The sequence below is a fragment of the Drosophila bipectinata genome, chromosome 2R (assembly GCF_030179905.1).
Source record: "Drosophila bipectinata strain 14024-0381.07 chromosome 2R, DbipHiC1v2, whole genome shotgun sequence".
Taxonomy (NCBI): domain Eukaryota; kingdom Metazoa; phylum Arthropoda; class Insecta; order Diptera; family Drosophilidae; genus Drosophila; species Drosophila bipectinata.
The window spans coordinates 6,028,871-6,150,766 of record NC_091737.1 but is presented as its reverse complement, the minus strand read 5'-3'; the positions used below and the strand labels follow the sequence as shown (position 1 = coordinate 6,150,766).

Below are 121,896 nucleotides of genomic sequence, written 5' to 3'. Positions count from 1 at the left end.
AAAAATCAATATTATATGGCTATAGTCTTATAATAATATATAGAGCTATAGGCTATTGTCCCCCTTCTTTATTGACTTTATGATATAGATCTCTTCTTTTCTTTTCTTTTTAACAACACTTTTACAACACTTTTAAATATATTCATAGGCTAATATTTGTTTTCTAATTATAATTTTAACTTTAATATAGATGGCATTAAAAATTGTTGAGAATCGTTTCTGAAAAGGTGCATGTGTTTTAATCCTCTTTCTATTTATTACCCTCATCAGATAGAGAACTTATTCGTCACAAATATTAATTCGCATTACGGGAACTTCGTGAAAAGATTAGTGCCAAGAAGACGGTGGTGATGTGACTCCAGATAGGAGATGCTTGTGCGTGAGCATTTTGCCCACTAATTGTTAGTTATTACCGTACTGTCGATGCCATAAAGGATGTGCTCATTTGACCCTGTCAATAAATCACTTAGTAGCACTTTTGGGCCATTTCTTAACGGTTCCCTACTCGATAATCCCGGTGCAAAGGCCTCGCATTCCTCGATGATTCCAGTTTTTTGCATTTTGCGAGCAGACCTTTTTCCTCCCAAAAATTCTTTTAGGCTTCCTTTAACCAACTTTCTCCTGAACTGGTGGGTTTTCTCCCATTACAGAATCAAAGCCTAAAGGGTTGCCGAAAGGAAAAATTGGGACGGAAAAGGTACTTTGGAAATGAGAACTAAATGAAATTTCATAGATACTACTTATGTTAAGGTTAATTTTCATGCAAAGCTTTATGGTAGCTCTTCCCACGTATTCATGTTAACTTGAATGTTAATTACCTCTACGTTTGTGTAACTACAATTGCAAACTTTCAAACATCCGGATGACCGTTGGGTCGGCCAAGCTTTAAGCGCCCAACGAAGTTCTGACCCCAATTAGGAAATTGTGGGGGACATCAGTGGCTGAATCAAAACCCATTAGCCCCGAATCAGCTTCATTTGCGGTGAAAGCCATACCTACCTTTGGACGAGGGCAAATAAGTTACACGTCATACGTCGGATGCCCTTTGGCTCCTGATGAGGTTTTGGCCAAATTCGATGCGTTTGCCCCGTCGGTCCCAAAATTTTTCTTTGTCCGGACTCGCAATTATCTACTTGGATGCGATTTGGTGATTTAGAGGGTCGATAGGTCGACAGTCCTGCCAGTTCCGCGAAGGGACAGCTCCAATTGCTATCCCAGGCCCCAGCCCGGGGTCAGATGGGATCGCTTTGCGTTTGAGGCCCCCATTTATTGGATGCCAATAACTATTGACTCTTGGGACAGTTGTGGGGCTTATTGTGAGCTGTGGGGTACAGGGTGGGAGTTTGCTCAGATAATGCGTGCAGTGTTTGGCCAATTTGCATACACCAACTCCTGTGGCTATGTGGCCTGTGGCCTCCTGATTGGCATGCCATAATGAAAATTTGCGAGTGTTTGGGGCCAGATTGTATTTATTGTCTTTCTGGCCTCATCCTGTCGATTTCCTTTGTCTGCATAACAAAATTACTTGGGCCGTGTGAAAGTGGGATTCGGTGTTGTGGGAGTTGCCTTTGTTATATTTTCCGACCCAAACTTCAAAGCCATTTTACGATTTGGCCAAGATAAGGAAGGTCCGCCTCATGTTGCCAAATAAATTGGTGATATCGGCCAACTTTGTTGGACGCTATTTATACGAGTTTTACGGACATGTCCCTAATGTGGAAATTGTTTTAAAAATTTCAAATTCAAACCTTTTATTTACCTTGCCTTTCGGAAGAATTTGATATTGAGCACGCCTGGCATTCGAGCATCCTGCCAATGCATAGATTTTATCTCTGCAGTATTAATTTATTCACCGAAAATATTATAAATTGTGTGTTGCAACCAAAAACTAGAGTGGTATGCAACCGTTCCATACTTTTCGGGCTGCTTAGTTTAACAGGATAAAGGTCTGGAAGGACAAAGTTGAACCTTTCCAAATATATAAACACAAAACCAGTTTACGCAAATTTTGCAGCTTTATTTTGCAACACAATGGTCTCCCAATTTAGTAGGGTTAACTTTTTAATTTACAATTTTGATAGCAATCTTATACAAAATTAAGGACGATGAGTAGATGATTATGTGCTTGGAGGCCTCCTTGAAGCTCACATTGGGCTTGCCCTTAGTAGCGCAAGCGGTTGCTTTCGAAGCGATTGATGCTGAAATCGGGGAACAGACAATGTTACTTGTATTTCTTAATATCGGATATCCACACGGATACTTTAAATGTTAGTTTCCAGCCTGTGAAAGCACGCTTACCAGACGCAACTCTGAAAGTGCACTGCATTGATTACAACATCCAGACCATTTACACTTATGGAATCCATTTATTTACAGAATTGTATGCTACAAGTTAATCCTATTGATATTTACGGAGAGTGTATACTCAATAATTAGCAGGGACTGGGTCTGTGTATGTGTAGTGCGGGCCTGGCTCGTTAAATACAATTTTATTGATAGGCCAGGTAGTTGCGAGTTACATTTAATGTGCTGGGTGACTTACCTAATTAACACATCACATATAGTACGACTAAAGTAGGGAATATAGTAGGATAACGATAACACTGCATAAAATATATACTAGTACGCAATAGGTTCTGTTTCAAACTTTATACAAATTTATAGGCTTAGAGTTAGTAAAATGCTATTGATACGGCTAGTCCCTCCGGCGGCTGCCGCACTTGGGATGCACCCATCCGCTTTATCCAGGGAATGGGTGGGGATAGAGGTGGCTGGGGACGGAAAGGGTGAGGTAAGGGAAGCGATTTTAAATTAGCCGGCAATTGCCGAGCGCTGTGCTATGGGTGCTCAGGGAACGGGGTTGCGTGCCAACACAAAGTGAGATCAATGGCCTATTGTTTTCGCTCAGAGCTGCTCATCTGCCTGAAGGGACACCTCTACGTCCTCCTCCTCCAACAGCTCCACAATCAGCGTGCCTCACCTCTTCTCGCCCACGGCCGCCGCACGTCCCGAGGAAGGACCTCCAGTGGCACCCACTCCTGCTCCTCCCAGAGTGCCTCCTGCCGCCCCGTGGCCGTTGCTGTGCTGCATTGGCATAGAGTCCCCGCCGTGGAAGCTGGCCCCCCGCCCAGCCGAAAGCCCCGAGCCCCCTCCACCTCCGTGATTGCTGTTCCGATGCATCGAGGCCCGCAGATTGCCGCCTGCCCCGCCCACATAGGTGGAGCGGCGCATGGACATTACGCTAGTGTTGTCCATAATTCCGGTAGCCGTAGAGTGCTGCCGCAGGTGAGGCTGGCGCTTGACGCAGAAGCAGCAGAGGTAGCGGTTGAAGTGTTGCCGGAACACTCCAGATACGCAGTAAAGAGCCACGGGGTTGACGCAAGAATTGAGGAAGCTGCAAATTGAAAACACAGGACCAAAGATGGGTTAGTACCAATCAAGGACGGGAAGTTGAATTGTAAACGGGGCATGAAAAGAGCCCCTAAAGCCGCACGGCATCCCGCCTCCAAGAGAATGCCATGAATAAGTTTCTAGCTTTTTATACCCTTGCAGAGGGTATTATAATTTTGTCCAAAAGTGTGCAACGCAGTGAAGGAGACATCTACGACCCTATAAAGTATATATATTCTTGATCAGGATCACCTCCTGAGTTGATATGAGCATGTCCGTCTGTCCGTCTGTCCGTCTGTCCGTCTGTCTGTCTGTCTGTTTCTACGCAAACTAGTCTCTCAGTTTTAAAGCTATCGTCTTGAAACTTTGCACACACCCTTCTTTCCTTTGCACGCAGTATATAAGTCGGAACGGCCCGGATCGGCCGACTATATCCTATAGCTGCCATATAACTGATTGATCGGAAATGGTATAACTTTGGTATTTTTAGAGTTAGAGAGTTCAAATTTTAGGTGAGATTTTTGGCAAAATAATACGACATGCCAAATTTCATAAGGATCGGCCGACTATATCCTATAGCTGTCATATAACTGAACGATCGGAAATGACCCAACTTTCGTGTTTTTGAAGATAGAAAGCTGGAATTTAGTACAGACTCTATTTTTGGTCAGTTGATCCAACCTACCAAATTTCATTAGGATCGGCCGACTATATCCTATAGCTGCCATATAACTGAACGATCGGAAATGGTATTTGGTAGAAATATCAACTTTCGTATTTTTGAAGATAGAAGCTTGGGACTTTTTTTAGATTTTGTATTGTAATAAATTGGAGTATATATTCCTATTCCCATAAGGATCGGCCAACTATATCCGATGTTTGCGATACATATCCGGTTTTAACTGCAAGGGTATATAAACTTCGGCTCCGCCCGAAGTTAGCTTTCCTTTCTTGTTTTAAACTACATTTACACACTATTTAATGTAGAGTATTTTAAATAATTCTTTGTAATTTTTTTCCTGATCTTGGCTTTAAAAAATAAAACACTAGGGTTGGAAATCGAGAGTTAAAGAACTGACTCTAGTTCCGCCAACTCGGGGGAATATGCAAATAGCTTTTGCCCCTGATGCTGGGCAGAAAATTATGTCACCAAATTGCTGACACATTATTTTCAGAGTTTTACTTCGCTAAGTGCCGCACAAAATGGATGGGGGATGGGGCTGAAAGTTGGGGGCTGTCAACAAAAATAAATGTACTATTAAAGTGGGGTGGACATAATTTGTTTCAATTAAAAATTATGCTAAAGGCAGTGCCCGCTGCGCTGTAGTAAAATAGTTTTCTGGAAAACTTTAAAGACAGTCCTCGAGACCTTCATCTGCATTTTGCATTCTGCACCCTGACGTCCGGGACTCTTACCCCATTTTTCTTGCATTCCCCCGGCATGTGTGTGACTGAAGGCGAGTCTAGCCATAAATTGTGACCCCCTCGAGGAATGCTTGGATTGCCACTGTGTGGAGGGGATCAGCCAAGACAAATGTCTCTCGAAGAAGTGAGTCGCCAAAAGTGCTGACTTTTCCGGCAACTGGAAAACTGGGTTACTGTTCGGGGAGACTCACCTCGTACAGAATCCCACGATGCGCAGCACGTTCCAAAACTCATCGAAGTCCTCCTCGGCTGTGGGATAGAAGTGGTACCACAGCTCGAACACGTGGTACGGGAAGAAGCAAATGAAGAATACTGCAAGTCGTTACCAGGGTAATTAGAGAGGGAGAAGAATATCCGGGAACCAAAGCTTACCCACAACAAAGGCTACCACCATGCGTGCCACGTGGCGGCGAGCCCGGGCCTGGGAGCGACTCTGCATGCTCTGCTGCTCCCCTGGCATGTCCCGGGCGCTGATGTGGAGCCGCTTGGCCATCATTATGTAGAGTGCACCGATGATAGACAGCGGTAGTAGGTAATAGATCGAGGCCTTGGCCGCCACCATGTATCTGGAAGAGAGCAGGGAGTCTCAAATAGGGATTGGAACAAAGGAGGCACTTTCTCGAACTTTCTTTGAAATTCCATTTTTATGCGGTCATCTGAGTGAAGGACATTAAGTTATGGGAATGAAGAAGCAAAAGCTTTTGGCTTACAAACATTTTATCCCAAAATTGAGGCTCTTAATGGGACCGAAACACATGCCACCAAATGGCATAAATATAAAGCATGTTGGCATGCTATAAATGAAAAATTTGCAACCAGTTGAGTGGCGCCTGCCGCAGCCAGGATACGTCCACCCCCTTTCATTACAGACAGATTATGTGGCAACAGCTGACGCCAGCCGCACGAAAGGATTAATTTACAACTTGCGTCTCAGCCCAGGCTTGGCAAACCCAATGAGGAAGGAATTAAGTCCGACTGGCCGGTACTGGGGCAGCACGGCAGCAGGTGAAAATGGCTGCATCATGTGGCACAAGATAAAATATGGAAGACACAAGATACAAGTGCTTTAATGATTAATGTCATCTTATGAGATGCGAAAAACCTTTAAAAGGCGACATCTTGCTGAAATGAGTTGCGGCTTTGTTCGCCAGACCTTAAAAGGAGGATAAACTTACTTCGCGTACTCCGGGTCGCGAAAGGGATCGCACACTTCGATGCTCATATTTCCGTTGGGCGTGAGCACGGTGTAAGACTTGATGTTGGAGACCAGGAACGACGGCATACCCAGAAGGATGGCCAGGACCCAAATCATCGCGGCGGTGAAGACTGTAAGCGGCTTTGTCTGTGGGATGGGATTTGTAAGAAGTGACCACGCGAAATCTCGGCGCACCTGCCACTCACCTGGAGCTTGCGCAGCGGATTCACGATGGCGCAGTACCTTTCGCCGGACAGGGCAGTGAGGGTAAAGACCGACACTCCGATGGAGATATCCTTGAAGAACTCGCTGATGCGGCACATGTTCCTTTCAAAGGGCCAGCTCTCCTGCGTGTACACAATAGTTGCTACGGGCACGCAAACCAAAATCACCAGCAGATCAGCCAGAGCCAGGGACAGTATGTAGCTGCAACCAGAACACAGTCAGGCTTAGTTTCCAACACATATTTCTCCGGCAAGGGTCTCCCGTCTCTGATTTTCTGGCAGCTCGTCCGAAAACAGAATGCCTTTGTGCTTGTCCGGTTGACCCTTTGACAGGGGTCCCAGACTCTCAGCACCCCCACACGACGCTTCAACGCCTGCAGAGTTTTCGGAAAAAATGCTTCACAAGTCAAATGAATAATGGTTCGATTGGAGAGCTTGTACACAGAAATCCAGGAGTGCCGGGCAGACTCATATATACTCATCATATACTCTTGCAGATCAAAGACATTAGATGCCCTCACGCCACATAGGCAGTCGCCCTGTTCCCCATTTACTAACAATATTTTGGAAATAAACATAAGTGTTTGGAAAACATGGATGGCCTCTGAACAGTGTAAAAACATGTTCAAGAGTGAAAAAATGAAGAGCATTTCATTCGTTATCCGACATTTCCAAGCTATTATTTGTGTTCAATGTCCTCGATGTTCAACGTTCAAATAAAGTGTATAAGAATGGTAGCTCTTTGGGTCACTTGCACAAGTTGCGTGGGTGGTTTGGGTAAAGGGCATTCCCATGAATTCGCGACAAATCGGCTTGACATTGACATTAAAGGCCTCATGTGAATCAGTGGGCAAGGAGCGACCCCGAAGCATTAGCTTGGTGATTCGTTCCCGAATCCTGACACCTTCCGCTCCTCCTTGTCTAGACCCGTTGGCGACAAAGGCGACTCAAACGAACTGCAAACTTTGTCCCGACAACAGCACAATTACGAATGTAATCACAATTACTACAAAAATTACTGCCCATTGATTGCAGTTTGTCAAGTCGAGTGTGCAGAGAGCGGCAATTTGGGCAATCAGCAGCAAATTATGACCACCTGCAGTTCTCTGCCTTCACAAATTGCAGAGCCCCCCAGGATCCGACAGTTGCAACGTTTTCGGGAACTGTACAGAAAGGGCGCTCATCCTGCTCCCCTGCCGTCAAAGCCGTCCTGAAACTTTTGATTGAATCATATTTGAATTTATTCGAATTTCGCTTGTGTTTCTGTTTCTGTACAAGTTTCCCCAAGTTTGAAACTTCATAAACATTTGCATGCCGGCGGCCCTTGCCGACAGCTGCTGACTGCTCCCAGTTGTGGCTTTGAAAAAGGGCTGAAACCTAAAGAGGCTCAGGGCTCTGAGGGCTGGGTGCAAAATCGAATTTACCTTGTCCGACGGCGACTTGTCAGGAACATGCTACCAAGTTTATACAAAACACAAGAAGCCAAAATCTGGTAACTTGGCCAACACGGAACAAGTGAGTTGTAGCCTGGCAGCTGTGGGTCAAGCAGCGATCATGTCGCCCTCTCCGATTAAAGTTGGCTAACTATTTAAATAACTGAATTGGTATTCCGAAATGGCAGGCGACAGATTGTTCGACACACTTTTGGGAGGTTTCTAAGATGCTCGAGGTATCCATCCCTAGAAGTTCTCATTTACTTTCGGAGCGATGGGAGATGCGTGTTGTCGGGGCAATAATAAAATAAAATGCAGCTCATAAGTCGGCTCATGAATTTTGAGTGGCAGTTTAAGCCGTCTGTGGCTGTAATGCTGGGCCATATAAAGCCATTATTATTTATGGGACGAGGCCAGCCTAAGGCTGTCAAGGACTTTGGTTTGGCCCCCTCCGACTTCGGATGTATCCCGAAGCCGCGACATATCCACTTACGTGTTGGGGATGTTGCGCATCGACCGGTGGCGGAAGAAGATAATGACCAGCGTTCCGTTGCCCAGCACGCCCACGATGAAGATGAGCGTGTACAGAACGGTGACGATGTATGTCTCCGGGCGCTCCAGAACTGGCACATATGGGCCACCTCCGCCGTCGGCGCTGGCGTTGTGCTGCCCCAGACCCAGGACCCCTCCCACTGCCGTGGCGGCCCCCTGTTGTCCTGTTGCTAGGCCAAGACTGCTGTCATTGCCGCCGCCATCACTGCCGTTCCCGCTCCCGATGCTGATGATGTTGGGGGATACTCCGCCAGTGGCGTCAGGGGGGGCATACAGCAGGCTGAGAGCCAGCGTCTGGCTCATGTCCATGAGGGCGCTCATGTTTCGTTTGAATGTCTCTGATCGAGCGGTGCTTAGCTTTTTACGGCCTCGCTGTGGCCACTTCCGGTTGTGGGGTTGGCTGGTTTGTGCTTTTGCTCGCCTACTTGCAGGTCCGGCAAGGGGGGGCCGAAGAGGTTGCCACAGCGTGGTGTTTTATTCTGCACATTGTGTTGGGTCCAAACCACAGAGCTTGCTTCGGTGGTTGCCGTTTGACTTTCGCCAGCTGTCGCCGGAGGCTGTGGGGAGAGACAGACACAAGAGAGGGGTTAGACAGCGGTTTAAACTACTTTAATAGGATGCGAAATGTTAGTCAGATACGACGGCTTATCTGGGCTGGCAGACAAGCGAATGTACTACCTATGAATGTCGTAAATATTACGCATACTCTGCGTGTGCATCGGGCGCGGGAGTGCGAATAGAATTTATGATTCAGCAGCTGAGGCCGACTGCCGTTCGAGTGCGTCTGTCGGTGGATACATGTATCTGCATAATAAAGAATATCCTTTACATGCAATCGTTGACCGTGCTGGCATTACACAACAATTTACAGCGCCCATAAACATAAATTGCGAGAGATTTCGAACAGCCCTCCATCCAGCGTCCAATTATTCCTTCCCGCCCTATTACCCCCAATGGCTTCGATTATCTTTCACGCTCACTCAGACCGCACTTTCAATCTTGGTCCCTTCAAACACCTCCTGCCCGCCACCCTGCCTTGCCCAGGCATTCCCTGCCAGGGAACTAATACAAAATCATTCGTGCAGAAGCAAATATTTTCAAATCGCAATCAAACGCATTTATCCCCAAACCGGAGTAGAGGCTTAGCCGGAAGATGACACGCAGAATGGCTTTGTGATCCGGGATCCAAGCTCTTGGCTCCTGGCTGCTGACTCCCGGCTCCGGGTTTCCCGGCGAGTTTATCTCGGCTCCCTACTTGAATGGCTGAGTTTTACTTTCTTACTCGCTGACGCTCCCCAGTCAGCTTCAATTTCAATTTGATAGTAGATTGCCCCTGGCATCGTCTCCATTTGGCTGGTTCCCATTGATTTTGCTTTTCTTATTTATTTATTTTTATTGTGGGCAATGCGACTGATGCGAGCTTTCTTGCGCCGATTGAAATGCCATTGAGTTCCGTATCGGAAGACTATTTCTGGGAAATCTAATCAACTAGTTTGGCTCACACTGCCTCCCGCCGATGCCAATGCACTGCTGACATAAAATTAAATATTTATCGGAGAACATCTTGAAAATGTTTGCTCCCAGAACCGGTGAAGCAGCGTCTCAAATCGTTGAATGCCTCTCCTGCAAATCCAATGAGCCATTAGGTCGAAATTCCAAAAACAATTCGGTAAATCGGCAACCTCTCGCTCATGCTAGGGGGACTAGGGGCTAGCGCGTCGTACTTACAGATATCAAAACTTTTGACTAATTATCGCAAAGTTCAGGCATCCTTGCAAAATAATTTTGCAAAAACAAATTCTTACTAAAATAGCGCAAAAATGAGTAATTTTGTTGCCGATGCACAGGTATTACAATGATCAACATCTCGTGTTTTCCACCTAAGGGGGTTGACGCCGGTCATTAAAGTCATCACAAAAAGTGTTTAATCCAAACTTGACTCACTTGACCCCCAGACAGGTGACCTTTTACGTCAATGGTTTGACAATTTCTTTAATAACCTGTAAAATTGTACAATTGGCTCAGTCAGGTATTATTTTATTTGGAAATTCAAGAAGCTAATACTTTTTTGCGAGGATAATGGTAATGAGATAATGAGTTTTGCTTCTCTCGTGTTTTTAGATCTTCTTTCCGAGCGTATACTGTACTTTGCAGCTTCTTTTCATCTCTTGGAGTCAATTATTTATTTCGGTAAAAAAGCTGTCAGCGAACTCCAACGAACACTTCAAAAAGTAAACTTATTTCGCCGTTTTTATGACTAGCCGGAAAACTTTTTGATTTTTTCGTTAGAGGGGAATGTGATAAGGTGGTCGCCCACTATAACAAACTACGGGAATAGGAAAGGCAGGACATTGCCACAGTATTCCCAGGGGCGCAGTGGAAGTCAATAGGCTATCGTCGAGGGAATCGGCCCAAAGAAAATGGTTAAACATCAACGCCTAGGGGCTGGAGAGAGGGCACAATACTGCTCCTTGACCCCAATCAATTGAATGGAATTTTATTTGTATGCTGGTAGCCATTAATTTCAGTCGGTTTTCTTAAAGTGTCGCCTTGTGCGAATGCTCTGGGGATGACTGTAAAACGCAGCCGTGGCGGCCATAAAAGGTGTTCTAATCGCTTGTCTGCGGAAAACATTTATTTATGATTTAGTCCTGTTATACGAGTTGACTCCAGAGGTCTTCCTTGTACGAAGAAAGTGGCGAAGTGCCGGCACCCCGTTGCCGTCCTTTGATCCCCCGCTGCGACTTACCGAGGAGTCAGATGAGGTCCTACGTGGCAGATAAATCATGCAACCAAATATAATTTAATACACTTGCGTGCCCTGGGTAGCTGCGGCAACGTGGCGTATGTGTAATGCGTTATGCGGAATGCGTAACGCGGCATGCTGGTTTATCATCCACCGTTTTTTCTGCGCAGTCAAGCCGAATAATAAACCTAGCTGAGGTGTTGACTTAAAGTCCTGCCAGGCAACTCTTTAAGGTTCAGGAATCAGGGTACACAAAAAAATGTACCTCTGGCGACGGGCGGTCCGCTCGCCTAAGGACAACTCATTATGCTTCACGCCGCTCTAATTAGACTCAAAAATATCTGATGAGCCCCAAGAAGGGACGCATCCCTTCGACGCCGACCCTGCCCATATTTAATGTGCGCTGAAAGACCCGCGAGCTATGCAAATATCCCTTTCCCCTTGAGCATGACAAAATTATGCGCCATCGCCCCCAACTGCTGCACTGTCAGCAACGATGGCGTAGGCGGGACGTGAGGGAGTCTCCTGGTCGCCTGGCCTGGGGCTTTGGCCATTAGTCATCACTGAAGATGATTGAACACAGCACCCTTTGGACCTGGGGAAAATTTCCAATCCGGCCTTCAGTAGGCCTGGAAAAAAGTGCTATATGGGCGAAGCGAGTCTAGGAATTGTTTACATACACTTTAAACTTCCTTTGATTTACTTGCATTTAATCCCCAGGAGAATTGATAAATCATCTACCAGAGTCCCATTATAAATTTTCAGTATGTCGAAGAGGGTGAGCATCGTCCTGCCGGACGAAATGCCGTCGAGGTCTGCAAGTAAAAAGGACCAGTCGAGGCAAGCCAGAAATTCCATGAAGAGCAATAGCCACGAAGAGCCCATAGTTTTTCTGGCGGTTAGCCAGGAGAGCAGCCCTTCTTCTTTACTTTCCAGCCAGAAGACCTCCAGCAACTTGAGTTTGCATGAGACGTCGGCGCATTTGCTTTCTTTGGAGAGTTTCGTATCTCCAGACCCTTCACCAAAAAGTACTAATTTGGCTAGCCCCAGGCCCTTGTCCACGGATCAAGCGCATAGTATGGATTCCTCCGTAAGCTCCATTAAGCAGTTTCTAAGGAACACTGTTGCCTTGGTCAGGGCGGGAGAGTCCTTCACCTCAGTAAAGCGTCTATTCTACAACTTTGTGAAAAGGAATGAAGACTCTACCTCCAATACAGTATCAAAGGAGTCTCCCACCGATGAAGGTAGGATGGTAGGATCCCAAGTCGCCAGGATGCCAATTCCCAACCACAAACATTCAACGAACACCTTTTTTTCCGACGTACCAACTGGTTTTACAGTGCCCAGTACTTCGCAGATGACCTCCAGCCCGCCGCATTCCGTCTTTTCCTTCAATCACACAAAATACGACTTTGCCAGCCTTATCTCCGATGTTACCCCCCTGACAGGGTACACACCAAATACAGCGCAGGCTTGGAGCACCGAAGATGCCGACTATCGAAGCGAAACCTCTCTGAAGACCAGTACTGCCCCGCGGGTCGGATTGTCTTCGTCCGTTGCACTCAGTTTGGGAACACATCGTTCCCTCAGTTCTTCAAATGCAGATGGGCTCTTCAGAGCTACGAGTGGAGGTCATTCAAGGCCCTCCCTGGCGGTAAATTCCACAGAGAGACCTAAGAGCTCTGTTTCAAAGCAGCGAGGTAGCAGAAATATAAAGAAACTCTTGAGTAAGTCGCCAAAGAGCTCCCCTCAGGCTGCGCCGCGAACAAGAATTCAATCGATAACGTCAACTGTCAATCCGGCCGCACCATCATTCACAATAGTTAGCGCCTCCAGACAATTAGAGGAACGCGAGGCCCAGAAGTTCATAAGCGGCAGCATCTTGAGCTCCGAAAGGCAGAATCTGAAAGTAGCCCCAAATGTAACTCCCAGAATGTCGGTCAGTCAGGTAATAAAGGAGTCGCAATCCAGCTCATCCCGCCTAGAAGGGACTAGGCGTTCTTCTCTGATCAATAACCATTCGTCGAGATCCGACTCCAATTCAAATAACGGCCAAAGGCAAAAAAAGTCAGTGAGGATAAGCGAGGACCCTGTCCGAGCGGCTGAGTTTGCCTTCACCTTAGTTAGTCCAGAGGAGGCGGAGCCTAGTCAGCCAACAGAAGGAAGTAGCAATCCAAAAAGTATAGAAGATGGCTCCAGTTGCGAGACATACAAGGAGGGTTGCAACTGCCATCACTGCCAGGACATGCGGCGGGCCGTGAAACGCGCCGAGTACTTCAACTCACCCCAGGGCCAAAAACAACTGGAGGCCAAGCTCCTGGCCAAAAACTTCTTCATGGACATCTGCGCGATGTCGATTGTGCGCGCGCAAATCCAGGACGACCTGTACGGTACCAGGAAATGTCCGCCTGCCCGGGTCAGCTATCCCGTGTGCATCTGCGGGGCCAACCGGCTGGACGCAGGCTCGCTGAGTCTGAACTGGTTCACCCACGACCTGAATAGTGTGGACCATTTTGACTTTTACGTAGACGACGTTCCGAGCCGGAGCGTCTACAACCTGCAGGCCAAGTGCACCGTCCTTGTAGACGTGGACGCCAAGAAGATACACAAACTGCGCATGCGCGCCGTTCCAGTTCGGGGCAGTGGCGCCCAAGCCACGCCGGTAGACAAGCTCATGTCGGAGGTGATCGCGGGACACATGCGGAACGTGACACAGGGCAAGCTTTTCGCCCGCTGCCTGAAGCACCTGGACACCCAGGTGCCGCAGCCTTCGCTGGTGGACTTCTGGACTGACAGCGAGTTCCTTTACATGCCCGCCTAGCTAGACAGGAGTAAATTTAAAGTCCGATTTATGCCTCATTGTTTGTATGTATTAAAGGAGGGATGCCTCGTGGCAACAGCTGCGTGGGTATTAATTGATAACATCTCGTTTGGAGTGGTGCTGACTAATCGTCGAACAAGAAAGTGGAACCACACCCGGCTCTCAGGCCGTGGAAGGCACCTGGCTCTGCCTCCTATTCCAGGGACTCCTGGGATGTCCAGGAAGCCGGCCATCAGTCAACCGGGGATGTAGACGGCTTCAGCTGTCGTCTTTATTTAAAAACTTATCGTAATCTGTGCAGGCGCCAGTTTCCAGTTCGCTTCCAAGCGGTTCGCGATGATGGAGCTTTCTGTTTTTATCGGGCGTCCACAGCCACCATTTGTTAGGAAAAAGAGAAATAAAGATGACTGGGGCTGAGTGGCCTGACGGGGCTGACGTAGGCGACTCACTCAGATGTCAGAGGTTTCGGCCACGATGTAGCATGATTAATTACTTGGCAAATATTTGAAATTCCTCATGCTCCCGCTCCCGCTCCCTGCGGCTGCTATGGAAATAATCTGACATGAATCGGAAAAAGAGAGGTGCACTCGCACATTTACGAGCACAGAGTGTTTTAATTAATTTTCACTTTTGTTCGACTGGCGGACATTCCGCCGGCCGTCTGACAGACAGCTGGGCCAAGCACTCCCCGGATACTCGGACCAGTGTTGGGTCCCCGGGGGAATGGGGCATTGCTTTTTTTCGCTCTTTGCGGCGCGTGATTGGCCTCCAAACAAATAGAACTGTGCTCTGCTAAGTTCCATGTTTCCATTATTTGAATAATTTTCAATTATCGCAAATATTTCCCACAGTCAGTAGTTCATTTGGCCAGACCCCGGGGCCCGGCCACTTCCTGCATGCTGCCAGGCTCGGGCGACGACTAACATTTTTTATAGTCGCATCTCGCAGTGTACTTTCAATTACTTTTTATGGTTATTATCGTGCCCACACTTCCCTCTCGGCGCGTTTTATGTGCTGCAAGCAGTTGGCCAAATATTTTAATTGATTTCATGTGGTCGATGCTAGCAATTTGGCTGCTGCTCCGGCTCATCTAAGCGTTGTGTAAATATTTGGATTTCCGGCAGACAATCTAGCTGAATTGTTTACGCCGAGCTGTTTATGGCAGAGCTCTTTGTAATCTTAATCTTACGAACCAGCCCTAAAATTGTTTGACACCTCACCACAACGTATGTACATCTTTTAAACCCCAATTAACTCACCCTTCAAACCTCAAAGGATCGCTGGTTGGGGTACTCAAAAATTCATTACAACTTGGCCCACTGTGACAACTTCGCCCCATGGGAGTCATGTGTTTCCAAATGGATTCGCCGCGGAGGATGAATCGAACACCATATCGGGATATTCCTTTCCAGCGCCTTCCTCACACATGGTTGGGCCGGTGGCATTGAAATGAATTTTCGCGATACTGTCTCATTCGCCACAATAGAAAGTAAAAATACACAAAAGAAGCCAAAGGCGTGGCAGGAGGAGGAATTCCAGGGAAATTATTGAAAAGGAGACTTGTTCGAGTGACAGAGACATGAGAGTAAACAAGAAAGGCAATAAGAAGGAGCAAGAAAATTCTGTCAAACCCATTCTTTTGGTACTTGGGGCTTTAGGACGTCTAAAGGACAATTTTGAGGAGTGCAGAGGCCCTTAATGTGATACGGTTCCATACTAGTTTAAGAAAGGACTCAAGCACCGGAACAACTTGTTGTCTAATTGTCTATAAATAGGTTTTGGCTTACACTCACGCGCTCGGAGGACCCGAATGAATCCAATTTGGTTAACCCAAATCAAATTAGGCTGCCGAAAAAAACGAACTTATGGAGATATAAAACCAATTTTCAAAACACTCCCTCCTGAAATTGAATGTGTCTTTTTATACAAGTTAATCATTTTCCGTTTTATTTGACTTTTTATTTTCATTTTCTGTTCCCTGGCTTTTGTCCTGTCAAGGAGAGTTCGCCCACAATATAAAAAACACAATATACCAATGCCTTTCTTTCACAGTTCCTTGAAATTATTTATGGCCCTTTGTGGTCCGTGTCCAGTCAACCTCAGCAGGCAGGTCACCCAGAGAACGATTTCATGATAAATGACTCCTGTTCATCTTCGAGTATGAAAGATGGGGTAACTTGTTTGCAAATCCCCTTCGGTCACTAAAGCGATAAAGGAATTTGGCCATACTTCTGGTTTAAGTCTCTAGAAACATGTAGTAATTTTAAATCTACACATATTTATCTGAATTACTTTCTGTCGATAATGATTGTTTACAATTGTCTTTTCGTTTACACTTTTATTCCGAGCCTTCATAGCTTAAAAGCAAGGTCTGAAAGAGTGTTTTCCAGTCCCCTAAGTCATCCTCAGGCTGGCCATCGAATTAGCATCACCATCTATCTTTAACTAGTTAATGCCGATGACACAAAGAACTTACAACACTGAAGACCTCCGGAATAAATCTCTTTTTTCCATAAATCATTCCTGCACTGTGTCCCTGAGATTTGTGAAGTTAAAAGCATTAGCGATGATCTCAGAGAATCCAGCTTGCACCGTGGGGTATTGGCTCTCATTTCCGTAGTAAGTAGATTCCCTTTGTTGCCCGTTTAAAAATTGTTAAAAGAAATATTAAATTTTTCCTTTATTTTTTATAAAATATAGTCACTTTTTTAAAGAAATATTTTCCTTTTTCTGTCTAATTTCTAGCTAATATTGTAAATGGTATAGCCAATGTATAGCCCATAAATATAATCATTTTAGCACACCTGCGATATCAAGAGTCTTTTTCAAGGTTTTTAACCTGGTTTGGTAATGGCGTCCCACGGTGAATTTATGATTGTTGAACACATTAAACGCCATATTGAAGTCGAAGCGAAGGGGAAATGCGTAATAACCTGTTCCCAGACAGGTGAGTCCTGTCGCAGGACAATAGAAAAGTGGCATCCTGTCACAAGTCGAATCAGGCACCACCACGACGTTGACAGGGTGAAGGACACGAAGGCCGCCGCAACTGGTATCCCTGCCATGCGTAGTGCCAGAAATTGATAGCTCGTCAGAAGGGATTTGGCCATGAGTAAGTTGGCCCCAGCGCCAGCTTTTCCTCCGACTGCTTATCATCCGTTGCCTTATTTAATTTCCTATTTATGTCACGCATTGCTCACCATCCGCACGGCTGACTGGAGTCGTAATCGAATTTCATTTCCCTGCAACACGCTGCAGCAAAGCGAACCCAGCGATTGACGCATCTGCCTTCGAGTCAAAAGACTTCGAAGGCGCTCCTAATGGTGTGATTCGACAGCTGGCGTAGAGGACTCGAGGCAGGAATGATGAAAACCCGCCATTGCGAAATGGATGAGCCAGGTGCCGGGCCGTTGCATATTCATGTGGTAAAAGGCCTCTCAACACCTCGCTATAATTATTCCCGACTCGGAATCTGAGCAGTAGAGCCCGGACGTGGCCACGATCCTTCAGTGCCATAAATATCCAGCTACGACATAAATCAGTTTAATATGGCAAATTAATTCCCCCGCACCTTCGGGGAGTCTGGGAAACTGGGAGAACGGAAAAGCTGAGGCCAGCAAGGGCTTTAAAGCTGTTCATAATTGGAGACTGTAATTGGAACTAGGGACAACAATCCGGGGGCTACTTAAATTTCAACTTGTCATTCAGTTTTATCGTCTTAAGTCCCGGATACGCGGATACTGTTGGCCGGCGGGTCCGGGAAAAACCCAATAAGAAGATTGGAATGCTGCCAACATTTAATGTTCCCATCAATAAATCAGTCGTCGAACGAATATTGGCTGGGCCGCATCTTTAGGCCAACAGGCAATAGAGGAGCGAATAAATGGATATTACACACATAAATATCAATTCGAGCACGGGCTGGCACATGCTCGGAAATGAAACATTATTTATTATTGCTCTCCTGATGAAAGATTGAAAATTGTCAAAAGTCAAACACACACCTGGCGAACTGGTGTTTTCATTTGCAGGCAATTAAACGGAAAAATAAATTTCGAATGTTAAATAAAGGAGCTACAGGCCCGTCGTCATGGTTGCCATGGCTTGCGCAAAAGCCAATGGAATTCGTTTAAACTAGTCTCGGGAATGAGAGCAACCTCGACCGCAGAGATGTCGGATTATGACGTGACATGAATCTGTTTACAGCTCCTGACATGACACAACAAACACCTACGTTAAGCTGCCTTTAAATTTTTTCGATTGAGTTTTTTGCTGCATCTCGTAATCCATCACAGCCACCAGAGTCCTGATCGGTTTATAGTTAACCACTTCATCGTCAAAGGACGTGCGTTATGTGCCGTCTGTCATCGGAGCGAATGCAAATAATCTGCAGCCACTGCGGCCGATGGCCTGCAACTGACAGTTGCCAGTGGCAGCTTTTAAAGTTTCCACCCACCATAGTGTTTTGTCAAACATGAGCAAGTTTTTCCAGTTCTCCCAGCTGCCCGGGCTATGGAATCCTATGAAAGTCAAGTGCAGGAGGATAGCAAATAGGGCCCTGCGGACACATTGCGTATACGCAGTGTGTGCGTCTGGCGCGCGTTTCAATTTTATTAACCGCAAAACTTTTTTGGCTCCCGAAAGGGATGGGTTGGGGGGTCCGCAAAAGGGTTGTAATAACCGGTTTGAGGGCGGTTACCTTACCACTTCGCTTGTAATACGTGGCTTTTGGAGGAGTCTTCTCATGACTGATGCAAGAGGGTACCAGCCAGTCGATTCTCTCCGCGTTCCTGCATATGCGCCCATGGATAGCAACTTTTTTGCGTTAAATAAGAGCCACTCTGTAGCTATAAAAAAAACAATTGAAGAGACAAAAGGAGCCATCGCAGGAAAACTGGCGAGTATAAGCACTAATGAGGTAAATTTGTTATTGCAGCTTCGGTCTTAAATATTTACGGCTGATTGTGAAGCTAATTAGCCATTCATCCTTTCAGTCATGGGATAACCCTGCCGCACCTTATGGGCCATCTCGAGAGTGACAAATTTGATCTGATCTGCGCTGATGGAGCCGCTACGTGCTGGGTGGCGGATGGGACTGATTTGATTGACTTATGCTAATTTTTGGGCCACCATCACCATCCGATCATTTGGAAAATCACTGCGCTGATGTGACACTGACAGGATGCGAATAGAGTCGGGCTGGGAAGGCGGGTCTAAGCCTACGAGGCGCCCTCTCGTTGGGTGTTTTCTCGCTTTTGAAGCTGCGTGCCAGCCACAAAGTTATGGAAACTTCCCGAGGATTAGCTTTAATGTTTCTCTGTCTCCATGTCAGGGGCCCAGACCACACGACGTTAATTAGATTCGAAGCCCCGCTGGCCTAATATCGGAAATTCTAGCGCACGGACGAACGCCTGAAGAGAGGTTTCAATATTTCCATGATGACCGTGTTCACTGACCGCGTCTGAGTTCTTCTTGCCCCATGAACCTCCTAAAGTAAATTATGCTATAATTATCTGGCCAGAACTGAGCTTGGAAACAAGAAAGTATAGTACAAAGGACAAATATAAAGTCCATGTCTGGTATCTTAACAAAAAGAATATTTATGCAGAATTAAATGAGAAAAAAACGCTTGCTTGGACTAATCACAAATGTACAACAATACCATAAAATAATTATACTAATCTGACCTTCCTTAAAAGTTTTCAAGTTAATTTTGTCAAACTTTCTGTACATTAAAATAAACTCTGTTGCTTTTCCCTCGACATAATTAAAAATTGCGTTTACATGTAGGTCTGAAGGGACTGAACTTTTACCCTTTTGTTATTTCTTATAAACAAAGTGAAAGGGGAACGATAAGGAGGAAAGTACAATGCGCTTACAGCAAAATTTAATTTAATAACTTCCCTTGTAATTAGACGATTGTAATTGAAAGATTTTTCTTTGGAGAAGACTTTCACTTTTTCACATTCTTTTCACACGTTTCCATATAAACAGCGCAAGAGAATAAGAAAAGTTGACTGAGCCAAAGCCAATAAATCCTTTTAAATATATTTAATCCTTATTGCATCACTCTAGAAGTTTTAGGCTTCTAATCTTAATACCTAATAACATACCAAAGTTATAGTATTTTCTTTGGAAAGCTATATTTCAAGGCGAGCCGCAAAACTTAAAGTTTAATAACTTAAAAAAAAAATGTTTTTCGATTGTAAATAAAACAAATTTTTAAAAATGGAAATCCAATTTTTTTAATTTTACTTATTTTGCTTACCATTTTTTGTCCCATTTTGGAAAAAAAATGTGAGCTTAAAATAATTGTGAAGTATTTTAAAACTAACAATTGACTGCACATACACCCAACTTTTCGCAATCCAATTACTCACCAGTCAGAGGGCTGAAAATAATGTAGCGACCCGGAGAACAGAGGGCTCTATATGCCAGACAATAGCAATTGTTCTCAAATTGTTATTTTTTTATAAATCAAAAGGCGAGCGCTGAGTGCCCCGTACAGACGTCTTCAAAAACACTTGCAGCAGCGGAAGCTGTTGATATGACTAATGTTAATTTGAATTATGCAAGTTTTCTTTGCGAATTTGGAATCCTAGCAATTCTGGTATTTTTGAATTTCCGTTTCAGAACTACCGACCGGCGGACAACGGAGACTGTGAGCGAGCGACCACGACCGGTTCTGGGGAATCCGTGCAAAGGACTAATTTGGCCAAGCTAGCGAAGCTCACGGCCTAGTCGGCGCTCGCACGAAATCCACACGTACACAAGGCTTTCAAAAAGCGCGGCAAACGCGCGTTCCACACTCGACAATGGCTTCCACCATGTGCGCGAGCTGGGACATGCGCATAGCCTATTATGTGGCCCACTGAGTATTTCATTCATGGGCGATTTTATTTCTTGGTCTGAATGGAAAATTAGGTTCGTTTCGGGCTGCTCAAAATGCTTTTAGCTTTTATTTATAGAGTCTATTTTGGTCATTGTTAAAAACGTATTTGAGACTGTCTGGAGTGTTCTTAGAACTGACGGCCTGTTCCTCCTACAGATGGCTTAAGTTATAAGGTCTAAACTGGAAAATACATGAATTCTTGGTACTTTTAAAGAATTTTGGTCTTACCTTAACCATCTTTTGTCTATTTCAATAGGTGGATATTAGGAACAGAATATCAAAGTTACAATAGACTTTGACAGCCTTATCGCTCCGAGGCCTAAAAGATCCAATCTTGTAGGTAAATAGAACCTGTGAGCTCCCTAGATACGTCAACACTCTGGGCTAATATACTTTGCAATCAATTATTAGCTAAGCTTGACAAATATGTACAGCTTTTCTGTAGATCATTGTGCAAGGAATGCGCCTGTTGACATTAGACATCTGGAAAATGGCATTACACTTAACTGGCTGCGGTGCTTGCAATATAAAAACCGGTAGACCTTCCCCGGACCTTGGAGAGCAAAACGAAGATCAGTGGAGATGATTGCCACCACAGTGTGTTTCTACCTGGTGCTGCTGGCCCTAATCATGATGTTCATGGCACCCTCTGCCGATGGTTGCTTCCTCCTGCTGGCATGCCTGCTGAGGTCCCCGCTGTGCCCCTTCAACACCACCTCATCAGGATGATTTTCAATGATAGCGATGTATCGTAGTTAAACCCCCTTTCCACACCGAATAAAATAGTATTTCAACTTAATTCCGTCAAGGCTCTTTGTGGCGGGGCCCAAAAGGTCTATATTGGGGGGCCAAAAATTGAACAGATAATTGTCAAGTCATTTGCACCCACTATTTCGCGGCGTAGGAGGTCTTGAGTCGACGATAGCTGCTGCTTAATTTGATTTCTACTTAGTCTAAATTCTAGCCCCGAACTTGTGGGCAAGAGATACTCTTTTCCACATGCTTTCTCTGCTCAAAGTATTTACAATTTCTTCCCACGTTGGCAAACGACCAAGAGCGGCCTTTAATTCGGCACGCTAAAATCCCATTACCCACATGCCACGTGTTGCACGCAACCGTTTTGCCAACTAAAGGCACCCACGCTCGCAGACGCTCAACCTGCACTACCTGACGTATGAGCGATATTTAATTAATTGCCATATTCCCGCTGTTTGTGCTCCGTAAATTTGAATTACAATTCCGACAAGTCAAACAGTGTCGGAAAGAAGGTGCTACGCCCCGGCTGCCCACCTCTTCGTAGGGGGTGCACACACGCGCCAAACTCTCCACCCGCAGACTCCTGTCTGCCAATGGAGTGACAAGACAAGCAAAAAGTCATTTGGGAACGCAACGGAAACTTTGACACGGCTTGCCGACGACAGCTTGCAACATTGTGGCGCCTCTTAGCAATTGCCGCAATTGCACGCCTTGGATTTTTACACCTCTTCAAACACTTAAAGTTGACTTAACATCGATTTGCTACCATTGTCCCCAAAATTGGAAAACCGAGCACGTTCCCGGGTATCCGGCGAGAAGTCAGGTCATAAGGTGCGACAACAAAAGTAAGTTTTTTGATTGGACCTAAATCGCTTGTCTATACTCTCGCAGTATGTCCTTTTACCACTATACTGTATTGATTCTTTGTTTCAAAGGCAAAGATTTAAAGTTCTTATCACTAATCACGGTGACATAACAATTAGGGTGCATTTTCTTTTCTATTTTAACCCGCAACGGTTATATTAGACCAGATTTCGGCAAACTTTTTGTTCCTTTTTCGTTATGATCGAACATCACATTAAAAAGTTCCGAGGTTGAAAAAGTTCTGTACTTTCTATTAAATTAAATTATTTCTATTAAATATTATCTTTAATAAAAATTAAAAGGGTTAGTAAGTTTCCAAGCCGAGCGATTTCTCAAGATAATGCATAAGGTAGCCGACATGCCCTATTGTTGACTTGAAGAATTAAATATAGTCTATTTATGCGGTGGGCATCCTTCCTCATTCATCCACAAAACCTTTGCCATTGTCTAACGTATTTCCTTGTATTGTATTAGGCCAGTTTAGTTTAATTTTATTCTTCCCCCGGTTGCTTCTTTTTATTTGTTTCCTTCTAAATGTAAATCATTTGTGGTTTGAATTCTATTTCTGTTGAGCTTTTCAAAAGAACGAATTTCTTTCTGGGCACCTTGGCCATTGTTTTCCATTGCCATTGTTGATTCCATTAATTTATTCCTCTCCCCATGCTAATTAAAAATCAATCGGCACGCGTTGGCGGCCCGTCCAGCTTCCTTGAAGGACAAATGAGAAAGTGGATGCGGCGCATATTGATTTTCGCTTTTTCCGTTTGCCGTTTTGTAAAAGTCCTGGGGTTGCCTCGTGTTTTGTAAATTAAATTTTCATTTACCATAGTGAGTGCCTTGTGTTTGTCTTGAATGGCGGGGTGCAGCCGAAAAATTCATTTGTTCCATTTAAGTCACATGGCTGTTTTACACATTTTTGGAGCTGCCCATCGTGTAATCTTAATTCCAAGTTCAAATGCGAATAAATTTGTTACGTTGGCTTACGTTGGCAGATGGTAATTTAAATGAAAATCCCTGTCTACTGGCGACTTTTTCATGAGGTAATGAACATAAGAACTGATTTTGGGTGGATGGTCTATGAAATTTAACAAAGTATGTATTTATTACGACCAAACAAACAATAACTTAAGGTTACACAGATGATAGCATTTTGTAAACGCAGTCCAGGCCTATATTTTAGCTTTCAATGACCTAAGCTTTTACATATTCGAGCTATGATTGAGGTAATTCAATGCGAAGATTCCCGATTTGAGCCATTTACTCTCATTGAGTGGCTGGGCAAATCCTTTATTGCGTCCGATTCCTTTCGGTGGCCAAGTTGGCCTCCCTGATTATGTAACCCGGACACGTAGTGCCAGCCCAGAAAGTGAAAGCCGCCGGCGAACGCGCTTTGCACTTAATTAGCGCCAGTGACTAATGACAAACTTTCCACTCTGCCAGCAAGTTCGGCTCTTACTTAAGCAGTTGACCAAGCGGAAACCAGAGCAAAGGGCAAGGAAGCAAGAAGGACTTCTGTTACAACCGGTGATGTATCGAGTTATGGCTTATACCGGGGCCGAATGTCAATTAAGTGGACTCAGAACGGTTTCCATTTATTTATAGTTCGGTCGTCAGGGGAAAATTAAGCAACAATTGTCGTCTAGTGACACAAACTTAAACTATTTTTAGGATGTCGTAGTTGTGGTTCTAAAAGGGCATATATCTAGGCGGAAGATGCAGGCCCACAGCAGGAAGGTCGATTTCACTGTCGGCACTAAATACAGCAGTAAGACGCTGACCAGAAGGAGGTAAAGCCGCAACACTGAAATATCCATGGTGGGAAACTTATGTGGACTACGACGCAGCTATGTTGCAGTTGTTATATGCGACGCCTATTTATAGTCAACTCCGCCATACTCATTTCTGTTTGACCAGTTGTGACCAGGTCGGTAGTCTTTGACCCGAATCCCAAGTGGTAAATAATTTTCCAGCTCAACGTCCACCCACTAAGCAACTCATCTTTAATTTTCACATGTTAATGCTGATCTAGAATGTATGTATTTAACATAATTTTTTTTTAATGTGCTTTGTTACAATGGATTTTCTGATACTCAATAAGAAACTGCTATAAAATTGAAAACTTGAAACCGTATTTAATTTGATAAAAAATAATTATGAAATTTTAATATTTTACAGAGGTTATCAATAAATGAATTAGGATCTTAAAAATCTGGCATTCTTCCACTTTCAGATGACACCTCAAACTAAATTTAAAATTATAGCAAATTATAGCAAATACATATATTTTATGGGATATGGGACGTGGCTTTCTTGGATTGCTGGACGACAAGGATATCAAATGACCTCCATCGAATGGCACACTATCGCCCTATAGTCTGGAAAAGAGAAAGGTGGCTTCATTGTCACAACCATAAAAGAGGCAAATCATTGAAAATCATTATTCACTGCGCCACGCTGTATCAGCTTTCCCTTCTCCGAAAAGCTGTCTAAACTTAATTACGCACACACATTCGCACATTTTCGCATTTGCAGCCATCGAAATGAAATTACTTTTGACTTCCGTCGGCCTGGGCGGGGAGGCGCGCGGACGGTTTTAATGCAAATTAGGCTACAAATTTGATCTGTCATTTCAAGTTTCCGATTAACTCGATGGCCCAAATTGAATTGCCCGACTGTGCATGGCATCAAATAAATGTCATTCGACGTTTAATTGGGGTGCGACCACTTAAATGTGGCTCCATGCATAATTAAATGGCTGGATTTTCACTTTTACTTTGTATGCTAATTAGAGTCATTAGGGTCAGAGGACAATGTTAGATTTGTTAAAAGATCTAGCGAAGAATGAGTATTGCCATTGGTTGCATATTTGTTTATATTGAACAATGCATCTTATGGATATACATTTAAATTTAAGTCGTGGCGTAGTTGAGTCCTATTACTCCTTCATTCTTCCCTTTAACCCTGTTAACTCTTCGAGCGAGCATATTTTTGCATTGGCCACGCGCCAGAAACGCTCATAAATAATGCATAGACTGTACGCCAAGCGCCATAAACAAGCTCTAGTCTGGGTCTCCGGTCTTGGCCTCCGGTTTGCCGGAATTGTGGGTGCTGTTTTTTTCTGACTTGCTGTTTTTTTCAGCAACAGCGACTTTGAATCCAACAGCAATTAAGCCCAAAATATTCACCACTAATGCTAATGCCAAGTGACAGTTGCTGTTGCAGCCAAATTATGCAAATTCAGGTTCTGTTGACGGGAAAACTCTTTTTCTCCGAGGTAAGAATGGTTTCGTTTACAAACGAAAATGAATAAAATTTAAATGCAATCAAATTTAAATAAAGCGTTTTATAAAATACAACTAGAACCTATATCTTATATTTTTCAAATAACTCCGAATTTTATTTTTATTAATCAGTGTTCCGACTATATTATACCCAGTTCTTATCTCTTCTACCTAAAATTTAACTAACCTTTATATTGTTTAAACTTTAATGGTTTGGATTCTCACCAACAAATTTTTGTTGCATACTTTTTCGCATGGGCAAAACAACAACTTCAGCCCCCCTGCGGCGGTACTATTGATTCAGTAGGCAAGCAGACTATAAAGTCTATAACTCCTCTAAAAATTATCCGATTGATAATTGGCTGCTTTGATTTTTGTTGGTGTAGATAAGCCATTTTGGCAGTGTTTGGAACAGTTTGGCATCAAAACATTTTCCAAAAACATAAAAGGAACAGGCTACTACCAGATATGTCCCTTGAGGGCGGGAGGGGGCGTGCGAAATTTTTGACCCAAACTTGATCTGCGCAGATACCATTCGATTCCAAGTTCCAAATCTGATAATTCTATCTCTAAAAGTCTTCGAAATCCACGGGCTTAAAAGTTTAGCCCGTTTATATGGGACAGGGTTAAACTCTGCATATGGGTATATCGCCCCATATATATTTGATTTCCAGATAGATATTTACTAAATAAATAGTTTGGCATCAAAAAAAAAAAAAAAAATTAAAACAAACTTGAACTGCGTTCTATGCCAAATCCTATATCTCTATCTCTTATATTTTCTGAGATCCAAGCCTTCATACGGACGGACAGACGGACATGGCTTATCGACTTGGCTGTTGATGCTGATCACGATAATGATCAGCATCATTATCGTGCATATTATCAGCATAATAAGGCTGAGACTTTTTTCAGCAGAGTCATGGTCGGGGGAGTGTTCAGAGTCAGTGAAGGAGGAATCCTCAGCGCAGACATAATGGCGGATTATGTGTCAGGCAATTCTCCTGCAAAGGCTCAGGTTCTAAACAGCGAAGTCATCACCGGGAGACAGCTCTAAGTAAAATTTAAAAATTACACAGTGCGACAGTGATTTGGAACTTTTGAAGAGACCTAGTAGGAATTGTTCATTAGATCGAGTATAGTATAAAACCATGTTTGAAATTTTTCATACACCCTCAAATCTTGATTTATTTCGAAAAAACGGTTTTTCAAAAGTGTATTGCTCTTAAAAAAATTTGAAAAAAAAAAATAGATCTTTAATTTATTTTACCAAAAAGGATACAATTTTTAGCAAGAAACTGACATTTTTGAATTTTTGTCGTGTTTTTCGAACTTTGACGACATTTTTTCGGTACAACTTCCAAGAAATGGTAAAAAATTTTGATACATATTAATATTGTCTCGTTAATTCTGAATAAAACGAGAACAATTTCATTTCGAAATTATGAAAATTGTTTAAGTTATAACGCTTTTCCCAAAACAAGTCAGTCCAATCTTCATAGCGTTTCGGAGCAATAGTGTGCCGTGCCATTTCCATAATCCCTTTCTTTTACACACTTTTACTCCGGAGCGCTAGTAAAATTGCACTGACTTGTTTTGGGAAAATCGTTATAACTTCAACAATTTTGAAATCGGTTTAAAATTACGCGCTTATTACCGTTTTTTCTAAATAAATCAAGATTTTGAGGGTGTATGAAAAATTTCAAACTTGGTTTTATACTATACTCGACCTAATGAACAATTCCTACTAGGTCTCTTCAAAAGTTCCTCCAACTTTTCTTTTTTTGTTGCACTGTGTTATTCCGTAATTTGGTTCAATATATGGTTCAGAGCTTTGAATAATTTCAAAAAAATAGTATTATTATTTATAAACGTATCAAGCTTGGGTCTAAATATTGACACGGCCCCAAAACGGATTCAAACAAGTTTTTTAAAAATTGATGCTAAACTATTTCATAGCGACAAAACAAGCAAGACCAAATCTTTACGGCTTACTTATATAAAAAAATACACATAAAAAGCTTTCGCAAAAATTCAAATAATGAACAGTAAACGATACGAATAGATAAATTACATTTTAAAGTGTTTAAAAAGTCTTCATAAAATTTTCGTTCTTGTCTTATAAAAAATTCGTTTTTTTTAAACGTCTTTAACTAATGGATATTCAGGAAATGCTCCTTACATCCTGTTTTAAAGGAACATTTTGCAATGTCGCTTAACTACCTATTTTAACTATAAATTAAGGGGAAAGGTATTGCAAGGCCGAATGAAATTTAAGACAAATTATGAATGAATAATATTATTCACAGAATGGCTAAAACTATTTAGTAAAAATATTATGAAAATTCATATTATTTGTAGAAAAACTTAATAAAAAACAAACATGCAAATAAACCAACAATTATAATCTGGTCTCTGTTAGTATTATTTTATAAATTTGTTCATGAAATCGATAAAATATAGTATATTTTAAATGGTAAGCTGCAGGCACACTTTACATCTGTACACATCGGTACGTAACAGCTGATATCTGATGCAACTTTAACCGGCCCGTTAGAAAATGCCTTCACCCACGGTCCATAATCAAGATCAGGACCCCGTGGAGTTAATGCTGAAAAAAACCGGCTGCATTGAGCTCCACTACAAGGTACAAGAGTGCATTGCAGAGACAGGTGATTGGCGAGCGTGTCAAGATAAGGTGAAGGAGTTCCGGACGTGTATGCAGAAGTACGTGGACCAGCAACATAAGAAGTATGCCGACGTCAAGTAGCATCCTGCAAAAGTTCCTCAGCAACAGTGTCGTCTTCGAAAAGTCCACAAAGTTGGCTCTTGTAGTGCGCGGAGACCTCAAAATGTCCAAGGGCAAAACAGCAGCCCAGTGCGCTCATGCGGCGATAATGTGTTATCAAAGTGCCTCCCAAGGCACCAAACAGCAAAACGCTATCCTGCAGCGCTGGTGCCGTTTAGGACAACCAAAGATAGTTCTCCGCGTGGACAATTTCGAGCAGCTCAGCGGCTTGGAACGGAAGGCACAAGAGGCTAACCTCGTGTCGGCATTGGTACGGGACGCAGGGCGCACGCAATTGGAATCTGGGACGGCCACAGTGCTGGGACTGGGACCGGCTTCAAATGACGAACTGGACAAGCTGGTGGCACACTTAAAACTTTTGTGAATTCATAGTTTACATTATACAACAATTAAAACAATAATTAATTAACAAACTGATTATTTTTGATTTAAGGACGCCGATTTTTTCCCCTTGGAAAATGTTGCAATTGTAAGTGAAACCGCCTGGCCAAACATTTCCACCAAATCAGAGGTAACTCGCTCTGTGATTTGACGCAACTTTCCGTTAGACTCGCCACAAATCAGGCGCTCAATGCGGGATGTCGGACATTCCACCTGAACGGAGGTGTATACAACATCTGCAACAAAATTAATTAGATCCCAACGTAGAACACACGTTAAAAAAAAACATACTTTTCTCCACGTTATAGTACTCAAGTTGGCACTTTAGGTGATAGGGAATTTCCTGGGGCAAGTAGTCCAAAAGCCGAGCTCGGACGCTTTCCACAATGAGCGCTTCGGGGTTAGAATCTGTGTAGACGTCAGGAGGGAATTTCCACTTCCTTAGCAGTGCCTGCCCCACCAGGTAATCTTGCAGTTCGTGCAAGCCACTACCTGTGATGGCCGAAACGAGAAAAACGTCGCTAAAATGGCTCCAGGTGGTGTTCCGCTTGTTAAGCCGCGTTTCTTCGGCTACGGTTGCTGGCGTATTCCGTTCTGCATCTTTACCAGACCCCTTTCCCGTTAGTGAATTATTGGTTAACGTCTTTATCAAATCCAGAAGCACCCTTTTCGACTTTAAAGCATCTATTTTGTTTAAAACGAGAAAGCTTGGTAAGTTCGCGTAGGCCTTTAGCGTATCTAGAACCGTAGGATGTAGCTCCTTCCTTGTCCACCCATTGGAAGCGTCGTGTATTACCGCAATGACATCGGCGTGCTGAATTGCGTGCCGATACGCACTCTTAAAGCTCTGCTCCAGATGGTGTTTTCGGATTTCCCGCTGGGTCACCAGGCCGGGCGTGTCGTAAAAGACGAGCTGCGTTTGACCATGAGTGCAGATAGCAGTATTCGATTGGCGAGTCGTATGGACCTTAGTGGACGTAGGGCACACCTTATGATTTACTATATGGTTAATAAAAGTGCTTTTGCCCACGTTTGGAACCCCAATCACTGCGATGTGGAGCGACCGCTCGGGTTTGCTCTTGCCACCTGAGTCCGCTGGAAGTGAACGTAATGTCTGTTCTACTCTGGTAGATATTTCAGGAGCGCCGGACAAATTTCGTGAGTTAATAAGGAATATCTTGCCATTTTTAGTAATATTTAGAACGTTTAAGGCCGTTGAAATCAAATTACACCGCATCTTGCGAAATATAATTTTGTCAGTGTTACCAGACACCATAAAGTAGCATATCTGGTATATTCCAACAATTTTGGAAAGCACTGGCTTAAGCCCCAGGAAACAGACTTAATGAAATAGCAGAAATATATCCTTTTCTATCAAAGTCTAAAAATATAAATTAATAAGTTTCAGTCCCGAAGCAATATCAGTTTTTGTCTTACAGTCGTTTCACATATTTACATTTCATACCTATTTTTTAAATAACACCCAATAAATTAAAAATTTATTTCGTCCATTTTTTAAGCAAACGAAATATGTCGTGTAAATTTATTATTAAAAAATTCAAATTATCAGTAGCTAAAAGAAAACATTAATAATTTAAACTTGCATAGGAAGATTTTGAATTTAACAGGAAATTTTTAATTTACATTGCCTTAAACTAAAATACCACGGAATACGATACAGGGAAAGACAGTTACCCTTTTCCAGAGCCGTTGTTACTGGACCAAAACTGTGTCATGCTCTTGGACAGAATAAAAGTCGAGGGTTTTAGCATTATTGTCCAGCGGAACTACCAGATCTGGATGCTTGGCATCTACATAAGATAGCTGTGGAACGTTACCGCTGAGTCGAAATCGCTTCATAACCAATCCCTGAAGCGTCTGTACGGTAATCATACGCGGTACTTTTTTCTCCCAAGTCTCTCCCGTCAATTGATAATTTATAAGGACCTTAATCAAATTCGATTGCTTGGCTGGAGCGATTGCCGCAAAGTCTGCCGGAGAGCCGTATTCTAAGGAAAAAACGGTATTTATTGAAACAAAAATATGTATTTCTTGTTAATGGCATGTTACTTACTCTTAACAAGCAAAGAATAGGTTCGATGCTTTCGACAAAAGTCCCGCAAGGCCTCCGATCCCTGAAGGTTCGCCTGCATCCAATCAACAGCATATTTTTTCCAAATATCATACTCTGCGCCACGACGCTCCTCTGCCGTCACTTCTGCCTTATTGATAAACTGAAGGCCCGATATACTAGCGACAGCCTTCGAAACCATCTCATCGAAATTTGACTTCAAATGCGGCGTCTTGCTTAAACGTCTCAGTTGTGGAAGTTTATCCAGCTCATTAAATGCATTAGCCTGAAAGTGGTTCAAAAATGAAGCTAAAGAACCCACAAAGTAAAGAATTTCGTACCTCATTCCAAATGGGATTATGCGACAAGTTGAGCTGCTCCAATGACATAAAAATATTGAGTTTAGTTAGAGGATCACAGTCCGGCAACTTTATTTCTTCAATGCCGTTTTCCATGAGGTTCAGGGATCGCAGAGTGTCAATATTGCCCAACTTCACAACTTGGTCAAAGTCCATAATATTCGTGCGGTGGAGATCAAGCTCTTGAAGTTGTCGAAAAATTTTTTGCCGATCAACCACAGCCAGTTGACTAAAGGAATTTTCCTGTAGACCCAACGATACAATATCCGGCCATAAAAGAGCCGTCTGCATAACGTCCTTCCAGTCAGAAAAGCCGCACCTTCGTAGGTTTATGCGTTTAAGATTCTTGAAGGAAGGCTCCAGATCTGCGATTTGTGGGGACGACGGTATTACCAATCGATTGCAGCTAAAAATAACAATTATATAAAATATAACAATTCGTCATTGGGCTTCTTTATGGTTTACTATCCTTACCTTAGATTCAGGTTACTCAGAGACGGTAGCTGACGGGCTATGCTCGCCACTATGTCCCAATTCCAAATGAGAGTGTGGCTGACGTTTAGCGTGGTAAGCTGCGTGAATCCCTTTAAATACCCTGCAGCGTTCACTGGCGTCTCGTCCACGCTGACCTCAGACAACTGTTCAAACTTGCTTTGTTTGCGAGCAATTTTGTCCATTCCAACGACTTCAAAGAGCGACGCCTGCAAATTAGCCTGAGCCTCCCGAATAAGCGAAGCGTCGACATTGCTGGAGTCGTAGTTCAGGTACCGCTCTCGAGCAGCGTCCTCGAGCGTAGCGCAAGGTCCTAGCTTCCCCGGACGAATAAAGCTTCCCGCCATTGGCATCTGAGTCCAAAAGTAGCGCTTCCCATTTACAATACCGTTGTGCTTTCCTCGCATGCCGTCATCCCACTCGATGCCTAGCCAGGTGCCCGTGTGTCCGCTTACCTAGATTACATATGCATATACAATACAGTTTTTACCATAATTTCAGTTGGAAATGGGTTTTTTCATTTCTTACCTCTCCTACATAGCGAACAGTGCCATAGTTATTGGCTATTTTTATTCGGGAACCGAGTGGATAAAACAGTTGTGCTTCATCGATAATCCCCACCATTGCTTTGATTGATGTTTTCTTAATTCTCGCGCTGCCCACACAAATACACAAACAAGTAGCAAACTCCTTTGTTTGCAATTTTTAGATGCCTTGAAGTGCAAATTTGGGTTAATCTGCGACCAAGTTGGCTTACAATTTACATGAGCATCGTCCAAAATGTAAACAACTGTGCATAATCTAGTTCTGCATTGCAAATCCCAAGTGACAAATCTCTTATTTTTTATAGAATTTGTGTGACCAAAGTCCCTTTCAAAATACTAAAGGCTGGGGCGCGCTGCCAACCTGTCACCAGCTGACGGCGTTGCCATATAAGCTGAAGAAGATGACTCCATTTGTTAGCTATCTTTAAATTATCTGTTAAAACTTATTTTTTTTTACCAATAATACCAATATTAAACATTGTTTTTTTCGTAAGAGTTTTATTAGGTTAAGAACAAGTTTTATTTGTCTTGATTTGCTAAAAAAATAAGTATAACAAGAATTTATTAAAATTTTATTTACCTTTAAATTTTTGGGCCTGTTATTTAGCCAAATTTTAAGTATATTATAATGATTAAATAGTACAGGTGAGGTCGGGATACCGTTCGTCTATATAAGTATATGTATATAAGTACCTCTTATCGTTGTATGAGACATAATAAGGTTTTTAAATTTTCACCATGATCTCGAATTAAACTGACATACTCAAAATAATGTGTCTTATTTTGTGGTTTTGTTGTCTAATTAAAAAATAAAAACAATTGTTCACATATTGAAAACTGTATGTTCACTTTTCCATGCGCCTTAGCCAACTGTATATACAATTATACGTTTCCTGCTTTAGTTTAATCATTGGTGACAAATTAAACTCTCATATATGGATGCATTATGTTCGAAAATTGACATTTCCATTTAGCTCGAAAGCTAATAGGAATGGCCACGTTTGTTTAGTGGTCTGTTTTTCTTTTTCGCTTTACTCTTTCTCCGTAGCTTTTCCGACCGTTATTTTGCTTCGCAAATTAAGGTTAATTACAATTAGGTGTATTCGCTTGTCCGCTGCGGTAACGGTAAGAACAGGCGTTGTTTCACGAAAGAGAAATCTGAATATATTGTGATAAAAATCATAGCAAACAAAATACAATCGTATATTTTCCAAAACTCAGTATGCAGACCGCGGGAATTTTTTTCACCGTTTACCAGTTCTAGTCACTCTTGCCTTAATTTTAACGCAAAATACAATTTGCGACCTCTTCGCAAATAGGCTGAATGCATCAAGATTTGCATAAACGATTGCTAACCACATGAACATCATGTGTTGCACCCCACATACATAACAGCCGGTGTATGCAATTTTGGCGGCCTGACCACCCGCCGCCCGGTTAAAGCGTGCGCAAGCTTCTCAAAGCACCAAAAAGAGCAAAAGCTCAGCCAAGGACAACGTGCGGTCCGCAGGCAAAAACGTTGAGAGAGAAAATGAGAAACGATTCATCCGCCAGCGAAACAACACAGTCCGCGCTGTTTTGGTTTTCCCGCGTCGGTTATCGGTTCCTCCTGCAATTTTAATGTACAAAGCAGATATGCAGGCGCAATGCGATTGAGGCTGTTAATGAATCCGTAAAAGTATGCGTGATAGCTGTACTTCCGCTCAGCAGCATCGAAAGTGGGTCGCTGATTAGTGACTGATATTGGAATCCAATCTCGCAAGTTACGGGACGCAGCCAAGCTTTACGCCGGAACACGTGGCAGAGTCAAGCAGACCCCTATAGGTAACAGCAGTATGGGTTGAAAAATCGAAAGTCGACGTGGAAGGGGCGGCTGACAGAAGAAAAATATTGAAAAACATTTGCCAGCCTTAAACACAGGCAGTATTGGTTCTTTATTGAGCCATTTGTGTCTGTCTGCGTGTCCTTCCGCTTAAAGCTCTATCGTGTTTCCGCTCTCCTCGCTTGTGTAGACCCCCGTGCTCTTGACAATGAAAAGCACAGTGCTACCCTTACCACCCCCAGTGTTGTTTTTCGAAATATTGCGTCTACGTGGTGCGAAGTTTATGGCCTGATCCAACATTTGTCAAGGTTTGGTGGACAAGCGCTGAAAAGTATGCTTCAAATAGGGCTCTCTAAAAATACATATGTATTCAGCCAAACACAGAACAGAGCTGTAATGAATTCCTGACAGGACTACTTATTATCCTTCTGGTGCCTTAATACAAAAAAGAATCGGTCTTTAACAATTTCACTATTATTTTAAAACAATTCCATGAGCCCCATTTTAGTGAATAATAATTCGAAAGTGCTTAAATTACGGCATAAACGCTATTATGACGGCATAAATTAGGTTATTTTAAAAAAATAATAATTTTAGCCTGGGAAAAGCAACAAACAAGAAGCCTTGGCAGCGGGCCAGTCGATGATAGAGGGCTTGAGGGTGCGGGCTGGTGGTTGCGAAGGTTTCTGTGCACCACTACTTGCATTAACCGGCATAACCAATCGATAGGAAAATAATATCATGGCATGTTAAAGAAAAATGAACCAAACTACATATTTGGATTGTTAATCGAAACAAAGTTCCCAGTTCATGCCAAAATACGCTTCTGCTTAAAATTTAAAATTTAAACTTTAAATAGTTAACATGTGGCAATTTCGGAAGCCAGAGCCCAATAATTGATAAAAAATAATTTATAATTCCTGTTTTAGATGTCACAACCCAACCAAAGGTTCATTTAACATTGTCTTCAGCAAAGGGGTTGACCCGGATCAATAAGCAATTTTCCGATAAATATTTAAGAGCTGAAGGCTTGAGAACATTCATTTTGAAGGATCTAAGGCCACCGCAAAGGTCAAGAGGCCATCATGAATTGGGACTGGGCAGTCGGTGGCATCACAGATGAGATCCCGCGTACGACGGGTTCCGAGTGCATCAATTATATGACGGACCGGAGGCGCTGGGTGGAAACGGTTTTGTTATCAGCCCTGTTTATTTTCATCATGCATCGCTCCTGGCTGCGTCTGGCGCCAATAAAGCTTCCGCCTCTACACGAGACTCAGAAACCCCACAGTCCAACGAGACTTTTCCTCCTCATTGCCTTGTCCATGATCTTCGGCATTGAGATGGGCTTTAAGCTGGCCGGCCGCTCGATGATATTTGCTCTCAACCCCTGCCACGTGCAGACATGTCTGCAGGTGAGTATCCACAAAATTACACAAAAAAAAAAAAATGTTAACTATAAGTAACTTACAGATCTATCTTCTGGCGGCAAAGCCCACGAAGACAACGACGGCGATGTTCCGGATACAAATGAGCAACTTGAATGGACCCTTTTTGGCGTTCCTCTTTCCTGAGGTAGAGGGACGCACGTACCCTTTCGAGCAGTCCACTTATTGGATTCAGCACGCTCTGCTGTACATCATTCCCATTTACATAATTCGGAGCGGTAACTATAGCTCTACTTGGCGTGGCGTACCACTTACCCATTTCACTTTTTCAGGAGCCTATACCGTTGAGGATCTTGGCGACTTTAACTGGTCCCACATAGGCACAGCCTTCATGCTGTTCTACCATTTCATCCTGCTCTCGCCGCTTTCCATAGTAGGTCTACGACTAAATATTTCCATTAGTGAAGTGCCCTACATAATCGAGTTTTTTTAGTTTACCGGAATCAATCTGGACCATATGCTTTGTGCAGCGATGTCGGATCCATTCCAAGGTGCCAACTACAGGTTGTTTGCTTGTTGTCACCAAACGTTGCTCTGTCCGTTGCTTAGCAAGGGGACCGTACTGCTCTTCGGGCGACCGGGCAAGAAAGACCTATGTGCCAGTGAAACGGTTCCAGCGCCAGAAGGTCTAATAGACCCTGCGCTTGGAACCGTGCACCAGTACCACCAGTTGACAGCAGCTGAATACACCACGCAGGAGGAGACGGCGGAGGCTCTGCTACGGCACAGGTACAATGCCCAGGCAACGGCGGCGACGGGCGTGCCACTCTCCCACGACGTAAAAGAACTGACGATTGGAGCTGAGTACACCATGCCCACGACCAAGATCGACTAGTACATGGCTTGAAAGAGGGCCCACTGCGTCTATTATGTCTGTCAATTCAGGAACTGCGAACAGCCCTTTCGGTCCACCATTTGGAAACAGCACCCTAGATCGATTTAACTAAAGTATTTAGGTTTTCATGTGAGAACTGAAAATAGATTGAGTGGAAAAAGACGTGTAGATAATAACAATTAAGGCTAATATTTATGCTCAGTGAGGTTATACTTCTAAAAAACCAAACAAAAAGTTCTTAAGGTTAAATATTTGTTCAATAGAAACCCATTTCTGAATGGTAAATCAAAAGCAAACCACATAAATAGGTGAACAATAATTGTGTACATTTCTAAATGTAAGCTCCATGTAGCAAACACAATAAATTTCAAATTCAAACATGTGTTTACTGATTAATTTAACTTTTTTCACCCTTGCAGAAGGTATTATAATTTTCGTCAAAAGTGTGAAACGCAGTGAAGGACACATCTCCGATCCTAGATAATATATTCTTGATATATATATTCTTGATCACGATCACCTCCCGACACAATGCATGTCTGTCTGTCTGTTTCTACGCCTGGTCTGATCGGAAATTCCGAAACTTTTTTTAATCACGCACACATTTTCAAACGCGCTTTTGTCGAAACCATGAAAAAAATTTTGCATTGTGGTACCGAAATTGGCTTAAAACATTTAAATGGACCCAACAAGCTAGAAACCCCCCTTAATGAGACATCCTATTTCCATTTTTTTTTCGTCAGACGAGTTTTTTAATTTCGTGCCTTAATGTTTACAAAACTAGACTAGCCTTATGATATAGCGGTGGCTACTGTGGCTTTCGGATATGTGAGTTGTTAGTTCTTAAGCCTTATGGGATGGTATATTTACATGCTGTGTCTTATCTTAATGTTTAACCGATATCTAAGTATTCTGTTCATTATTCTTCTTCAATTAGGCAACTCGTCTTATTAAATATTTATATTTAGATTTTGTTGTATAATTGTGTTGTTTTTAGGAAAAGTAGTGTTTTTCAATGTTTTCTGGGTTTAGAAAGGGCAAGGTGGTGTTGGTGTTCCACCCGTATATATTATTTTTCCATTCTATCAGGGTGATACTTTTTAAATTAAACTTCCATTTAACAATTAAAAAATTCAAAAGACACTCTTCTTAGTTTGAAAATATGGAATCTCCGGAGGCGCCTTGTAAAACAAACCATTATAATCTGATAAATTATTTAAACTGTGTATAATTTTTGAAGTCGATTGCTACACGAAATTTAAAAATTACACTTTTTTTGAGTGAAAGTTTTGAACGTATAGGAATCTAGTTAGTATAGATAGTAGTATAAGTAGTCGTTGTAGTATCTAAGAATAGGAGTAAGGGATGGGCTTTGAAGTCCTTATAACTTCATCAATTTGCCTGGAATCGGCTTTAAATTAAAAAAAAAATTATATTTTGTGACAATAGGATTTATGTATAAAACATTTTTGATGAATACATTCCGGAACAATGACAATACGAATTTTATGGCTAGAACGACAGTTCCGGCGATAACCTTAAAGGCGCACCTCTGTTGTACGACGAGAATCAGCTGTTTAATGTTTTGGTGGCGCGATCTAGTTCCAGCTCCGACAAGTTGACTCAACGTGAGTGACGCCGCACCGCGCATTGAATTCCGCTGATTTTGGAGAAAAACGTGTTTAATAACTACCAGATCATTGAATCAACGAAAGGATCCACCTCCGAGCAGAGTTCACAATAATTTTTTTGAAAAACCAAACGAGTTAAAGAAGAAAAAAATCCACCAAGTGGTTTCCATGTGCGTTGCAGAAAATACCAAACCTGCAGCTGGAAAAGTGCTCAATCAAATGAAAAGGGCAGTTCTTTGGCCCTCATTTTAATTTTAATCTAATTTGATAACAATAGGCGCAACTGTGCTGAATACAAATTCAATTGAAGGAGCGCCCTGGCTGCGAAGTTGTCGTCGCCAATTCGAGCAAGAATGAACCCTGTGCTGGTGTGAGTCCGTGGCCGTGAGTGTGTGGGTTTGCGAACGCTGAAGATGCGCGAAAACGTCAATTAATTGTAGCAACAACAACCACAGGTCGCAGACAACTGGGGGCCAAAAGGTGCGAATGAGGCGCAAGAAAAAAAAAATCAATAGGAATAGAATGCAAAACGCCGGGAATCGACGAAGAGGAACCAAGTAAAATGTATCAATACAGTGGAGCCGACAAGCAAGGAACCACCCAAACGCCCGCCGCAGGAGCCCCGAATTCAACGCTACAAATATCGCAAATTCGAAATAATATCCCTTCGGCGTCGTCCACGCAAATAACGCGTTGCATACGCGGAATTGCGTAACTCATAGCAACGCAGTGCGCGAATCCGAATCCCCGCGACAACAACAGCAACAGCTGAAAGTAACTACATAGCTTCGCCAGAACAAAGTTCGTGGTCAGAGTCTCATCTCTAGCCGAGTGCCCGAGTGCGTGTATGCGCGTCTCTGTGCTCGTGTTTGTGTTTATTTTTGTGTAATTTCTTGCCAACAACAAAAATGGCCGCGGCAACAGATGGATCTGCAAGGGCGGCCGCAGCAGCAGCGTCGACGTCCCCCCGGACTTCAGCATCGGCAGCATCCAATGGCAGCGGGATGGGGGCCAAGCATGCCCCTTCCGGTCCCTCGGCGGTGGCTGCGGCTGGAGCCGCCTCCTCCCCCGCCGGCCTGCCCGCCTCAGTGTCTCATTTCTACTACAAACATGGCCTCTTCCTGTCCAGCTACCCGACGTGCGCCTCCAGTATTGCCTTCATGGCGATTTTGCTCTCGTGGTCAGTGTCAAGTCTGCGATCGCCGGCCGCGTTACATAATAATTTGGTGCTCGTTGGAGTGGAGGGGTTGCAAGAAACAATTCTCAATCAATGGATGTGTCAGGATATGGTTCACACTGCTGCGTGTGCTGCAGATAGAGTCTTTTCGAATAAGAAGCCAAAGGAACTTTCATACACTTCCATAATAGTTCTTTGATTTTTTTGCTCAATCACACCAAAAATAAGCATCAGGTGGCCAAACTTCTTACAAGGTCTTAGATAGGGCATACAATTTAAAAAAGGGTTTCTGAAGAAATAATATTAGGCAAAAGTTATTCAGACACACTTTACAGAAGGGTATTTCAAGTTCCTTGTACCGACAGACTAAGAGTGCTTGCGCTTTGATAATAGCGGTGATAATCAATCGAATTTTTTAAGCCCGCTCGCAGGCGCTTAACATGCGTCATTTATACTGTGGGTATATGTACTTGTATTCTAAAAAATTGCATAAATAGATCGGTGTCTTATCAGCAATATTTAGTTTTATTTTAACTTGGCTTGCAAGAGTAATTTTTCACCTATGAACAGATTATATATGTTATATATACTTTTAATTCTGATCCAATATGAAACATTTTCGAGTTTATTCTTTTATGGACTATCTTTTCAATTGGTAACTTAAAGGACACCCTTTCTATACCCCAAAAGATCTCAAAACTATTTTAAGATATGGCTTTAATGTTTAACGCTTTAATAAAATCTGTTTTATTTTTATAAAAAAATGATTTACAGTTTTAAATAAGCGATGTCTAGAGTCTAGACTGGTTACTCAGACAAAAATATTCCGTGCATAGATTTAATATGAAATGATTAAATAGAACGGTGTCACAATCTCATTGTTGTATTCGTTTCAAAAATTTTGTTGTTGGGAATCTTAATTGTCGACTTGGAAAATCCTAAACGAATCACAAAATGTAATCCTAATATTCATAATTATTCGCACTTTAGGCGAATGAATCAGATCCATGAACCGATAAACGAAGAAATTTATATTTGGCGCTTTGTCGATGTGTCATTCTGCATTGTGGAAACAACCTTTTCCCTCATCAGGCTAGTAGATTTTAGGAAACCTAATCGGTTAGTGATAATAAGGCTTCAGAAATCTAAGCAATCACGAGAAAGCCGATTTATTTGCTTGGAAAAAAGATCGAGGCAGCGACAATATGGGCTGCCTGATATATTAAATATATATGAGAACACGCCTCCCGCCTTCTCCGAGTGTTCAATGTAAACGTACAAAAACACATAGCAGTTGAGATAGGTCACCGGTTACTCAGGCAATCTGCGTTGTCAACCGGCGGGTCTATAAGCGTGATCTGCAGAACCGATGGCTGTCGTATCAGAAGCGCTATGTTTTGGCAGGAGCCGGGGTGGCTTTGTAGCACCTATCAGCGCGCTTATCGGCCGCTGGCTGAGGCAGTTCTGTTGCTGGTGTGCTGGCAAATGCTCGATGGCCCGATGACCTTGAATACAGAAAGCGCGAGCTGCAGATAGATTGTGGATTCAAAACAATATGGATCGAAATAAAATATAATATGAGCAATTAGGCAGGTGGCTGATCTACCGCCACGCGTTAGGTGACGAGAAAACACGCGCCAGTCCAAAAATAGCAAGTCAGAAAATTACCCTAGCACTTTATAATCTATCTCTCTCTCCTACTCCCTCGCAGTTACCCTCTGATCAACATACCGCTGCCCGGGACAATACCAACAAAAATAGTGCTGCCCTATGAGCCGGAGACCTTGACGACTTACAACTTGAGTGGCTCAAGTGTGACCCCAACAACGCCCCCAGCCAAAGCAGGCGAAGCCCCCGGTACCGCGCCACCCATCAATGTTACCGCTTCTGACCGCGGCCTGCCTCCACTTCTTCCATGGGCGCAGACTAGTCCCGCCTTCTTCTATGTGCAACAGATAACTCTGCGTGCCAGTGTGCTGCCCTGGACAGAGGGGATGCAGCTGATGGATGCGTTTCGAGCGCCACTCTACGAAGTATTCAAATTGCTCGAAATTGTGCGCAATCACCAGAGTAGTGAGAAGTGAGTATGGAGGTATACCCAGTTCCCGCCCCAAGCAGATTTACTTACTTCCCTTTCACCCACACAGCCAACGCACTCTGGAACACAACTGCCTGCATGTGGAGAACGTGAAACGCGGGGCTCATGGGCAACTGGATCAGATCTTTCCGGAATACGGCTGCCTCTTGCTCTCGCCCGCCAATCTGTGGACGCAGAATTCCCAGAACTTCACTCGGGACACGAACATTCTGAACACTGTGTTTCAGTATCATGTAAGCTAATTTGCCGCGTCGGCATCTGATTGATGTGGAGGCTCCCGAGCATAATCCTCGAAAACTATTTACTATTTGGATTTTGCCCACATTCTGCCAAGCACTCACGGCCGCCAATTAAGCTGAGTGCTTTTTGTTATGCGACTCTCCAAGTCCAGACTATCAGCCAGACCTTTCGTACTTTGCATGTATGCAGCTTGTGTGTGCGGCCGAGCTGTCTAGCCAGATTGGTTTTAAGTTAATGAATAGGCTGCCTAACAGCGCGCACTAGGGCGGTGCATATGTATTGCCTATGCGGTTGCATATTTGCCAGTTTAGGTTATAAGTATTATACTTTGGGGGAAATTAACTAGCTATTTTATCATATTAATAACTCAATCTGTTACATCCCTTCTAAAAACATTACTTTCCAATTAGCATCCTTAAATTATACCTATTTCACTGAGGTGCTTGTGTAGAAACATTTACCAATTTCAGTCGAGAAGAGATCCAGTGTTCGGCCTTCTATTATACGCACAAGCACTTATGTGTATGAATAATACTGAATTCGTTGAATATTTAACTACATTTGCTATATCACTCCGTCCAAGAAAATGATTCACACAAAAAAAGATTAGGTTTAGCTTTTCGTCATAAAATAACTTCGTTATCTAGTCAAAAGTTACCTTAACCCAATCTCCCTGATCTTAGCCCCTGCGCCTTATTCTTCAAACCCTCTATTTTTCTAAACGGAAAAATGATAAAGAGCGATCTAATGCTCATGATAGTGGCAAAGTTCAAGGAAATTGGTAAATCGGAGAAATACTCCTCGAAAGATAACGATAAGAATGTGGATAATAACCCAGAATACAGCGATGTATGATTCTCATGCAGACTACCAAGTTTTGACAGGTTCCTGTAAACTTATGTACCGTGATGGAAAGTGTAAATAATTTTATTAATATTTCAACCCTTTTTCAGAATCTACAAAAATCTAAAGTTTCCACCGCGGAAATGCTTTTTGGGCTGCCCATGCAGGACACTGGATTCAAACGCTACCCACTCCGAGCTCGCTCGCGTATCATCCAATACGCCCTTACGCTGGTTCTTAAGCATAACGACGTAGAGTACCTGAACACTTTGAAGGAGAAGCTTCTTAGTCACTATCCCCCTCTGCCAGTGCCTCCGTCTGCCTCCGCCTCCGCGTCGCAAGAGCAAGAGCAGTCTACGATAACCTATATATTTTACCCGGCCGAGTACAGAATGTGGGAGCTGGTGCCCTACACCGTGGCCTTCGTGCTGGTGTTTGCATATGTATATTTTTCGGTGCGCAAGATTGATGTCTTCCGGTCCCGCTTCCTACTGGCGTTGTGCAGTGTTTTCACCACGGCAGGCAGCCTGGCCATGTCACTGGGACTATGCTTTTTTTTCGGGCTAACCATCTCGCTGCAGTCAAAAGACATCTTCCCATACCTGGTCATATTGGTGGGCTTGGAGAACAGTCTAGTTATAACCAAGAGCGTAGTGTCCATGGACGAAACCTTTGACGTAAAAATCCGTATAGCTCAGGCCTTGAGCAAAGAGGGATGGCACATTTCGAAGACGCTTCTCACGGAGATCACCATTCTGACTATTGGCCTCGCCACTTTCGTGCCAGTCATCCAGGAATTCTGTATCTTTGCCATAGTCGGCCTGCTCTCGGACTTCATGTTGCAGATGCTGCTCTTCTCCACAATTCTGGCCATGAACATTAAGCGGGCCGAGTACACGGCGGAAGCCAAACACCTGCCTAAGATGATGCTGAGCTGTACCCAGGGATCAGGTCGCCAGGATTTCCGCTTTTTCGGGGCCGCCTCCGTCACACCTTCTTACATGCCTGGGACTTTCCAGCGATCACAATCGCACCCCAAACTTTGCTTTGCGGATGCTGCAGTCGTTAGTGAAAGGACGAGTGTAGGCAACGGCCACTCTGCGCAGGAGCAGCGCATCCCAAAGCGCATAAAGATAGTCAACTTTTGGGCACGAACTCGGTTTTTCCAACGCGCGTTCATGATCTGGATGATCGTGTGGATCTGTTCAATAGTGTACAACTCGGGCTGCCTGGAACAGCTTTTTAGCTTGGAAAATAATGGAACTCTGACAGCCACATTGGAACTACAGAGGCGCCTCCAAGCAGGCCGCGGGGCTGTCAGTAGCTTCTTTCAGGGATGGCAGGCTGAGGAGCAGCGCACATCTTCAAATCCGCTCAGTAGCAGTGCGTATCTAACTCCAATGGACCCTGGCGCGAACGAGATCAATGAAACAGCCGAGGAGCTGATGCGGCTCCGATACCCCAACTTCGATCTCAACTACTTCCTATCCAATTTTCACTGGGCCGCGATCATGAAGCAATACAACATCTCCTTGTCTGGGCACTACGTGACTCTGTTGCCCACTATTCGTCTGAGCCACGCCATTGCGCCAGAGCTGGCCACGCTGCTGCGCAATCCACAGGAGCAGCTTCAGCAAAACTTCCAATGGAAAGCCCTAGCCGCCGCACTGGACCCTTTGGACTTCAACGACGACGACGTGCGACGAGAGTCACCTATGGTGATGCCTGGTGGAGTGCCGCTGGTGCCGAAGAGTCCAATGGAGATATTCTTTGCCATCCTGTTGTGTTGCATCAGCATTTTCGTGCTCTGCTACACAATGGTCGTTTTTTATAGATGCATCTGCACCCGAAACTATGCCGAATGGCGGTCCAGCTGGCACGAGTCAGAGGCGCCACATAAGCAGACCGAACAGATACTCGAGGGCGTGCCCACGCAGATTGCCGGTCACAAGCACCGCATCGAGTGCCTGGCCTCCGATGGAGCTTACATTATCAGCTGCTGTCTTAAGGGGCAGCTCCGGGTTTGGGATGCGCGCAGTGGGGAGAAACTGGCAAGCATTGCACGCTCGGACATGCAGATCTCACAACAACGTCCCGACGGGCAGACTCTTGTGAGAAGGCTTCCCGTATCTCCGGTTTGGTGCTTGGATTACTTTGACAATCTCATCGCTGTGGGATGCGCAAACGGACGTGTGGAGCTCTGGGAATCGCCTGCCGGTGTGCTCAAGTGCGCCTACCAGGAGGATGCCAAGCGCAACCAAGGCATCACCCACATTCACCTGAACGGGGATAGAGTAATTGTTGCGCGGCTCAATGGGCGCCTCGACTTCTACCGTCTGGAGACCTACTACAAGGGCAAACAGATAGACTGGGGCTTCACCTCCGCTTATCGGCGCAGTAAGGCATTTAATACACTGAAATTGAACTGAAAGTTTACTGATCGATTTCCCCTTTCCAGCTCACGTGCGGACTGGATCCACTGGTAGCATAGGACTGATGGTGCAGCAACAACGCTACCAGCAGGATGCCGGCCAGAACACCGCTAAAGAGGAGATGAAGATAACTCTAGAAGGTGTGCGGTTGGCCCACCAACAGCCCATTACCTGCATGCAGGTGGTTAATGACATGGTCTTTACAGGAAGTCAGGACCACACTCTTAAGGTTTGTCGAATGCCACCTTTTAGGTTTACTGTAAGCATATTCTCACTGCCATTTGTTTATCCAGGTTTACAGCCTAAACAAATCCGACGTGGAGTACACGTTGCATGGGCACTGCGGTCCCGTCACTTGCCTGTTTGTCGATCGCTGGCAGCCCGGCACCGGTGGATCAGGCTCGCAGGATGGCCTTCTGTGCGTCTGGGATCTGTTTACTGGTGCTTGTATGTATAACATCCAGGCCCACGATGGCGCCGTCAGCTGCCTGGCGTGTGCCCCCACCTACGTGATCTCACTGGGGACGGACGAGCGGATCTGCGTGTGGGAACGATTCCAGGGCAATTTGCTGACAACTATTAACATATCCAACGCGTACTCCAGCCTGCTTATGCTGACGCCGTCGCTCTTGGTTACCAGCAAAATGGGTATGTGCTTTTTGTCCTATCGCTGACATAATTATTCATTATAGGACATAATACATTTATAGGATCGCTCATAGTGTGGGATGTGCGAACAGGCCAGCCGGCCCGTGAGGTCAAGTTGGACTTCTCCAACCTCCAACTCTGCCCCAAAATCATGATGCTGGCCTGCGACTCGGTGATCTGCGACTACGGGAATGAAATCCGTGTAGTCCGCTTCCCCATCGTTGCGGACAAGTGTCACTAAGTCTAATCTGTGAATCTTGGACCGGAGCTGGCTGGAGCCTAGACTTTAGCTCGATGCATTCACCCATTTAGTCGTTGTTTGCGACCCCAATAATCTTGGGTAACATTAGGTAGTGACGATGTGTATCCAAGGCTTGGCCATGTGGAGTAGCCTTCGTTAAGTTTAAAAAAAAATAATATGTTTAGACCAAAGCCATGATCGGCGAAAAGAACATTTAGTTATTTCACGTTTGTTGCACTGACTGCCTTGGCCTATCCTTTGAAAGTACACACACTTGTCACTCATTAGTTTGAATTTACGGACACTAGCGTTTTAGATGATCGCTGCATACCGACAAGGTTAACGAGCTACACTAAATGAACAATATATATAATAATATATTTTTGCATAACTGTATTAGCCACGCAGTGTCTTAAACGCCTAAGCATAACGATAACTGATTTAACTTTTACTAAAAAACTTTATTTATTAGAGCACCTACGCTTAATTTTCAATGTGAAAAGTAAAACTTGAAACAAAATAACCGCCATTTGTTTTTCTATGTACACTACCCTTCGTCCCCATTGCTATTACACTGCTTTAAAGCGCACCAAACTAAGTTGCATTTAAACCTACTTTAGTTTTTTATACAAAATGGGTTTTCGAAAAAATAAAAAAAATATATAAGCTAAGTTCATAAAATCCCAATAAAACCCTTACTGTGTTATGCTAATAAATTAGGCTAAACAAATTGACTTTCATACAATCATTTTAAAATCAACTTATTATTTTTCTGGATGTAATGAAATGTATTTGGAAATAATCCTCCCACGAAATTTCAATATACTTTTATTCAATTAATATTATGATATTATTATATCATATGACATGATATGATATTACCATACATATGGTATAATTTATGACCATAATTATCAGGGACGGGAAATAATGATTATGAGATTGAAAAAATTAGGAAAAAAAACTTTTATTATCGATTTTTATTATAAATAAAAATTATTTTTATAATTTAAAAAATTTTTATATTGTCATATAAAATTGTTATTATTTTTAATTTTTATTTGAAAAATTTCAATATACAAATTCTATTTGATTTTTATTTTAAAAATTTAAGCCGATAATAACATATTGAACAGCAGGATAACGTATGATAAATACACATACATATTATGCTTTAGTTAATTAATTTTTTTATTTTACAAATTACACTTGCGACCCATTATTATACATTAATCTACAGTAATCAATAAGAATGAAAAGCATACTACCACTAACCATACAGTGATACTACATACTCTAACTGGCTATTTAAAATTTTCACCGCGACCTTTGTTCTCAATATATTTGCTTGTCATTATTATTAATATTTAAAAAAAATTTTTTTTTATTTTTTCAAATACTTTTATACTATTATTATTGTCCCAGGCTCTATCTGTCGTCTTGGCATAAACAAGTAAAATATATTTTATTTCTTTGCGAATCTCATATGCAGTATACACACATTTTATACCCCAAATGGAAGGTATATGTCTGTAGAATGTATATTTCTGCTTATTTATGCAGTAGCTTTCTCCTCAGTAGAGATATTTAAATTTGTTTTGAATTTTTGATTTTTAAAACCAAAATTAAAAATACTTTATATACATGATTTTTAAAATAGAAATCAAACATAATTTTTATATTTGAATTTTTTAAATAATAAAAATCTAATATTTACAGTCCCTGATAATTATAAATCATACCATAAATTACACAGTGCGACAGTGATTTGGAACTTTGGAAGAGACCTAGTAGGAATTGTTCATCAGGTCGAGTATAGTATAAAACCGTGTTTGAAATTTTTCTAACACCCTCAAAATCTTGATTTATTTAGAAAAAACGGTTTTTCGGGACTTTTTTGCTCATAAAAATTCCTAAGCGCATAATTTTAAACCGATTTTAAAATTTTAGACGTTTTTTAATAGTTAAATGTTGTAGCTTTTAAAAAAAATAGATCTTTAATTTATTTTAACAAAAAGGATAAAATTTTTACGCAAGAAACTAATATTTTTGAATTTTTGTCGTGATTTTCAGACTTTGACGCCATTTTTCGGTACAATTTCTAAGAAATGATATCATTTTTTACACATATCAATATTGTCTCGTTAATTCTGAATAAAACGAGACCAATTTCATTAGGAAATTATGAAAATTGTTGAAGTTGTAACGCTTTTCCCAAAGCAAGTCAGTGCAATTTTTCTAGCGCTCATTTTACTTATTGAAATTGGTCTCACGGTTTTATACTATACTCGACCTAATGAACAATTCCTACTAAGTCTCTTCAAAAGTTTCTTCAATTTTTCTTTTTTTTTTGCACTGTGTTATGGTATTTCATATGTTACCGTGAGTAAATGGCAACTTTTAAAAGTAAGTTGTAAAGAAACGGGAAACAATATGTGAAACGGGAATATGTGTGCTACATAAGTACATACATGTATTAATATAAATTAGTTTGTACAAATTAGTCCAGGCTAAACTGAACATGAAGAAAACTGAAAATGTATACCGTCTAAGTACATTCTCAGTTGCGATAAAAAGCTTAGAGAGTTTGCAATACCGCTCTTCGCCCCAATGAAAGCTTCAATGGTTTGTTTGTTGTGGATTGATCAGCTGATTTATAAAGCTATTTTTTTAATGCGATTCTTGGAAAAAAATATTGTCTGATAATAAAAGAAACCGGAAAAGAGAAAGAGGTAAGCTACTTTGAGTGCGAGCTTGAGAGCAAAAAGGTAAATGTATCGCATCGAATGAATTATAAATCTCGAATGTACATACATATGTATGGATGGTTGGTATCCAAAAGTATCTCTCCGAAAATTAGAGACTGTGGGGTTAGCTCCCCAATGAAATTATGAGGTAGTTTAACATGATCCCAGACAAAATCAAAGCAACAACTATCTTTGAAATTCGTTTTGAACGCTAAGAGGGGTTTCTCTCTATGTACAGAGAAACAAGGGAATGTGTGTCACAAAAACTCTTGATTATGTGGGAGTAAGAGTGTTTCTTATCAGAGGCATGGCCACCTTAATCAGATAACGCACACGTACATATGCAGCAGAGAGATCCCCTCGCAGTCGGCCCTCCTCGCCGTTCCTGGGAGAGCTTCTGATGAGTAAGAGCCTTATCTCCCGAGAGGCTTTGTGGGGCTTTTTTCAGTCGCGCGAGAAAAAGTAAACTTATTTCAGTAGAAATCGTTCGTCGGTGCTGATCGCGCTCTCTTCTCCCAGAAACTTGAGAAAAAAGGGTGGCAGAGGACTCCGCGGAACGCTCTACAATGGGTTGGTGGAACAAGAAAAGCGAGACGGACCGCAGCCAGCCGACAGGCCAGGAGTTGGTGCTGCAGGATCCACGGACGCGTGTCAAGACGACCAGTGCAGCCACGAAAACGACGAACACCGCTGTGCAAAACTCCACCATTACGGATAGCAACAAACAAACTGTTACGTTTATGTCCACCCGTCAGACAGTGACGCACACGCAGCAAGCTAGAGTTACTGAAATTGTCACGCGTCGGACCCCCAGCCAAGCCGAATTGGAAGTTCTTTTCGCCCAGATGAGAATGGGCAATGATGGCGCTACCAGCACCACAACTGTCACAACCTCAACTTCGCGGTCTCGACCCCCGAGCCTAAACGGGGTCTCGCTTCGCTCCACGCCGTCATTCAAAGCTTCAACCAATACCGCCGGAAAGCGGTCCAGCACACTGGTCAAGACTGAGCAAACCACTGTGTCGAAAAAGAATGGCCGGACTGTGACTCAGCACTTGGAAACGCAACACGTCGATCTGAAGGGCAAGACAAAGCCAACCTGGGCGCCATTCTCTTCCTCATTCAGCGCATCGACGCCCACGTACGTTTCGCCATATACCAAAAAGCCAGGACTGGGGGCCATCACCTACACATCGCCCTACTCCAAAGCCCCAAGTGTCACTCCCTCAACCTCAGCCTCCAGCTCTGTTACCAGCATTTCCAGCAGTAACAAGCCTGCTGCCAACTCCTTCACTAGCATCTTCAAGCCACCAGTCAAGTCGACTTCGAAGCCGACCGAGGCGCCGCCCTTTGTAAGCCTGGGCAACTCAAACTCCTCCTTGGGCGGCACTAAGTCCAAGGCAAGTAGCATTTTCGACGCCCAGGGCTCCCACAAGCCGACTTTCCCGACTGCGGTGGCGACTGCCAAGCCCACTGTATTAAAGTCCAAGTTGAAGCCAGCCCGTGTTTATATCTTCAATAACGAGAAGTTTGACACCAAAAATGAGTTCCGCGCGGGCAGCGCCCAGGACGTGAAGGCCCTGCGGAACTCCTTTGAGCAGCTGAAATGTAAGGTGGAAGTCATCACTGACGCCAATCTGGCCACGGTCAAAAAGACGGTCCGCATGCGTAAGTTTGAATCAAATGCTATCTAGCGTTATTTTTTTTGAAACCGAAATATTTTTTTCTTGTCTTTAGTGGAAACCAAGGACTTTGCTGACAAGAGCGCCCTAGTTTTGGTAATGCTCAGCCATGGGACTCGCCACGACAGGCTCGCGGCTAAGGACGATGATTACTCTCTCGACGACGACGTGCTGTTTCCCATCCTTCGCAACCGGACGCTCAAGGACAAGCCAAAGCTTCTGTTTGTCCAGGCATGCAAGGGAGCCAACGAGCTGGGGGGGTTTATGACGGATTCAGCCCAGCCCAACGGGTCGCCAAACGAGATCCTTAAGTGTTACAGCACGTACGAGGGCTACGTCTCCTACCGCACTGAGGATGGAACTCCCTTTATTCAGACGCTTTGCGAAGCTCTGAACAGGTCGGGAAAGACCTCCGACATCGACTCCATAATGATGAGTGTGCGACGGGTGGTCAAGACACAAACCAAGTAAGTGAAAAGGTTCTCTCCTAGAAAATGTGGAATAACCGTTTTTCTTTCAGGGACGGCCAAATCCCATCAGTCACCAGTACTCTTACCAACAAGTACGTTTTTGGAGATTTTATTTGAGACTTTTACCGAGATTTGACATCCACCAGTATCATAAGCCAGAGTCATTTCAATAGCTACATATTTTAGGTGCCTAGCTTTTATCGCTGTGAATCACAAATAGAATAATTATTTTACAATATCCGTTATCGATTGTTGATTTTTCTTCTGGGTTATTTTTTTTGTGTTGTGCGGTAATTCCAAATATTATCATGGTCGGAACCGGAAGTGAAAATAAAATTTTATGAATAGGATAGCAAAAAAAATCTAAGATCAACTTCTAAATTAAAAACGAAAAGTTAATGGCGTATTTACCATAATTTAAATTTTTACGGTTGATTAAAAAAAATAATTGTCCTTAGAATGAGGGTGAAAGAAGCCGTATATAATAAGAAAATCTAAAAAGACAAAATGAGTTGATCTGGAGAGACAATCAGTGGCGAGAAGAAATATCGAATCCCGCGGACTCCCTTCAAGAAACCGCAGCCTATCTGCACTTGATATTATGAGAAGTCTGAGAGTGTTAGGTCTGAAGTGGGCTTTGGAGGATCCAACGACCAAGTAAATTTTAACCATTTTAACCACGGATAGTCTTGAGAAAGCAAATCAGTCGGAGACCCCGTTGTCGGCTAGCGAACTGGTCATGCGTATGCAGAAAGGTGATTGGTCATCCTAAACCCAATCAAGAATACCAACAACAAAAGGGTCCAAATAAGGTAACCCTTTCGGTTACTACATTCTGGACCGGATAAGCGAAAGAGTTTGAGCAAACAGTATAAAGAGGGGGTCTTTCGCCTCACGAGGGTTACCGCTTGGGTCGATAAAAGCATGTCCAACGTTCGCTTAACGTACTAGCATCTTAGTTTTAAAGCTATCGACTCAAAACTTTCAAAAGAAATCTGAAACTTACTATAGATTTAATTTATGGATTTAGAAAAGCTGCCTCATAACTGAAAAATCGGTAAAAAATTAGATGTATGGGACTTTTTTCAGAATGCATACGCTTATATAAAGTTCGTTTAATACTAAAATTCTTAAAAAGGATCGGTCAAATTTGAAAGGCCCCGAAAAAGTGTTAAGACCCCAAGCTCCGACTTCTTCCAGAGTTAGCATTTCCGTCCTTCTTAAGTTCTACGTCAGTATGAGACCGGGTTATTTTCCCCACAACGAAAAATATTTTCAAATGATAAAATATACACACATGTATAAATGGATGAATATGTTTTATTTTTTGGCTCTGAGGCTGGGACGCACTAGAACATTTTTGCATCCTATGTGTACATACAGATACATGTATGTATGTATGTACATATGTCTATAGTCAGCCACTTTTGCGGTACTAAGTACCATACAAAAAAGCATAAATACAGTTATACAATAAATTGCTGGCATTTTTTTGCCTAGGTTTGGGTAACTTATTTACAATCGCATTTTGGAATTTATATTAATCACCCGATTTTAGTACAGATATACCTGAAGTTCAAATGGGTAGTCCCGGGAGTTGAGGCTCTGTCTAAAAAGCTGAGTGTGTTGCCACGCCACGTCACCCTTGCCCCCTGAAAGCTTGGCTACTATTTGTAACCCATTGGAATTCTCCACAGAAGCGTTGCCATCGATTCCTTCTACAGAAACCGTAATTTTTCCTTCGCCGAAAGTTTTCTTTTCGAAGACTAGGTTGTAGGACCTAACCTTAACATTGGACTTGGTGAAATCAAATTTCCAAACAATTTCTGCGGACTCGGTGTCTTCCAACCTGGCCAAATACGCCATCTTCCAATCGCGTTCTACTTTCCGAAAAATATTCTTTGACGAAAATTGAGCACTCTGCCACGTTTTGTAGGTGTCTATCACAGTAATACGAGCCTCATCTGTGGAATGGCAAATATATAATCACAGTTTGCGTTTATTGCTATGTCCTCAAACCTTTGGTGTAACGTTCGTATGTATCGGTAGCGCAGCTGTAGCGTATATTAAGCTGGCGTCTTTTGAGCTCTTGTTCATTGGGGGAGAAGACAAAAATCTAAAATGATTTTTTACTTAATATATATAATACAGCTTGTTAGTTTAGATCACCTACATTAGTAAAAGTGTGTTCGCCACGGGATTGCCGCCAAGAAAGACTTCCTGAGCTCCTGCCTTTCAACTCGTTCTCCGTTGGGACGCTAAGTCGAAATAGTCGTAAGTTAGAAAAAAATCGTTTGGGGGGAAATATTATAAATCATACCGCTCGATGGTGAACTCAATAACCTCACTCATGTTACGCTGCCCCAGTAAAAACCGGCGTTCGGCACTACAATTTTGGCGCCGCTTAGCTCTGATCTCGCAAAGAGTTCGGACCAACTCGTCTTCACTACAAAGCCGCCTAAGCTGCAAGATCTGTTTATGGTTGTTTGTATAGCGCCATGTCACGTCTTGGATGTCGTCACGCGAATAGGCAAGCACGTAGTCAATGTTCCGTTTCCAGCCATGTTGGTACATCAGTGGGGAGTCCACGACGTTCTCAGAAGGGTCCACGTGCAGCCAGCGATTCTGTGCTTCGGAGTAAACTTCAGTCCACACATGGTCAAAGTGAGAGTGCACCATCCGAGCATCGTAGTCCAGGCATCGGCATAAAAATGTAAAGCAGTTAGCATATTCACCGCAGCGGCCTCTTCGAGTAACCAAAAGCTGCGAGATGTCGTTGTAGCGGTAGAATTTGCTCTCCTGGCCGCAACACACAGTGACCTCCACCCGGATGTCGCCTTCACGTTGGGTGCGCCGCAGCGTGCTCTCCTCGCTGCCACACACGCAACAGGGCGTGTTGTTGACCCACTCAAAAAACTGTGTGTTGAACCAGTTGACCAGTTCTACCAGAAGGAGGTCCCGAATGCAGGGCTCCTTCTCTTGGGTCCCTCCAGAAGCAATGTCTTCCTGCATTTCCGCCAATTTCGTAGAAGCCTTCGATGTTAGATCCTCTACAGGGATTAGAGTGAGACCAGTAGCTAACAGCAGCTGGTCTTCGTACTGCATAACAGAGTCGGAGTACAGCTCCAGTGACTGAAGAAAGTTATTGGAAGTACGCTGAAAAAAAACTAAATAAAAAGGGTGCAAGTGGCCTTTGAACAACCTCTTTACCAGCACCCGCGGAAAGGTGATTCGTTGTCGGTACTCCACCAGGGGCTTAATAAATAGCGGCGAAGGCGGATGAGATGGGGCTTTCGGCTGCGAAGGACCTATCAATATTAAAAAACGTTTCAATTAATTAAAAGATATTGAATGAAGATATGTCTTACTTTCCACTTTGGGCAAGGCTCCGCTAAGCCAAGCCGAGCGCCTTTCTTGCAGTGCATCTCGATACTGCTGCACCTGCTGCAGAGAGACCTCGCTAGGAAGGGTAAAGGCACTTGAGCCCGGGCTTCGAGTGAAGCCAATGGCGGTCAGTAATTGCTCACACCCGGGTAAAGACAAAAGCTTCTCTTTTATAGCCTTGTTCTCCAACCGAATAGTTCGATACTTCGGGTTTTCTGGTTGGGACAAAACATTCTCCAACAACACCAGCAGGATGCGCACTGCTTCCAGATAGGCGTCTTTTAGCCCCTTATAGTCCTCGGTTCTGGTTGCCTCCGGCTCAATCAGGCGCACACACTCCAGGTTGATGTCCACCATGTTTGATGACTCGGCCTCCGCTATCAGGTTGGATACAGTCTGGGATATTTGGGGGCAGTAGGAGGTTAAAAACAAAGGTATGCAAGTGTTGGAAAAGGTACTTGGAATCAGTGATGTCGATAACTTAGGGGTTGTTAAGCAATGTTACTTCGGGGTTATGCGAATGGTTTTAAGAAAGGCCGGTAAAAAGATATAGCTACATAAGTACTCATTTACGAACAAATTCTCAAATTGCATCCCTATAGTCAACGGATATTAAGGAAAAGATTTGAGGCAAAGACTGCAACTAATATGGCTTGCTTGCTCACGATTGCCTTCTCTTTCCCTCTGAAACAAAGGCGCAATACAGGGTAACTCATGTATCCGGCCAGAGTTTGGCTCTTAGCTCTTTTCAAGCTAGATCTAGCCTTTCTAAGAGTGGAAATGCTTATAAATATTTAAATTTTAAGCGAATTGCTCAATACATTGACTTCGACTTGTTTTTTAACATTATTAAATCTAATCTCTGTAAAATAAAATTAAAATAAAAACAAGAGCACGTAGATGAAAAGTTAACATAAAAATATTTAAAAAAATATATAATTTTTATAAATATCTAATCAAAATTAATAATTTGATTAGAACACAATAAAATGGACATATGTAAGTCATTTTATCTAGTATTAGTTTATATAGGGTATTTAGCTCTTTTTTATAATTTACTGTAGATCTGGCTTACTTGGTTGTTTGAAACTATGCAACCCTGCTCGTGTACGTTTTCGATAAACAGCCGGCCCCAGCGGGCTTTTCAACCACTTTACCTCAAAAAAGTAGGCGTCGGTCAATTCAATCGTAAAGCGTTTCTCATTGAGCTCAGACTTAGTTTGCTCGTCGCAAAATAGAACAACAATTCGTCTCAAAAACTCCATAAAAGGTAAAATAAGTGTATAATTTCTTTGTTCGATTTTTCGTACGCGTTATCCTTGATTCCTCGCCTGGTTTGGATTTAGAGTTGTTCGAGTCCGTGTGTATACTGGGCGAGTGTTGCTTTTCGCTAGCTGCATTCGAGTGTACATAACTGACGGTTCTTTTTTTTCTGCAGATATCAACTGATTTAAAGCAAAATGTGTGACGAAGAAGTTGCTGCTCTGGTTGTCGACAATGGATCCGGCATGTGCAAGGCTGGTTTCGCTGGAGACGACGCTCCTCGCGCCGTCTTTCCGTCGATTGTTGGCCGTCCACGTCACCAGGGTGTGATGGTCGGCATGGGCCAGAAGGACTCCTATGTGGGCGATGAGGCCCAGAGCAAGCGTGGTATCCTTACGCTGAAGTATCCCATTGAGCATGGCATCGTTACCAACTGGGATGACATGGAGAAGATCTGGCACCACACTTTCTACAACGAGCTGCGCGTCGCCCCCGAGGAGCATCCAGTCTTGCTGACTGAAGCTCCTCTTAACCCCAAGGCGAATCGCGAGAAAATGACTCAGATCATGTTTGAGACTTTCAACACTCCAGCCATGTACGTGGCTATCCAGGCTGTGCTGTCATTGTACGCCTCTGGTCGTACTACCGGTATCGTTTTGGATTCCGGTGACGGTGTCTCTCACACCGTTCCAATTTACGAGGGCTACGCCCTTCCACACGCCATTCTTCGTCTTGACTTGGCCGGCCGCGACTTGACCGATTACCTCATGAAAATCCTGACTGAGCGCGGATACTCATTCACCACTACCGCTGAGCGTGAAATCGTCCGTGATATTAAGGAGAAGCTCTGCTATGTCGCTTTGGATTTCGAACAGGAGATGGCCACTGCTGCCTCTAGCTCATCGCTGGAGAAATCCTACGAACTTCCCGACGGCCAAGTCATCACTATCGGAAACGAGCGTTTCCGCTGCCCAGAGTCGCTCTTCCAGCCCTCTTTCTTGGGTATGGAGGCCAGCGGCATCCACGAGACCACATACAACTCGATCATGAAGTGCGATGTCGACATCCGTAAGGATCTGTATGCTAACACTGTGTTGTCTGGCGGCACCACCATGTACCCTGGCATTGCCGACCGTATGCAGAAGGAAATCACAGCACTGGCTCCGTCCACCATGAAGATCAAGATTGTGGCTCCTCCCGAGCGCAAGTACTCTGTCTGGATCGGCGGCTCAATCCTGGCTTCTCTATCTACTTTCCAGCAGATGTGGATTTCGAAGCAGGAGTACGACGAGTCCGGCCCCTCCATCGTCCACCGCAAGTGCTTCTAAGCAGCAGCATAGCCTGTTGCTGAGCGGGGCGTGGTTCGGTGGATGGAGGGGAGGTCGGCGCCTTTGTCTGAGCTGTGCCACTCCACACCAGCACCCAACGAACACACCCACGCAGACGAGAGCACGAGTATTCGGCATGAGTACATTAATGTCAGGAGCAGGCGCAAAACTCACCGGCTCCTTCTGGAAGAATGCATTCCATAACATTTTGATACCTAAATTTAATCTTAAGCATTTAATCAGCAAGCCAGTATTGTTGCATTTCGAAATTCAAGTTATCTGCAATTGGCATATTAAATTGATTCCCATTTGGCATTCACATTAACTTCATGCATTCCCCGTATCTATTAATATACCATAAATACTTGTAACCGCTTCTTAATAAATTTAGGCGAAAGCCAAAGAACTGAAATAAAATTCAATAGTAATTTTTAAACGGTGGGCTAATTGGCTTTGCGATCATTCGTTTAGAATGCAGTGCTTCCTAACACCTCCATCGGGCACCTCCAATGATGTAACCAAAAGATAACGACATGGGTTATATCGCGTTGGGTGAAGTGGTTTGATAACAAAACGCTTGGTCAGCTGCGTTTCTGGGATTTCTGCTGCCTCAAGTAACTCTATATATGAGGGTGTGATTCAGCCCGCACTGCTTATCATTGGGCGTCGATTGGCTGCGAGTGAAGCCAGTGGAACCCCAGTCATCGTTGCCTTATAAGGAAATAGTGGAGGAGAATCGCACGCGCAGTCGCGCTGGAAACTAAAACTCGAGGCGAAAACAAAGCCATATTGTTGACTCACTAACGTTTTGGAATCGTCATCAACCGGCATTGTTTGGCATGCTCATTTCAGGAATCCGAATCTGGGTTGGGGAGGGCCGGACGCATTCATCCAAATCGAAGCTTTCTATCAAACCGATTCCGATTTAGTGTGTAGTCACAATTCCCATACATGGTGGTTGCACCGAATCAAAGGCCTTGGTTTAAAAATAATTAGTTTATTTTATTTATGTATAGCATACATACATATATATATTATACATATATATATATATACATATATATTTATATATTAATCGGATAGATTTCGTATATTTTCTTACGTGCTAGATTACTTAGATTGAGAGCCCGCTCTGGATGAGAGTTGAGCCAATTAGAAGTTTGAATTGGGGTTTTAATCAAAAGATTACTTTGTTATTAATGAACCTTCTTTACATACATATTAAATATGACTGCTTTTGTTACTCGCGATAAGTGGCTTGGGGCATGGTAGCTATCAAAATTGGATAAACAATTCAAACAGTTCGCTGAACTCGTTATGTTTTGATTTAAGTTGCTGGAGTGCCATGTTACGGCTTTCTATATAAATAAATATTCACAAATGTATTACTTTGTGCATTACAGTTTTTACAGCTTGTATAAGAACTCATACTAAGGTTAATGTGCATTTAAAAAATCAGCCTTCAAGTAATGCGTTATCGGGTAGATAGGCTTTTACCTTTGTTAGAATCATGCCGATTTTTGCGGAAGAGCATTGCTTCGGGAAATACTCACCAAAATAAAATCAAAAATGGTTAATGGCGAGCTGATTCTGCACCTTATTCATTTGTGTAATTTGTATAAATTAAGAAAATTTTATTTGCGTTTATTCTAGGGTACATGATTTCATATGTGTTATGCGCCTATATAATCATATGCAGAATATTATAAAATTATTACAAATTACAATTAAACTAAAACATTAATCATATGGATTGGTCGCCTGCAGCACAACGCGTTTGTAGCACTTGATGAGTGGCGTTTGTGTTGATTTTGAACCGTTTATGTTTGTGATTAGGCATATAGTCGTTGATAGTGGTGAATGAGTGTTGGGGTAAGACACGTACGTAATGAATTTACTAAAAGTGAAACATTTCCTTTATATTTGCAGACTACAAATATCGTTCTCCGATCGGCTTATTAACTAGTAAAAGTAGGGCAGGGCTGGGGACTATGCTCAGGCATATTGAATAATAAAGGGTCTAGGCATACATCTGACTATACGGTTATAAACCTAATTATATTTATATATATGTGTTCGTATATATAAGTGTGTATGCACATATGTATATGCTATATGCGTTATATGAATAATAATACATGTGATATATTAATCGGCAAACATTACAAGTGTACCAGAACGCATCAGTTCGAAAATATCAGTATGCGTGTAATACTCATACTAAACAATAAAGACGAATTTAACATTTTCAAAATCACTATCCACCAAAAATACAATTAACCAATACACTTGCACTTGCAGTTGCAGTCAAACATCGAGTCCATTTTCCAGTTAAGCAAATATTTGTTAGCTTAAACGCTAATAACGTGAATCATATCGTATAGAGTTACCAAGACCAGCAGACCCGATATCCGCTCGCCCCCATCGGGAGCCACGGCCGGATTTGGCAGACGTTGAAAATCTGTGCAGAACTCAAGTACATATAACTTAGAACAAATTGTCCGTTTTGGGATCCCCGGTGATCCCATCCCGATGATGTGCAGCTTTATAGCTGGATGCCACCCTCACGGATGGCGCTCCCGTTAAGCATTTATCAGTAGGCTTGTGCTTCCTTGTAGTCGCTCTGGTCGGAAGTGTAGAAGTCTTCCAGCTTCCACTGCAGCGTCTCGAACGTGGGTCTGCGCATCGGGTCCTTGTGCCAGCACTCAAGCATGATCTCGTACAGCCGTGGCTCGCAGTTGGGAGGTTGCGGCATGCGATAGCCGTGCTCCACTTGCGTGAGGACTTCTGCGTTGGTCATGCCTGGTAAAGATAAGAACATTGATTAGGCTGCTCGACTGCCGGAAATGAAGATCTGACTCACCGGGATATGGTATGCGTCCGTAGGTGACCAGTTCAGTGAGGAGAATGCCAAAGCTCCACACATCCGATTTTATAGAGAATTTGCTATAATTGGCCGCTTCGGGAGCCGTCCATTTGATGGGGAAGCGTGCACCAACACGAGCCTCGTACTCGTCCTCCTTAATAAGTCTGAAATGAAATGTAGGGATTTAAACGTTTAATATCCTCCAATGACTGGTGATTCTACTGTTAGGACTTTCAGCTAAAATAGGAGTTATTCTAGGGCTTTAAATTTTTTGTTTGCGATTAAGATTTGTAATTTGTAAATATACTTTGTCCATAGAAACAATTATGTAAAAGTTGATAATTTTCAAGACATTAACGATATTTTTTCAAGATATTCTAGCAAACGTATCTAAGACTATGTATTCATGGTAAAAACATTTAAAACAACTGAATAATCTTAAAAAAAAAAGCTAAAATTAACCATATGGTCTCGTTGGGTATTATTTATTTGTATATATTAATTACATAACAAGGAAGCTAAAAAATGCTACTCTTTTTGGAAAAATGAATAATATCCTCTAAAAGTTTTTGTTTCGAATTAAACTTACCTGGCCAAGCCGAAGTCAGCAATCTTGACGATGTTTCCGTCGCCAACGAGCACGTTGCGCGCCGCCAAGTCTCTGTGGATGTAATTTTGGGACTCCAAATAGGCCATACCGGCTGCTATTTGCGCCGCCATGTCAATCAGAGTTTGCATTTTAAGGCTGCGACCCTTGCCTGCAATGGCTAAAAGATATTAAAAACACAAATAAGCTCAGTTGTCATGACATGATAAGCGAGTGGTTGTTGGCTGAATTGCGGAGCGAGAGCAGAGTGCGCGAAATGATCTGATCCCCTTCGGAAATGCAAGCTGAAAATGTTAGTAGATGTCTGGGCGGTCACACCCGTTCGGCATACCTTGGAGATACTCCAGCAGTGAACCGTGCTTCATTAGCTCTGTAATAATGTAGATGGGCTCCTCCACAGTGCACACCGCGTACAGTTGGATCAGCTTGGTGTGGCGCAGTTTCTTCATGATCTGGGCTTCGGCTAAGAAGTCCTTGGGATCCATTGTGCCTAGAATGGGTGCATGTTCGATATGAGCTCACTTGAGTTGTTGGGATGCTTGACGCACTTACCCGATTTCAGAGTCTTAATGGCCACGGGTGTTGTGTTGTTCCACAGTCCTTCCCAGACATCGCCGAACTGTCCGGAGCCAAGTTTGCGCACGAACTTGAGGGATGTTCTGTCGATCTCCCATTGGTCGCGAGTTCGGTGCGAGAGTCCCTCAGTGACGGGCTTCTCGATCTGTGGTGTGACAAGAAGTTTGTTAGAGAATGTCGTCTAAGACGTGAATACGTTCAGGCCCGACTGCCTCTGCTGAAGAAATGGTCGTGCCAATTGAGCAATGAGTTGTAGCGTACACTTAGGCCTTATTTACAAATTGTTCGAATAATGTTTAATGCGAGTAGTAGGCTTGGTTAGTAGTTTGGGTTCAAAGCTAGACAGTCAGTGTGCAAAATATAGGCTATTGGTCTGTTTCCCTTTACTGAAGTGCCGGGCCGAATGGTCAAATTGAATGGCTGGGTGGCGGACGATCGCCTCAACTGAACTTTGAACGCTGACTGTGTGCCTGTACAGGTGGGAGGGTTCAGATTTGGAATTAATGGCTAATGAAACATGATCGGATAATTTAAATCGTGAAGGTGTTGGTTGGCGGTGAGAGTGGAATCTAGTTGGAACTGCTGTGTCAATGGGCAATAAACACACGCACATCATAATGTTTTAAGATAGTAGTCCTACCTCAAAGACACCCGAAAAAGAATTTGTCTATTGGTTTTGTTAGTATTTCGCGTTTGTTATCGGTTTGTAAGGATATCGTTTCACAAACATAATTTCGAGTAGACCAAAGAAAAATGTGAGAAATACAGGAAAATATAAAATCTCTTTAGTATATACATTCTGGGCATTAAAGTCAGCAATGAGGAACGATGTCAGATGCGAATGTCGGCATCGCCAGCTCGCTTCATTGGGCGGCTGGTCGGATGCAGTTTGCAAAATGCGCGATTAAACCAAGGCAAATGTAAGGTGCTTCGAGGAGACCTGCTCGCAACTTTACCTGGACACAGGGCTTGCAGAGGTTGACGCACAGGCCATCGGAGTCCTTGGAGTAGTGCTCGACCAGTTCCTGCAGGGTTCTGTGTTTTGGGGAAGAAATATGCATCAGTAAGGTTTTCAATGGTGGCTCGGATCAGCTCTTACCTGAATGTCGTGCGTCTGGCAATGAAGAAGCCGCCCTCGTCCAGCTGACGGATGCGATAGTGCTTAACCGTATCGCCATCCCGCACTGCAAATGATTCAAACATTAATAAATTACAATAATGAAATAATGCTAATGGCCAGGGCAGTCGCATGCCTTGTATGGCACGCACCTGATAGCGAGTAGTCGTTGTGGCGGCTCTCGGAATCACGAATTAAAAATGCACCGTGCTCGTTCTCTGGCAGTAGAAGTTTTTTCTCAGCCTCAATGCGTTTAATTTTGCGGAAGTACCAGCTGCAACGAAAGCGCCAAACGGCGAAAGCAAATTAGTAAGGCAATTGTAAATTGAAATTGTTGTAATGTGAGGTAAACACACTCCAGACGGCAGAAAGTGTTCCGATCTGCCCCAGTCGAGTGTTTGCCATAAATCGGCCAGTTTATTGAGGAAAACGATCTATCGAGGTTACACTGTTTGCTTCCCACTCTCACTCTCCATATGGGAAGCGGTACTGGGCTGTGTGTGGGGGGCCCACAGACCGCCGCTGTGGAGCTGCATCATCTGGTACGTGTTGCCAATGTGAATGTCAATTTGAACGTTCTTTTTGCTCAGCCCCCAGTTATAATTTAGTCATTACCCGGGGGGTCTGCCACCGTCCCTACACTCGCTGCCAATAGTTACTCCCATCAGAATTAACAGCCGCGGGTGCCATAACTGCGCTTGGGGAGATTTATTTCGGAAGTGATGGGCTCAGGGGCGTGTTCGGAATGGCGATTCCATCCTAAATTTAGCATCGGAAGCAAAGCGACTGAGTCACACTTACTAACAGCGATTTAATCTAGGTTTTCTTTCATCTTCCTAGCGTTTCTGTCGTCGGGCTAGCATGAATTGGCAATATTGAGCGATTTCAATCCCATTTGTCACAGCATTAACATTGACCTTAATACAAAAAGTAACTGGGATCGCGCTGGCCCTCCTCGTCTATTTTCTTTTTATCATTTTGAAGAGCAGCCGTCCCCAGCAGGAGGCGGCGAATTAAAATGTGTGAGTGACAGCTCTCTTACATAACAGTCCAATTCACATTTTCAAAATCGTGACGAAAACCAGATAACGGATGATGACAGAAGCATGGCCGAATCTACAACGTCTGCCAGCCACGACATGTGTGTGCTGCGTCGAGTTGTGGGCATTGGGGGTACATGTTGGTTGGCTACAACAGTTGGGTAGAAAGAAAATACGGCTTTAAGACTGCTGAGAGTAATTGCGGAGCTAATCAGCAAAAGATTCACTGAAGTTGAGTAGCTTCTTACCCAAGTAAGAATCATTTGTTTCACAATCCCGGATCAGCCCCAACAAGTGCTTAGTAGATCCCACTAGCTTGGCTCTTTAAAGTCAGTCGGCGTATTTATAGACTCCCGCTCAGCTTCTTCCGACCATTTTTGGTCCTGCATGCCTCAAATATACAACACGATTTAATCGGAATGGCCATCTACCGGATCTCCAATAGGAGCAGCCTGGTTGAAAACGAAGTAAACATGATAACCAAACTTTACTTGCTACAACGAATATTGAATGCACTTTTAAAGGCATTCGAATGCTGTAGCTTTAGTAGAATGTCCTAAAATCAACACAACTGCTTGTAAAGATCCTGAGACTATTGGGATCAGCATTATATAAGAATTGATGTCGGAAGCGTTACTCCCGCATTCTTCAACTAACTGGAGGCAGGTAGTAATTAGAGGACTGCCTTCCAATGAAGCTGCACGAGAGTGTGCTAAGTCGCTTTTGTTTCTCCGAATACATTTTTTGGCCTAGAAGGCTTTATTTTTAGACAGACAGTGGTTGGCAAGCAGACCAAACTAGGCAGCTTCAGCTGCAGGCCAAAGCCCGCATTGCTAACACGACTGTCCAAAGCGCATGTGCAACCCCTTAGAGATAGAAGTGGTGGACTTGAAGCTATTTTTAAACATGGCAGCGCAATATAATTTGGTTTTGGCTTAAAATAGCTGCTGCAGCGAGCTGGGCGTGTCAGGGATTTTTCTTCGCCGTCGCCAATGGGTGGATGGTGGCGAGGCGCTTGATTAATCTCGGGAGCAACGTGTTTGGCTGGTTTCGGCTGATAACTTAATTGCAGCGAGCCAACATGGGCGAACATGCGCGTTTGGGTTAAAATTAGATTAATTGACGAATCAATTCCAGCGGGCATGTGCCAGTCTGGCTCCGAGGACCCTGGCAGGGGCGCAGCGGCAGCGCACACAGTTTCTGGCCCAGTTGGAGGAATGGTGCCAGCCCCCAATTCGCTGGCCGCAAAGTCAGGCAGCCCACTTAACGTGCCCACTAGAGTGACATGTGCTAGCGGGCCCAGAGAGTCTGGGGCTTTGCAGCGCCTGTCCGTCGGTTTACCCCGGCCGTTTGGTTGCCTAGAATTGGACTGGAGTCCGCATATCTTTGGCAACGGCCGCTCGAGCAACGGTTTAGCCACTTTAGGCGCTGCCAATATGTCGGGGCCTCTGTGGTCCTCGTCCTCCTCCCGGTTGTCATCGGCAATTTAATGGAGTAGGTCAAGTCTATCGGCTGGGTTGAAGCAGTTGGCCTCTTGAGTGTCGGTTAGGTGGTGCGGATTAGGCCGTCTACCATATCCACAAGGTTATCCATCCCATCTGGATACAGCCCCAAAGAGCAGCCCATGTGGCTATGCTAATTGGATGAATAACTAAATGAATAAATGGGCATTGGAGTGAGTTTAAATTTTGGCTTTGCATTCCAAGAGTTCCCCTTCCGCACAATGTGTTGGTCAACCAACAGAAAATGGATCTGGTTACGAGCTGCAGTCTGGCTGCTGCACTGTCACTTTCTCCATAATTGGCTGGTGGCCGCAGAGCCCCAACATCCGCCGCATGCCATACACATTTATTTTCCATACTTAATTAGAAGCACCTGAGCTACCATCGCGCATCGGTACATAACGCAGAAAAGCAGCTAATTGGGTGGACAACGCAGGGTAGGCCACTGATTTGCATAATTTCCATTCGATAAAAGGGGCTATCCCGACCCCTTCAGCTACTGGACCAACCCTATAGCTTCCATAGCCAAACAATAGTTGAAACAGATTTTTACAATAGAACTTTGGAGGACTAGGCTAGAGGGCTGCTTGAGTGAATTTTACACCTCTGAAGTATTTAGATTTGAATCTTACTGCCCTAATCGTTTAGTTACTCATAGTTGGAGTTAGTCACATTGTAAATCAGGTGGCGATTGTGTAACCATTTAAAAATCCATTTGTGTCACAGAAATGGATACCCTTTTCGAATAAACAGCCAGTTTTTATCCCCTAAGCTTTTCATAGCTTGGTGATGTGGAATTTAAAACAATAGTAGTAGCAATCCATCACAAAAACATTATTCAAACTAGCAATATTTTATATTCGTCTATGTAACGCGGAAACTCCAAAAAATAACATTTGCGATTAGTTGAGTTGTTATTGTTATTAGTTATCAGTGAAACTGTATATCCCTAGAGAGATAATTGCATTCCCCATAGATAATTCATAGGTGCGTGGCGCGTAGAGGAACTTTCATTGATGCTGAAATTCGACTGAAATAGGACTAAGCCCCAGCTATCCACTGCTTTCATTCGTTTCCGACATCCAGCTACGGGTGCGGAGCCTGCCGTGGAGAGAGGTATTCGACAATTGACAGTTGTGGACCACAGCAACTGGCCCGAGTGCGTCTATTTTTAAAAGCAGACCGAGCAGAGCCAGCCAATTCAAGTCTAACCGATCGGAGGCAAGCATAATTGCTGGATGGCGCCGATAGCAACGAGTTAGCAGAGTGCGGGGCAAGTAAACACATGCTGCGATGCATAGACGGATGGATGTAGATGGAATAATAACAATGTGCCTGCTCAAATGCAGTTTTTCTAGTTGGCTCGCAACATGGAAACATGGCAACTAGCAACATGGCAACATCGCAACACGGCAACAATGATACGAAAGGCGGGCTCCGACTCCGACGGGCAGGGATCCATTTAATTGAGCCAGACTGCGGGCTGGACAGGATGCCCAAGATGGAGCAAGCTGCAAACGATTCGTAGCACTTGCTGCACATTTCGTGCGAAACAAACACCAAATCAATGCAGACATCGTGACGGACAGACGGACTGCGAGCAGCTGGGACGTAACCAGTTCGGTGCATCTAAAAATAAATATGGCCAGGCCAGAGCCAGAGCCAGAGCCAGAGCCAGACCGGCTAGGAATGGTTTGGTTTGGTCCGGCAATAGATTTGGTTTTATGGAGAAGTAATTTGTTAATGCTAGGTGGTGGTGGTGTCTTCCGTGGAAGAGGCTGCTTGGCCAGAATCGCTCAGATCGTCGACCGCCGCCTTGCGTTGCTTTTAACGATGCACCCAGGTCCCGACCAGAGCAAGATAGACATCGAACACGCGCAAATAGAAAATAGGGGGCTGGGAAATTACAGAGTTCCGGCTGCCTTTCAGCGGCGTTTCCCTTCCCGGGTATGGCTCGCAACTTTGTTCTTCTCCAAACGCTAGTCTCATCACGCGAGAAACAATCTGCGAGAATGTTCGTAAAATTGTGGCCGGCAATTGATTGAAATCGACGACGACCCAACCAGCTTTTAGAGTCGGCTCGAATTTGTGTATACCGTATCGTGTCAACGGTACAAAAGACGAACGAAACGTCAGCCTGGTCATCTTTTGGGCAGGTCCGAAGCTGCGTTCCGCTTCAGGGCCCCGAGAACAGAGCTCTGGCGTGGGCTTGCCTCGCGAATACCTAATGTCCATACCTGAAACACATCGTTAGAGAAACTTTTGCCCCGACTCATGTCATTGGAAACCCGTGTTTATAGAACAGACCCTGGAGAGGCAAGCCCAGCTGGGGACCGGGAGACGGGCGACTGCTTGGACGACACTGACCGCGCCCAGTGTGCTTTGTGGCTCGGCATTCACGAGTACATAACGTTTACATAAGTCTCTTCCCATTGTCGATGGCGCTTTTTGACAACTTTTTGCCAACGAAACTAATGGCGGGTTCTGGTGCACTTCTAATGGTTATTTAATTTGGGGGATGGTGGAACTCAGCTGCGCTCCCAAGCTGCATAATCAAATGGAAAGCAAAGTCTCGCAAATGACTGTCATTGTCAGCCGTTGACAAAGCGTGCGATAACGACTCATGAGTAGTACCTTTCGGGTAGAATGCATTGCAACTCCTCTGAAGGCAAGATATAGGAATTCTGGGTTACAACTAGACCACCATGAGAAAACTCAAAAGGGAAGACTGGATTTTCGCCATAAACTACCAATTCAAAGGTAACTTCGGACTGGACTTGGCCACACGTGTAGCAGTTACGTCGAGCCTTTGGTCGCAATCCGCAGCTCGGAATCTGGTCTGGTTGTGGGAAAATCAATTAGAAGCAGCGGTGAGTAATGCCAAAGCTATTAACGATAATAAGCTGGCGGCCCATAGAAGTAAGCCCACATATTTCCCATTGAATGAATCGACGGTAGAAACCAGGAGTGGAATAGTCATTCGGGCACGTCCCAATCCAAATGTGAGTTCTAGCAAGGAAAGTATTCTACGCCCCAAAGCTGGGACCTCTAGCTCTAAAACTCTCTAGACTAAAAGAAGGAAAAGAGCACTGGGCCCCCAAGTGGATCGCGCTTTTTTCCCCAATTTAACGATAGGCACACAGTGATCGCACACTTTCAATGCCTCCGTCTTCTCCGGCGAGCGAGCAGGTGGGCGGCAGGCGAATTCGCTGGCGCTAGGTCGGATCGCGAGTTGCTTGGACATTGGTACATTGGTACGAATATTTGGCTCTGTTCGCATTAATATGCAAATTTCACACGCTGAACCAATTTGAATCGCTTTGGCCTTGAAGTTGTCTGCATACTTTACGGACTTGAGTTGCAGAGGAAAATTTTGGCATTCACCACCGGGGCGAGGCGAGGTAGCTGTTGGGTGTCCCTGGGAGTGGGCGCTGCCGGGTTAACCCCATAATTAGCCATTATATCGGCTGAAAGACTCCTACTTTTATGCCTAAAAGTAAGGCAGCTTTGCCAAACCCCGCTCTGGTGCGATTACTTGTCAATGAAATTTCCGTTTCGATGAAAACAACATGACAAAGTATTCAAACAGTTCGATTCGTGGCGATGCTCTAATCATAAATAAATTAATAGACAGTACGCAAATTGCATTCACAAGGGTGGGGCGCTCGGGACAGGGGGAGCATGGAGGGGCCTACACTTAGGAGGCTACACTTACGATTTTTCATTTAAAAATTCACCGCGCGTAAATTCCGAAAGTCGACGCGATTTGCCTTTCTTGGTCGCCGTCGCTGGCGCAGCGGCCGGTTGGCCGTTGGACTTTGTGTTAACTGGGCTTGGACTGCCCGCGGCGCTCCAGCTGGTGCACATATGCAGGCGGTCGGCGGCAGAGCCAGAGGCGGGAGAAGCGGACACCGGAAGCTCCTGGCCCATGGCGTCCTGGCAGTGGCACTTCATCGGCGCCTGGTTCGACCAGCGCCGCAGCGGCTGCCCCGTTCTGGCAGCTACTGCCCCCGACTGGAGACAGTTGTCCAAGGAGTGCTTTTTGGTCAGTGGCGGCTGCTGGCGAAGGTGCAGGCATCGGTGCTGCTTGAGGCTGCGGCGGATACGCGGGGGTGAGGGCGAGGCGGTCGGCGATGTGGCCACCGACAGAGAGATGGCGTCCAGGGAGCTGGACTTGGTCAGAGCACTGCGAGAGAAGGGCTCCGCCTCACTGTCGCTGCCCGCGGTCACTTCTGCTCCTGCATCCGGATCCACACAGCCCTCCTTCTCCGTCTCCTTCTTGTAGCCGCTCTTCTGCTGGGCTATGATGCGAGTGTAGAGCTCCTCCGAGTCTAGCGGCAGGAGGAGGTTGGTCACGCCGATGCGACGCTTGGCCTGGCTGCGTTTCGGCTTCTGCTTGGCGCCCTCTTGGGCAGGGCTCTCCTGTGGTTCTTCGTTCGCGGACCTGGAGTAGCTGAGGATGTGGGACAGCCGGCGCATCTTCGTGGGTTTGCTCGTTTTTCCGGATACCACGCTCGTGTCTGCTACCGCGCCATGTTCTGCTGGCGATGTGGGTGAGGGAAACTCAGCCACCTGGCTCACCACGAATCGAGTTGTTTTCAAAGCCGGTGCTGACGTGCTCGTGTCCTCTGCCGGGGCATCCAACTTCTCGCCCTGCAGGATGTCGTAGAGCGTTCCGTACTTGTGACCTGGGCTGAGGGCCAGTTCGTTGGAGGTCGGCTGGGCCACAAAGTCGATGGCCCGTTGCTGGAGCTGCTTCTCGCGCTCCCGCTTCTGGACAATGTCGTATATGACGTCGCCCGAGGGCCGGCCGCCCTCCAGGATCGAGCTGAGGCTCTTGCGCTGCCATCGCTCGCCACAAGCCGAGGACTTGCGGTGCAGGATCTCGTAGATGGTTCCGTAGGTCATGTACTTGTCGTACTTCTGGTAGATGTCGTTCTTGCGCTGGATTATGTCGTAAATGGTGCCGTACACTAGCTTGTCGTAGATCTTGAAGTTGCGCCTGTACTGAGAGCTCTCGCTGGAGCAGCTGCTCCTGTGGGCCGGCAGCTTCATGTAGGCTGCCAGCTGCTGCAGCTCCTTCTCGCGCGGCTGGTGCAGCGGAACGTTTTCCTTGTCAGTCTTTGGCTCTTTGGTCGAGTGCCGGCGGGGCAGAAAGTAGCTGGCGAAGCTTTTGCGCTGCCGGGAGTTCTGCCGCTTCAGAGGCGACGCTGCTGGCGCTGTGGTTGTGGGTGCCCCTGCCAGGGCCATCGCAGTAGCGGTCTGGGCGCTGTGAGAGGAGGAGGGAGCTGCCAGCGGCTCCAGGCATTCCGGGGGCTCGATTTCGCTAACCAGACGCTTGAATTCCTCGTACGAGGTGCGACGCTTGTGCGCCTTGGCTCGCTCCTTGGCCGCAAACTGGTGATCGAGAATCTGCGATAGAAAATCGGAATTCTTTCGCATCGCCTCTGTGGTGGTACTACAGACATAAGACTTTGTTGTTGTTGATGTTGCGGTTGCTTCTGCTGTTAGATCCCCTTTGGCACCATCGCGATCGCTGTCAACGTCGCCGGTATCCATTTCATCGGCGCTGGCGGCAAACTCGTTTGCGCAATCCGGTTTTCCTCTCCCGAGCTGGGTGCCTTTGGCTTTGGTTTTGGTTTCTTGTTCTGAAATGGAAGCAAGTGGAAGTGGTTGGCCAGCTGGGGGTGCCGAAGAGCTGCTGCCCACCGCTGTTGCGTCATCCACTGCCACCGCCGGTGGCAAAGACTCCGACTGGGTGGTTTCCGCGGCGGTAAGTTCAGCGAACATGGCTTTGAACTCCTCGTAGGATTTGCGCCGGTTCCGCGACTGCGTCAGGCACTCCTTGTAGTTGCGTTGCGTGACTTTTTCTTCGCCCTGAGAAGCTGTTCCTGGTGCTGCAGTTGCTGCCGCGGCCGCCGCAGCTGCAGCCAATGCGTCCAACTTGTTCTGCATCTCCATAAAGCCCGAGTCCATGGAGCTGTGGGTGCTGGTGGAGTCGAAGCTGGTTTTGCGACTGGAGCTGTTGCTGCCGGGCAGGCAGGGCTTCGGTGGCGTGGGCGGAGGGGTGTCCAGCAGGGCAAGCAAGGCGTCCGCCTCGTTGGGGGCGCAAAGGTCCACGGAGAGCGACGCCCCTGCCAGAGATCCGTCGGGCTGCACCTGATCGTCGTCAAAGCTAATCAAATCCCGCCCCTCTACTACTGGCTGCGGCGGCTCTTCGGGCACCACGGCCAACATGGCGGACGCGGGCACTTCCTCGGAGTCTTCGCCCTGGGCGCTTCCCGTCAAGTCGCGACTTTTGTTAACCACTGCGTATAGGGGCAACGCTGGCGCTGCAGTTGCTGTTCCCGTTCCCGCACCCGTTGCTGCCAGCGATGTAGATCGCGCCGCTGTCAATAACAAACTGAACGCTTCACTGGTGCGGTGCGCTCTAGTGGCTGGGCTGGGTGAGCAATGGGGATTCGCACTCGTACTCGGATTCGAGCTCGGACTGGGAATCGGAATCGGAATCGCTATCGGAACTGTCGACACCTCTCGGCCTCCGCCCACATTGCATGCTGCTGTTGCTAATGCGGTGGCTGGGGCTGTTGCTGCTGGCGTGTAACTGCTGCGATTATGAAAGATTTTAACACTGTGCATGGGTAATTTGTGATGGCGATGGGTCCGATTACGTGCGATGCCCATGGAGACGGTGCCGTGCAGCTTGTGGCGCTGCTGGCGGCGGGCGTACTTGCTGGCAATGCTCACAGGATCCAGCTGGAGCTGCCACGTAGCCGAGTCGTTGACCGTCTCGTACTCGCTGCTCTTCCCGGCGACACCCTTCAGGCAGCGCGGCTGGCGCCGACCAGAACACAATCCGATATGCCCGGTGCGCTGCTCGTTCATGCATTTGGCGCAGCACAGGAGCTCGTAGAGAATCTCCCCGCCAGAGCCGGCTGTCCCTGTCTCCGTTTCCGCATTCGTGTCCGCCTCGGACTTCGACTCCAGCAGGAACTCCAACTGGGCGGCAGCCGCCGCGATAGACGACGTTCCTACTGCTCCCGCGGCTCCACCCTCCTGCCGAAAGCCAGAAGAGCCCTCTGCTTTGCTCACCGGCATCAGAATATACGTGTTCTTGGCACATTTGGCTTGGACCGCCTCGACAGGACTACTCCGCGAATCCTGATCCTGCACAATGGAGCTCTCAATACTCAGACCGCTGTCCAGCAGCGTGAAGGTGCCGTCCGAGGGCAGGATGAGCCGGCCCTCGGCGGCGGCGTTGACCAGGTCCCGAAGGGCATGGACCTGCTTCTCCGTGACATTGCCCTGCAGTTGGATTCCGTGGAGGGCGAACGCCGTGGGCTTGTTGTTCACCGAGTTGGGGTCGGTGCACCATACGACGGGCATAGCTGTCATGATGGAGCGCTTCGGTGGCGTGGCTAGCGGCTGTTCGGAGAAAGAAAACCATTTAGCTAAGAAGGCTGAGAATCTCGGAGAACACGACTCGAGACGGTCCCAACTAGACGATTTCTTCACTGTTTCGGAAACTTCGCTGATCTAGATCTAGAAACTCTGGTTTCAAATCCTTTGCAGACACAGTCTAAATTAAGGTAATCCCAGATGGAACAAACAAAGGTGACGCGCAGCCTTGAGTTCATTTAAAGAGCGTTGCTGTCGTGTGCAAAGATTTAGGAATACTTTACGAGAATCGCATGTGATGGAACGCATCGCCAAACACTCGAAACTGCTGGAGAGGTGGACGTGATGCGTATACCAGATGACGTCTAGGGGAAGACGACAAACGATTTTATTCTTCAGTGGAGAAATAACTGGACACCGAAATATCGATTGAAAGGCAAGTGCCACCTGCCAACTGCTAACTGCTAACTGCTACCTGCCAGATGCCATAGTCATAACAAACATGTTTTGGACGCCATCTGATTCATGCACACAGAATACGTAACGGACGATGGAAAATTTGGCTGCTAATTTATTGTGGGTTGTAGTATGAGGCTGAATTGATTGGCAGCAATTATGTCACGCGGCAGCTTGCTCAATGACCCCAGACTCTTGAACGAACGAACCAGCGGACCAGAGATCAGACCAAAAAGTTGAGCTTTTAGAAACTGGCCGAGCGGCCAAGTTGAAGGTTCCTTGGGTGATCGTCGATCTGCCCATGCAGCCAAAATAACCGAGATCGGGTGAGATACGATCTGCGCTGGCACAAGGTAGCAGTTCGTAGCTCGCTGAAGAGCCGACAAAGGGGTACTTGAGACAGGATGGCCAAGGAAGCGAAGAAAACCAACAGGTCCAGTCTTTGCCAAATGGATTGCCCCAGCCCATGAGCTGGCCGCCGCAAAGAATGCGGGCGGATTGCGCTGCCGTCGTAAAACGTCATGGAACTCTGTCAGCACCATCACCAGCACCAGCATCAGCAAATGTCAATGTCAACATAAAGCAGAAAACGGCAAAGCAAAACTCAAAAATCATGGACTGCATCAAGGCGTAACTGTTTCTTCGCAATCTTCGGGTATTTTTTGCTGAGACTTCCCAATATCGGCTATTTAGCTCACATCTTTCGGGGGCTGACTCATAGCACCGAGCCCCAAGTAACTCCCCCTTCGGATACTCTGTTCCGCAAATGTTCCATCCACATTTTACCAATCTGAGAGTATCTTTGCAATTTCTGACAGTCTCCAAATACAATTTCTGTTGGCATCAATCTTGTAAACAAAAGTAAAGGTTCTTAAAGCTCTGAGAAGTATACTTTTGGTGGGATAGCCTATATGGTTATCCTGATACTGTCGAATCGGGCCCAAAACGCTGCCAACTTTCCCTTTCGATAGGGTATGCATTTAATATCAACAAAAGTTAAGTATTATTGAAGAGAAACAGCTGTTCCGCCGATTAACGCCAACAATAATCATAATAACAACGCCCGACCACAAAACCTGTTGAACTCGTCTCGGAATCGGATTCTCGAAAGGAGACTGAAAGCGTTTCTGGCCCTACCCGCCGCCGAGTGTTTTGTCTAGAGGTGCTTTTTTCGCCAACTAGCTGCCGCGAACCAATAGTTCGGGTTTGTTTATGTATTTCGCCCTGGAGTTGGGTAAATAGTGGCGCTGGCTCCGCGGCATTAGGGACGGCGAGGCTACACTGGGTAAGGCCACTGGGCAAGGGTCCGCGAACAGAAGCCCAAACCTCAGCGCAACCATCTGACTGACCTATGCTAACAGGGGCGAAACATGGTCATTACAAAATATCGCTCGCTTTGTTTGTGTTTGCAGTGTGGGAGGTGGTGGGGCTGGCTTTGTTTTTATGACAGCGCGTGCCAAGAAAACCGAACAAGACCGTCATAATAACGAGCATAATGAGCTGCAAAGCGAGCGTAGTGAAGTCGAGTGCGATAGCTGCGCCGTGGCTGTGGCTGTGGTTTAAAAGGTAACAATTGCACTCAAAAGTGCTACGACCCAATTCGAACCGGTTTTGTGGTTTCTCATAGCCGTTTGTTTGCCTTTGTGCAGACCTCACAATCAAAGCCGAGCTCTCTTGGCTGTTGCCATGGAATGTTTAATAGCATCCTGCAACATTTGTTGCCGCAACACGTCGCCACTTCAGACGCCGCTGGTGCTACTGTGGCACATCCCACCATCGATCGTCCAGAATTATGAAACCGAGGCGCCTGCAGCCCTCCGGCACTTAAACGCGAGAGACGCCCCACATAATACACAGCTAATTAGTGCAAGAGGGAGATATTTGTAGCCGAGGAAGATCGATGCCTACTAATTTCAAGTTTGGTCCGGTACTTTCTCCGCAGAGACAAAAAGAAAACTAACTTCATTCCCAAAACAAACGCAAGTCCAAGTCCAAGCCCAATCAGCTAGCCAGGGGCAACAGACGGCCGGGCCAGTCCGCGACTGAGACACTGATGGCCCGCGTGCTGCTGCCTATTTATGTGCAAATGACTGGTAAGCTTTTTGGCCACCAAAAACATGGCCAACGAACGACAGACCGACATCCACTAGCAAAACACAAAATAAACCTCACGGGTGACTAAAATCGGTGGCTTTTGATTTGTGCCCCCAATTTGGGTCATTGCACAATGGAAAAAAGATCACTGATTAAAATTAGTGGCAGCCATCATTCGGCCTATTAAACTCTAATCCAGCGCGAAGCCTTTTCCGGAACTTGCGACTCATATTTGGATAGAAAACTCCCCTAGTTCAAATATTTATTCAAGTTAATAAGGGCAACTAGGAAACCCAATAGGAAACAAGATATGTATTATTAATGTTGACTGATGGACTCTGATGAAAAGGGAAGTCTGGGAGAACAAAGTGTGTTTAAAAAGATTCCCTTTTCTTTGGTTTTAAAAAAATAAAAAAATAAACCTTAAGAAACAATATCCAAAGAGTGAGAATCAACTGAAAATTGGTAGCAACGGCTGGAGCCCGATGAACGGCAAAGACCCCAAACAATTAGCTTTGTCTGCCTATCTTCGGTTCTTCGGTTCTTCGGCTCTGTGGCTCTTCTGGTGCTGCCACTCACACACTCTTCTTGAAAGCGATTTTGTTGGGTTTTCAACTGAATATTTTGTATCTGAGTTTTTATCGTTTCTGCCTCTGTTGACTGACTGACTCTGGCATGACTCACTCTGGCAGTACAGGAAATGTACTGCTCCGGGGGAGCCTGATGCGAAAAGAAAAACGTGAAAATAAAGGCGAGCGAGTGGCGAATGGCGAACCAATTGCTAGGCGGAGCTCCGAGTACGCCGAAGATAAACCCCGGTTTAAGCATAAGCTGGTGTAGCTGGTGCTTGGAGAATATGCGCGGAATAGTGCAGTTTGTTTAAGTCACGTAAGTGCAAATAGATATGATTTCTGCGGCTGGAACTGTGGCTAGAAAAAGCAAGTATCCAACTGCAGTCGTGTACTCTGTACGAAAACGAGCAAGCCATGTGCTACAAGCTACCCTTTCGTACCCACATTCGCACAAAATTCATTCATATGGCGGAGAAGTTGTGCATTTTAGCACATACCGACCGATAGTGCCCGCAAGACCTGAGGACGACTTTTGAAAGCGTTACATAATCCAATGGCGGGGGCGACACCGATGTGGCTCCAACTAGCTAAGCTGGGTGTGTTGGCCAGCCAGCCCAGACCAGGCCAGGCCAGGCCAGGTCAAAGAAAATGTAGTCGCATAACCAGCGAAGCACGGCGAAACAGTAAAGAAAATAGAAAGTTCTGCGCCCGCTTCCCAGGCAGGTTCCGTCTCTTTCGGATCTCCGAAGGCGGACCTCGAGCGTACCTTCTCTGTCGCTGGGAACACTACTGCTCCATATTGTGGTGCACCTACGGAGCTCTTCCTGGGGAGCCCAGTGCACGCCGAACAAAGGAAACACTGGCGGCCGTTAGAAGTATGCCACTAACACAAATGCTCAGCGTCGTACGAGCGTTGTTGACGTGCAACCAGTTTTTTGGCAGCGATTGGCGTAAGTGGATCGCGAACAAGGAAGCCCAACGCGATACGCGGCAGGCGATTAAGGCGATTGATTCTATTCGGGGTTTCCTATGTACTTGAGTGATTTCCGAATCGGATCGAGCGGAATCGAATCTAATAGCGTCGAGTCGAAAGAAACCGAACCGAGTAGCACCGATGTTCCGTGTCTTTAGCACGTCCGTTTTGAGCACCGTTCCGCAGACAACTGATACGTTCATGAAATTTTTATAGAAAGGTTTTAGCCGCTTGCCAGCCAGCCATACAAAAGCAATTTGAGCCAAGTTTGCTGCCGCGGTGTAGGTGAGCCGCTCTCGCCATTGCTCTCCCGAGCTGGCGGCCGTCGTTCTCTTATAACCTGGCCAAGAAGTCCAACAGGTGATCGCGAGCTCGCGAGCATGCGAGCGCTCTTCGGCGCTCGGCCGCAGCTTTCGCGCTCTTAGATCACATCGCTTCGAGATGAGTGATTCCGGCGCACCGCTTAGCAATTACGGGACTGCAATTAGTCACAAGTGCGTTGATTGCAAAGATCAGGCCGAGTTGAGAATAATTAGCCGCTGCTGGGGCTGTCACTGACAAAATGTCAGGTCGTATAAATTTGTTTACAAATCAAAAATAACGCGGCGATGTAGCGTTTCTGGAAGTCAAATTATGCGAATCGAAATGCCACTGCTGCGCCGTGGTGTGTCTGCCGTGTCTGCCGTGTGTGTGGTGCTTTGAACGCTATTGAACCCGTCATTGATAAGGAATGCCAAGCGATCGGAACCGAATGTGCTTGGTAGTCCGGATTCGAGTGGAATACGTAGGGGTATTCCCGTGGCCAAAGAGGCACAGGAGTGATGTACAATTGCATTAGTTAGAGTAGAGTTAGGAAGAGTACTTCACTAATACTAGTATAATCAGGCTCTCGTACGAACTAGATGTTACCTCGATAGATTCAACACTCCGTTAAAGGAGTCTTCCTCAATAGAAAGATATATTTAAGTGTGTAGACTTACCTGAAAATAGACAAAATTACAAAAATTAATTAGCAAACAGGTAAAGAGGGGGCATAACTTATATATTTATGAAATATTTTTGAAGTTTAGGCGAAACTTGTTGTGTAAGTACTATTTATAGAACGCTGAAGCAAAAGCTATTTTAGGTTCTTATAAGCTTGGGACTAGGTTCAAGCGTCAATATAAGAGTCAAAATTAAGGGAGTTCTAAGCCATTATACAATAACTATAAGGTAGTCTGGTCGACAAAACAAGTGTAATCGAAGTAATCGAGTAATTTTTGATTATTGTGAATGCGAAAATACTCGTGGTTTTTTTTTTGAACTAAAATAATCTAAAATACATTTTATTTTTATAAATGTTGGTAGGTGGTCTCTGCTGCAATATTATGCAATATTATAATATTATTATCTAAGGCGCATCAAAGCCAGTCTTTTTTGCTTCACTTTAATTCCTCAATCTCGCAAAAAAAATTTGTTTACAGACAGAATGGGGTTTAACATATTTTGAAGTTTTTATTTAAAATCCCTTTGCGCTTTACAACTTTACAACAAAGAATTAAAAACCGAACGAAATGTCTAGTTCGAGAATACCTGACAGTTACTGTATCATCCTCGAAACTCCCCAATAACTGTCACTAAACAGCCGCCTACAGAATCCGATTTATCCTTCAATCTACCTCATCCCAACTTGAGCTAGTGAAAAACTACAGCTTCTAATCGAATGTCCGGCTAACGGTTCGTATTTTGCTTCCTGTACAATTTCGGGAATTGAAACAACAGGTCTAATCAGCATATTCTCAGTAAGTTGCTCTCCACAGTGGAAAACACACTGCCAGCTACCGTATGTGCCAACCGAATTGGCAAATGCGTGCAAACACTAGTCACCATATTCAGCTTGACCTTATGAACGAACGTTGCCCGTGGCTTCAACTGTTTTCTTTCAACAGCTACTCCAGTTTGATCAACACGAATTCGGACGACCCATAATGCATATTTTTGAGAATATCCCGGTTGAATGAGTCGACTCCCAACAAAGCTTTCCTTCCCACTCTTTGTTTGTTATTATTTTAACAACTGCCTTCTATTGAACATTGTTTAATATGCCACACCATCGAAATATGTATACACGTCACATGATTCAAAATCAAGCGATGAATTAAATCGGGTCTCCATGCATGCAGGGATTTGTAAAGAGCTCGGTCGGGCTGGTAAGGCCCAGAGTAATTGGCGGAGTAATCCTCGCGGAGTTCAACGACCTTCTCTTGCGACATGGCCGATAAAAGAGGCACTTGTAGTACGACGATGTTTTCACCATCAATAGCTTAGCTTACACTGCGCCAAAGCGATGGCCCAACCGTTTTTCAATTATTCATAAATGGGTATCAGCAGCCACACTATCTGATCGCTTTTCGATACATTTTAATAATCAGACGAGGCAAATCAATATGCATACAATGAATTAGTGCCACTGACATTGAAATCTGCCAAAAGCAAAAATCGCACAAATCGGAACAAAGCTCAGGCGGCGACAACAGCACTGTGGGAGGGGCGGGCGGGCGTATCTTAATTGAGCGTTGCGTCAGGTGTCGTCTTCCGTGTCGGAAGATTGAGGATTATCCAATATAAACAATCGAGGGAAACGAAAACAAACAAGTCGGTAAGTGTACACATGTAGTGCGCACATCACAGCCAACTGTCGCAGTGATAGTGAGTGACTCTTCAAAAAGTACAACTGCTCAAATATAAATCTAAAATTCGACTAAAGCTTGCAATGGCTCTACGCTTCTGGGGTTTTAAGTGCTTGGGCAGAGGCAGAAAGTTCTTTACCGACCAATGATACTCAGTAATCCTTGTAGCAAACTAGCTATTTAATATATTATAAAAGCCATTGAGTGCCATTAAAACTGAATATCTTTATTTCAAGACACACTGAATAATCGCAAAAGGGTCCCAAAAGGAAGTCCCTTATACTTCGCGAATACCGCGCAAAAAATTCGGATTTTGGCGATTGAGCTGATTTGCGAATAAGTGTTTTTCGCTGGTGATTTATGAGAGGAGCTGGATTCGAATAAAAATAGGATTAATGGATTTTTGGGTTTGTGGGTGGTTTTGTATACGTTTTGGGTTAACGAACTAGGCAGAACTTCCTATCGGATACTGGAGCCCCGCACAACATCTTGATGAGATTGCTCATTGGCAGTCTAGGGGGCAGTGTGACATCAAAGCATATTATTAGCTATTTATGACCACTTGGGAATTTACTGCCGAAACGTTCCACACATTGCAATCGGTTCTCCTTACTAGCATATTTTTAATCAACGGAAGCAAACCAAGTTAAACAAGACAAACAAATCACCACTTCAGTCGCAAGCCCGTGTATTTCCCAAAAAAATTTCACCTGAATCAAAATCGAGATTCAACCTCGGCTCTGGCGAATTCTGGAAAAACATCGAACCTCGACTGCGTTGACGTCACTGCATTGTAGCCGTCTGCGCTTGCCAGACGTAGGGTTTGAGATGATTGAAATGTACTCAAGTCTGTACTCAAATTTGTCCAGCAGAAGGCCATCGAAATCCTACGGATTCAGTTAGAAGGACCCTCAGAATGGAACACATAAACATATATAAGCAGTACTGGTTCAGATTTGGGTAACTTTGGGTAAATTTGGGTAAATTTGCATCTGCACGAGTATAAACAATATGTAATGCGCAGAGGCATCTTGCATGACCAACAGAAATCGAAAACCATATCGGGGAACGCGACAATAAGACTTCTCGGAAAAATAAAACTGTTCAAGTGGCGGTCCTTAAGGCGAAGAAAGAAGAAAGCACAGTTAAATGAACGACAGCAGTATTTACTGCATGGCAAATACTCTTAAATAAAATGGATTGAACGAGAGCTGATTGTAGCTGGCTCGGGGTTCCGTGGCCCAGCTTGCTACTTACCGGTTACCACTTAATGCTGATTTATGCATATGGGTAAGAGTCCAAGGCAAGCGGATAACAATTGCCCTCAATTAGGTTAAAATAATATCACCGTTTGGGGTGGGGTTTTCGGGTGTAACATGGGCTGGGATGGCCTTGAAACCAAAGAGGCGAGAGTCCAGGCGTTAGGAAACGCTACATGAAGTGCATGCTTATGCACTTGGCCCACGCCAAGTCCACGGACCTGAGGGCTCTCACCCAGCATGTAGTAGCCCACTGCCCGACTGCACAGCAAATGCCAGGGCAACCCGGGCAAGATAAATGTAATTAATGGCTTCAATGATATTTATTTTTGTTGGCGACCGCTTTACCGGTTTTTGAACTTTTCCCTACGCCCAGGCCCAGCTCCATCGCAGCATCAGACGAGTCTCTTGAAGCTTGAATTTACGCAGCTGTTTCTTTTCTCTTTCAAATATTTCGATAAAGTTTCATTCCAAGTATGTGAAATGCATTTGCCTGATTTGGGTAAACACAGTGTTCGTTCGTTCGGAATGTGCGCCACTGAAATCTCGGCCAAAGAAGCTTCCTAGGCAATTAAGAGTCTTGTCTCGGAATTGGGTCAAGTTTAGGGCACTTGACACTGACACCGCCCGGACCGGCCACTCGAATTACTCGAACTGAGCTCGGCCCAGCCACTCGCACGTTTCAAAGCCAGAGCTTAATTGTCTATTAAGCCCAAAACCCAAGCCAGAACTTTTGTCCAAACAGCCAATAATAATCCAGCTAATAAATAAATACTCCAAAGCCAAAATTGACTTCGTTTGAGCTCAACTGTAAATGAAACCAAAGCTGGCTCCAATCGAACTCGAAACTGCGGTTTCCCTGTGAATACTCATGTGTGGGGTACAACATCGTTAAAACTTTAATTGGTTTGGCAAGGGCTCTCGTTACTTTTAGGCGCTTACAAGCCACTAGAAATTCTCCTCCACGGCTATGAGAACTGCGAAATGGTGATGCAAACGTATGTTTAGCTAAATTGGTTATTAAACGGATGCAGTATTCTCCCAACTTAAATACGAAATAGGAAGCTTCGATGCATAATTGGCCAATACAAAATTTCAACGACACAATGTAAAATTTAAAATGTTACGTCACAAAGTTAACAATCAGTTTCATTTTAAAATATCTTTTACCTTTTCAATATTTAAAAAAAGCTGCATAAATATGAAAAATAGTCTCGCTTCAAATACTTTTTAAAAATTTTTTAACTGTTAGCGCTTTTTTAATCAACAAAAAAACATGGAAAGGAACTCATTTAATTGATAAATTAACTCAAGGAACAACCAGATCAAAATTGTTTGTCCAATAACTAGCAATGACTTTCTTCAAAGGACTTTAAAGAAAATAAATATATTTTCTCCTTGCCATGACTGTTCCCTATTGCTGTTATTTATTAATACACCGCAAACGTTTCTATAATAAAAGCACCTACCCAAAGAAATCTATAAACAATCCATAGACATAAATATGCAAATATTTTCAGAAGTAAGGGTACAAACAGATACAATAATCGTATTAATTTAATTTGTTTCTAAATAACGGAATAATTAATTTTACAAAAAAATGCTACTTGTTTCATTTGTTTAATATTATCTTCCTTGTAAAAAATTTTAAATAGGCTTAGTTAATCTAAGCTGAAGTGGAGCGGGTTTTTCTATTAATCCCAAAAGTATGCAATCCATTTTGTTAAACCGTGTAGAACCATATTGAGACCATGTAGAAAGCGAATGTAAATAATCGCAAAGTCTACTTGTCACATTTATTTGTAAAATAATTTAGGGGCCTATTGAAAGTTCTTAGATGGTTTTCCAGGCATAATGAATATACTTACGGTTCTGCTTCGATGGATTTTAATTTAGCCACGTAGTTAGATGGGATGTAGCCCTCTGATCGTGTCTTCTTGCTGCGCGCCAGCCACCAATCGCCCTTGGTTGGTATTATGAAACGAAAAAGTAAAAAATTTGAAATTGAATCTATATTTTATTGGCTGTGAAGTCTGTGTGGATACGTAGATATAGTTACCAGACACCATTTTAATATTTGACTTTAAATCTTGATCTTGACGAAATTTATTGAGTTCGGGTACAACTCTTGCTCTTAAACACTAATCTGGGAGGAATTTTCTTATTAATATTTCAGATAAAAAAAACTTCAATAGCTGTTTGGTGTAATCTCCAGATAGTCCCTAATAACGCATCGTGCCGCACGCACAGTAAAAATAAATATAGGAAAGAAAAATGAAAATAAACCGTTCAGTAATTATGGGCTTACGTTTTGGTACTCGATTTTCAAATGTTTTTGGTTTCAGCCACCGCACCAGGGGGAAGATCGGTTAAAGCTTAAGAAACCAATGCACTTGTATGTATTTAGATGCAGTTGAAACAGTCGAAACAGAACAGTTGAAGAAGCTGATTTTAAAAGCTAAACATTTTGTGTAGTGCGCTATCGATTCTACGCATCTATAAACTTATATCTAGGTGTTTACCGCTCTTTTTTGTACTTTTCTTTAACCTTTTTCACTAAACCACATTTGACGAACCGGCAGAGGTGGGTGCTAACCAATGCATCCCTAAATATATCTCGATACCTATTCGAGAATTCAAATACTCATTTATTAAAATCATTCAAAAGTATATTGAAGAATAGCTTTTCTAGACTCTGCGGTGCATATAGGTACTGACCAAAAATTAGAAAACCACTGCAACATATCCCTTGTTAACATTGAGTATCGTGAGGAACATTACAAAAAATAATAAATAAATTCCCATTGTCCCTCGGAATCTGAAGACGATATGATTCCATTACGGAGGGAATACGCAACTTTTGGCCAGCAGCCAGGGGCTACGTCACACTTTTAGCGGCTACATTCCCTCGTCGCTGAGGTGGTCATGGCTAAGTTGACGTAAAATCTTAAAATATGCACAAGATAAATATTTCGGCTTCGGGGTGAGAGGTGACTGTCTCCGCGCCCTCAAACGTAAATGTTGCAATAGACTCTTTAATCGCTAATTCTATTATTTTCGTGAGGGTTCCACTTGTTTTCTCCTTTGAAGTAGGTAACCGGAGAAATCAACAAACATGGAGATGTGGAGAGCTACCGAGAGCGCGAAGCTCACAAATGATATCGCCAGAACGTGATGGACTTCACAATATAGACTCCATTATGTGACACATAAAATATTTTTAATAAACGATAAGCATGAGCTATTTTCATAGATTCCAGCAAACACATCAAGGCCAAGAAGATTCTTGCTATTGGGAATCCTTTCAAAATGATAACATAGAGAGTATGTTTCGGATGACTGTCTTATCAGTGTTTTATTTACTTCATCTGAGTATTTTATACACTAATAGTAGGTCCAGATGTTAGCGAACTTGTGAGTAGTGACAATCAACCTGCTACTGGATGGCATTAACAGAACAATAGTCATATTTTAGGCATCCCTTGTATTTTATTAATGCTTGGAATGACTTCGAATTGTATGTGATTAGATCCATGTGTGACCAATTAAACTGTGCAAATTGCCGATTGCTAAATTACTGGGAACGAGATACACCGGTAAAGCTTTAGAACGTGCTTTTCTTACATGTTTTTTTGTATTTTTATGAAATTTATATTGTTGGAATAGAAAGTTGATATGCATTAGGTTGAGAACGGAATTGAAACCTAATGGACCACAGGGGTGTCTATGCCGCATTCTATGGTTGTCAGTTATAGTCTGAGATCCACTCGCTCACACAGACAGACTGATAGGGCTATGTAGATCGACTTGGATGTTATGCTGTCCATCCTTTGTTCATCCACCTTCATTCATACGTCTGGACATTGGAACTAGTGCTTAGTTCCCAAGTGTTAGTAAAACTATGGGTACAGAAATCAATGTTGTGGATTTGTAATTCTTTCTTAGAATTGTTATCAGTCAATAGAATGGGGATCTGATCTGAATCGTTAGAGTAGGATTTACTATTGGTGAGATAAAATAGTGGCGGGCGGACACAAAGGACCTTATTCCCTCGTGTTTTTTACACTTTTTATTGTTGGGAAGAAACACACTATTAGCTTCAGATCCAACTGATTCTCGGCTGTTCTCGTACACATTTACTATCAGCGCTCCTCTTTGCTTGACTCACCTGTGTGTCATTCAATATTTCGAGGTGCTCGCCCTTGCGGAAGCTCAGGTCCTCGTCGGTGCGAGCGTCATAGTCGTATAGGGCCACGAATATCTTCGCGTTAGCTCCGGCAGAATCACTCTCTGGGATTTGTGGCACCGGCCGAATCTGCTCTGTGGGCTGGCCCGAGTGCGAGGGCATTGCTATCTGCGGCACGCCTACGACCCCGCCAATGGATGGGGGTTCATCCAGCTTTATACGATCGGCGGCGCCCTTATCGACATCCCCCGCTTGTGTGGTCAGACAATTGCCCATCTCGGCTGTCGGCGGTGCACTTGGTTGCTGCTACTATCGCTGTGATGTTGTCGAAGACTTGGGGCACTGTCGTGCTAAATGCAATGAATGGAAGCCGAATTGCAGCCAGAGGCGATTACGTTGCTGTTACTTTCACTGCGCCCGTGCAACGCGCCGTTTGTTTATTGTTTATGTGTTCGCTGCGAGATCAGTGCTGAGCTTGGGTGTTGGCACCATCGACGCTCTCGCTCTCCCCACCCACTCTCTCTTTTCCTTCGCTCTTTCAAAGTGCAGAGCAATGTTGTGACTCGCTGGCTTCCAATTTGTGTAGTTGGATGCGGATTCGCCCAACTCCGCGTATTTCTGTGGCACTAACTAAATTAAATGCTTTCACACGACCGGACCTGCGTCTGTGTGCGTTCGCGTGAGCGTGTGTGCTGCTGAGTTGTATCTACGGGTCGTGTGGGTGTGTATGTGATGCTAGGCGCTGGCAAACAACACAGGTCGCAACTATGATGCTGCGGACTTCGCGGAAACGGCTTTATGCGGTGGTCAATAGGGGGATCTGCGCGTGCACTTCTTATTCCTGGCCTTCAAACTTCTTTTTTCACATTTTTCACTCAACTTGTGGCCTATTTTTTCATTGCGAAGAGAGTTTTTTTCCTGCGAAAATGGCTCATCGATGATTTTTTGTTGGATTTTGGCTATTTGTATCGTTGGTATTACTACTAACATCAGCAACGGTCCCACTGAAAAGACAAAATTCCGTTTTTTTTTCGGTATTAAAATGGCAACACCATCCCACACCGATGGCGTTGCCACTAAAAAATCGGTTTGTTCTATCGGTTTTTTTCCTATCGAAATGTGAAAGAACAAAAATATGAGGGGAAAACATGATTATGAAAAATCTTTATTTTGAATTTCAAGCGGAAAATAACCAAAAAGCAGGCGCCGTATGATTATATTTGATTTGTATTTTGTTCAATAGATAGTAGCAATAAGATTTTTAAAATACAATATGAACAATAATTTAATATAACAATAACATTGATTAATATTTTCAATGAAAATGGATTTTACTTTATTCCTGCTAAAAATATTTTGGTAAAGAACACTAATTATATCTTGTGTTCTTTAATTTATAATTTCTGAGCACAGCTGAAATAAAATGAAGGACGAAATCCTTTATCAGTTCGCATAATTGAAGTACAAGTTCAACGGTCTCTAGTCTTGGAAATGGTTGGAGAGGAGACGAGATTCCTTAAAAAAGAGATTCTCGGTTATAGCGCGCAATTTAAAATTTGTATAAGATTGCTTTGATCAATTTGTTCTCCTCTTTAACGAATTCCACATATGTAAAGTTAACGCAAGTGAATTAAATTGCCATAAAAATAAATCCTAATGAAAATAATTAATGGTCACACTACCTCGGCACCCGAAAAAAGTGCAAAATCGCTATCAGAATTTCAACAGCGGATTTTCGTCAACTCAGTACTATGCTTTAGGAGGCAAAAATTTCTTCCTTTTTTTACACCGTTTTTTTTATATGGAGTTTGACAGCTGTCACTCGTGCGACAGCGGATTTTCGTCAACTCAGTACTAGGCTTTACTTAAGGGGACCCCCCCCCCCCATTCTCGATTTCCAATTTTTACGATTTTCAATAAGCTGGCAAATGAACATAAATTATTTTTTAGGGTTGTAACTTTGCCTTCATTTATTTGAAAAAATAAAAAGAAAGAACAAAACTTTACAATATTTTTCATATATTTATTTATTTTTTTTTTGTTTGTTTTTTGTGATAAAAAAAAGCCCTTCTTTTCGGCGGCGCATGTGATTTTCGCTCACTGGAACATTTGAAACCTAAAAATTCCAACGGGATTAGAAAGAGTACATGTTTGGCTCTGGTATGAACTAGGGTTATTAATTTCGCACAACAAAAATTAACAAAATGGCGGAACTTCGAAATTTTTTTTTTAATTGCCTTTTTTTTTTAGCCACAAATCAAGTTGAAAAGTAAAGAAGATCTTCACCAATTTCGATTAATCCTAGTTCATACGAGAGCGATATATGTATAAAATAACGTATTAAAATTTGGAACCAGTCGTAAAAACACTGTTTCGAGAAAAAAGCGTTTAAAGTTTTGAGACGGCTCTCGCCGTCGCCTGGCGCTTCCACCATAAATCGGCTATATCTTCAAGAGTTTTTGAAATTTTTACTTGAAATTTTAAAGGAACATTCTTGAATAGTTATAAGTTTGAATTAAAATTTCTTATCAATGTAAATTAAATTATCTTAAAAAATCTTAATATAGGATGCATTGGTTTAATTAATTATAATAATAATACATTGCAAGGATCTTAGTTCCTATAAAATATTTTCGTTCATACAAAAATATTTCGGTCATTTTTCAAGTTTCTGAAAAAAGGTGGCCATATACATGCATATATACATATGTAGATATTTATAAACATGTACACATCCAATGTAATATCCAATCTACTCCTCCAATGTACACATCCAATGTACTCCAATTTTACTTGACCAGTAATGCCCTGAAAAAATGTAGAAACTAAAATTTTTTTACCTATCAAAATTCAGATATTTTCACTAATAAATCACTCTCAAATTATTATATATTTTTATTATTATTATTAATTTATAATTATTTTAAGAAAATAAAGTTTACCAACACATGGTATGAACGGCTATCGATTCATCGATACTTTATATACCTCAAAGTTTTTACCGTCAATGATAAAAACTCACCCCTACAGCACAATATAAATTCTTGCCATTCGTAAATTTAACTGAGAGAAAAAAGGATAATATGGATATTAAGTCGTTTTTGTACGAGTATTGTTCTAAGTCACGCCTGGAACCAAAATTGGACGTTCGCCAAACGGGTAAGAGCCGCAATATCGCCTTTGGGCCCAAACTCCTGCCGGTATACATACGAAAATGACAATTTGCAATTATAGGACCAAAAAACAGGCAACGGTTCTTATGCGAAGTGCGTGTAGATCAAAACAACTACATTGGGGTGGGCAACTCCACCAACAAAAAGGACGCCGAAAAGAATGCGTGCCGCGACTTTGTAAATTACTTAGTGCGCGTCGGTAAGCTAAATGCTAATGATGTGCCCCCAGATGCTGGCCTCGGGACGTCTGGCCCCAGAGGTGGTCCTCAAGCCGATGGTCAGTCAGAGGGTGGGGGAGGAGACGGGGGTCAGTCGCGACGCGTTTTCGGCGGGAAGTCGGGCCCACAGGACCTGGGTGAAGCGTACCGGCCACTCAATCACGAGGGCGATGGTGGTCATCGCTTCAATATAATCGACCACGTGCAGGAGCAGAAAGATATGAATGAGGCCGAGTCAATCGACGTTAATGCTGCAATTCATGGCAACTGGACCATAGAAAATGCCAAGGACCGCTTGAACATGTACAAGCAGGCAAACAATATTCGCGATGATTACAAGTATACTCCGGTGGGCCCGGATCACGCTAGGTATGTTATGATCCGTTTATTTATTTTTTTTTTGGGGTTGCGACTGCGTTCCAGATTTGTCGATTTTCACACCCAGCCAAGTCTGGAACGCAGCTCGCAGGGGGACGCCGGCAGCAACCAAGGGCCATCAGAGCGATGTGGTACGAAACTAAACGAAAAGGCGCCCGGCAGCCTTGCATGTCGTTTGTAACAGAAACGAACCGGCATGCAAGGCTGCCTTGGCTGCAAAAATTCTCGTCATCCATGCTGGCTAAATATCAATTTATTATAATAGCACCACATCGCTTTGGCGGCTGGCTCGCCAAATGTGTCCTCTGCTGCTCTCAATGAGTAGTTTTTTATAAATCGATAAGGTAAGTCATAGTCCATTTGAGCACTTTTGAAACCAAGCCTCAATTTCTACCTAATTCAGGAGCTTCATGGCAGAGCTGTCTATATTTGTTCCGGCTCTCAAGCGAAAGGTCACTGCTCGCGAGACGGGTTCTAACAAGAAAGCGGCCAGCAAGTCGTGCGCTTTGTCATTGGTCCGTCAGCTGTTTCACCTGAAGGTAATTGAAGCCTTTAGTGGCACCCTTAAGAAAAAGAAGGACGAGGAGTTGAAGCCCTATCCAGTTAGCCTGTCTCCCAACCTAGTGGCAAGCGTAGACGAAGTTATTAGGATGCTGGACATGCCTGTCGTTAATCCTTGCAACATTAAAATCGAACCGGATGCGGCTCCAATTTCCCTAATTGTAAGTAGTTCGTTTTTAACCATTTATTGATTGTTAGTTTTGACATATTGGTGAAAAAACAAAAAATCATTAAAATTAATGCCTTGACGTATTTTTTCGCAAGTATCACATGTCACTGAAGACTGCAAAAGCAACCTACCCAAATATTTAAACTAAAAACTCTATAGTACCTCTAAAATTTAAGATTCATTAAATCTAAAAAACACATTATCAAGAACACCTTCTGTTGTAAAGTTTGACTTTTTGATGACGATGACTTTTGCGGAAAGGCATCAATGTTAAAGAGATTAGGATATTACGCTAATTTATAAAACCATTTTCAATTAGGTTAACCAGAATCGCATGGACATGGGCCAAGAGCCGGGAGAGAAGCGTCAGGAAAGCTCGGTTATTCCGTGGGCGCCCCCGTTGCCGAATTGGAACGCCTGGCATGCCTGCAACATCGATGAAGGCGAACTAGCCACAGTTAGCATTGATGACCTATCAGCAGACTTTGAGCGCTCGTTGCGCGATCGCCGTCAGAATGATGCTGAATATAGGCAATTTCTTGAATTCCGTGACAAGCTGCCCATCGCCGCTATGCGCTCTGAGATTCTCAGTGCCATAAATGAAAACCCTGTTGTAATTATTCGAGGCAACACGGGGTGCGGCAAGACAACCCAGATAGCCCAGTACATCCTGGATGACTACATCTCTTCGGGGCAGGGTGGCTACGCAAATATTTATGTTACACAGCCGCGACGAATCTCGGCCATATCTGTAGCGGAGCGCGTAGCCCGCGAGCGTTGCGAGCAGTTAGGCGACACCGTTGGCTACTCGGTGCGTTTTGAGTCTGTGTTTCCCAGACCTTATGGAGCAATTCTCTTCTGTACTGTGGGAGTGCTACTGCGCAAGCTGGAAGCTGGCCTGCGAGGTGTCTCTCACATTATTGTTGACGAAATCCACGAGCGGGACGTAAATAGTGATTTTCTGCTGGTTATACTCCGTGACATGGTCGATACGTATCCAGAATTGCATGGTAATTTTAATATTGTACCCTATCATAGAGTATTAAAATGTTGCTAGAACGTATTGAGGATGTATTCCGGTCGCGATTACCGGCGATCATCTCCATCTTGGCGTTATAGGAAAATTATAATCTCTGCAAGGGTACGAAAGCTTAACGTCAACAATTTAAAAATATTTTTCGTTTTAGTTATCCTGATGTCAGCCACAATAGACACGTCGCTTTTCTCCAAATATTTTGGCAACTGCCCGGTATTGGAAGTGCCTGGCCGGGCTTTTCCCGTACAGCAGTTCTTTTTGGAAGATATTCTTCAGATGACCAACTTCGTACCATCTGCGGAGTCGAGGCGGAAGCGCAAAGAAGCCGAGGATGAAGAGCAGATGCAGCTTTCCGAGAATAAAGAGGAGGCAGAGACCAATTACAATAAAATTTGTGAGGAGAAATATTCGCAGCAGACACGCAACGCCATGGCCATGTTGTCCGAAGCGGATGTAAGCTTCGAACTTTTAGAGTCACTGCTGGTTCATATCAAATCAAAGAACATACCTGGAGCCATTCTCGTCTTTCTTCCCGGCTGGAACCTTATCTTTGCGTTGATGAAGTTTTTGCAAAGCTCCAACACATTCGGTAATTCGTCCCAATACCGCATTCTGCCGTGTCACTCCCAGATCCCGCGTGACGATCAACGCAAAGTGTTTGAGCCAGTGCCTGACGGCGTTACCAAAATCATTCTCTCCACCAATATTGCAGAGACTTCGATCACCATCGACGACATCGTTTTCGTGGTGGACATTTGTAAAGCACGCATGAAGCTGTTCACTTCTCACAACAACCTTACAAGCTACGCGACCGTGTGGGCTAGCAAAACCAACCTGGAGCAGCGCAAAGGCCGTGCAGGTCGCGTCCGCCCAGGCTTCTGTTTTACACTCTGCTCGCGTGCTCGCTATGCAGCACTTGAGGAAAATCTTACCCCCGAGATGTTCCGAACGCCGCTGCATGAGATGGCTCTCACTGTAAAGTTGCTGCGATTGGGGGCTATTCATCACTTCTTATCCAAGGCTCTGGAGCCCCCACCTGTCGACGCAGTAATTGAAGCCGAAGTATTGTTGCGCGAAATGCGTTGCTTGGATGCCAACGACGAGTTAACCCCTTTGGGCCGCCTTCTGGCCCGCCTACCGATTGAGCCGCGTCTAGGAAAAATGATGGTTCTAGGAGCCGTATTCGGATGCGCTGACCTCGTTGCGAGCATGGCTTCCTATTCAAGCACTTTCTCTGAGGTGTTTGCGTTAGACATCGGTCAACGACGCCTAGCCAACCACCAGAAGGCTTTGAGTGGAAGGAAGTGTTCCGACCATGTGGCCATGATCGTCGCTTCGCAAATGTGGCAGCGTGCCAAGCACCGTGGTGAACAGGAGGAAGCTCGCTTTTGTGACTGGAAGGGATTGCAGATGTCGACAATGAATGTTATGTGGGACGCGAAGCAGCAGTTGCTGGATTTGCTGCAGCAGGCCGGCTTTCCGGAAGAATGCATGGTGCCGTACCACGTGGACGCAGAAACTCCGGGGGACGATCCACAGCTTGACATAGCTCTGGCGCTTCTCTGCTTGGGCCTCTACCCTAACATTTGTGTGCACAAGGAGAAACGAAAAGTTTTAACAACAGAATCCAAGGCTGCGTTGTTGCACAAGACTTCGGTAAACTGCAGCAACCTGGCCATCACATTTCCGTACCCGTTCTTTGTCTTCGGTGAAAAAATACGCACCCGCGCCGTCTCTTGCAAGCAGCTCTCGATGGTATCGCCTCTTCAAGTGATGTTATTCGGATCGCGCAAGATCGACTTAACGGCCAACAACGTGGTGCGTGTAGACAACTGGGTCAACTTCGATATGGAGCCAGAGCATGCTGCCAAAATTGGAGCCTTGAAGCCGGCATTAGAAGACTTGATTACAGTCGCTTGTGACAATCCGGCTGACGTGCTTAACCTGGAAGGACCTTACGCACAATTAGTAAACGTGGTTAAGGACCTTTGCGTTAAGAGCGCGGGAGACTTCAACATAAAACGCCAGGAGGGTATTTTACCGCATCAATCGCGGCAGTCAAGCGCTGGTGGCGGTGGACCCCCAAAACGGGGCCGATTTGACGGAAGTGGTAGTGCTGGACGATATTCCGGAGGTTTTGGGAACAGGGGATCAGGCGGCTATGGAAACAGAGGAAGTAACAGCGGACGCAGTTTTGGTTTTGGTGGAAACGGTGGCGGCGGCGGTAACAGTTTTGGAGGAAGATATGGAAACAATGACGGAGGATATGGTAACATAGGCGGTGGTGGAGGCGGCGGCTATGGTAACATGGGAGGGGGTGGAGGAGGCGGCGGCTACGGTAACATGGGTGGCGGCGGAGGAGGATTTGGCAACATGGGAGGTGGTGGAGGAGGAGGCGGCGGCACCTATGGAGACAATAGAGGAGGGAACAATGGAAACAACGGAAACTACAGCGGAGGTAGTTACGGCAACGGAGGCGGAAACAATTTTGGAGGAAACGGTAACTGGGGACGTTATTAATCATGGTTCCGAATTTCTGGGCGTATTCACATTATAACCACAGCGGGTAGATAAGATTTTATAAATAAAACAAAAGAATTAAGTTGACTTAATAAAAAAAACAATTTTATGTCAGTAATTAGAAATGCTCGGAGTTGTCTATCACGCGTCAATTTTTTCCAGCTGACAATCAATGCTGCAGAAGAAAAGTCCGCACTGGTCGCTGATTTCAGCGGGATTCAAGCAAACGCTGCACCAGCGCATGCGTTTAACCATTTTGAGCAGTTCCTCTGCGTTTTGGGCCTGTGAGCTGCTGTTTGGCAGGGCGTTAGCTACGCGGTCATGATCCGCCTTCAGGTCGCGGATTTCAAGCTCCCAGCGCATGGATATCGCGTTAATGTAAGTTTTCGTTAAGGAAGACTCGACGCCGCTATCGGACAGCTTTCCATTGGCGTCTTCTATATTTTGAATTTTTTCCGACGCTTGCTTGATGGCATTGTACTTTTCGAATATGATTTTCCGAAGACGGTTAAGTTGTCTAGCACTAAAGAAAGGATTGATGTCTATTTCCGTTTGTGGAGCCAATAAAAGCTGCTTTTCGGCTGCCCGCTTAGCTCTGGAGGTCCGCTTCTTTGGTACGAATACGACAGTGGCATCAGAATCGCTGTCCGAATCGATGCAGATGATTGATGAGTCTTCGTCGCCCATTTCGTTGCTCACAACTTTGGAATCCTTCGAGAGTAAACTTTTACGCGGCGCGCGCTACTTTACCCGTTATTCAATACCAGGGAGGAAAATAGAGCCATCAAATATCGATATGCGCCACTCACTTGCTTCTTTGGGCATCATTTCGCTAGCATCTTAGGTAAAATTTTTGTACGAAAAATTTAATAAAGGTATATTTACTCATCATTTATCCATTATTTTTCCGTCTATAGTATACCGTCCTATAGTCCGTCATCGTAATAAACTATAATCGTTGATCAGTTGGAAATTGTCAAAAAATTTGTATTTGCATTTGCTGATTCTAATTAATATTGTTGCTGAAAATAGTACAAATAAGTAAATTACTTTATTTTTGAAAAAAGTAACAGCAAACTATTTTTACGTTTTGACCAACAAATCACAAAATAAAATTGTGAATAAAAATATCGATATTTTTGCATGAGAAGTATCGGACGTCGCAATATATTTTTGCCATCGCCATCTATTTAGTCCATTCCTAGCGTCTCCTTTCGGCGCGTAATTTTGTTTAGCTCCGTTAAATCCTTGGCACTGCTATGGACTTCGATAATGCGAAGGAGAATATACAGCCGCTAGCAAGTGGTCGCAACGTAAGTCTGTTGCAGGCCTCGCTCAGCCAGGACTCAGGACAGGCTCAGGAACTATTGGCACAGCGCAAGCAATGGGAGGAGGAGGTACGCTCTTATAAGGGGGACGACCCTCTGGACCCTTGGTACTCGTACATCTGCTGGATCGAACAGAGCTATCCTGCAGGAGGCAGTGGTTCTGGCTTACAGGCAGCGTTATACCAATGCCTTACTAAGTTCGAGAAGGACGAGCGTTACCGACAGGACAGACGTTTCATAAAGTTGTTTATCAAGTTTGTAAGTCTCTGGAAATTAAATTGCAAAGACCAGCTATCTGAATAAGTATTTATTTTATATACATAGATGGAAAAAGAAAAGGACCAAATCCAGTGCTATCAGCAAATGTACAATGACGGCATTGGAACGATGCTAGCTGACTTCTACATCGCCTGGGCATATAGCTACGATCTTACTGGAAACATGCGCAAAGCTGACGAGATTTTCCGGCTCGGAATCGACTGTCGAGCCGAACCATTAGAAGATTTGCGCGAGGCCCACCAACATTTTGGCTTTACAGTAGCTCAACGAATGTTCTATACTGATGGCGAGGAGGTCAGCGCAGTCACACAGGAACTAAATGAGCGTCGCCTTGCATTGCAATCTTTACATGGCCGCAAAAAGCGGAGCTCCAGCACCATTACTGTAGGTAGTGTGCGTACTGGTGCTGCTGTAAAAAGCGGAATGCCGGGTGTGGTGCAGGTAGGTGGATATACAATATGGTTTAAATTTTTTGATTTTTTTGAATGAAAAGGGCTAAAAAGTTATTATTCTTTGTATTGAACTCAATGTCTTTGTAACTATTCTTTTGTTGTATTTTTTTAATTTTGCAAAAAGTTAAATTAATTACAAAGGCGGTTTATATTGATTCTTGAATCTTGTGTAAAAATAGGCAGCTTCTTCTTATATTGTTATCGTCTTGCAAATTGTCTTTCTTTCTTTTCTTTGCACGCAGTATATAAGTCGGAACAGCCGAGATCCGACTATATCCTATGGCTGCCACATAACTGATTAATCGGAAATGCTATAATTATGGTGTTTTTAGAGTTACAGAGTTACAGATTGTACAAACGCTTTTATTGGCAAAATAATACAGCGTACCAAATTCCATAAGGCTCTGCCGACTATATCCTATAGCTTTCATATAACTAAACAATTGAAGATAGAAAGTTGGATCTTCGTACAGATTCTATTTTTGGTCAGTTGATCCGACCCACCGACTACGATCGGCCGACTATATCTTATAGCTCCCATATAACTGAATGATCGGAAATGGTATTTGGTAAAAATACCAACTTTGGTTTTATTGAAGATAAAAGTTTGGGATTTTTTTTACATTTTGTATTGTAATAAATTGGTTATATTATGAGATTATTATAGTGATCGGTTCCAGCTGCAAGGGTATATCAACTTTGTCAAGCTGTCATATAACTGAACGATCGGAAGTGTCCCAACTTTTGTGTTTTATAGAAGAAAGAAGCTTGGGCCTTTTTGGAGCTTAATTGTAATAAATTGGTTATATTATGATATTCTCATAGCGATCGACCAACTATATACGATGTTTCCGGTTATAACTGCAAGGGTATATCAACTTCGGCCCTGCCCGAAGTTAGCTTTCTTTCTTGTTGTTACATGCATTTGAACGAATTAAATGTTGTAGTGTATTGTATTCTACTAGTACCAACAAATTTCGGGCTTAGAAAATAGCTTATGAAATATAAAAAATATAAATGTTAAAAGATACAAATATTTTAAAAATTTGTTTGTATCTTCTCTTCAGGTCGACGCTCCGAGCACAAGCCGCATGCGCAATGCTAGCCGCAACGTGGAGGTTTACAACGACGAGAATGTTGATGCCAATGCGCTGCCGCCCGTTTCTGAAGTGGAAACTAAGTCGACATTGCGCTCCATAATCGATGCGGCCCGTGGTCAAGAGAACGTTAAAGAGCCGGTGGCGTGGAATATGGCGCATTCTAATACGCACAAGAGTGGTAAGATGTTTGCAGGAAACGTCTCGCCAGATTTAGGCTTTGACATACATGTAGATGAGCAATCGCTGCCGCCGATAACAAAGTACGAACGCCGTCTGGAGAAACCCTTTAGATTTCCACCGAACTTCGTATCTAAAAACGTTCCTCAGGAAGCTTGGGTGACTCCAGTCACCATCGAGGACGAGCCCAACGCAACTGGAGTGCCCTCCTACCAGAAGTGTTTTTTGTATCCAAGACCCAACCTAGAGTTTTCCCCCGAAGAGTATTGCGCCTACATTCATTTAAGGCGGCGCGATCGCAAGCACCCCTTTGTTATTAGAAATGATGAGTACTGGGGCTCTGGACCCGTACTTAGAGGCGTTCGTTGCTATCCAAACTTTGCCAAAACTTCTAAGCCGCAGCCACGGGACGAATTGGATCAGTACTGGAAGCCACCACAAGCGCCCGGTCTGCAGACTGTGTTTGATAAGCTGTACCACGACGAGGACAAGATGGAGTATCAGCCGGAGGAACTTCTCGCAAAAAAATGGCAGCAAAAACGCAACACCACAGTGCATGGAGAGCTTGATATGGAGGAGACAGTATGCCTTCCTGGAAACAAGATGCCTCGTCGCAAAAGCTTTTTCCCCACTATTAAAAAATCGACTGCACTGCCTAATATGTCTGACGTAATGGAAGAAGAAGCGCAAGAATGTGACGACCCCGCCGCAGAACTAAAGCCTGCCCAGACAACTCTAGTTTCCCCTCCAGTTGCTAAATTGACATCTGAAAAATCTGTCGCACCGCCGGACGACAACTTTGTTGTGCCAGCCCCGCCCACACAAAAGATAGAGATTTACGAGGACGCGGAGGAGCAAAAACCCAGCGCAAAGCCAACTACTTCGGGACCCTTCTTCGAAGCGGATGAAACATGCTCCACTCAAATGTTTAATATGTTCCTGAAGAATCAGGCCGTAAGCACTCCAAAGTGTTCTCAAAAGCTGGCGCCAGTGAGGCAGTTTGGCACAGTGCTGAAAGAAATATCGCCTGCTGATGACGGAGCACTGGCTGCCTCCGTCGAGTCTCCTTTGGAGACTCACTCCCCCAAGCTGCGTAAAGAGCTTTCCACTATCTTAGAGACTTCCGAACACGGCACCCAAAGTTCGGCAACCTCCAATGCCACCACCAAGTCCACGATAACGTCGACTTTATCATCGCCTGGTTCCCAGGGGGCAGTGACTTTGGTCACTAAATGTGAGGAATATACACCAGGTCCTATCCGTCTACAGAGGCCAGCTGCTCCGGAACTCTCCACGGTCAATGAGCAAGACGTTCCGACTGGTGGAAACTTTTCACGTCGCGAGCTGTGGGAGCCGAATGCACCTAGCGTGCCAATGCTTAAATCTCTGCGTTTTCAGGAGGACAAAACGGAGACTATTCCCAGACCGCTATCTTGCTTTCAAGAGGATAAAACAGAAACGTTACCCCGGCTTCCCTCTGCCCTGCCAGAAATTTCCATTCACCAACCGATGGCCCCTCCACCCCAACTTCCCTCACTAGATGATGAGAGCGACCTTTGCGGATTTTTCGGAAAAACTCCGCCAAAGATGAAACTGTTTGGCTCTCCAATGTTACAGGTTCCGGCCAAGCGAACATGCGACCAGGCCACGCCTGACATTTTCAGCAAATCCATAAGAAACTCTAAGGATCAAAGTGCCAAAATCGCAGGATTAACAGATTCTTTTAAGGCTGACTTGTCGTTTATTCCTGAAACACAACCAATGACAGTGCCTACGCCAAATGTGGGAGTCATGCAAAAGAAGTTTGAGATCTTTCTCGATGAGACTCAGCCTGAGATACCAGATACAAAAGACCTCAGCCTGCCCCTAAACTGCACGCTACCGGAAACGCAAGTGTCGGTGCGAAAGTCGCCTTGCTTGGAGTTATCTCTACGTATGGAAGCCGAGGCCATAGGCCCTTCCCACATTACGTCGTCTTTTATAAAGGATTGCATAGAACTAAGTACCTGCCCGCCTCCTCCAGTTTCTACCTCTACATTTAGCAGTAAGTCCATGTCAGGATCTCGAGAAGAATTGAAAGCAAAGCGTGATTCAGGCAGTGGGAATATCGACAATTTTTTCGAGCTGAACGCCGCTACCGAGATGTTTGCTACCAATATTAGCATGATTAAGAATTCTACGCTTCTACCACCGCCACCGACTACAGAAGCAAAGGAGTCGCTGTCATCTCCTAAAGACGAAATGAGCATATACTACAAGACACCTCCATTAACTCCCAAGCAATCTCACCATTCCTGGCCGCGACCTATCTTGGAGACGCAGCAAAATGACAATTTCGTCCACCCCCAAGGATCTATGGAATCGACCACGCTTAACGAAACCATATCCGATACTAACGTAAATCCTTTTAATGTGGACCTCATTGCCTCGCTTCTTAAATCAATTGACTTCTACATGTATATCGAAGAGCTTCCACACTGTCAGTTGGTGGGTCACGTTAAGAAGTTGCAACCCAACACACAGATTGAGATACATGCCGAGCGGTTCGAGGTTTCAAAGATGATTGGCAAGGGCGCCTACGGGTCCGTTTATGTAGGTCGCCACACTAACTCGGGAAAGAAGGTGGCTCTAAAGCAGGAGCGCCCCCCTAATTATTGGGAGTTCTACATCAGCCTTGAGGTGCACAGTCGTTTAACCAGTGAGCAAATGGTAAGTCGTCGAAAAAGCTTCCGGATTATATCATAAACAAATTTCTAAACTGCTCTCATATGCAGAGTTGAGTAGGATATAGTATGCTCTCATTTATTCGACTTCGACACCATTATGCATATAATAATATTATTTTTTATAATTTTAGATGTCAGCATATGCACATATTGATTACGCTTTAGTCGGAAACAATTCGAGTGTATACGTTTCAGACTTCTCGGAATATGGATCACTCATTGGTGTGTGCAACAAGGTCAAGAATGTCACCAATAAGAATCTTGACGAATATGTAGTGATGCACATGAGCTGCCAGCTGCTCGACATTGTCGACCATCTGCACGCCATGGACATTATTCACGCAGACATCAAGCCGGATAACTTCCTGCTGATGAGGCCGTAAGTATTTTCAGCCAACAGCTTGCCATCACAGCACTAACCCTGCTTTATAGATTGTGTTCGAATCCAAATGAGGTCAGCCTGCAGCTTATTGACTTCGGCGTGGCCATCGACACCAGGCTCTTCCACCCCAATCAAACATTCAATTATGTGCATCATGATGAACTGTTTAAGTGTGTTGAGATGCGTACGCAGCGCCCGTGGACGTATCAGCTTGATTTATTCGGCTTGGTGGGCGTTATGCACGTGCTGCTTTTGGGCAGGTACATGGAGGTGGTGCAGCGAAATCCAAGTGGTGTTTGGATGCCGAAAAGTGCTCTTCCGCGCTACGTCCAGCGTCACGTGTGGGAGACAATATTTCGAACCCTACTCAACGTTCGTGACTGCCGCACGATGCCTAATTTACAGGAATTGAAGACGCTTCTAAAATCTGAATTACTTGAGAAGGAGAAGTATGTGAAGGAGGCAATAACTTTATTTAATAACATTTTACAAACTTAGATACATTACATAAATTTAATATTAAATAAACAAAAAAAACAAAAAGTATATATTCAACAAGAAAGGACGGTTATAGACGAGTTTCAGGACTATATTATACCCAGTACTCATCTCTTCCACCCAAAATTTAACAAACCTTTAAACTTTAAAGTTTAATGGTATGGATTCTTAGGAACAAAATTTTTTGCATACTTTTGCGCTTGGACAAAACAACAACAACAAAAATACGGCCATACTACCGATTCAGTAGGGAAGGAGACTAAAAAGCTTATGACTCCTCTAAAATTTATCCGATTTTGCTGCTTTTTGATTTGTAAGTTTCATTGGAATTAGTCATTGGAACAGTTTGGCATCAAAACATTTTCCAAAAACATTAACCAACTGGCGCTAACACCAAATTTCTGTTTTGAGAAAGTTACGATCTACACATCCCTTACGATCCCTTACGATCCCAAGTTCCAAATCTGGTAGTATCTCTTAGTCTTCGAAATTCACGCGTTCACAATTTTAGCCAGTCTGTATGGGAAAAGGTATATATGTGGGTATATCTCCTCTAAAAATCGGCAGATTTGGATAATTTGTTTTTCAGATATACATTTATTAACTAAAAAAATATTTTGGCGTGAAATTTTCAAAAAGCCTTGCAGTAATCGCGTTACAGAAATGTGCAATTTTTGGGGCGGGAGGAAAGTGGCAAAATTTTGAAACAAACTTGAACTGTGTGGGCATTGTAGGAGTCTCCATGCCAAATCCTATATCTTATAGTCACTGAGATCTGGCGCTAATACGGACGGACAGACTGGCATGACTATATCGACTCGGCTGTTGATGCTGATCAAGAATATATACATGTAATTTATGGGGTCTGAGATGATTCTTTCTCTATGTAACATATGTACATTCACATACATAGAAAACCCTTGTACGCTACGAGTACCGGGTATAACATGTAAGGACCGTGCAGTCGAATTTCAATGCAACTTAAGATACAATTGAATTTCAAGATAGAATTTTGTTGTATTCGTTTAGGTGCATCCGAAAAAGCCACTGAAAGAATCCAATAGAGAAAAAGAATAAGTTTAAACCTTTCAAAAGTTAAGTTTCTATTAGTTATGTTATACTAATAACCCTAAATGGAATTTTGGCTACAGAAATAAAAACATTTCCGAACTAACATTAGCAAAAGATTATGCAAAAGCATTTAGAAGAAACTTCATGGTCAACATGCAAAATCTTATAGCTCGGGTGATTAACATCATGATGGGGGAAGCTTATGGTATTTGGGGTAGCAGATATTCCGTTTCCATATTCCAAAAAAACTTAGTAGTCTACAAGTACCGATTATAAAAATGTAAAATAGTGCATTCACTTCAAAGTTATCTATCTTCATAACGTGTACGTTTGTGTACTAGAAGAGTGTACATTTCGCTTACTTGATTAAGTTTCCTTTACTGGTTTTTGAACCAACCGCAGGAGAAGGCTTTGTGAATACGCCCGCGGTCGCTTTAGCGCGTATAAACAAAATAATTTTGACCCAATTAAGCGGTTTTACGTAAATTCTACAATGCGGCTCCCAATGCGGGAAAATGCTATTCGAGAGGTATTCGGTTGAAAACGAGAGGACAATGCAATTTCGGCGAAACACACATATAATTTCGGTAGTGTGTTTGTGGGGGGTGTGGAAGGCGCCGTGCCATGCCATTTTCATTCCCCATTTGGAATTCGGCATTCTGGTTTTTTGCGTTCCACAGCATTTGTCTGTTTTCCCGGACCGGCCATGTCGTTCGGCGCGTTCATGCGCGAAACAATGGGTTGACGTGTGGTGCGTGGTGGGCACTCCATCTACTGCCATTCCCATGCATATGCACCGCATATAAATCAAAGTCAGAAATGGCTCGACATGATTCACAAATGATTCAAACAGGCGGCCGTTTCGCCGCCGCCATATGAAAGTCTTATAAATCAAAGTACTCGACTCGCTCCCATTCGGCTTGACTCTACGCTATGCGACTAGGATCCTTGGAGCATCGATGCCCCTAGGACTCGGGTCCTGGCAATTGCATGCGGTTAACTATACGTCCACGGTTAACTGATGTCTCGCTCCCCCTTGGACCTGAGACCGCCGTTGTTTTCGTGTGGTGAATTTCGTGGAAACAACTACACCTAAATAGTTTACAGAAGGCAAACATATAGCTCAGTCTAAACTATAATTTTACTGCTGTTTGTTTTGGCCTAATTCTCGTTTTAAAATACTTTATATAAAAGATTGCCTTTGTAATTATGTATCCTCACATAGAAAATATTTATGTATCCTTACCTTGTATTTTTTATTATTGTACACATATTTTTTTCATAGTAAGCAATCACCGAAATCCAGTAAGCAATCACTATAGATATCGGATTTCGTAGATTCCTTCTTAAGATATTAAGAATTAACGCTACAAGACCGACAAAGAAACAAGACAGGTTAGTAACTTGGCTGAGTGACTTGGTTTATCTTTTCCAAGTCTATGTTCCTTAATTCCGCACATAAACCGTCTATCTAGCGATAATTTTGAGGTTCGCCGATATTTCGGTAGAGCGATATAGAACGGGTCGACCCAGAAGCCATGTTCCTCTGTGGAAAGAGGTTACCCCTAGTGATGGTTCCTGGGACTGTCCCCACCGTCCCGCATGATTTATGCAAATTGAAAATGACCTTAGACCCCGCCAAGCGCACTGACACTGTCCATTTACAAAGTTTTGTATGTGAAAGGGTGTGGGAAGACTCGCCGCCCCATTTTGACTTGATTGTGGCCGTCGCTCGACGCTTACTCCTTCGCATATCCCTCTGGCATCTGCTCATGTCCTCGAGCTTGTCCTTATCTATATTTATTTGCACTGGGGCGGGTCGGTGGTAATGCTTTTTGTCGGTATCGTTGTTGGCGTTTTACATTTTGCATCTCAAAGTATTTTAGCGCCATTATTTCATGAAATTCACATTTATTTTGCAGCTGCTCGTAGCAAAAAGCTGTCTGCCCCATTTCCCGGCAACCTTTCCCTAGTCGCTGCCATAGCAGCTTGTTCAAAGCATTATACTCGTAAATATTTTTTATGGTGGAAATAAGCAGTATGTGCATCCGCACACATATCCCTCACTTATCGTTAGCGGGTGGAGCCGAGCAAAAAACGACCACTGTGATTATCAGACTCTTTTTCCAGAGTATTTAAACAAATTAAGTTGGGGGGTTTACAGAAATGAAGACGAAAATGTTTTCAAAACTAAATTATGACAATAATAACAGTAGGAACAATGTCAAACGTACGTTATCGTTTAAGTTATTTATTAAACAACAAGGCCGGGAAAAGGATTTTACTCCATTCGCGGTCTTTTCGGAATATACATATAGTAGTTGTGACACCTGACTCCCAGCCGTGCATTTATGAGTCAACCTTTATAGGGAAAACAGTCGGATTGAACGGATAAATGGTCCTTATACTTTTGACAATGTTGTGCTGATCCTAATCAAAAAGCTTCCTAACTAAATGAATACGAAATGTTTTTAAAAAAATTGTACTCTTAAAACGGCTAAAGGTCCTGAAGAAAGATGTAGAACATAAAAAATTACATTTTTTACATTTATAAACTGAACAAAATCTATTATGAAATAGTAAAAAGTAATCAAAAATATTCTTGTTCATAAGTAGTGGTAAGGATCGAATTATTTTAAAAGATGTAACATAATAAAAGAAAAATACCAATTTAAATTTAAAAGTAATAATAGTAATAACAAAGTAAAAGAACAAACTAATCACAGAGCTGATTTGAACATGTTCTATGTAATCTAATGATTCAAAGTCAGCCTCAAAAATTAGGTTTCACTATTAAAAACAATGATGTAGGATTTGGCACAGAATAAAATTAAAGAGTACTTAACAAACGTATTGTTTAAATTTATATTTCATATATATTAAATGTATAAGTGTAAGCACAAGTGTTTTTGAAATTTTGTATAAACATTTTGACTCGTTTTGCTATTTTAAAGATTTTAATCTTTACTTTTCACTTGAACGATTTTTTTTTTGTTATACCTTAACGGACTTTGTTAAAGCAAAGTTTTGTTGCGAACCGTTTACCATATTTAGTTGGCCTGTTGACCCTATAACGTTGGAATGTTCGTAGCCGTCTCTAGATTCTAAAATGGAGTGTTCTGATTCAAGTCGAACAATAGAAAAAGGTATCTTGATAATGTTTAACAAAATAAAATGTTTAACAAATACCCAATTTAATTACAATAAAAGGTCCTCTTTTCGGCATCAGACATGTGCCGACGATCCTGCTGTTTTTTAACCTGGCCGCCGGGTACGTTACACGCTTGAATATCGGAGTGCTTTTGGTGGCAATGACGACACGTTTGACATCCAATAAAGGTATTCAGGTAAGACGGCGCTTAAAGAATATAAAATTGAAAATTTATTTTGGTAATTTGTTTCGAGCATTTTGCCTGGGCAGAAACAGAGAAGTCGTACATATTGTCGAGTTTCCACTGGGGCAGCTTCGCGGTGAGGCATCTTGGGGTAAGAACCACCTTGATCCTGTCCACATTCGTTGGGGCCGTGCTTAGCGCGCTTACGCCGTTAGGCGCCTGTGCCAGGGACTGAGCATACCCTGCCTCCATGAGCACCTGGCCAAGTGGTCTCCGCCCGGATCGCAAGCTGCTTGGAGAGGTAGCCAATTCCGAAATATACTGTGGCACGATACTCGCCCCGTTGGCCAGTGGCATCATTGCGGGCAGTCCCATCGGTTGGCCTGGCATGATGTACCTGTCTGCTGCCGTCGGGTTCTTGTGGTGTCTAGTCTGGTGGTTTCTTGGGGAAAACAATGCCGCAAAATCGTAATGGATTAGTGCTTTCGAGAGTGACTACATCAAGCGGACCCTTTGTCCGCAGCGTCGCTGTCCCCAGGGTCCACCTCCAGTTCCCTAGATAGCCATCTTAGGATCGGTTCCCTTTCGGGCTCTGGTGATAGTCAAAAATTTCCAACAGTTGGTTGATTCCACAATGGAGTTGGAGATGCCTTCTTATTTAAGCGGTGTGTTGTTATGTCCATTGAAAATAATGGCCTAAGTTCTGCTCTGCCCCACATCTTCCAGTGGGCGGTTACAACACTCATATAGTGTTATCGTACTATTATCAGAAACCATTAATAAACCTTTCTAAAATTTTGAATACATATTAAAAAAATATGAAGTTTATCTAACCTGAAGTTATTAAAGGTCATTATTAATAAATTATACCGAAGTCTAACTCTGTAAGTTTCACTAATTGTTGTCAGTGAGTTATTTGAACAAATAATACTTTCGTGCGATTACAGGTGCAATTACGTGCAATGACAATTTTGATATTATATCGACATAATTTTTTTTTTGCGTTTAAAAACCGTTGTTCTGTTACAGAGTATTCAAGTTGTGACTCGTGGGACTTGTAGAAGGAATTTCCCATAAATCTCGCACAGGAGACGTGACAAGCACGAAATGATTGGGACAAGTCTGCATTATATGGCTAATGTTTACTTTGTAGTGGCTGTCAAACAAATAGCTAGAAAAGTCAAAATTGCTAGGCAAGAAGCGGCAGGTAGCATCTAGCTGGCGCGTTGTGTAATCAAAGCTTGATAAAACCTACTAAAGAAAACGGAGACCCAATCTCGATGTCTAATTGCCGTCATAATCGCTATATGATGGGTAAGCTTTAGATTACACGCTCAGACGTATTTCAGGTATTGGAACGGGTGGATCGGCCAGTGTTCGTTGACATCGAATCTAACCAGTTGCGACTGGCCCAGAAAAATACGCCAATATAAAAATCGTTTAAAGTTTAAAACACGGTGCACTCTTTTAAAAAATGTCTTCGGAACAGAAAGGTTAAAATACGCAGATCTGGGGCTGTCCCAAATAAAACATTTTAATGTTAAAAATATTTGTAAGCCATATATATGCCTATTTCAAATATACAGATTTGAACAGAGTGTTAAAAATAAGAATAAAATGTGAAATTATTCTGACAGTGCTTCAAATTCTTTCAAGAAAAAAAAAAACATCGAAATGCATTAATTATTTTACCAGGTTTTGTATCTGTTCAGGTGTACCTTAGATAAGCTATAGTTTGGGGTCAATGCACGGCATCGATCACTTAGTATATCGCGACTCGCATTCCAAATTTCTGACGTCATGTCATCCATTCACCTGTAACAGGTTCTTCCTTGGCTTTGACTGCGACGCTTGACTGCATTAAAGCTATTGCCAAATTAATTAATGGGTCAAGTTCCAGGACTTACGGATTACCCGATTATCGAGAATGATTCCCAACATCTTTATTCTTTGTTATAGAACCTAGTTACTATTACTCAGTTGTATCCAGTTTTCAATTTTTGGCATTACGTTTTGTAAGTAAAACTGGAAATTTCAATCAAAACTTTATTTAAATTATATGGGTAGATAGGTTTTGTCTTCCTAGATGGATTCGGAAGAGTATGGTAACGCCATATTTGCCACTTGTTAGGTCAACAATGTAATAATATACTGAATTAAAATTAAGTCAGTGCATAAGTAAAGAATCCAAGATATTCTATTTTATTTCCCTGATTCCCACACCATGCTATGTTTAAACCTCTAAAACCGTCGTTTCGGAGTAACTTTTCTTCAACTATATTATAGAACTACTATTAGAAGAAGCTACTGAGTGTTTCTAGAAGCCATGTAGTCTCGGAAACACAATAATCCGCTCAAAATTATCTGGGCGCAGCTTAAGAAAAGAAAGAATACAATCCCATGACTCAATGAAATAACAAATCCACAACCAGTACCAAAAATAGGCTACTCATAAACAATTACTGTATTAACTGTGATTGAAGTAACTGGCCTCCTTCACCCACAGGTCCGGTCATCGGCATTCGGCATCTGCAGGCGTTGCTGCTCTTTTTAGCCATAGTCGTGAACTACGTGGCGCGGCTCAGTGTAAGCGTGGCCGTGGTGGCCATGACTGACGCAGCCACAAGCAATCCTGATTTCCCCGTAAGTGACCATTTTTCTAGGAGTGGAAAATATGTTACATATATCTTCAATACTTTGTAAGCAATTTCGCAAGTAAATACGCAAGTAATTTCTTTCGAATATTTTGGAGTTTTTGCTAGACAATGGCCCATTTGTATGCACTAAAAAACTTTTAATCAACTACGCCTAAAAAAGCAAGTCACCCCACTATTTCAGTCAAAAGGTTGTAAAATGTATACGGTAGAACAATGTGATCGTTTTTTGGTTACTTTTGCAACGCAATCCGATATCATAATCAGCAATCTCGGAAGCGTTCGAGTTGGCGTAACACTAATCAAGTAAATTTATATGTATATGTCGAGTCCAGAAAGTCCAGAAAAATTCCCTTGAATGTGTGACAATGTAAAATGTAAAATGTTATGTTATGTAAATAAATTACAAATTTATTGTAATTTATTGATCCATACATAACCAAAACATTATTTATTTCTTTGGTCCGTCCGATACTGGAGTACGGTTCATGTGTCTGGAGTCCCCAATATGGAGTACATGAGGACCGGTGGAGTCTTTGTGCATAACCTTATTAACGGGGATGTAGATAGAAAGCATTTACTAACACGCTTAAAATTTAACATTCCTAATAGAAGGACTCGAAACTTTAGTCCTCTGTTCCTTAGCTATTGTAGTTCGACATAATAATGTTATGTTCGAGATAAAATGGTCTCTACTCTATAACATCTTTTTCCTGTCCCTCTAATTGAAAATATAGAATTTTACATTTTCTTACTAACTCCTCCTAGCTTAGCAAATTACAAATAGCTTAATATGTACTAACAAATCGTTTCTCGAGCGCCCCTCGGTCGTCTGGGCCTCTTAGCTTTATGATGGATACAGGAATGCTAGCTGATGCTCTTATTGATGCACAAGCCATTTCCAATTTCTAAAAGACCGCGAAAAAAAAGCGTGGTTTCAAGATGAAAACATTTTTTTCTTTTATTTGGATTGGGTTATTCTATTCGAACATATGTACATACATTATTGAACATAATTTCGATGATATACTATAATTAATGCAGAAATATTAAAGCATAGGTCCTTCCCCCTTTAGGCTTTGAAGGGGAGGTTCTTTTGGATTTTTTTGAAAAAATCGATTTTTTTTTTTAATAAAATGAAAGTTAAATATCTGTAGAATATACGTGCCAAGGGATATTTCGATATTTCTTGAGCTAGAGCGTTTCAAACATACCCATGATAACAAGAAAGCTATCTAAAGGCAACGTTACTAAAAACTTTAAACGCGTTTTTCTCGGAACCATGTTTTTAAACCTCTTGTCGCGCACAGGGCTCGTTCTATTGATCCGATTTCCTTCATTCAAAAAATGTTTAAAAGTACATACTTTTTTGTATGCCTTATACCTAAAATTGGCATAAAAAATTATTTATTTATAATTTTTAAACAAGATCAAAGTAAAAAAAAAAAAAAATTTTCAATTTTTTTTTTTAACGTCCATGAAATTGGTTTATTTTTACCAAAATTAATTGTCGTTAGGTATAAGGCATAGGAAATTCCATCAATTTTAATAAATTATATACATTTCTAATTTAAGTTCACTAGCAGCGGCCCTACACTCGACAAAGCATAAAAATAGAGGTCTACGAGATCCGCCATTTTGAAGCCGCCATTTTGAATTTCCTGAATATTGAATATTTTTTTTAATCGTTAATAAACAATGAATCAAAAGTTCAAAAGCATAAGTTCGTATGTCTTTTCATTTTCCCGCAATCCATTCTCAAAGTTTGCTTAATTTTCGGAAAAATCCAAAAGAACCTCCCCTTAATATAAATATACTTTAAATTGTATTTGTTTTAAATTTTATTAGATTTTGAATTATTCTTAGTATAAATATGAAATATAGCATAATTATAGTTACAATTATATTATAATAATCATTCCATAAATATGAATGTGGATTTTTAGATGATAATTCAATTTTTAATTGCCCTTTTTGACTATTTAGGAGTACAACTGGACCGGCGCGGAGACATCATATGTTCTGTCCAGTTTTTACTGGGGCTACATTGTAACTCAGTTTCCAGCCGGCTTTCTGGTGCGCCGCTTCGGGGCTAAGGCGGTGCTTCTCGTGCCCACTCTTGCCACCGCGGTGCTGAGCGGGATCACGCCTCCCTGCGTCGCCTGGGGCGGATGGCAGGCCTTCAGCGTCATCCGGGTAGTCGAGGGCCTGTTTCAGGGCCTCATTTTCCCGTGTATCCACGAGCACCTGGCAAAGTGGTCGCCGCCTAAAGAACGAAACAGGCTGGGAGTACTTGCCTACTCGGGGGCCGACTGCGGGTCAGTTTTGGCCATGGCTAGCAGTGGCTTAATCGCCAACAGCTCCATGGGCTGGCCAGGAATCTTTTATATGTCGGCGGGAACGTGCGGATTGTGGTGCGTGCTTTGGCTGCTTCTGGGCTACAATAACGCGCCTAACTCCCGACTGATAGGCGCACAGGAGCGGGACTACATCGAGCGGTCAATGAAGCGGCCTGACGGATTCCACGCCAAGAAGATCCCGGTTCCGTGGCGAGCAATCTGGACCTGTGCTGCTTTCTACGCCCTGTTGATTGTTCGAAGCGCCCAGGGCTGGGCCAATTCCACGATGCAGCTACAGACACCTTCGTACATGCATGGTGTTCTGGAAATGGACATCAAAAGCAATGCGCTCTACTCGGCGCTGCCCTTCCTGGCGATGTGGTGCATGGCGTACGTCTATCTGGCCTTTGCTGATCTCGCCATGTCCCGGAAATGGATGTCCCTCACTGCGCTGCGGAAATCCATCAACACGGTCTCTTACTGGGGACCTGCAGCGGCGCTGATCGGCATCGGGTTCCTTGACAAGAGCCAGACCAACCTGGCGATCGCCTTGATGACTATCAACGCCGGCTTGAACGCTGGTTCCGGCATCGGGAGCATTCTGACAATCATCGACATGTCTCCCAATCACTCCGGCATGCTTATGGCTATTGTGAATGGAATCGGAAATATATTTCCTCTTCTGACGCCCCTCTTGGTGGGGGTGATTGTAACAGAACCGGTGAGTGAATAACTTATCTATCACTATAGTGCCATCTGCCATATTCGGGGGGCAAGACGGTTTCCGAGGCTGACAAATACATGTAGGCATATAGGAAATAGGCTGAAATTTTTCTAGCGCTCCAAAGTAAAAGTGTGTAAAAGAAAGGAATAAGCGAAATGGAAGGGTACACTACTTCTTTTGGGAAAAGCGTTATAAATTCACAATTTTTATAATTTCCTAATGAAATTGGTCTCGTTTTATTCAGAATTAATGAGACAATATTGATACGTATCAAAAATGATACCTTTTTTTGGAAGTTATACCAAAAAAATGGCGTCAAAGTCCGAAAAACACGTCAAAAATTTAAAAATTTCAGTTTCTTGTGTAAAAATTTTATCCTTTTTGTTTCAATTAATTAAAGATCTATTTTTTTCAAAAGTTACAAAATTTAACTATTTAAAAACGTCGAAAATTTTTAAATCAGCTTAAAATTACGCGTTAAGGAATTTTTAAGAAAAAAAAGTCCCGAAAAATCGCTTTTTCTAAATAAATTAAGATTTTAAGGGTGTTAGAAATATTTCAAACGAGGTTTTTTACTATATTCGACCTAATAAATTATTCCTACTGGATCTCTTTAAGAGTTTATCCGCACTGTGTAATCGGTATCTCAGCGAGTTTTAGTCCGATCGACATGAAATTTTCACAGGATATTCCTGGATATATGTATACTATACTACATGTATACTACATCTTCGCTGTCTTAGAGCAAAAACTGCTGCTTATTTATCAATTTGATTGTTATACCCTTATACTCTTAATTATACCCTTACCTTATAAGGAAGGAAAATAAATTAGGTCAACTGATCGGTTTTCCAATTTCGTAAGGATCAGCAGTCTGTGTTATTAAGTAGCCATATTACCATATTAGCCATGATACTGAACGATCTCGGAAGTGCCATAATTTTCATGGTTGTCTAAATATAATTTTTTTAAATGCACATTTTTTTGAAGTTATTCTGAAATAAAAAATCGATTAGTTATTTTTAGGATATACGCTTTAATAATCTAAATAGGTAATTATAATAATCTTAATCTTATATTAAGTAATCTTGTTTTCTTTTAATAATTTTATTTACTTTCAGGGCTCTCGTAGTCAGTGGCAGATCGTGTTCGGCATGACCGCCGTGGTGTTCTTTTTCGGCAATCTGGTGTATCTTATTTGGGGCACGACAGACCAGCAGGCGTGGGACGCTGAGGACTACCTGAGTCCCCGGGACCAGGAAGCCAAGTCCGAGCACCAGATGGACCTGAAGTCCAAGCAGAAAAGCCCGGAGTCCCCAACAACTTGATTAGCAACAGCCTACACGACGAGGACATGGTGTATGGATTGGAAAGAAAAGTTAAGCTGCCCAACGCTGATTAAACGCATTTTGGGTCCGGAATTCTGCGTTTTAATTAGAAATTCTCATTGCGTTCCTCCGCCCGCGTTTGTATTTTAATTTCTTGTTTGTACGCATTTCCTTCTCTGGCCGCAGAAATTTAATAGAAAATTCTTACTATTTCTTTGAATGAATTCATTTTCTATTTCTGTCCGCATTTGCATGCGAACGGCACAGGACCCTCCAGCCAAGCAACAAGATTGGGCTCCCGCTCACCAGTCCCAGCCAAGCCCGCCCCATCTATATGCTTATCCTACTCCGCGTCTCCGTCCCCGACTTCGTCCTGGGCAGTCGGCAGCGGGACAGTCAGTCAACGCAGAGCGGCAAACGGCAGGACAGGCACACAGCAAGGAAAAAACTTTGCACACAAATCAGAAAAATGGACACTTGGTGGAATTTATGCACGAACGCGTGCGCACAGTACGTCGCATGGCCATATTCGGAATGGTCTTGCGGTGGCAATGTTTGCCACCATCCGGGTGGGGAGAGGAGGCTCGAAGCCAAAAGAGGCTTATGGCCTGGCCAGCAAGCGGCTGCGGTGCGTTTCTGTGGCGCAGACAAAAACCAAAACCGAAACCAAAACGAAAATGTTTTTCAATTAAAAACGTTGCGGAGCGAGCACAAAAATTCATTTGAATCGCCGAATCACTTTCCTTGTCCATGCTTTCCTCTTTCACCGCTACCATGACCCACCCAATCCCCGAAGCTGCGCCAATAAAAAGCTATAAATGGTCGCAGGATTTTAATAGATTCGGGTGTTCGTACATGTACTCCCCCGCATGTAAACAAGTTCCATAAGCAACTGTTCTCAGCTAATTAGACAGACATTGGGCTCTTTTACGTTTTGCACCAATAAAGGCAATATGCTGTGTGTTACAAATGTCCTCTCTATGACAGCCACGAGCATGGGCTTTGGTCTCCGAGTAACTAAACACAGAAGCCTATCCGCTCTAATTAAATTCTGAGACTGATACATTGCGGTTACCTTACATATACAAAATTATTGTGAGAGTGTGAGTACATTGTTTATTATATAAGTTAAACACGAAATAGGAACTTTACTCTAAATTCAAGATTAAGATTCGCAGGATCATGGCATTCAATCTACATATATCATTGTAGGTTCCATTTATCGAACTTTTTTTTTTTTTAATTTTAATCAACAAAGTACTCTGTTCTAGCATGTACTTTGGATTGTTCAATAAATTCTTAAATTTTAAATTTAAAGAATCTTAAAAGTAAATGCAATATTGGAAATTATTTAATTTATCCCCGTCTGTTAGATAATTTGTAGGGAAGTGAGTAATGTTGTCTAGTGCCTTAATGGGTGTAGATATTGTTGCTTCTGGGAGTGCTTTAATACTTACATCTCATTGACCGCAAATCAATATCATTAGTGCCACATCAAAGGTAGTTACTATGGAAAACTAATGCCGCTCCTGACGGCTGCGTAGGGACGGTAATTTTGTTCCGGTCCTCCCAATTAAACAGGAGTATGCACAAATTCCTGGTTTCCATGTATTTAATAAGATACATGCTAGTGTGTTTCCGTAAGCACGTTCCAGAATTATAATCGAGCCATCTGGCAGAGGCATAGGAACGACCACAACAACTTGTGCAACAATAGACCAAGTGACGTACGCCTCTTAGGACATTGTCCGGCCAGGATAGTGGACATCAAGGGCCATCAAGCACAGCGATTGCTTAAAATTAAATTTATGCCCCATGCTTTCAATTGGGAGCCGCACGGGCAGGCCCAGGCAGCACCCGGCTGGCATAACAAAAGCGGCAAATTAACAGCCACAAAAGAGACATTCGGCTTGTGGCCTACACAATATGGTCAGCTCCAGTTCTGGCCTGGCTTTTACTCCATTTTCTGGCGAGCTTGGGTCCAGCTCAGACTTCGGCCAGTCGACTATTCGGCCTGTCCTCGGTCGGCCTAGGGGCACAATAAGTCAATGTCATGTGTTCTCCGGCTGAGAGCTGCCAGTGACACCCGGAATTCGTTCGTTCGCCTTTCCGAATTCTTCTCCGGAGTGCACGCTTAATTAATATTGCATAAGCGCAGGCGCCATCCAATCCGTTTGCAGTTGTTTCTGCTATACTGGCGGCTCCGTAATTATGGCCCATCTTCCAGGCTCTGCTCTTGCCCACTTCCCACTGCCTCTTGGCCCTGCTCCTCTGCTCTTGGCACGTTATTGTCCTGCCCCACAGGCACCGGAAATTTATGCATCGCCTTCTTTTGTGCCAGGCTCCCGGGGCGCTTTCATGTTTATCGAGTGCATTAAGTGATGTTTTTTCGGGCCCCTGAAATGCGCAAAATGTCCATCAGCGGACAAAAAGCATACATTGGTCAAATTTCGGAGCCTTTCAGAAGGTGACGCAAACTTTAATTTTTGCCAGTTTCCACCACGAGTTGTCTCATGCTTTATTTTGAATTAAAAAGTTAAGCATATAATATGATGTACTTTGTACATAGCATTGCTTGGTTATAGTTATAGCTATAGCTATAGCTCTTTTTCTTTATTAATTGTTTCTTAGGAAGTTAAATAAAATTCAGGTCTGGTCAGGTCTGTTGCAATTTACAATTAGTAAATTGACGGCTGTGCCGATATAATTCAGTGGCTTTTTAAATGAAATCAATTGTTTTGAACAGGATGATTCACCAGAGGACAAACTTGATCTATGACGTGCTTTAAAACTCTTAATAATTAGTTGAAAGCTTTTGTATGAAAGCTGCCAATCGAAGTCAGAGGAAATATAGTATATAAACACCATTATTTATTAAGCAATTAAATTGAGTCGAATTTTTGAATATCGACAAAAGCAAAACACAATATTCGAATCAAAACCAATGAAAATTTAAATTAAACATGCACAAAGCAAGCACTGATATGAATGGAAAGATTTGTAATCAGAAATGGTCCTTTACCTGGTTTTCGGTACAGCTTGCCAGCTTTGGAATATTTAAAATATATGTATGTATTTAATACATTATTCTTCATGGTCTGTCTGCTTTAATCAGTGTTGTCTCTGACACCGTTTTGTTTGAACTCTCATTTGCATTTACATTTGAATTCAGCTCTCACTGCATCCATTTTTCTCCGTTTCGGTTCAAAAGCCCACGCCTCCTGCTCCACCCACACCCCCGGCTTTAGGATGCATATGACCTTGTTTCTGGGCCGGAGCCGTTGCCACCTTTGGCCATATGGCTTACACAGATGAGTGCAACAGATCGGAGCCGAGTGAAGTCGTGTTGGAAGAAAATGCTTTGCTATTGTTAATGGTCTGGCTGCAAATATTGTCGACTTGTCGCTATCGTTGCCAACCTGCATCCAGCAACGAGCAACCAGCAACCTGCAACCTCCAACCTACAACCTAGTGGGGCTGGGGAATTTTTAGAATTCATTGAATTTTAGAACGTAACAATAAAGCACTCAAGATGTGCAATGTGCCAAAGCAACCAAAGGAATGCCGAGCACACACTACAGCTCATGTAAATGGAAGAATATATATAATGTGCACAAACAAAAAATGAGATAACATTTTCGAACCAAAAGGTGTTTATAATATAAAGACCGGCCTTCGATACAATGGAAGGCGCCTGTTCCATTCTTGAGTTTTGTGATACTCGGGCATAATAATAATAAGCTTACTATCTCTTCCTGTCATGTATCTTTCCTAGGAGTGTTTGGAAAACAGTACTCCCATAGTTTAAGCAAAGTTTTGAAAGTGTCAGTCTCCACTTTTTGTTTCGGTGTAAAAACTTGGTAGATGTGTGTTTTGTTAGTGCCGCCGGATTGCTTGGCGAAGGCAACGAGCTTGAAAATTGTGCAGAAAATTTCAGCAAGTTTTCCGCGCTTTTCGCCGCTAAAGGGAAAATCACATTTGCAATGAATTGCAGCTGTTGCATAGACAGTGGAGCACTTACAGCATCGGCAACAAACGCCCGGAATGCCAGGCCCGGATTTGCAATTCATTGGCGAGTGTATATTGCCGGAGTGTCTGCCCGTGCCTGTGTGTTGTGTGTTGTTCATAAAATTTGTTTAAATGTAATTCGTGGCTATAAACGCCTTAGCCACATAGCTTCTTCTGTTTGTTCAACACGATTTTATTTTTTTTAGGGCACTCCCCGATTCGCCGTGCACACCCAAGCTCGTTAACAGCAGTAAAAGTGTTGATTTATTGATTTTGCAAGTCGCATAATTTACTTCACCTGCACGATGACAGCCAAAGGGGGGCACTGCCACATTGCAACAACCACGGGCGGAATCATCGGCAATGACAGCAGCAACGCCACCGCCTTCGCAAACGACATAGACCACACCGATGCAAAAACCAAATAAAAATCCTGGCTCCTGTTTATTTCTCAGCTCTCGGGTCCCGGGTACCTCTGTGACCGTGTTGCTGCATTTTGCATTTCCCATTCTCGATTCTCCATTTCACTTTCATAGAATTTTTTGCTTGTCTGCTCACCGGTCTGATTGTCATCTTTTTCGGCGTCTCTCCCTTCGATCCTGCCGGGGCTTTCACCATTTTACCACTTTACATGTGTGTGTCTACCTGGTGGCACCATGCAACAGCACAAACAACAGCAACATCAAATCAGCAAAAGCAACAACAACGGCACCGGCAGCGGCAACAACAATGTCTGGGCACTCGCAATATCGTGCTCCATTTTCGAGTTGTGTTTTGAAACGGAAACGAAAGCGGTTTTCGTATTCATGTGCGCCCTCCATGCCAGAATTCCTACACCTCCCCATCCCAGCATCCAAACAAACAACTGCAAAGATGCATGCCTCCGAAAAAATCTGTTTTTCCTCTCGGACAAAGCCACAATGCTCTTGTCGAAAGGCAAACTAATGTTAATTCTCACTAGTGAAACATAAAATACACAGATTGTGGTAAAATGGTTACCATTCCAGTTTTAATTGATGTGTTGTGAGTGGCATCAGGGAACTTGGGGCTATGATTTATGGATCATATGAAACTATTATTAATTGACGCAGTTTTGAAAGTAACATTGTTATGATCTCTATTGAAATGAGATAACATTAACAATTGTAATAGTTTTTATAATGGAGTCTTTAATATCTTTAAATGAGTATTTTTCAAACTACACATGTTGGAAACCTTTAGTTATCCTTATTTATATTATTTTTTCCTTATATGTTTTGGAAAAAGAAAAAAAATAGAACAAATATTATAGATTATATTATATATAATATCTTATATAAAATATAATACAATATTATATTATTTTGACTAGAGTCAAAATAAAAGTTCAATTTTTTATTCTGTTGGTGTATAATTTCCCCTACGACCAAGCTAGATTTACGTCTAATTAGCTTCCCTTTGTTTTCTTGACTGAATTTTTTTTGTTTGTGGTTAATTTTTAATGAATTACTTATACATCAATAAATGATTTTTTTTTTATTAAAATACAACATTTTTGAAAATATATATAAAATAAAAACCATTTTTTATACCAAAATACAAGGTAATAAACAGAAATAATGAAGAAATTTTTTTATATGTAGAAATTTATTAGATTTATTCCTATTTATACAGTTTGAGGAACTTTTGTGACTCTGTCGTATTTAAGTTCAATAAAATATGATAACTAAAAAATACTAATAGCTAGTTGTGTTCTGTACATATTTATTAATTTATTTTCGCTTGTGTTGCGAATTAAACGATACATTGCGTTGGTTTTGTTTTGTCTGGTTATTTGATTGTAAAATCTAAGCTCCATGAATCCTTAACCCCCAGCGAAAATATGCTTTTTTTTGACCATAGCTTTAATGGCGCATTTAAACGCAACCGCAGCCCTTAACAACATCACCGGCAACAATCCTGACTTACATGTGTGCACTTTATGTACTGGCGATGGCTGTGGATGTGGACGCGAGTGTGTGTGTTGTGTGGCAACAGCAGCAGCATGCGGCGAGGCAGGACGCCATGGCAGTGGCATCAGCCAAAACACCGTTTCGGTTAAAATGCCGAGACACACGCTTGCGCGAAATTTTATGATAGTATTTTGGGGTAATGGCTTACCGCATTGTAGCTGGCGGAACAGCACAACTGCCGCTGCCTGCTCCTGTAATCTAGTGCTGAAATATGGTTTTAAGGTAGATTCAAGGCAATTTACCATATTGGCCGCAATACAATTTGCGCCAAACAGCACCAACTCCGCTGCCGCTGCTGTTGCTGCATAAGGCCACATAAATAGCCGAGAGCCGGGAGCCGGTGCCGAGTAACAAAAACAGGGCTGGAATAACAACTGCAATGCCAGCGACATGTGTATTTAAATTTGCTGCGGCTTGTGTTATTTGTCTTTGCGTCGGTTATTTTTGTTGTTATTACAGCGGGGTAGCGCCAACAAGCAAAACACACCATTTAATTATGATAATAAGCCTCGGATATGTGCGTATTTGAGCTCATAATGCCTTAATCTTCAGTCCGTAGACCGTGTTCCTGCGTGAATGGGTGGTTCTAAACTCTTGCTTACACACAAGCTCTACTTACACAAGCTGGAGACTTGAAAAAAATTTTGGCTCTAAGCTGGATTAACAATCTTCCAAGCTAAACGAGTTAAAATAACTTGAGGCCAGTGCCTCGGTTCTGCTACAAAGGAATGATTTACACCTCTTTGTCGTGTTGTCCCCTTAGTGGGGCCCAAAACTGATTAATGTATTTTCGGTATAATTTCTCCATAAATGGTTAGTGAATATAATTGGTATTCCCGGGCAGCTGCTAACTTGATATAAATTAGGCCTATTCTCAGAGCTTCAAAACAGAGCTCAGAGCTTCTCAGAGCGTTCTTACGGACATACGGACATGGCTATATCGACTTGGCAGTTGATGCTGATCAAGAATATACATATAGTATATATACATTATATACTTTATGAGGTCGGAGATGATTCCTTCTCTATGTTACATACATTCACACGAATAAATATACCCTTGTAATCTACAAGTACCGGGTATAAAAATCAGTAACGAACATCTAAACTTAAAATAATTTAAGTAGCACATCTATAGACTCTTTACCAACTTTAATGTTGATAAAAAATCAATTTAGACACGTCTCCTTTTTACGATTAGTTTGTGCCTTAATAAACCAGGTGGGACGCTTTTTCCAATTTATGAAATCGACTCCTGGGTTCGTTCACGGGTTCAGCTTTAAATCAATGGATCCTGCTCAGAAGAGGCTTTCTTTCAAGTGCTCCCTGGATTGGTGGCCCACAGGTTATCCCATCCCATTCGTTTTCTTTATCTCCTCTTTCCTATGAGCCTTCGTGGCTTTTAAAAATCACACTTGTTCGGCTAATTCCTTTCAAGTTTTTGGTAAATAACCTCTCCCAACTGGCACTTTTAGCGTTGACGGCGGATGTGAACTGCCACTGGCAGTCCGGGCCCGGGTCCGGGTTTGTCTACACGCTGGTCGGCAGTGGAGTTGTGGTGGTGCAGCATATTCGGCAACGCAATTCATTTGGCCTCCTTTGTCCCACTCTGCCGCACAGCCCACTCAGTTAGCCATTCCACCCGTTAGCCATGCAAGCCCGTCACGATTCCAGACTGGGGCGCCAGCCACAACTAGATTTTTGGTTGCCTCGTTGGTGCTTCAGCTGCTGCGGCGTTAGGCAATTTGTTTGTCATTGCGATGCAAGTGTGAGTTCTGTGCTGGTACACTGTTACAAACTGGTTCCCACTTTACCATCGTAAAACTTTACCATTATCGCTGTTGACATTAATGGCTTTTTAAAATTTTTGTTTTTTACCACATACTAATATATTTTAATTCTCAAGACTCTTATTATGGTTCTTCGGTCCGGGTCACCTCCCGGAAATATTTACATTTTCCATGACGTTTCATGACGTTAATATATGCCATGAATTTTATTTTATGTTTTGTTTTTAGTGATCTGAATAGAAAAAGGTTTGGTGGGAATGAAATTTCGAATGCACATTTGCGAAAAATGTAAATATTTGGCTGGGAGGAAAACATGTACAAACATGCATTCGTGCGCCCGATTCCAAACAGAAATTCTGACGCGAGTGCTAACCACACCTTAATTCGCTCAGTGTGCCCATACATGTGATAGTGAGTGGGGGAGGGGGTGTCAAAGCTTTCTTTTGGCTGATACGTTTTGTTCCGTTGCTTTTGCCGTTACCATTGCCTTGCCACCGCGCCTTGCTACATTCTCCCCCGAAGGCAATCGTCAGCGATGTTCGCTGGCTGGATCCCAGACAGGAGATTTATGCGCTTGCCAAGCTACAAGCAAGAAAACGGACAGCAATTAATTTGCATTCTGGTAATTAATTTTGCATTTCTCCAGTCCCTTCGTTTTTTGCCGTGCCGGCCATTTTCTCTGGCAACTAGTTTCTGGGTTCGGACTCTTGGAGCAAGTCATTTGCAAAACGGCTGTTTGCTTTTTAAGTCGGTCTGCGTGTCCTTAAAGCTAATCAAGTGTGCGCTGCCTAGCCTCTAATGGTAACCTGTTGCTACAGGTGCAGGTAAATCAATCAGCAGGCACTCATCTGCACCCCTTCTGCACACAACCCCATTAATTATGCAGCTGGCTGGCCGACTTTGGTCTGTAAACAGCCAGATAACAAGCCTCCCCCAAAACGGGACTGCTGAGCAATTTGAGTTTCTGTCGTTAAAGCCGACGTAGCGGCGTAGGGCCCGAATATATGAGAACAAGTACATTCATGTTGGGATGTGTCCGATGTTAGTACAGTGGCACTTCGGTCCGAGGCAGCCAATGCCATCAGAGGCGCTGTGATTGTGCAAATGTGGGAAGCCATTTTGGGCAGTTATTCAGTGTGGCGATCCAAATTTCCATTTTGTCTCACGATTTTTTTCAGAACAACAAAATGGAATCGGTACGTAATTTGGATAAATGTCTTACATCTGATGTTTTAATAATAACTAACAGTAATAATAATAATAATAATCATAAATACAGTAATTAACGCTTGCTTGTGAAGTTGACTCGGCAAATCTACAGAAATTAAATTGGGTACCCTGTGGGGGTAATTAATTAATCTCTTATAGCAACTAATCTTCTAATTAAAGAACTAATACTTTTGGTATCTTTTTATTTGTATACCCTTGCAGAGGGTATTATAATATTGGACCCGACCCTCCTGAGTTGATATACTTATGTAAGCTTGTCTGTCTGCTTCTACGCAAACTAGTCTCTCAGCTTTAAAGCTACCGACTTTAAACTTTGCACACACCCCTCTTTCCTTTACACGCAGTATATATGTAAGTCGGAACATCCTATAGTTTCCATATACATAACTGATTGATCGGAAATGCTATAACTTTGGTGTTTTTAGAGTTAGAGAGTTCGGATTTTGACAAAATAATATGACATACGAAATTTTATAAGGATTGGCCGACTATATCCTATAGCTGACATATAACTGAACGTAAGCTGCCATATAACTGAACGTTTATTGTAGGCGAGCAGTCGGGTTGGGATTTTGAGGATAAAGTTTAATGTTGGGTTTCTTTAAGACTTTTTTTTTTCACTTTGACGCACCGGTCTTCTGGTTACCTCAACCGTTTCGAGTCAAAACTAAATAGCGTAAGCATTTTTCCGTTCGTCTTGAAAAAATTTGTAACATTTGTCGCAAAGTGTGTCAATTAAGAAGAAACGTTTTCGAACATTAAAAATGGTGTATCTCACATGATAATCTGATTGATCATCCTGATTGGCATTGATAAATATTAAATACGGTCCTTGCAGCAGGAGGTTCGTCCCCAACGAAGACCTTCAAATCATCTTCTTAATGGGCTCGTCTTGCTATTCTCGCGATCAAAGTTCACTTTTGACCCAGGTTCTACTTTCGAAGTAATCTAGTAAATTATCCCTTTTGAATTAATTCAATAGATATATTCAATAATACTTAAAATTAATTCAAATTAAGGAATCGTGTAATTAGATTGATACTTTCCGATTTATACTCGTTTTCCTCAGAAAAAAATTCCGCATTAAAATTGTTAGTCTTCTACTTAGCCACATACAACCGAATAAGCGCCGTAGGAAGGAGAGTTGTGTTTAAACGCTTAATAAATCTAGAAAAGTTGTTTTATAGGAGGTTTGACTGTATTCTGAGATGCGAACAGAAAGTGACTAGCAGTTGGCCCGAATGTTGTTGCACTTACGGCGCAAATCGTTATTGCCATTGTCGCGGAAGTTCATAAAGCTTACACCAGATGTACATAAGCGACTTGTGGGTGCTCGGCGGAAAACAAGACATTTTGTCGAGGAGGGTAGGGGAGGGAAGGGACGCCCAAAGAGGCGACGGGGCGAAGGGTCTAGGGGCAATGGGCAATGGGCGCTCAGTGTCTGGCAGTGCATTCGACTGCACTTCATTTAGCTTTTAATGACAATATCAATGACTATTTTCCGCTATTGTATTGTATTGTGCACATTGTATTGTATTACATTGTCTATTGTCCCAGCTGGGATGTCATTTTATTCGATTTTCACTTGCAATTAATTAATTAAGTGTAAAAGCGCTGACACACCCGTCCTTGCAGAAGCACATGGCCAATCGAAGAAGGTTCTAGTCGCAGTGAAACAAATTGTGCGTGCGGAAATTGTTCGATGGTTTGTTTAAATAAGCATGTAGGTATTTCCATTTCAATTCCATTAGGCGACGAGGGTTGTATACATAATTTACTTTTCTTAAGTATTAGTAAGTATTTTTTTTTAGATGATCAGCTATGTAAAGTTTTCAATTTGTTTTACACCGTAGTAAGTAAGCGCGAGAAGCCTAGTTTATATAGCTGAAAATATACTAGATTGTTACTGATGTTACTGACTGATGTTACCAATAGTCCAACTTCATTGTTAGATTAAAATTTTTTAATTAAGTATTGAAAATATATTTAATAAACTCAATTGAGTTGAATTACTGATTGAAAAGGTTACGGAGCCACTTCCACTTTATGCACCCAAAAATGATCACATTGCAGTTAAAATTAGAATTTGAATAAAAGTAGTTGGTTAAAAGCCATTTTGATAGAGTACGGCATGTTTGAAGAATAATCACTCATGTGCTGAAGTGCGAAGGATAATTACATATGTATATTCATTTTCGTTGGGCCATCTTGCGAGGGTATTGCGAGTTAATTTAAGTTTATTTCTTAAAGTTCTGGCTGCTCGTTTTTGCATACTCACTGCTGTGTGGCCCTCTGACTACATGGCAGTATGGCAGTGTGGCAGTGGCCCTGTAATAAATTCATTACGAAATTGTCGCTGGATAAAAAGATAAACAAATGCAAGTGCAGTTTATCGGGGCGGAGTCGTGCGATAGTGGGTACCGGGGGATCGCAGGGAGCCCAAAACAACAAGGAAACATTTTTATGCTCTTGCCAACGGAAGCCGAAAGTTTGGTCCAATGGGAAAGCGCAGTCGAGAACTAAAATGGAAATGGGAGCTTGCAGGATGGAAGGGTAAGACGGGTGGCGGGGCTTTGGCTCGGAAAAGCA

General features: G+C 43.4%; 17 protein-coding genes across 27 annotated transcripts; 11 read left to right on the top strand and 6 right to left on the bottom strand.

Annotated features, from left to right (window-relative positions):
- Nucleotides 1–2,102: 2,102 nt before the first annotated feature.
- On the bottom strand, nt 2,103–20,479 carry CCHa2-R (CCHamide-2 receptor). Of its 2 annotated transcripts, XM_017236842.3 has the most exons (7): nt 20,167–20,479; nt 8,161–8,776; nt 6,217–6,436; nt 5,991–6,157; nt 5,188–5,381; nt 5,007–5,127; nt 2,104–3,394 (listed from the first exon to the last, which is right to left on the bottom strand). In XM_017236842.3, the coding sequence occupies exons 2-7, from the start codon at nt 8,538–8,540 to the stop codon at nt 2,977–2,979; spliced, it is 1,500 nt and encodes a 499-aa protein (XP_017092331.2). In that variant the 5' UTR covers nt 8,541–8,776; nt 20,167–20,479; the 3' UTR covers nt 2,104–2,976. The 2 variants fall into 2 exon arrangements, with proteins under 2 accessions (XP_043066666.1, XP_017092331.2); XM_043210731.2 differs by lacking the exons at nt 5,991–6,157; nt 6,217–6,436 and having other exon boundaries at nt 2,103–3,394.
- LOC108122275 (serine-rich adhesin for platelets) lies at nt 11,604–14,261 on the top strand. Its single transcript, XM_017236841.3, has one exon. It carries the CDS (start codon nt 11,732–11,734, stop codon nt 13,784–13,786), a length of 2,055 nt encoding a protein of 684 aa, XP_017092330.2. The 5' UTR covers nt 11,604–11,731; the 3' UTR covers nt 13,787–14,261.
- Nucleotides 20,480–21,226: 747 nt separating the features above from the next.
- Nucleotides 21,227–21,477, top strand: LOC108130232 (uncharacterized). Its single transcript, XM_017248599.3, has one exon. It carries the CDS (start codon nt 21,261–21,263, stop codon nt 21,405–21,407), a length of 147 nt encoding a protein of 48 aa, XP_017104088.1. The 5' UTR covers nt 21,227–21,260; the 3' UTR covers nt 21,408–21,477.
- A 2,485-nt stretch (nt 21,478–23,962) lies between these two features.
- Nucleotides 23,963–24,112, bottom strand: LOC108130233 (uncharacterized). The gene has a single exon (XM_017248600.1). It carries the CDS (start codon nt 24,110–24,112, stop codon nt 23,963–23,965), a length of 150 nt encoding a protein of 49 aa, XP_017104089.1.
- Nucleotides 24,113–28,057: 3,945 nt separating this feature from the next.
- Nucleotides 28,058–28,349, top strand: LOC108130224 (cytochrome c oxidase assembly factor 4 homolog, mitochondrial). Its single transcript, XM_017248592.3, has one exon. The coding sequence runs from the start codon at nt 28,140–28,142 to the stop codon at nt 28,347–28,349; it is 210 nt and encodes a 69-aa protein (XP_017104081.2). The 5' UTR covers nt 28,058–28,139.
- On the top strand, nt 28,333–28,801 carry LOC108130223 (probable peptidyl-tRNA hydrolase 2). Its single transcript, XM_017248591.2, has one exon. The coding sequence runs from the start codon at nt 28,333–28,335 to the stop codon at nt 28,750–28,752; it is 420 nt and encodes a 139-aa protein (XP_017104080.2). The 3' UTR covers nt 28,753–28,801.
- Nucleotides 28,727–30,055, bottom strand: LOC108130222 (GTPase Era, mitochondrial). Its single transcript, XM_017248590.3, has 2 exons — nt 29,061–30,055; nt 28,727–29,005 (listed from the first exon to the last, which is right to left on the bottom strand). The coding sequence occupies exons 1-2, from the start codon at nt 30,043–30,045 to the stop codon at nt 28,806–28,808; spliced, it is 1,185 nt and encodes a 394-aa protein (XP_017104079.3). The 5' UTR covers nt 30,046–30,055; the 3' UTR covers nt 28,727–28,805.
- A 327-nt stretch (nt 30,056–30,382) lies between these two features.
- On the bottom strand, nt 30,383–32,562 carry Tbce (Tubulin-binding cofactor E). The gene is made up of 5 exons (XM_017248593.3): nt 32,220–32,562; nt 31,674–32,146; nt 31,182–31,605; nt 30,844–31,126; nt 30,383–30,778 (listed from the first exon to the last, which is right to left on the bottom strand). The coding sequence occupies exons 1-5, from the start codon at nt 32,313–32,315 to the stop codon at nt 30,483–30,485; spliced, it is 1,572 nt and encodes a 523-aa protein (XP_017104082.1). The 5' UTR covers nt 32,316–32,562; the 3' UTR covers nt 30,383–30,482.
- LOC108130226 (transmembrane protein 164) lies at nt 30,671–36,719 on the top strand. Of its 2 annotated transcripts, none has more exons than XM_070278130.1 (5): nt 30,671–30,792; nt 34,988–35,473; nt 35,532–35,724; nt 35,779–35,879; nt 35,940–36,719. In XM_070278130.1, exons 2-5 carry the CDS (start codon nt 35,144–35,146, stop codon nt 36,339–36,341), a joined length of 1,026 nt encoding a protein of 341 aa, XP_070134231.1. In that variant the 5' UTR covers nt 30,671–30,792; nt 34,988–35,143; the 3' UTR covers nt 36,342–36,719. The 2 variants fall into 2 exon arrangements, with proteins under 2 accessions (XP_070134231.1, XP_017104083.1); XM_017248594.3 differs by lacking the exon at nt 30,671–30,792 and adding an exon at nt 33,761–34,060.
- A 1,207-nt stretch (nt 36,720–37,926) lies between these two features.
- On the top strand, nt 37,927–46,399 carry SCAP (SREBP cleavage activating protein). The gene is made up of 7 exons (XM_017248621.3): nt 37,927–39,152; nt 40,861–41,229; nt 41,297–41,480; nt 42,441–44,727; nt 44,789–44,991; nt 45,056–45,410; nt 45,473–46,399. Exons 1-7 carry the CDS (start codon nt 38,881–38,883, stop codon nt 45,649–45,651), a joined length of 3,849 nt encoding a protein of 1,282 aa, XP_017104110.2. The 5' UTR covers nt 37,927–38,880; the 3' UTR covers nt 45,652–46,399.
- Nucleotides 46,400–48,450: 2,051 nt separating this feature from the next.
- Nucleotides 48,451–50,788, top strand: Strica (Ser/Thr-rich caspase). Its single transcript, XM_017248626.3, has 3 exons — nt 48,451–50,066; nt 50,136–50,547; nt 50,601–50,788. Exons 1-3 carry the CDS (start codon nt 48,965–48,967, stop codon nt 50,665–50,667), a joined length of 1,581 nt encoding a protein of 526 aa, XP_017104115.2. The 5' UTR covers nt 48,451–48,964; the 3' UTR covers nt 50,668–50,788.
- Nucleotides 50,789–51,852: 1,064 nt separating this feature from the next.
- Pngl (N-glycanase Pngl) lies at nt 51,853–54,386 on the bottom strand. The gene is made up of 6 exons (XM_017248625.3): nt 53,919–54,386; nt 53,761–53,858; nt 52,871–53,706; nt 52,724–52,808; nt 52,570–52,666; nt 51,853–52,514 (listed from the first exon to the last, which is right to left on the bottom strand). Exons 1-6 carry the CDS (start codon nt 54,289–54,291, stop codon nt 52,105–52,107), a joined length of 1,899 nt encoding a protein of 632 aa, XP_017104114.2. The 5' UTR covers nt 54,292–54,386; the 3' UTR covers nt 51,853–52,104.
- Nucleotides 54,387–55,047: 661 nt separating this feature from the next.
- Nucleotides 55,048–56,942, top strand: Act42A (Actin 42A). 2 transcript variants are annotated; one of them, XM_017248601.3, is made up of 2 exons: nt 55,048–55,204; nt 55,373–56,942. In XM_017248601.3, the coding sequence occupies exon 2, from the start codon at nt 55,395–55,397 to the stop codon at nt 56,523–56,525; it is 1,131 nt and encodes a 376-aa protein (XP_017104090.1). In that variant the 5' UTR covers nt 55,048–55,204; nt 55,373–55,394; the 3' UTR covers nt 56,526–56,942. The 2 variants fall into 2 exon arrangements, with proteins under 2 accessions (XP_017104090.1, XP_070134619.1); XM_070278518.1 differs by having other exon boundaries at nt 55,095–55,307.
- A 656-nt stretch (nt 56,943–57,598) lies between these two features.
- On the bottom strand, nt 57,599–84,818 carry Src42A (Tyrosine-protein kinase Src42A). 3 transcript variants are annotated; one of them, XM_070278516.1, is made up of 10 exons: nt 75,520–75,925; nt 67,949–71,658; nt 61,844–61,965; nt 61,674–61,758; nt 61,531–61,609; nt 60,551–60,719; nt 60,330–60,488; nt 59,981–60,149; nt 59,389–59,555; nt 57,599–59,327 (listed from the first exon to the last, which is right to left on the bottom strand). In XM_070278516.1, exons 2-10 carry the CDS (start codon nt 71,626–71,628, stop codon nt 59,119–59,121), a joined length of 4,839 nt encoding a protein of 1,612 aa, XP_070134617.1. In that variant the 5' UTR covers nt 71,629–71,658; nt 75,520–75,925; the 3' UTR covers nt 57,599–59,118. The 3 variants fall into 3 exon arrangements, with proteins under 3 accessions (XP_070134617.1, XP_017104091.2, XP_017104093.1); XM_017248602.3 differs by having other exon boundaries at nt 57,600–59,327; nt 59,981–60,158; nt 75,520–75,922; XM_017248604.3 differs by lacking the exons at nt 67,949–71,658; nt 75,520–75,925 and adding exons at nt 81,523–81,617; nt 83,823–84,818 and having other exon boundaries at nt 57,613–59,327; nt 59,981–60,158.
- A 2,022-nt stretch (nt 84,819–86,840) lies between these two features.
- mle (dosage compensation regulator mle) lies at nt 86,841–92,020 on the top strand. 2 transcript variants are annotated; one of them, XM_017248623.3, is made up of 5 exons: nt 86,841–86,999; nt 87,075–87,600; nt 88,013–88,331; nt 88,659–89,349; nt 89,527–92,020. In XM_017248623.3, exons 1-5 carry the CDS (start codon nt 86,924–86,926, stop codon nt 91,893–91,895), a joined length of 3,981 nt encoding a protein of 1,326 aa, XP_017104112.2. In that variant the 5' UTR covers nt 86,841–86,923; the 3' UTR covers nt 91,896–92,020. The 2 variants fall into 2 exon arrangements, with proteins under 2 accessions (XP_017104112.2, XP_017104113.2); XM_017248624.3 differs by lacking the exon at nt 86,841–86,999 and adding an exon at nt 87,875–87,953 and having other exon boundaries at nt 87,465–87,600.
- Nucleotides 92,021–93,074: 1,054 nt separating this feature from the next.
- BubR1 (Bub1-related kinase) lies at nt 93,075–98,885 on the top strand. The gene is made up of 5 exons (XM_017248643.3): nt 93,075–93,481; nt 93,548–93,943; nt 95,022–97,940; nt 98,089–98,336; nt 98,390–98,885. The coding sequence occupies exons 1-5, from the start codon at nt 93,155–93,157 to the stop codon at nt 98,835–98,837; spliced, it is 4,338 nt and encodes a 1,445-aa protein (XP_017104132.2). The 5' UTR covers nt 93,075–93,154; the 3' UTR covers nt 98,838–98,885.
- A 4,036-nt stretch (nt 98,886–102,921) lies between these two features.
- LOC108130221 (putative inorganic phosphate cotransporter) lies at nt 102,922–111,502 on the top strand. 5 transcript variants are annotated; one of them, XM_070278995.1, is made up of 5 exons: nt 102,922–103,054; nt 103,119–103,247; nt 105,750–105,886; nt 107,884–108,957; nt 110,082–111,502. In XM_070278995.1, exons 1-5 carry the CDS (start codon nt 103,018–103,020, stop codon nt 110,286–110,288), a joined length of 1,584 nt encoding a protein of 527 aa, XP_070135096.1. In that variant the 5' UTR covers nt 102,922–103,017; the 3' UTR covers nt 110,289–111,502. The 5 variants fall into 5 exon arrangements, with proteins under 5 accessions (XP_070135096.1, XP_070135097.1, XP_070135100.1 ...); XM_070278996.1 differs by having other exon boundaries at nt 103,119–103,255; nt 105,779–105,886; XM_070278999.1 differs by lacking the exon at nt 102,922–103,054 and having other exon boundaries at nt 103,118–103,255.
- Nucleotides 111,503–121,896: the final 10,394 nt, after the last annotated feature.

Bases quoted from the DNA above. Each gene is read 5' to 3' on its own strand.
- CCHa2-R (XM_017236842.3), bottom strand. From the start codon at position 8,540: ATGAGCGCCCTCATGGACATGAGCCAGACGCTGGCTCTCAGCCTGCTG. The intron at 6,158-6,216 runs GTGAGTGGCAGG...CCCATCCCACAG, and splicing joins ATCCGCTGCGCAAGCTCCAG to ACAAAGCCGCTTACAGTCTT. The intron at 3,395-5,006 runs GTGAGTCTCCCC...TTCAATTTGCAG, and splicing joins ATCGTGGGATTCTGTACGAG to CTTCCTCAATTCTTGCGTCA.
- LOC108122275 (XM_017236841.3), top strand. From the start codon at position 11,732: ATGTCGAAGAGGGTGAGCATCGTCCTGCCGGACGAAATGCCGTCGAGG.
- LOC108130232 (XM_017248599.3), top strand. From the start codon at position 21,261: ATGATTGCCACCACAGTGTGTTTCTACCTGGTGCTGCTGGCCCTAATC.
- LOC108130233 (XM_017248600.1), bottom strand. From the start codon at position 24,112: ATGGATATTTCAGTGTTGCGGCTTTACCTCCTTCTGGTCAGCGTCTTA.
- LOC108130224 (XM_017248592.3), top strand. From the start codon at position 28,140: ATGCCTTCACCCACGGTCCATAATCAAGATCAGGACCCCGTGGAGTTA.
- LOC108130223 (XM_017248591.2), top strand. From the start codon at position 28,333: ATGCCGACGTCAAGTAGCATCCTGCAAAAGTTCCTCAGCAACAGTGTC.
- LOC108130222 (XM_017248590.3), bottom strand. From the start codon at position 30,045: ATGGTGTCTGGTAACACTGACAAAATTATATTTCGCAAGATGCGGTGT. The intron at 29,006-29,060 runs GTATGTTTTTTT...ATTTTGTTGCAG, and splicing joins GTACTATAACGTGGAGAAAA to ATGTTGTATACACCTCCGTT.
- Tbce (XM_017248593.3), bottom strand. From the start codon at position 32,315: ATGGTGGGGATTATCGATGAAGCACAACTGTTTTATCCACTCGGTTCC. The intron at 31,606-31,673 runs GTAAGGATAGTA...TGTTATTTTTAG, and splicing joins CTGAGTAACCTGAATCTAAG to CTGCAATCGATTGGTAATAC. The intron at 31,127-31,181 runs GTACGAAATTCT...AACCACTTTCAG, and splicing joins ATAATCCCATTTGGAATGAG to GCTAATGCATTTAATGAGCT.
- LOC108130226 (XM_070278130.1), top strand. From the start codon at position 35,144: ATGAATTGGGACTGGGCAGTCGGTGGCATCACAGATGAGATCCCGCGT. The intron at 35,725-35,778 runs GTAACTATAGCT...TCACTTTTTCAG, and splicing joins CATTTACATAATTCGGAGCG to GAGCCTATACCGTTGAGGAT. The intron at 35,880-35,939 runs GTAGGTCTACGA...GAGTTTTTTTAG, and splicing joins TGCTCTCGCCGCTTTCCATA to TTTACCGGAATCAATCTGGA.
- SCAP (XM_017248621.3), top strand. From the start codon at position 38,881: ATGGCCGCGGCAACAGATGGATCTGCAAGGGCGGCCGCAGCAGCAGCG. The intron at 44,728-44,788 runs GTAAGGCATTTA...TCCCCTTTCCAG, and splicing joins CACCTCCGCTTATCGGCGCA to CTCACGTGCGGACTGGATCC. The intron at 45,411-45,472 runs GTATGTGCTTTT...ATACATTTATAG, and splicing joins CTTGGTTACCAGCAAAATGG to GATCGCTCATAGTGTGGGAT.
- Strica (XM_017248626.3), top strand. From the start codon at position 48,965: ATGGGTTGGTGGAACAAGAAAAGCGAGACGGACCGCAGCCAGCCGACA. The intron at 50,067-50,135 runs GTAAGTTTGAAT...TCTTGTCTTTAG, and splicing joins CAAAAAGACGGTCCGCATGC to TGGAAACCAAGGACTTTGCT. The intron at 50,548-50,600 runs GTAAGTGAAAAG...TTTTTCTTTCAG, and splicing joins GTGGTCAAGACACAAACCAA to GGACGGCCAAATCCCATCAG.
- Pngl (XM_017248625.3), bottom strand. From the start codon at position 54,291: ATGGTGGACATCAACCTGGAGTGTGTGCGCCTGATTGAGCCGGAGGCA. The intron at 52,809-52,870 runs GTATGATTTATA...ATTTCGACTTAG, and splicing joins ATTGAGTTCACCATCGAGCG to CGTCCCAACGGAGAACGAGT. The intron at 52,515-52,569 runs GTTTGAGGACAT...GCCATTCCACAG, and splicing joins ATACGAACGTTACACCAAAG to ATGAGGCTCGTATTACTGTG.
- Act42A (XM_017248601.3), top strand. From the start codon at position 55,395: ATGTGTGACGAAGAAGTTGCTGCTCTGGTTGTCGACAATGGATCCGGC.
- Src42A (XM_017248602.3), bottom strand. From the start codon at position 71,628: ATGACAGCTATGCCCGTCGTATGGTGCACCGACCCCAACTCGGTGAAC. The intron at 60,159-60,329 runs GTATGCCGAACG...AATATCTTTTAG, and splicing joins ACTGCTGGAGTATCTCCAAG to CCATTGCAGGCAAGGGTCGC. The intron at 59,556-59,980 runs GTAAGTTTAATT...ATTTCATTTCAG, and splicing joins GCTGACTTCGGCTTGGCCAG to ACTTATTAAGGAGGACGAGT.
- mle (XM_017248623.3), top strand. From the start codon at position 86,924: ATGGATATTAAGTCGTTTTTGTACGAGTATTGTTCTAAGTCACGCCTG. The intron at 87,000-87,074 runs GTAAGAGCCGCA...TTGCAATTATAG, and splicing joins ATTGGACGTTCGCCAAACGG to GACCAAAAAACAGGCAACGG. The intron at 87,601-88,012 runs GTATGTTATGAT...TACCTAATTCAG, and splicing joins GTGGGCCCGGATCACGCTAG to GAGCTTCATGGCAGAGCTGT.
- BubR1 (XM_017248643.3), top strand. From the start codon at position 93,155: ATGGACTTCGATAATGCGAAGGAGAATATACAGCCGCTAGCAAGTGGT. The intron at 93,482-93,547 runs GTAAGTCTCTGG...TTATATACATAG, and splicing joins TAAAGTTGTTTATCAAGTTT to ATGGAAAAAGAAAAGGACCA. The intron at 97,941-98,088 runs GTAAGTCGTCGA...TTATAATTTTAG, and splicing joins GTTTAACCAGTGAGCAAATG to ATGTCAGCATATGCACATAT.
- LOC108130221 (XM_070278995.1), top strand. From the start codon at position 103,018: ATGGAGTGTTCTGATTCAAGTCGAACAATAGAAAAAG. The intron at 103,248-105,749 runs GTATTCAGGTAA...CTTCACCCACAG, and splicing joins ACGTTTGACATCCAATAAAG to GTCCGGTCATCGGCATTCGG. The intron at 105,887-107,883 runs GTAAGTGACCAT...TTGACTATTTAG, and splicing joins CAAGCAATCCTGATTTCCCC to GAGTACAACTGGACCGGCGC.